The following is a 107,315-nucleotide window of genomic DNA, read 5'->3' as shown; positions in this document are numbered from 1 at the left end:
GGGCTATAGCCCATATCGTACGGCATACTATAGCGCGCAGGTTTTTTCATCATTTTTTGAGGATTGAAAAAAATGAAAAATGAAAAAAACGTGGGTTATAGCCATGTTTTTGAAATTTTGAAAAAAAAAAGTTAGCCTCGTTTCTCATCATTTTGGACCCTGGGCTATAGGCCCATATCGTACGGCAGTAGATATAGCGCGCAGTTTTTCATCATTTTTGTGGATTTGAAAAAAATGAAAAATGAAAAAAACGGTGGGTTATAGCCCTTGTTTTTTGAAATTTTGAAAAAAAAAGTTAGCCTCGTTTCTCATCATTTTGGACCGTGGGCTATAGCCCATATCGTACGGCATACTATAGCGCGCAGGTTTTCATCATTTTTGAGGATTTGAAAAAAATGAAAAATGAAAAAAACGGTGGGTTATAGCCCATGTTTTTTGAAATTTTTGGAAAAAAAAGTTAGCTCGTTTCTCATCATTTGGACCGAGGGGGCTATAGCCCATATCGTACGGCATACTATAGCGCGCAGTTTTTCATCATTTTTGAGGATTTGAAAAAAAATGAAAAATGAAAAAAACGGTGGGTTATAGCCCATGTTTTTGAAATTTTGAAAAAAAAAGTTAGCCTCGTTTCTCATCATTTTGGACCCTGGGCTATAGCCCATATCGTACGGCATAATATAGCGCGCAGTTTTTCATCATTTTTGAGGATTTGAAAAAAAATGAAAATGAAAAAAACGGTGGGTTATAGCCCATGTTTTTGAAATTTTGAAAAAAAAAGTTAGCCTCGTTTCTCATCATTTTGGACCGTGGGCTATAGCCCATATCGCTACGGCATACTATAGCGCGCAGTTTTTCATCATTTTTGAGGATTTGAAAAAAATGAAAAATGAAAAAAACGGTGGGTTATAGCCCATGTTTTTTGAAATTTGAAAAAAAAAGTTAGCCTCGTTTCTCATCATTTTGACCGTGGGCTATAGCCCCATATCGTACGGCATACTATAGCGCGCAGTTTTTCATCATTTTTGAGGATTTGAAAAAAATGAAAAATGAAAAAAACGGTGGGTTATAGCCCATGTTTTTTGAAATTTTGATAAAAAAAGTTAGCCTCGTTTCTCATCATTTTGGACCGTGGGCTATAGCCCATATCGTACGGCATACTATAGCGCGCAGTTTTTCATCATTTTTGAGGATTTGAAAAAAATGAAAAATGAAAAAAACGGTGGGTTATAGCCCATGTTTTTTGAAATTTTGAAAAAAAAAGTTAGCCTCGTTTCTCATCATTTTGGACCCGTGGGCTATAGCCCATATCGTACGGCATAATATAGCGCGCAGTTTTTCATCATTTTTGAGGATTGAAAAAAATGAAAAATGAAAAAAACGGTGGGTTATAGCCCATGTTTTTGAAATTTTGAAAAAAAAAGTTAGCCTCGTTTCTCATCATTTTGGACCGTGGGCTATAGCCCATATCGTACGGCATACAGTACTATAGCGCGCAGTTTTTCATCATTTTTGAGGATTTGAAAAAAATGAAAAATGAAAAAAACGGTGGGTTATAGCCCATGTTTTTTGAAATTTGGAAAAAAAAGTTAGCCTCGTTTCTCATCATTTTGGACCCGTGGGCTATAGCCCATATCGTACGGCATACTATAGCGCGCAGTTTTTCATCATTTTTGAGGATTTGAAAAAAATGAAAAATGAAAAAAACGTGGTTATAGCCCATGTTTTTGAATTTTGAAAAAAAAAAGTTAGCCTCGTTTCTCATCATTTTGGACCCGTGGGGCTATAGCCCATATCGTACGGCATAATATAGCGCGCAGTTTTTCATCATTTTTGAGGATTTGAAAAAATGAAAATAAAAAAAACGGTGGGTTATAGCCCATGTTTTTTGAAATTTTGAAAAAAAAAGTTAGCCTCGTTTCTCATCATTTTGGACCGTGGGCTATAGCCCATATCGTACGGCATACTATAGCGCGCAGTTTTTCATCATTTTGAGGATTGAAAAAAAATGAAAATGAAAAAAACGGTGGGTTATAGCCCATGTTTTTTGAAATTTTGAAAAAAAAAGTTAGCCTCGTTTCTCATCATTTTGGACCGTGGGCTATAGCCCATATCGTACGGCATACTATAGCGCGCAGTTTTTCATCATTTTTGAGGATTTGAAAAAAATGAAAAATGAAAAAAACGGGTGGTTATAGCCCATGTTTTTTGAAATTTTGAAAAAAAAAGTTAGCCTCGTTTCTCATCATTTTGGACCGTGGGCTATAGCCCATATCGTACGGCATACTATAGCGCGCAGTTTTTCATCATTTTTGAGGATTTGAAAAAAATGAAAAATGAAAAAAACGGTGGGTTATAGCCCATGTTTTTTGAATTTTGAAAAAAAAAAGTTAGCCTCGTTTCTCATCATTTTGGACCGTGGGCTATAGCCCATATCGTACGGCATACTATAGCGCGCAGTTTTTCATCATTTTTGAGGATTTGAAAAAAATGAAAAATGAAAAAAACGGTGGGTTATAGCCCATGTTTTTTGAAATTTTGAAAAAAAAAGTTAGCCTCGTTTCTCATCATTTTGGACCGTGGGCTATAGCCCATATCGTACGGCATACTATAGCGCGCAGTTTTTCATCATTTTTGAGGATTTGAAAAAAATGAAAAATGAAAAAAACGGTGGGTTATAGCCCATGTTTTTTGAAATTTTGAAAAAAAAAGTTAGCCTCGTTTCTCATCATTTTGGACCGTGGGCTATAGCCCATATCGTACGGCATACTATAGCGCGCAGTTTTTCATCATTTTTGAGGATTTGAAAAAAATGAAAAATGAAAAAAAACGGTGGGTTATAGCCCATGTTTTTTGAAATTTTGAAAAAAAAAGTTAGCCTCGTTTCTCATCATTTTGGACCCGTGGGCTATAGCCCATATCGTACGGCATACTATAGCGCGCAGTTTTTCATCATTTTTGAGGATTGAAAAAAATGAAAAATGAAAAAAACGGTGGGTTATAGCCCATGTTTTTTGAAATTTTGAAAAAAAAAGTTAGCCTCGTTTCTCATCATTTTGGACCGTGGGCTATAGCCCATATCGTACGGCATACTATAGCGCGCAGTTTTTCATCATTTTTGAGGATTTGAAAAAAATGAAAAATGAAAAAAAAACGGTGGGTTATAGCCCATGTTTTGTTGAAATTTTGGAAAAAAAAGTTAGCCTCGTTTCTCATCATTTTGGACCGTGGGCTATAGCCCATATCGTACGGCATACTATAGCGCGCAGTTTTTCATCATTTTGAGGATTTGAAAAAAATGAAAAATGAAAAAAAACGGTGGGTTATAGCCCATGTTTTTTGAAATTTTGAAAAAAAAGTTAGCCTCGTTTCTCATCATTTTGGACCGTGGGCTATAGCCCATATCGTACGGCATACTATAGCAGCGCAGTTTTTCATCATTTTTGAGGATTTGAAAAAAATGAAAAATGAAAAAACGGTGGGTTATAGCCCATGTTTTTTGAAATTTTGAAAAAAAAAGTTAGCCTCGTTTCTCATCATTTTGGACCGTGGGCTATAGCCCATATCGTACGGCATACTATAGCGCGCAGTTTTTCATCATTTTTGAGGATTTGAAAAAAATGAAAAATGAAAAAAACGGTGGGTTATAGCCCATGTTTTTTGAAATTTTGAAAAAAAAAGTTAGCCTCGTTTCTCATCATTTTGGACCGTGGGCTATAGCCCATATCGTACGGCATACTATAGCGCGCAGTTTTTCATCATTTTTGAGGATTTGAAAAAAATGAAAAATGAAAAAAACGGTGGGTTATAGCCCATGTTTTTTGAAATTTTGAAAAAAAAAGTTAGCCTCGTTTCTCATCATTTTGGACCGTGGGCTATAGCCCATATCGTACGGCATACTATAGCGCGCAGTTTTTCATCATTTTTGAGGATTTGAAAAAAATGAAAAATAAAAAAAACGGTGGGTTATAGCCCATGTTTTTTGAAATTTTGGAAAAAAAGTTAGCCTCGTTTCTCATCATTTTGGACCGTGGGCTATAGCCCATATCGTACGGCATACTATAGCGCGCAGTTTTTCATCATTTTTGAGGATTTGAAAAAAATGAAAAATGAAAAAAACGGTGGGTTATAGCCCATGTTTTTTGAAATTTTGAAAAAAAAAGTTAGCCTCGTTTCTCATCATTTTGGACCGTGGGCTATAGCCCATATCGTACGGCATACTATAGCGCGCAGTTTTTCATCATTTTTGAGGATTTGAAAAAATGAAAAATGAAAAAAAACGGTGGGTTATAGCCCATGTTTTTTGAAATTTTGAAAAAAAAAGTTAGCCTCGTTTCTCAATCATTTTGGACCGTGGGCTATAGCCCATATCGTACGGCATACTATAGCGCGCAGTTTTTCATCATTTTTGAGGATTTGAAAAAAATGAAAAATAAAAAAAACGGTGGTTATAGCCCATGTTTTTTGAAATTTTGAAAAAAAAAGTTAGCCTCGTTTCTCATCATTTTGGACCGTGGGCTATAGCCCATATCGTACGGCATACTATAGCGCGCAGTTTTTCATCATTTTTGAGGATTTGAAAAAAATGAAAAATGAAAAAAACGGTGGGTTATAGCCCATGTTTTTTGAAATTTGAAAAAAAAAGTTAGCCTCGTTTCTCATCATTTTGGACCGTGGGCTATAGCCCATATCGTACGGCATACTATAGCGCGCAGTTTTTCATCATTTTTGAGGATTTGAAAAAAATGAAAATGAAAAAAACGGTGGTTATAGCCCATGTTTTTTGAAATTTTGAAAAAAAAAGTTAGCCTCGTTTCTCATCATTTTGGACCGTGGGCTATAGCCCATATCGTACGGCATACTATAGCGCGCAGTTTTTCATCATTTTTGAGGATTTGAAAAAAATGAAAAATAAAAAAAACGGTGGGTTATAGCCCATGTTTTGTGAAATTTTTGGGAAAAAAAGTTAGCCTCGTTTCTCATCATTTTGGACCGTGGTCTATAGCCCATATCGTACGGCATACTATAGCGCGCAGTTTTTCATCATTTTTGAGGATTTGAAAAAAATGAAAAATGAAAAAAACGGTGGGTTATAGCCCATGTTTTTTGAAATTTTGAAAAAAAAAGTTAGCCTCGTTTCTCATCATTTTGGACCGTGGGCTATAGCCCATATCGTACGGCATACTATGGCACGCCGTTTTTCATCATTTTTGAGGATTTGAAAAAATGAAAAATGAAAAAAACGGTGGGTTATAGCCCATGTTTTTTGAAAATTTGAAAAAAAAAGTTAGCCTCGTTTCTCATCATTTTGGACCGTGGGCTATAGCCCATATCGTACGGCATACTATAGCGCGCAGTTTTTCATCATTTTTGAGGATTTGAAAAAAATGAAAAATGAAAAAAACGGTGGGTTATAGCCCATGTTTTTTGAAATTTTGAAAAAAAAAGTTAGCCTCGTTTCTCATCATTTTGGACCGTGGGCTATAGCCCATATCGTACGGCATACTATAGCGCGCAGTTTTTCATCATTTTTGAGGATTTGAAAAAAATGAAAAATGAAAAAAACGGTGGGTTATAGCCCATGTTTTTTGAAATTTTGAAAAAAAAAGTTAGCCTCGTTTCTCATCATTTTGGACCGTGGGCTATAGCCCATATCGTACGGCATACTATAGCGCGCAGTTTTTCATCATTTTTGAGGATTTGAAAAAAATGAAAAATGAAAAAAACGGTGGGTTATAGCCCATGTTTTTTGAAATTTTGAAAAAAAAGTTAGCCTCGTTTCTCATCATTTTGGACCGTGGGCTATAGCCCATATCGTACGGCATACTATAGCGCGCAGTTTTTCATCATTTTTGAGGATTTGAAAAAATGAAAATGAAAAAAACGGTGGGTTATAGCCCATGTTTTTTGAAATTTTGAAAAAAAAAGTTAGCCTCGTTTCTCATCATTTTGGACCGTGGGCTATAGCCCATATCGTACGGCATACTATAGCAGCGCCGTTTTTCATCATTTTTGAGGATTTGAAAAAAATGAAAAATGAAAAAAAACGGTGGGTTATAGCCCATGTTTTTTGAAATTTTGAAAAAAAAAAGTTAGCCTCGTTTCTCATCATTTTGGACCGTGGGCTATAGCCCATATCGTACGGCATACTATAGCGCGCAGTTTTTCATCATTTTTGAGGATTTGAAAAAAATGAAAAATGAAAAAAAACGGTGGGTTATAGCCCATGTTTTTTGAAATTTTGAAAAAAAAAGTTAGCCTCGTTCTCATCATTTTGGACCGTGGGCTATAGCCCATATCGTACGGCATACTATGCACGCCGTTTTTCATCATTTTTGAGGAATTGAAAAAAATGCAAAATGAAAAAAACGGTGGGTTATAGCCCATGTTTTTTGAAATTTTGAAAAAAAAAAGTTAGCCTCGTTTCTCATCATTTTGGACCGTGGGCTATAGCCCATATCGTACGGCATACTATAGCGCGCAGTTTTTCATCATTTTTGAGGATTTGAAAAAAATGAAAAATTAAAAAAACGGTGGGTTATAGCCCATGTTTGTGAAATTTTGGGAAAAAAAAAGTTAGCCTCGTTTCTCATCATTTTGGACCGTGGTCTATAGCCCATATCGTACGGCATACTATAGCGCGCAGTTTTTCATCATTTTTGAGGATTTGAAAAAAATGAAAAATGAAAAAAACGGTGGGTTATAGCCCATGTTTTTTGAAATTTGAAAAAAAAAGTTAGCCTCGTTTCTCATCATTTTGGACCGTGGGCTATAGCCCATATCGTACGGCATACTATGGCACGCCGTTTTTCATCATTTTTGAGGATTTGAAAAAAATGAAAAATGAAAAAAACGGTGGGTTATAGCCCATGTTTTTTGAAATTTGAAAAAAAAAGTTAGCCTCGTTTCTCATCATTTTGGACCGTGGGCTATAGCCCATATCGTACGGCATACTATAGCGCGCAGTTTTTCATCATTTTTGAGGATTTGAAAAAAATGAAAAATGAAAAAAACGGTGGGTTATAGCCCATGTTTTTTGAAATTTTGAAAAAAAAGTTAGCCTCGTTTCTCATCATTTTGGACCGTGGGCTATAGCCCATATCGTACGGCATACTATAGCGCGCAGTTTTTCATCATTTTTGAGGATTTGAAAAAAATGAAAAATGAAAAAAACGGTGGGTTATAGCCCATGTTTTTTGAAATTTTGAAAAAAAAAGTTAGCCTCGTTTCTCATCATTTTGGACCGTGGGCTATAGCCCATATCGTACGGCATACTATAGCGCGCAGTTTTTCATCATTTTTGAGGATTTGAAAAAAATGAAAAATGAAAAAAAACGGTGGGTTATAGCCATGTTTTTGAAATTTTGAAAAAAAAAGTTAGCCTCGTTTCTCATCATTTTGGACCGTGGGCTATAGCCCATATCGTACGGCATACTATAGCGCGCAGTTTTTCATCATTTTTGAGGATTTGAAAAAAATGAAAAAATGAAAAAAACGGTGGGTTATAGCCCATGTTTTTTGAAATTTTGAAAAAAAAAGTTAGCCTCGTTTCTCATCATTTTGGACCGTGGGCTATAGCCCATATCGTACGGCATAATATAGCGCGCAGTTTTTCATCATTTTTGAGGATTTGAAAAAAATGAAAAATGAAAAAAAACGGTGGGTTATAGCCCATGTTTTTTGAAATTTTGAAAAAAAAAAGTTAGCCTCGTTTCTCATCATTTGGACCGTGGGCTATAGCCCATATCGTACGGCATACTATAGCGCGCAGTTTTTCATCATTTTTGAGGATTTGAAAAAAATGAAAAATGAAAAAAACGGTGGGTTATAGCCCATGTTTTTTGAAATTTTGAAAAAAAAAGTTAGCCTCGTTTCTCATCATTTTGGACCGTGGGCTATAGCCCATATCGTACGGCATACTATAGCGCGCAGTTTTTCATCATTTTTGAGGATTTGAAAAAAATGAAAAATGAAAAAAACGGTGGGTTATAGCCCATGTTTTTTGAAAATTTGAAAAAAAAAAGTTAGCCTCGTTTCTCATCATTTTGGACCGTGGGCTATAGCCCATATCGTACGGCATACTATGGCACGCCGTTTTTCATCATTTTTGAGGATTTGAAAAAATGAAAAAATGAAAAAAAACGGTGGGTTATAGCCCATGTTTTTTGAAATTTTGAAAAAAAAAAGTTAGCCTCGTTTCTCATCATTTTGGACCGTGGGCTATAGCCCATATCGTACGGCGTACTATGGCACGCCGTTTTTCATAATTTTGAGGATTTGAAAAAAATGAAAAAATGAAAAAAACGGTGGGTTATAGCCCATGTTTTTTGAAATTTTGAAAAAAAAAAGTTAGCCTCGTTTCTCATCATTTGGACCGTGGGCTATAGCCCATATCGTACGGCATACTATGGCACGCCGTTTTTCATCATTTTTGAGGATTTGAAAAAAATGAAAAATGAAAAAAACGGTGGGTTATAGCCCATGTTTTTTGAAATTTTGAAAAAAAAAGTTAGCCTCGTTTCTCATCATTTTGGACCGTGGGCTATAGCCCATATCGTACGGCATACTATAGCGCGCAGTTTTTCATCATTTTTGAGGATTTGAAAAAAATGAAAAATGAAAAAAACGGTGGGTTATAGCCCATGTTTTTTGAAATTTTGAAAAAAAAGTTAGCCTCGTTTCTCATCATTTTGGACCGTGGGCTATAGCCCATATCGTACGGCATACTATAGCGTGCAGTTTTTCATCATTTTTGAGGATTTGAAAAAAATGAAAAATGAAAAAAACGGTGGGTTATAGCCCATGTTTTTTGAAATTTTGAAAAAAAAGTTAGCCTCGTTTCTCATCATTTTGGACCGTGGGCTATAGCCCATATCGTACGGCATAATATAGCGCGCAGTTTTTCATCATTTTTGAGGATTTGAAAAAAATGAAAAATGAAAAAAACGGTGGGTTATAGCCCATGTTTTTTGAAATTTTGAAAAAAAAAGTTAGCCTCGTTTCTCATCATTTTGGACCGTGGGCTATAGCCCATATCGTACGGCATACTATAGCGCGCAGTTTTTCATCATTTTTGAGGATTTGAAAAAAATGAAAAATGAAAAAAAACGGTGGGTTATAGCCCATGTTTTTTGAAATTTTGAAAAAAAAAGTTAGCCTCGTTTCTCATCATTTTGGACCGTGGGCTATAGCCCATATCGTACGGCATACTATAGCAGCGCCGTTTTTCATCATTTTTGAGGATTTGAAAAAATGAAAAATGAAAAAAAACGGTGGGTTATAGCCCATGTTTTTTGAAATTTTGAAAAAAAAAGTTAGCCTCGTTTCTCATCATTTTGGACCGTGGGCTATAGCCCATATCGTACGGCATACTATAGCGCGCAGTTTTTCATCATTTTTGAGGATTTGAAAAAAATGAAAAATGAAAAAAACGGTGGGTTATAGCCCATGTTTTTTGAAATTTTGAAAAAAAAGTTAGCCTCGTTTCTCATCATTTTGGACCGTGGGCTATAGCCCATATCGTACGGCATACTATAGCGCGCAGTTTTTCATCATTTTTGAGGATTTGAAAAAAATGAAAAATGAAAAAAACGGTGGGTTATAGCCCATGTTTTTTGAAATTTTGAAAAAAAAAGTTAGCCTCGTTTCTCATCATTTTGGACCGTGGGCTATAGCCCATATCGTAACGGCATAATATAGCTCGCAGTTTTTCATCATTTTTGAGGATTTGAAAAAAATGAAAAATGAAAAAAACGGTGGGTTATAGCCATGTTTTTTGAAATTTTGAAAAAAAAAGTTAGCCTCGTTTCTCATCATTTTGGACCGTGGGCTATAGCCCATATCGTACGGCATACTATAGCGCGCAGTTTTTCATCATTTTTGAGGATTTGAAAAAAATGAAAAATGAAAAAAAACGGTGGGTTATAGCCCATGTTTTTTGAAATTTTGAAAAAAAAAGTTAGCCTCGTTTCTCATCATTTTGGACCGTGGGCTATAGCCCATATCGTACGGCATACTATAGCGCGCAGTTTTTCATCATTTTTGAGGATTTGAAAAAAATGAAAAATGAAAAAAACGGTGGGTTATAGCCCATGTTTTTTGAAAATTTGAAAAAAAAAAGTTAGCCTCGTTTCTCATCATTTTGGACCGTGGGCTATAGCCCATATCGTACGGCATACTATGGCACGCCGTTTTTCATCATTTTTGAGGATTTGAAAAAAATGAAAAAATGAAAAAAAACGGTGGGTTATAGCCCATGTTTTTTGAAATTTTGAAAAAAAAAGTTAGCCTCGTTTCTCATCATTTTGGACCGTGGGCTATAGCCCATATCGTACGGCATACTATGCACGCCGTTTTTCATAATTTTTGAGGATTTGAAAAAAATGAAAAATGAAAAAAACGGTGGGTTATAGCCCATGTTTTTTGAAATTTGAAAAAAAAAGTTAGCCTCGTTTCTCATCATTTTGGACCGTGGGCTATAGCCCATATCGTACGGCATACTATAGCGCGCAGTTTTTCATCATTTTTGAGGATTTGAAAAAATGAAAAATGAAAAAAACGGTGGGTTATAGCCCATGTTTTTTGAAATTTTGAAAAAAAAAGTTAGCCTCGTTTCTCATCATTTTGGACCGTGGGCTATAGCCCATATCGTACGGCATACTATAGCGCGCAGTTTTTCATCATTTTTGAGGATTTGAAAAAAATGAAAAATGAAAAAAACGGTGGGGTTATAGCCCATGTTTTTTGAAATTTTGAAAAAAAAGTTAGCCTCGTTTCTCATCATTTTGGACCGTGGGCTATAGCCCATATCGTACGGCATACTATAGCGCGCAGTTTTTCATCATTTTTGAGGATTTGAAAAAAATGAAAAATGAAAAAAACGGTGGGTTATAGCCCATGTTTTTTGAAATTTTGAAAAAAAAAGTTAGCCTCGTTTCTCATCATTTTGGACCGTGGGCTATAGCCCATATCGTACGGCATACTATAGCGCGCAGTTTTTCATCATTTTTGAGGATTTGAAAAAAATGAAAAATGAAAAAAAACGGTGGGTTATAGCCCATGTTTTTTGAAATTTGAAAAAAAAAGTTAGCCTCGTTTCTCATCATTTTGGACCGTGGGCTATAGCCCATATCGTACGGCATACTATGGCACGCCGTTTTTCATAATTTTGAGGATTTGAAAAAAATGAAAAAATGAAAAAAAACGGTGGGTTATAGCCCATGTTTTTTGAAATTTTGAAAAAAAAGTTAGCCTCGTTTCTCATCATTTTGGACCGTGGGCTATAGCCCATATCGTACGGCATACTATGGCACGCCGTTTTTCATCATTTTTGAGGATTTGAAAAAAATGAAAAATGAAAAAAACGGTGGGTTATAGCCCATGTTTTTTTGAAATTTTGAAAAAAAAAAGTTAGCCTCGTTTCTCATCATTTTGGACCGTGGGCTATAGCCCATATCGTACGGCATACTATAGCGCGCAGTTTTTCATCATTTTTGAGGATTTGAAAAAAATGAAAAATGAAAAAAACGGTGGGTTATAGCCCATGTTTTTTGAAATTTTGGAAAAAAAAGTTAGCCTCGTTTCTCATCATTTTGGACCGTGGGCTATAGCCCATATCGTACGGCATACTATAGCGCGCAGTTTTTCATCATTTTTGAGGATTTGAAAAAAATGAAAAATGAAAAAAAACGGTGGGTTATAGCCCATGTTTTTTGAAATTTTGAAAAAAAAAGTTAGCCTCGTTTCTCATCATTTTGGACCGTGGGCTATAGCCCATATCGTACGGCATAATATAGCGCGCAGTTTTTCATCATTTTTGAGGATTTGAAAAAAATGAAAAATGAAAAAAACGGTGGGTTATAGCCCATGTTTTTTGAAATTTTGAAAAAAAAAGTTAGCCTCGTTTCTCATCATTTTGGACCGTGGGCTATAGCCCATATCGTACGGCATACTATAGCGCGCAGTTTTTCATCATTTTTGAGGATTTGAAAAAAATGAAAAATGAAAAAAAACGGTGGGTTATAGCCCATGTTTTTTGAAATTTTGAAAAAAAAAGTTAGCCTCGTTTCTCATCATTTTGGACCGTGGGCTATAGCCCATATCGTACGGCATACTATGGCACGCCGTTTTTCATAATTTTTGAGGATTTGAAAAAAATGAAAAAATGAAAAAAACGGTGGGTTATAGCCCATGTTTTTTGAAATTTTGAAAAAAAAAGTTAGCCTCGTTTCTCATCATTTTGGACCGTGGGCTATAGCCCATATCGTACGGCATACTATGGCACGCCGTTTTTCATCATTTTGAGGATTTGAAAAAAATGAAAAATGAAAAAAACGGTGGGTTATAGCCCATGTTTTTTGAAATTTTGAAAAAAAAGTTAGCCTCGTTTCTCATCATTTTGGACCGTGGGCTATAGCCCATATCGTACGGCATACTATAGCGCGCAGTTTTTCATCATTTTTGAGGATTTGAAAAAATGAAAAAATGAAAAAAAACGGTGGGTTATAGCCCATGGTTTTTTTGAAATTTTGAAAAAAAAAGTTAGCCTCGTTTCTCATCATTTTGGACCGTGGGCTATAGCCCATATCGTACGGCATACTATGGCACGCCGTTTTTCATAATTTTTGAGGATTTGAAAAAAATGAAAAAATGAAAAAAACGGTGGGTTATAGCCCATGTTTTTTGAAATTTTGAAAAAAAAAGTTAGCCTCGTTTTCTCATCATTTTGGACCGTGGGCTATAGCCCATATCGTACGGCATACTATAGCGCGCAGTTTTTCATCATTTTTGAGGATTTGAAAAAAATGAAAAATGAAAAAAACGGTGGGTTATAGCCCATGTTTTTTGAAATTTTGAAAAAAAAGTTAGCCTCGTTTCTCATCATTTTGGACCGTGGGCTATAGCCCATATCGTACGGCATACTATAGCGCGCAGTTTTTCATCATTTTTGAGGATTTGAAAAAAATGAAAAATGAAAAAAACGGTGGGTTATAGCCCATGTTTTTTGAAATTTTGAAAAAAAAAGTTAGCCTCGTTTCTCATCATTTTGGACCGTGGGCTATAGCCCATATCGTACGGCATAATATAGCGCGCAGTTTTTCATCATTTTTGAGGATTTGAAAAAAATGAAAAATGAAAAAAACGGTGGGTTATAGCCCATGTTTTTGAAATTTTGAAAAAAAAAAGTTAGCCTCGTTTCTCATCATTTTGGACCGTGGGCTATAGCCCATATCGTACGGCATAATATAGCGCGCAGTTTTTCATCATTTTTGAGGATTTGAAAAAAATGAAAATGAAAAAAACGGTGGGTTATAGCCCATGTTTTTTGAAATTTGAAAAAAAAAGTTAGCCTCGTTTCTCATCATTTTGGACCGTGGGCTATAGCCCATATCGTACGGCATACTATAGCGCGCAGTTTTTCATCATTTTTGAGGATTTGAAAAAAATGAAAAATGAAAAAAACGGTGGGTTATAGCCCATGTTTTTTGAAATTTGAAAAAAAAAGTTAGCCTCGTTTCTCATCATTTTGGACCGTGGGCTATAGCCCATATCGTACGGCATACTATAGCGCGCAGTTTTTCATCATTTTTGAGGATTTGAAAAAAATGAAAAATGAAAAAAACGATGGGTTATAGCCCATGTTTTTTGAAAATTTGAAAAAAAAAAGTTAGCCTCGTTTCTCATCATTTTGGACCGTGGGCTATAGCCCATATCGTACGGCATACTATGGCACGCCGTTTTTCATCATTTTTGAGGATTTGAAAAAAATGAAAAAATGAAAAAAAAAACGGTGGGTTATAGCCCATGTTTTTTGAAATTTTGAAAAAAAAAGTTAGCCTCGTTTCTCATCATTTTGGACCGTGGGCTATAGCCCATATCGTACGGCATACTATGGCACGCCGTTTTTCATAATTTTTGAGGATTTGAAAAAAATGAAAAATGAAAAAAACGGTGGGTTATAGCCCATGTTTTTTGAAATTTTGAAAAAAAAAGTTAGCCTCGTTTCTCATCATTTTGGACCGTGGGCTATAGCCCATATCGTACGGCATACTATGGCCGCCGTTTTTCAATCATTTTTGAGGATTTGAAAAAAATGAAAATGAAAAAAACGGTGGGTTATAGCCCATGTTTTTTGAAATTTTGAAAAAAAAGTTAGCCTCGTTTCTCATCATTTGACCGTGGGCTATAGCCCATATCGTACGCATACTATAGCGCGCAGTTTTTCATCATTTTTGAGGATTTGAAAAAAATGAAAAATGAAAAAAACGGTGGGTTATAGCCCATGTTTTTTGAAATTTTGAAAAAAAAAGTTAGCCTCGTTTCTCATCATTTTGGACCGTGGGCTATAGCCCATATCGTACGGCATACTATAGCGCGCAGTTTTTCATCATTTTTGAGGATTTGAAAAAAATGAAAAATGAAAAAAAACGGTGGGTTATAGCCCATGTTTTTTGAAATTTTGAAAAAAAAAGTTAGCCTCGTTTCTCATCATTTTGGACCGTGGGCTATAGCCCATATCGTACGGCATACTATGGCACGCCGTTTTTCATCATTTTTGAGGATTTGAAAAAAATGAAAAATGAAAAAAACGGTGGGTTATAGCCCATGTTTTTGAAATTTTGAAAAAAAAGTTAGCCTCGTTTCTCATCATTTTGGACCGTGGGCTATAGCCCATATCGTACGGCATACTATGGCACGCCGTTTTTCATCATTTTTGAGGATTTGAAAAAAATGAAAAATGAAAAAAACGGTGGGTTATAGCCCATGTTTTTTGAAATTTTGAAAAAAAAAGTTAGCCTCGTTTCTCATCATTTTGGACCGTGGGCTATAGCCCATATCGTACGGCATACTATGGCACGCCGTTTTTCATCATTTTTTGAGGATTTGAAAAAAATGAAAAATGAAAAAAACGGTGGGTTATAGCCCATGTTTTTTGAAATTTTGAAAAAAAAAGTTAGCCTCGTTTCTCATCATTTTGGACCGTGGGCTATAGCCCATGATCGTACGGCATACTATGGCACGCCGTTTTTCATCATTTTTGAGGATTTGAAAAAAAATGAAAAAATGAAAAAAACGGTGGGTTATAGCCCATGTTTTTTGAAATTTTGAAAAAAAAAGTTAGCCTCGTTTCTCATCATTTTGGACCGTGGGCTATAGCCCATATCGTACGGCATACTATGGCACGCCGTTTTTCATCATTTTTGAGGATTTGAAAAAAATGAAAAAATGAAAAAAACGGTGGGTTATAGCCCATGTTTTTTGAAATTTTGAAAAAAAAAGTTAGCCTCGTTTCTCATCATTTTGGACCGTGGGCTATAGCCCATATCGTACGGCATACTATGGCACGCCGTTTTTCATCATTTTTGAGGATTTGAAAAAAATGAAAAATGAAAAAAACGGTGGGTTATAGCCCATGTTTTTTGAAATTTTGAAAAAAAAAGTTAGCCTCGTTTCTCATCATTTTGGACCGTGGGCTATAGCCCATATCGTACGGCATACTATAGCGCGCAGTTTTTCATCATTTTTGAGGATTTGAAAAAAAATGAAAATGAAAAAAACGGTGGGTTATAGCCCATGTTTTTTGAAATTTTGAAAAAAAAGTTAGCCTCGTTTCTCATCATTTTGGACCGTGGGCTATAGCCCATATCGTACGGCATACTATGGCGCGCAGTTTTTCATCATTTTTGAGGATTGAAAAAATGAAAATGAAAAAAACGGTGGGTTATAGCCCATGTTTTTTGAAATTTTGAAAAAAAAAGTTAGCCTCGTTTCTCATCATTTTGGACCGTGGGCTATAGCCCATATCGTACGGCATACTATAGCGCGCAGTTTTTCATCATTTTTGAGGATTTGAAAAAAATGAAAAAATGAAAAAAAACGGTGGGTTATAGCCCATGTTTTTTGAAATTTTGAAAAAAAAAGTTAGCCCTCGTTTCTCATCATTTTGGACCGTGGGCTATAGCCCATATCGTACGGCATACTATGGCACGCCGTTTTTCATCATTTTTGAGGATTTGAAAAAAATGAAAAATGAAAAAAACGGTGGGTTATAGCCCATGTTTTTTGAAATTTTGAAAAAAAAAGTTAGCCTCGTTTCTCATCATTTTGGACCGTGGGCTATAGCCCATATCGTACGGCATACTATAGCGCGCAGTTTTTCATCATTTTTGAGGATTTGAAAAAAATGAAAAATGAAAAAAACGGTGGGTTATAGCCCATGTTTTTTGAAATTTTGAAAAAAAAGTTAGCCTCGTTTCTCATCATTTTGGACCTGTGGCTATAGCCCATATCGTACGGCATACTATAGCGCGCAGTTTTTCATCATTTTTGAGGATTTGAAAAAAAATGAAAAATGAAAAAAACGGTGGGTTATAGCCCATGTTTTTTGAAATTTTGAAAAAAAAAGTTAGCCTCGTTTCTCATCATTTTGGACCGTGGGCTATAGCCCATATCGTACGGCATACTATGGCACGCCGTTTTTCATCATTTTTGAGGATTTGAAAAAAATGAAAAATGAAAAAAACGGTGGGTTATAGCCCATGTTTTTTGAAATTTTGAAAAAAAAAGTTAGCCTCGTTTCTCATCATTTTGGACCGTGGGGCTATAGCCCATATCGTACGGCATACTATGGCACGCCGTTTTTCATAATTTTTGAGGATTTGAAAAAATGAAAAATGAAAAAAACGGTGGGTTATAGCCCATGTTTTTTGAAATTTTGAAAAAAAAAGTTAGCCTCGTTTCTCATCATTTTGGACCGTGGGCTATAGCCCATATCGTACGGCATACTATGGCACGCCGTTTTTCATCATTTTTGAGGATTTGAAAAAAATGAAAAATGAAAAAAACGGTGGGTTATAGCTCATGTTTTTTGAAATTTTGAAAAAAAAAGTTAGCCTCGTTTCTCATCATTTTGGACCGTGGGCTATAGCCCATATCGTACGGCATACTATAGCGCGCGTTTTTCATCATTTTTGAGGATTTGAAAAAAATGAAAAATGAAAAAAACGGTGGGTTATAGCCCATGTTTTTTGAAATTTTGAAAAAAAAAGTTAGCCTCGTTTCTCATCATTTGGACCGTGGGCTATAGCCCATATCGTACGGCATACTATAGCGCGCAGTTTTTCATCATTTTTGAGGATTTGAAAAAAATGAAAAATGAAAAAAAACGGTGGGTTATAGCCCATGTTTTTTGAAATTTTGAAAAAAAAAGTTAGCCTCGTTTCTCATCATTTTGGACCGTGGGCTATAGCCCATATCGTACGGCATACTATAGCGCGCAGTTTTTCATCATTTTTGAGGATTTGAAAAAAATGAAAAATGAAAAAAACGGTGGGTTATAGCCCATGTTTTTTGAAATTTTGAAAAAAAAAGTTAGCCTCGTTTCTCATCATTTTGGACCGTGGGCTATAGCCCATATCGTACGGCATACTATAGCGCGCAGTTTTTCATCATTTTTGAGGATTTGAAAAAAATGAAAAATGAAAAAAACGGTGGGTTATAGCCCATGTTTTTTGAAATTTTGAAAAAAAAAGTTAGCCTCGTTTCTCATCATTTTGGACCGTGGCTATAGCCCATATCGTACGGCATACTATAGCGCGCAGTTTTTCATCATTTTTGAGGATTTGAAAAAAATGAAAAATGAAAAAAACGGTGGGTTATAGCCCATGTTTTTTGAAATTTTGAAAAAAAAAGTTAGCCTCGTTTCTCATCATTTTGGACCGTGGGCTATAGCCCATATCGTACGGCATACTATAGCGCGCAGTTTTTCATCATTTTTGAGGATTTGAAAAAAATGAAAAATGAAAAAAAACGGTGGGTTATAGCCCATGTTTTTTGAAATTTTGAAAAAAAAAGTTAGCCTCGTTTCTCATCATTTTGGACCGTGGGCTATAGCCCATATCGTACGGCATACTATAGCGCGCAGTTTTTCATCATTTTTGAGGATTTGAAAAAAATGAAAAATGAAAAAAACGGTGGGTTATAGCCCATGTTTTTGAAATTTTGAAAAAAAAAGTTAGCCTCGTTTCTCATCATTTTGGACCGTGGGCTATAGCCCATATCGTACGGCATACTATAGCGCGCAGTTTTTCATCATTTTTGAGGATTTGAAAAAAATGAAAAATGAAAAAAACGGTGGGTTATAGCCCATGTTTTTTGAAATTTTGAAAAAAAAAGTTAGCCTCGTTTCTCATCATTTTGGACCGTGGGCTATAGCCCATATCGTACGGCATACTATAGCGCGCAGTTTTTCATCATTTTGAGGATTTGAAAAAATGAAAAATGAAAAAAACGGTGGGTTATAGCCCATGTTTTTTGAAATTTTGAAAAAAAAGTTAGCCTCGTTTCTCATCATTTTGGACCGTGGGCTATAGCCCATATCGTACGGCATACTATAGCGCGCAGTTTTTCATCATTTTTGAGGATTTGAAAAAAATGAAAAATGAAAAAAACGGTGGGTTTATAGCCCATGTTTTTTTGAAATTTTGAAAAAAAAAGTTAGCCTCGTTTCTCATCATTTTGGACCGTGGGCTATAGCCCATATCGTACGGCATACTATAGCGCGCAGTTTTTCATCATTTTTGAGGATTGAAAAAAATGAAAAATGAAAAAAAACGGTGGGTTATAGCCCATGTTTTTGAAATTTTGAAAAAAAAAGTTAGCCTCGTTTCTCATCATTTTGGACCGTGGGCTATAGCCCATATCGTACGGCATACTATAGCGCGCAGTTTTTCATCATTTTTGAGGATTTGAAAAAAATGAAAAATGAAAAAAACGGTGGGTTATAGCCCATGTTTTTTGAAAATTTTGAAAAAAAAAGTTAGCCTCGTTTCTCATCATTTTGGACCGTGGGCTATAGCCCATATCGTACGGCATACTATAGCGCGCAGCTTTTCATCATTTTTGAGGATTTGAAAAAAATGAAAAATGAAAAAAACGGTGGGTTATAGCCCATGTTTTTTGAAATTTTGAAAAAAAAAGTTAGCCTCGTTTCTCATCAATTTTGGACCGTGGGCTATAGCCCATATCGTACGGCATACTATAGCGCGCAGTTTTTCATCATTTTGAGGATTTGAAAAAAATGAAAAATGAAAAAAACGGTGGGTTATAGCCCATGTTTTTTGAAATTTTGAAAAAAAAGTTAGCCTCGTTTCTCATCATTTTGACCGTGGGCTATAGCCCATATCGTACGGCATACTATAGCGCGCAGTTTTTCATCATTTTTGAGGATATGAAAAAATGAAAATGAAAAAAACCGTGGGTTATAGCCCATGTTTTTTGAAATTTTGGAAAAAAAAGTTAGCCTCGTTTCTCATCATTTTGGACCGTGGGCTATAGCCCATATCGTACGGCATACTATAGCGCGCAGTTTTTCATCATTTTTGAGGATTTGAAAAAAATGAAAAATGAAAAAAACGGTGGGTTATAGCCCATGTTTTTTGAAATTTTGAAAAAAAAAGTTAGCCTCGTTTCTCATCATTTTGGACCGTGGGCTATAGCCCATATCGTACGGCATACTATGGCACGCCGTTTTTCATAATTTTTGAGGATTTGAAAAAAATGAAAAAATGAAAAAACGGTGGGTTATAGCCCATGTTTTTTGAAATTTTGAAAAAAAAAGTTAGCCTCGTTTCTCATCATTTTGGACCGTGGCTATAGCCCATATCGTACGGCATACTATGGCACGCCGTTTTTCATAATTTTGAGGATTTGAAAAAAATGAAAAATGAAAAAACGGTGGGTTATAGCCCATGTTTTTTGAAATTTTGAAAAAAAAAGTTAGCCTCGTTTCTCATCATTTTGGACCGTGGGCTATAGCCCATATCGTACGGCATACTATAGCGCGCAGTTTTTCATCATTTTTGAGGATTTGAAAAAAATGAAAATGAAAAAAACGGTGGGTTATAGCCCATGTTTTTTGAAATTTTGAAAAAAAAAGTTAGCCTCGTTTCTCATCATTTGGACCGTGGGCTATAGCCCATATCGTACGGCATACTATAGCGCGCAGTTTTTCATCATTTTTGAGGATTTGAAAAAATGAAAATGAAAAAAACGGTGGGTTATAGCCCATTGTTTTTTGAAATTTTGAAAAAAAAAGTTAGCCTCGTTTCTCATCATTTTGGACCGTGGGCTATAGCCCATATCGTACGGCATACTATAGCGCGCAGTTTTTCATCATTTTTGAGGATTTGAAAAAATGAAAAATGAAAAAAATGGTGGGTTATAGCCCATGTTTTTGAAATTTTGAAAAAAAAAGTTAGCCTCGTTTCTCATCATTTTTGGACTGTGGGCTATAGCCCATATCGTACGGCATACTATAGCGTGCAGTTTTTCATCATTTTTGAGGATTTGAAAAAAATGAAAAATGAAAAAAACGGTGGGTTATAGCCCATGTTTTTTGAAATTTTGAAAAAAAAAGTTAGCCTCGTTTCTCATCATTTTGGACCGTGGGCTATAGCCCATATCGTACGGCATACTATAGCGCGCAGTTTTTCATCATTTTTGAGGATTTGAAAAAAATGAAAAATGAAAAAAACGGTGGGTTATAGCCCATGTTTTTTGAAATTTTGAAAAAAAAGTTAGCCTCGTTTCTCATCATTTTGGACTGTGGGCTATAGCCCATATCGTACGGCATTACTATAGCGCGCAGTTTTTCATCATTTTTGAGGATTTGAAAAAAATGAAAATGAAAAAAACGTGGGTTATAGCCCATGTTTTTTGAAATTTTGAAAAAAAAAGGTTAGCCTCGTTTCTCATCATTTTGGACCGTGGGCTATAGCCCATATCGTACGGCATACTATGGCACGCCGTTTTTCATCATTTTTGAGGATTTGAAAAAAATGAAAAAATGAAAAAAACGGTGTGGTTTATAGCCCATGTTTTTTTGAAATTTTGAAAAAAAAAGTTAGCCTCGTTTCTCATCATTTTGGACCGTGGGCTATAGCCCATATCGTACGGCATACTATGGCACGCCGTTTTTCATAATTTTTGAGGATTTGAAAAAAATGAAAAAATGAAAAAAACGGTGGGTTATAGCCCATGTTTTTTGAAATTTTGAAAAAAAAAGTTAGCCTCGTTTCTCATCATTTTGGACCGTGGGCTATAGCCCATATCGTACGGCATACTATGGCACGCCGTTTTTCATCATTTTTGAGGATTTGAAAAAAATGAAAAATGAAAAAAAACGGTGGGTTATAGCTCATGTTTTTTGAAATTTTGAAAAAAAAAAGTTAGCCTCGTTTCTCATCATTTTGGACCGTGGGCTATAGCCCATATCGTACGGCATACTATAGCGCGCAGTTTTTCATCATTTTTGAGGATTTGAAAAAATGAAAAATGAAAAAAACGGTGGGTTATAGCCCATGTTTTTTGAAATTTTGAAAAAAAAAGTTAGCCTCGTTTCTCATCATTTTGGACCGTGGGCTATAGCCCATATCGTACGGCATACTATAGCGCGCAGTTTTTCATCATTTTTGAGGATTTGAAAAAAATGAAAAATGAAAAAAATGGTGGGTTATAGCCCATGTTTTTGAAATTTTGAAAAAAAAAGTTAGCCTCGTTTCTCATCATTTTGGACCGTGGGCTATAGCCCATATCGTACGGCATACTATAGCGCGCAGTTTTTCATCATTTTTGAGGATTTGAAAAAAATGAAAAATGAAAAAAACGGTGGGTTATAGCCCATGTTTTTTGAAATTTTGAAAAAAAAGTTAGCCTCGTTTCTCATCATTTTGGACCGTGGGCTATAGCCCATATCGTACGGCATACTATAGCGCGCAGTTTTTCATCATTTTTGAGGATTTGAAAAAAATGAAAAATGAAAAAAACGGTGGGTTATAGCCCATGTTTTTTTGAAATTTTGAAAAAAAAAGTTAGCCTCGTTTCTCATCATTTTGGACCGTGGGCTATAGCCCATATCGTACGGCATACTATAGCGCGCAGTTTTTCATCATTTTTGAGGATTTGAAAAAAATGAAAATGAAAAAAACGGTGGGTTATAGCCCATGTTTTTTGAAATTTTGAAAAAAAAAGTTAGCCTCGTTTCTCATCATTTTGGACCGTGGGCTATAGCCCATATCGTACGGCATAATATAGCGTGCAGTTTTTCATCATTTTTGAGGATTTGAAAAAAATGAAAAATGAAAAAAACGGTGGGTTATAGCCCATGTTTTTTGAAATTTTGAAAAAAAAAGTTAGCCTCGTTTCTCATCATTTTGGACCGTGGGCTATAGCCCATATCGTACGGCATACTATAGCGCGCAGTTTTCATCATTTTTGAGGATTTGAAAAAATGAAAAATGAAAAAAACGGTGGGTTATAGCCCATGTTTTTTGAAATTTTGAAAAAAAAAGTTAGCCTCGTTTCTCATCATTTTGGACCGTGGGCTATAGCCCATATCGTACGGCATACTATAGCGCGCAGTTTTTCATCATTTTTGAGGATTTGAAAAAAAATGAAAAATGAAAAAACGGTGGGTTATAGCCCATGTTTTTTGAAATTTTGAAAAAAAAGTTAGCCTCGTTTCTCATCATTTTGGACCGTGGGCTATAGCCCATATCGTACGGCATACTATAGCGCGCAGTTTTTCATCATTTTTGAGGATTTGAAAAAATGAAAATGAAAAAAACGGTGGGTTATAGCCCATGTTTTTGAAATTTTGAAAAAAAAAGTTAGCCTCGTTTCTCATCATTTGGACCGTGGGCTATAGCCCATATCGTACGGCATACTATAGCGCGCAGTTTTTCATCATTTTTGAGGATTTGAAAAAAATGAAAAATGAAAAAAACGGTGGGTTATAGCCCATGTTTTTTTAAATTTTGAAAAAAAAAGTTAGCCTCGTTTCTCATCATTTTGGACCGTGGGCTATAGCCCATATCGTACGGCATAATATAGCGTGCAGTTTTTCATCATTTTTGAGGATTTGAAAAAAATGAAAAATGAAAAAAACGGTGGGTTATAGCCCATGTTTTTTGAATTTTGAAAAAAAAAGTTAGCCTCGTTTCTCATCATTTTGGACCGTGGGCTATAGCCCATATCGTACGGCATACTATAGCGCGCAGTTTTTCATCATTTTTGAGGATTTGAAAAAAATGAAAAAATGAAAAAAAACGGTGGGTTATAGCCCATGTTTTTTGAAATTTTGAAAAAAAAAGTTAGCCTCGTTTCTCATCATTTTGACCGTGGGCTATAGCCCATATCGTACGGCATACTATAGCGCGCAGCTTTTCATCATTTTTGAGGATTTGAAAAAAATGAAAAATGAAAAAAACGGTGGGTTATAGCCCATGTTTTTTGAAATTTTGAAAAAAAAGTTAGCCTCGTTTCTCATCATTTTGGACCGTGGGCTATAGCCCATATCGTACGGCATACTATAGCGCGCAGTTTTTCATCATTTTTGAGGATTTGAAAAAAAATGAAAAATGAAAAAAACGGTGGGTTATAGCCCATGTTTTTGAAATTTTGAAAAAAAAAGTTAGCCTCGTTTCTCATCATTTTGGACCGTGGGCTATAGCCCATATCGTACGGCATACTATAGCGCGCAGTTTTTCATCATTTTTGAGGATTTGAAAAAAATGAAAAATGAAAAAAACCGTGGGTTATAGCCCATGTTTTTTGAAATTTTGGAAAAAAAAGTTAGCCTCGTTTCTCATCATTTTGGACCGTGGGCTATAGCCCATATCGTACGGCATACTATAGCGCGCAGTTTTTTCATCATTTTGAGGATTTGAAAAAATGAAAAATGAAAAAAAACGGTGGGTTATAGCCCATGTTTTTTGAAATTTTGAAAAAAAAAGTTAGCCTCGTTTCTCATCATTTTGGGACCGTGGGCTATAGCCCATATCGTACGGCATACTATGGCACGCCGTTTTTTCATAATTTTTGAGGATTTGAAAAAAATGAAAAAATGAAAAAAACGGTGGGTTATAGCCCATGTTTTTTGAAATTTTGAAAAAAAAAGTTAGCCTCGTTTCTCATCATTTTGGACCGTGGGCTATAGCCCATATCGTACGGCATACTATGGCACGCCGTTTTTCATAATTTTTGAGGATTTGAAAAAATGAAAAAATGAAAAAAACGGTGGGTTATAGCCCATGTTTTTTGAAATTTGAAAAAAAAAGTTAGCCTCGTTTCTCATCATTTTGGACCGTGGGCTATAGCCCATATCGTACGGCATACTATAGCGCGCAGTTTTTCATCATTTTTGAGATTTGAAAAAAAATGAAAAATGAAAAAAACGGTGGGTTATAGCCCATGTTTTTTGAAATTTTGAAAAAAAAAGTTAGCCTCGTTTCTCATCATTTTGGACCGTGGGCTATAGCCCATATCGTACGGCATACTATAGCGCGCAGTTTTTCATCATTTTTGAGGATTTGAAAAAAATGAAAAATGAAAAAAACGGTGGGTTATAGCCCATGTTTTTTGAAATTTTGAAAAAAAAAGTTAGCCTCGTTTCTCATCATTTTGGACCGTGGGCTATAGCCCATATCGTACGGCATACTATAGCGCGCAGTTTTTCATCATTTTTGAGGATTTGAAAAAAATGAAAAATGAAAAAAATGGTGGGTTATAGCCCATGTTTTTTGAAATTTTGAAAAAAAAAGTTAGCCTCGTTTCTCATCATTTTGGACTGTGGGCTATAGCCCATATCGTACGGCATACTATAGCGTGCAGTTTTTCATCATTTTTGAGGATTTGAAAAAAATGAAAAATGAAAAAAACGGTGGGTTATAGCCCATGTTTTTTGAAATTTTGAAAAAAAAAGTTAGCCTCGTTTCTCATCATTTTGGACCGTGGGCTATAGCCCATATCGTACGGCATACTATAGCGCGCAGTTTTTCATCATTTTTGAGGATTTGAAAAAAATGAAAAATGAAAAAAACCGGTGGGTTATAGCCCATGTTTTTTGAAATTTTGAAAAAAAAAGTTAGCCTCGTTTCTCATCATTTTGGACCGTGGGCTATAGCCCATATCGTACGGCATACTATAGCGCGCAGTTTTTCATCATTTTGAGGATTTGAAAAAATGAAAAATGAAAAAAACGGTGGGTTATAGCCCATGTTTTTTGAAATTTTGAAAAAAAAAGTTAGCCTCGTTTCTCATCATTTTGGACCGTGGGGCTATAGCCCATATCGTACGGCATACTATAGCGTGCAGTTTTTCATCATTTTGAGGATTTGAAAAAAATGAAAAATGAAAAAAACGGTGGGTTATAGCCCATGTTTTTTGAAATTTTGAAAAAAAAGTTAGCCTCGTTTCTCATCATTTTGGACCGTGGGCTATAGCCCATATCGTACGGCATACTATAGCGCGCAGTTTTTCATCATTTTTGAGGATTTGAAAAAAAATGAAAAATGAAAAAAACGGTGGGTTTATAGCCCATGTTTTTTGAAATTTTGAAAAAAAAAGTTAGCCTCGTTTCTCATCATTTTGGACCGTGGGCTATAGCCCATATCGTACGGCATACTATAGCGCGCAGTTTTTCATCATTTTTGAGGATTTGAAAAAAATGAAAAATGAAAAAAACGGTGGGTTATAGCCCATGTTTTTTGAAATTTTGAAAAAAAAAGTTAGCCTCGTTTCTCATCATTTTGGACCGTGGGCTATAGCCCATATCGTACGGCATACTATAGCGCGCAGTTTTTCATCATTTTTGAGGATTTGAAAAAAATGAAAAATGAAAAAAACGGTGGGTTATAGCCCATGTTTTTTGAAATTTTGAAAAAAAAAGTTAGCCTCGGTTTCTCATCATTTTGGACCGTGGGCTATAGCCCATATCGTACGGCATACTATAGCGCGCAGTTTTTCATCATTTTTGAGGATTTGAAAAAAATGAAAAATGAAAAAAACCGTGGGTTATAGCCCATGTTTTTGAAATTTTGAAAAAAAAGTTAGCCTCGTTTCTCATCATTTTGGACCGTGGGCTATAGCCCATATCGTACGGCATACTATAGCGCGCAGTTTTTCATCATTTTTGAGGATTTGAAAAAAATGAAAAATGAAAAAAACGGTGGGTTATAGCCCATGTTTTTGAAATTTTGAAAAAAAAGTTAGCCTCGTTTCTCATCATTTTGGACCGTGGGCTATAGCCCATATCGTACGGCATACTATAGCGCGCAGTTTTTCATCATTTTTGAGGATTTGAAAAAAATGAAAAATGAAAAAAAACGGTGGGTTATAGCCCATGTTTTTTGAAATTTTGAAAAAAAAAGTTAGCCTCGTTTCTCATCATTTTGGACCGTGGGCTATAGCCCATATCGTACGGCATACTATAGCGCGCAGTTTTTCATCATTTTTGAGGATTTGAAAAAAATGAAAAATAAAAAAAACGGTGGGTTATAGCCCATGTTTTGTGAAATTTTGGAAAAAAAAGTTAGCCTCGTTTCTCATCATTTTGGACCGTGGTCTATAGCCCATATCGTACGGCATACTATAGCGCGCAGTTTTTCATCATTTTTGAGGATTTGAAAAAAATGAAAAATGAAAAAAACGGTGGGTAATAGCCCATGTTTTTGAAATTTTGAAAAAAAAAGTTAGCCTCGTTTCTCATCATTTTGGACCGTGGGCTATAGCCCATATCGTACGGCATACTATAGCGCGCAGTTTTTCATCATTTTTGAGGATTTGAAAAAAATGAAAAAAACGGTGGGTTATAGCCCATGTTTTTTGAAATTTTGAAAAAAAAAGTTAGCCTCGTTTCTCATCATTTTGGACCGTGGGCTATAGCCCATATCGTACGGCATACTATGGCACGCCGTTTTTCATCATTTTTGAGGATTTGAAAAAAATGAAAAAATGAAATAAAACGGTGGGTTATAGCCCATGTTTTTTGAAATTTTGAAAAAAAAAGTTAGCCTCGTTTCTCATCATTTTGGACCGTGGGCTATAGCCCATATCGTACGGCATACTATAGCGCGCAGTTTTTCATCATTTTTGAGGATTTGAAAAAAATGAAAAATGAAAAAAACGGTGGGTTATAGCCCATGTTTTTTGAAATTTTGAAAAAAAAAGTTAGCCTCGTTTCTCATCATTTTGGACCGTGGGCTATAGCCCATATCGTACGGCATACTATAGCGCGCAGTTTTTCATCATTTCTGAGGATTTGAAAAAAATTAAAAATGAAAAAAACGGTGGGTTATAGCCCATGTTTTTTTAAATTTTGAAAAAAAAGGTTAGCCTCGTTTCTCATCATTTTGGACCGTGGTCTATAGCCCATATCGTACGGCATACTATAGCGCGCAGTTTTTCATCATTTTTGAGGATTTGAAAAAAATGAAAAATGAAAAAAACGGTGGGTTATAGCCCATGTTTTTTGAAATTTTGAAAAAAAAAGTTAGCCTCGTTTCTCATCATTTTGGACCGTGGGCTATAGCCCATATCGTACGGCATACTATAGCGCGCAGTTTTTCATCATTTTTGAGGATTTGAAAAAAATGAAAAATGAAAAAAACGGTGGGTTATAGCCCATGTTTTTTGAAATTTTGAAAAAAAAAGTTAGCCTCGTTTCTCATCATTTTGGACCGTGGGCTATAGCCCATATCGTACGGCATACTATAGCGCGCAGTTTTTCATCATTTTTGAGGATTTGAAAAAAATGAAAAATGAAAAAAACGGTGGGTTATAGCCCATGTTTTTTGAAATTTTGAAAAAAAAAGTTAGCCTCGTTTCTCATCATTTTGGACCGTGGGCTATAGCCCATATCGTACGGCATACTATGGCACGCCGTTTTTCATCATTTTTGAGGATTTGAAAAAAATGAAAAATGAAAAAAACGGTGGGTTGTAGCCCATGTTTTTTGAAATTTTGAAAAAAAAAGTTAGCCTCGTTTCTCATCATTTTGGACCGTGGGCTATAGCCCATATCGTACGGCATACTATAGCGCGCAGTTTTTCATCATTTTTGAGGATTTGAAAAAAATGAAAAATTAAAAAAACGGTGGGTTATAGCCCATGTTTTTTGAAATTTTGAAAAAAAAAGTTAGCCTCGTTTCTCATCATTTTGGACCGTGGGCTATAGCCCATATCGTACGGCATACTATAGCGCGCAGTTTTTCATCATTTTTGAGGATTTGAAAAAAATGAAAAATGAAAAAAACCGTGGGTTATAGCCCATGTTTTTTGAAATTTTGGAAAAAAAAGTTAGCCTCGTTTCTCATCATTTTGGACCGTGGGCTATAGCCCATATCGTACGGCATACTATAGCGCGCAGTTTTTCATCATTTTTGAGGATTTGAAAAAAATGAAAAATGAAAAAAACGGTGGGTTATAGCCCATGTTTTTTGAAATTTTGAAAAAAAAAGTTAGCCTCGTTTCTCATCATTTTGGACCGTCGGCTATAGCCCATATCGTACGGCATACTATAGCGCGCAGTTTTTCATCATTTTTGAGGATTTGAAAAAAATGAAAAATGAAAAAAACGGTGGGTTATAGCCCATGTTTTTTGAAATTTTGAAAAAAAAAGTTAGCCTCGTTTCTCATCATTTTGGACCGTGGGCTATAGCCCATATCGTACGGCATACTATAGCGCGCAGTTTTTCATCATTTTTGAGGATTTGAAAAAAATGAAAAATAAAAAAAACGGTGGGTTATAGCCCATGTTTTGTGAAATTTTGGAAAAAAAAGTTAGCCTCGTTTCTCATCATTTTGGACCGTGGTCTATAGCCCATATCGTACGGCATACTATAGCGCGCAGTTTTTCATCATTTTTGAGGATTTGAAAAAAATGAAAAATGAAAAAAACGGTGGGTTATAGCCCATGTTTTTTGAAATTTTGAAAAAAAAAGTTAGCCTCGTTTCTCATCATTTTGGACCGTGGGCTATAGCCCATATCGTACGGCATACTATAGCGCGCAGTTTTTCATCATTTTTGAGGATTTGAAAAAAATGAAAAAAACGGTGGGTTATAGCCCATGTTTTTTGAAATTTTGAAAAAAAAAGTTAGCCTCGTTTCTCATCATTTTGGACCGTGGGCTATAGCCCATATCGTACGGCATACTATGGCACGCCGTTTTTCATCATTTTTGAGGATTTGAAAAAAATGAAAAAATGAAAAAAAACGGTGGGTTATAGCCCATGTTTTTTGAAATTTTGAAAAAAAAAGTTAGCCTCGTTTCTCATCATTTTGGACCGTGGGCTATAGCCCATATCGTACGGCATACTATAGCGCGCAGTTTTTCATCATTTTTGAGGATTTGAAAAAAATGAAAAATGAAAAAAACGGTGGGTTATAGCCCATGTTTTTTGAAATTTTGAAAAAAAAAGTTAGCCTCGTTTCTCATCATTTTGGACCGTGGGCTATAGCCCATATCGTACGGCATACTATAGCGCGCAGTTTTTCATCATTTCTGAGGATTTGAAAAAAATGAAAAAAACGGTGGGTTATAGCCCATGTTTTTTTAAATTTTGAAAAAAAAGGTTAGCCTCGTTTCTCATCATTTTGGACCGTGGTCTATAGCCCATATCGTACGGCATACTATAGCGCGCAGTTTTTCATCATTTTTGAGGATTTGAAAAAAATGAAAAATGAAAAAAACGGTGGGTTATAGCCCATGTTTTTTGAAATTTTGAAAAAAAAAGTTAGCCTCGTTTCTCATCATTTTGGACCGTGGGCTATAGCCCATATCGTACGGCATACTATAGCGCGCAGTTTTTCATCATTTTTGAGGATTTGAAAAAAATGAAAAATGAAAAAAACGGTGGGTTATAGCCCATGTTTTTTGAAATTTTGAAAAAAAAAGTTAGCCTCGTTTCTCATCATTTTGGACCGTGGGCTATAGCCCATATCGTACGGCATACTATAGCGCGCAGTTTTTCATCATTTTTGAGGATTTGAAAAAAATGAAAAATGAAAAAAACGGTGGGTTATAGCCCATGTTTTTTGAAATTTTGAAAAAAAAAGTTAGCCTCGTTTCTCATCATTTTGGACCGTGGGCTATAGCCCATATCGTACGGCATACTATGGCACGCCGTTTTTCATCATTTTTGAGGATTTGAAAAAAATGAAAAATGAAAAAAACGGTGGGTTATAGCCCATGTTTTTTGAAATTTTGAAAAAAAAAGTTAGCCTCGTTTCTCATCATTTTGGACCGTGGGCTATAGCCCATATCGTACGGCATACTATAGCGCGCAGTTTTTCATCATTTTTGAGGATTTGAAAAAAATGAAAAATTAAAAAAACGGTGGGTTATAGCCCATGTTTTTTGAAATTTTGAAAAAAAAAGTTAGCCTCGTTTCTCATCATTTTGGACCGTGGGCTATAGCCCATATCGTACGGCATACTATAGCGCGCAGTTTTTCATCATTTTTGAGGATTTGAAAAAAATGAAAAATGAAAAAAACGGTGGGTTATAGCCCATGTTTTTTGAAATTTTGAAAAAAAAAGTTAGCCTCGTTTCTCATCATTTTGGACCGTGGGCTATAGCCCATATCGTACGGCATACTATAGCGCGCAGTTTTTCATCATTTTTGAGGATTTGAAAAAAATGAAAAATGAAAAAAACGGTGGGTTATAGCCCATGTTTTTTGAAATTTTGAAAAAAAAAGTTAGCCTCGTTTCTCATCATTTTGGACCGTGGGCTATAGCCCATATCGTACGGCATACTATGGCACGCCGTTTTTCATCATTTTTGAGGATTTGAAAAAAATTAAAAATTAAAAAAAACCGGTGGGTTATAGCCCATGTTTTTTGAAATTTTGAAAAAAAAAGTTAGCCTCGTTTCTCATCATTTTGGACCGTGGGCTATAGCCCATATCGTACGGCATACTATAGCGCGCAGTTTTTCATCATTTTTGAGGATTTGAAAAAAATGAAAAATGAAAAAAACGGTGGGTTATAGCCCATGTTTTGTGAAATTTTGGAAAAAAAAGTTAGCCTCGTTTCTCATCATTTTGGACCGTGGTCTATAGCCCATATCGTACGGCATACTATAGCGCGCAGTTTTTCATCATTTGAGGATTTGAAAAAAATGAAAAATGAAAAAAACGGTGGGTTATAGCCCATGTTTTTTGAAAATTTGAAAAAAAAAGTTAGCCTCGTTTCTCATCATTTTGGACCGTGGGCTATAGCCCATATCGTACGGCATACTATAGCGCGCAGTTTTTCATCATTTTTGAGGATTTGAAAAAAATGAAAAATGAAAAAAACGGTGGGTTATAGCCCATGTTTTTTGAAAATTTGAAAAAATAAGTTAGCCTCGTTTCTCATCATTTTGGACCGTGGGCTATAGCCCATATCGTACGGCATACTATGGCACGCAGTTTTTCATCATTTTTGAGGTTTTGAAAAAAATGAAAAATGAAAAAAACGGTGGGTTATAGCCCATGTTTTTTGAAAATTTGAAAAAAGAAGTTAGCCTCGTTTCTCATCATTTTGGACCGTGGTCTATAGCCCATATCGTACGGCATACTATAGCGCGCAGTTTTTCATCATTTTTGAGGATTTGAAAAAAATGAAAAATGAAAAAAACGGTGGGTTATAGCCCATGTTTTTTGAAAAAAAAAGTTAGCCTCGTTTCTCATCATTTTGGACCGTGGGCTATAGCCGTATGAAGTTGCGGAGGGCATTGAAGTGTTTATTAACAGCTTGCAGAACTATTTCAAGCACAACTCAATACAAACTGTGAGTGGACGACCAATAAAGCACTAGACTTGTTTACCTTGTTCACTTCATAACATTTAGAGACAAATATACACTTCTAGAGAGAGAGAGAGAGCAGGTGAAACTACATGTTTAAAGTAGTTTGTCATGGACAGACTGGGAAACCGACGTTTTGCCTCCATCTAGTGTTCACCAGCAGACACTGCATGTGTCTGAAGATTATTATGGATCTGCAGCAGTTCGTGACAAACCTTTTCATCCTGCTACCCTAATAGACAGGGGGTACATGAGCACATGGCCGTTCATTCGTGCTCTATCTCCGACCAAACCACACTTCCACCACACATCTCTCTATGCAAAATAAAACCTGCACACTCCCACAAAACATATAGACTACATTGCATTCGCCAAAAATGTCTTATTTACTGTTTAAATATTACTTTTCTGACCTAATAGACAGGGGGTACATGAGCACATGGCCGTTCATTAGTGCTCTATCTCCGACCAAACCACACTTCCACCACACATCTCTCTATGCAAAATAAAACCTGCACACTCCCACAAAACATATAGACTACATTGCATTCGCCAAAAATGTCTTATTTACTGTTTAAATATTACTTTTCTGACCTAATAGACAGGGGGTACATGAGCACATGGCCGTTCATTCGTGCTCTATCTCCGACCAAACCACACTTCCACCACACATCTCTCTATGCAAAATAAAACCTGCACACTCCCACAAAACATATAGACTACATTGCATTCGCCAAAAATGTCTTATTTACTGTTTAAATATAAGTTTTCTGACCTAATAGACAGGGGGTACATGAGCACATGGCTATAGCCTATATGGTACGGCATACTATAGCGCGCCGTTTTTCATCATTTTTGAGGATTTGAAAAAAATGAAAAAAGAATTCCGCAATTTCCATTTCCGCAATTACCATTTCCGCAATTTGACAAAAACGATGGGTTATAGCCCATGTTTTTTTAAATTTTGAAAAAACAAAAAAGTTAGCCTCGTTTCTCATCATTTTGAACCGTGGGCTATAGCCCATATCGTACGGCATACTATAGCGCGCAGTTTTTCATCATTTTTGAGGATTTGAAAAAAATGAAAAAAACGGTGGGTTATAGCCCATGTTTTTTGAAATTTTGAAAAAAAACTAAAATTAATTAAAATTATATTTTTTTAGGTCGGCCTCATGGTGGCGCTATAACATCCCACTTTACCTTTTGGCTCATAACTCTTGAACCGTAGGTCGGAAAATCAAAATTATTTTATTATCTCCCCATATAGGCCACGCCCTTTTCCGCCATGATGGATTTTCCGTGTGTGTCCAAAACACACTTTTTGCTTTCCCCACTACAGATTTTTTCCAAATGTTACAGAAATCGGCACACGTGACCTCTGGACCCATCCGATTAAAAAAACAACTTCATAATTTCGGTAGTGCGTATCGTTCGGCCGTAACCGTCGTCCGGATTTAGTAGGAGGGGCCTATATCACGAAAAACTCCATAAATCACGAACGGAATGTCCAATCCATCCGAAATTTGAATCGCATGTCCGGGGTGGTTCGTTCGACCGAGTTCCGAAAGCAATTCCATTTTGAAGCTATGATTCACAGCTTTCATAAGACATGAAAAAGCAAAAAGAATCCAATGTCAGTCAAATTTGGTCACATATCTTTTCGTGAAAACCGACGGTTCAGCCAGAACTGGCATTTTTGGTGGAAGGAGAAGAGAAAAATAAGGGACCAAGAGTCCATTTGGTCTTGGTCCCTAAATGGACTTGTAACCCAACTGTAGAGAGTACAAACACAGTAAAGAACCTGGGGGTTATCATCTATGCAAAGGAAACACAATGAGCAGAAAATGAACCATGTAAATACAACAAATTGAGGGCACCGCAGGGAGTTGAACCCCATTCTGGTAAACCAGTAGTACCACACCAGTGCCTTAGTTGGTTTTGTTGTAATTTACATGTCCAAAAGCAATCATTCATAACAATTTGATTCATAACAGACTATAAATGATAGCCATGATTATGTCTTTATACAATTGAAATCGAGAAGAAGAAGACTCACTCCACAAATACCTTAAAGAAAACTCCTGACATAAACTAAGAAAATCTTTATTTTTCCATGCTCATAAAGTGCTCCAAAGTGCTAAAAGTGAAAGTGCAGCAGAAAACCTTTGGGTCATAGGCCCATCGTCAATGCCTCGCCTACTGACCGGCATGAATGAAGTTTTAGCTGCAAATGGCAGCATAAATAAATCACATCAATACACACCACATAATGTGATGTGAACTGACGCGATTACGCTTCACTCGCACATTATAAAAGACATACATCACATCAATCCACATCACATACCTAACCCTACCCTAACCCTAAGTTAATTATGTGATGTGGGGATGACGTGATGAAGCCTTACTCACCAATGTGAAATGATACGAGACATAAACACACATCACATACCGGGCATGTGATGTGGGCTTACTTGATGAAGCTTTACTCACAAATTAGATCTGATAATATAGCACCAACAATGGTCTTATGACCTAGAGGTTTGCTGCTGGACTTTCACTTAAAGCACTTGGAGCTCTTTATGAACATGAACAAAACAAAAAGATTCTTGGTCTCCGCCCAAGCAGTTGGCCGTAGGTTTTCGTGGTGCAAGATTTTCTAGCCAGTTGTCCCTCGTTTCCTACATTTTTATTTTAAAATTTATATTTAGTGTTTTCAAAATAATTGCCTACATTTAAAAAAATATATATATTACAATTTATGCCATTTGTGGACGTTTGACATAAATTATACGAGGTGCAAATTATGCAATGGCAGCAGCATTCTTTGGACCCCAGTATTTGTCAGCAATACAGCAACACTATGAACATGAGAACACAACAGCAATGAACAAAATTCGTATGGCGTGCGACGACACCGACGAGCTATCCGCAATTACTGTGAAAAAAAAAATCACAAAAAAATCACATAAATGCACATCACATACAGGGTGTGTTCATATCTGATGTGAACTGACGTGATGGCGCTTTACCGGCAAATGACGCAAATGCAAATGACGTGAAACGACATACAGCTCCAATCAATGATTAGAAACTGTACGCGAGACACGACCCGACACACGCACCACATACACTAGTGAAGAACTAGCAATAGATAGGAAAGAAAGAAAGAAATTACTTTAAAATATGAAGCAAAATGAGATTAAAAACTCTGACCAGAAAAACCAATAACTTTATTAAAGCAAAGAATAGAAGAGGAGATGAAAGGTCGGGTAGAAACCGTGCATGTCCAAAACAGTTACTGGACAAAAAAAACCTGTGATACGATTATATTTATTATTAATATAATGATCTGTGTTCCAATGTTTAGTCACAAGCTCTTGTTTATACTTAAATGGTTCGATACATACAAAAATAGGTTATATTCAATAATGGATGATCTTTGCATCCTGAGCCATTTGCTACTTTAGTGTGTGACACTGTAGCATGACCAAGTAAGGAAATTAATTTACAAAACTATGGAGATACAAGGTTTCTGCCCGACAGCCAAAGATAATAAACTACGCTCACTTACCTTCACTATCAGCACTAAACAAAACACACTAACGAAGGAAGAAAATCTGCCATAATTTTCTTCCTGTTAGTGTGGACAGATCTACAGCATAGAAGGCTGTAAACAGTGTTAAGCAGGCTACATGCTACCGGACATAAGTCACATACCGTCACATCACATTTGTACAGTCCACTAGTGAAGAACTAGGGCGATAGATAGGCAAGGAGGAAGAAATAAAAAGTGTTTTTTTTTTTCCTGAGACAACCAAAACAAATAACTTTATTAAAAGCAAAGAAGAGAAAGGAGACACTAGAACAGAACATACATATGTGATGTGACGTGAAAGCTTTACCCGTAAATTATGTTAAACGATAAATAAATCACATGCCTACACAAACATCACATAGCGGCATGTGATGTAGAGTGGCATTATACACAAATGATGTGAAACGATACACGGTGCGAATGACAACCTACGGTAGCCTACGGTAGCATGTAGCCCACTTACACAAGCAGCAGGAATCAAAAGGTTCATTACCAACCTCCACTGCTAACAGCACCCAGCAGCGGCAACAGCATAGAGTTTGTACCTTCAATACAGACGTCGCCCAGCTTCACGTTCTGAAATGACAGGGAAAATAGGAAACATTAGTTGTCTGCCTACAGGATGACATTTTGGAAATCATAACAGTCACTGAAAGCTGTGTCACCATCCTTTTACTGTATTAACAACAGTCACTGACAGGGCTACATGTGTCACCAATATTTTACTTTAATATAGTCTCAAAAGTGTGATTAAAGCAGCTATAAGCAATAATGTCAATTATAATGATTTTTATTTCATTCAGACAGCCAGCAATGAGTAAAACACTACCACAAATTATTTAGTCTCTGTGACACATCTAGGGGCCATAATCTGCAGTCAAAGATGTTCCTAGAAGCTTTGTCATTGGTCGAAGAAAAATAAAACCCGGTCGAAATGACTAACCAATCAGGAAGTAGACAGGCAAATCGACCAATGACAAATCTAGGAAAATCTTTGAATGCAAATTGTGGCCCCTAGATGTGTCAGAGACAAAATTGTGTTTTAGTTTTACCCATTGCTGTCTGAATACCAAAAAATAAAATTACATTTGACATGTTGCTTATAGCAGCTTTAACGATTCAACCCATTAAAGGGAGACTTCACCCCTTTTGCAAACAGAGCTTATTTCAATTATGTTTTGGAGACAAGAAACACTTTCCTGGGTTTTTTATGTGGGCAATAATTATTTTACAAAAGTGTCCATGGGCTCCATGACATGTCATGGACACTGGGCTCACTTCCTTCCTGGACTACATGTTGTCTCAGTAAGACAGCCCTCACCCTATCCACAAGGATCAGTGCACCAAAGCATTATGGGAATTGTAGTCTGGGTAGGAAGTGTCCATGACATAATGAACACTTTGAAATACTAAAGACGCATTAAAAACCTCAGTAAAGTGTTTATCACCCAAAAATAATTAAAATAAGATTTGACACAGCCCTAGTTTCTACTACAGCCACATGCAATCCCGGTACGTACCATGGGGGGGCTTCCGTCCCTCGGTTGAAGATAGCCGGTATTAATAGAGCCGCGAAGGTTGTATGGCACAATACGTCCCGATCGTCACCGTTCGCCTCGTAATCTCAGGAAGAGCGTTCGTTGACACCGTTAGAAGTTTCAGCTCAACCGAGTAGACACTCTATTACCAATACCAGCCATCTCCTGATGACCCCATCCAAGGTCACACATGACACCAAGGTCACATGATTAACCTGTAAGACACATAATAAAAACCCATTAGACTCTTTATCCAGATTTCATACATTGTAAAATTAATATAATAAAGGGATATTTCACTTTATCCTCTACTGAGGCCTTTTGAAAATAACAGATCTAAAAGCTCACAATGTGTCACATCACAATGCATTGTGAGCTTGTAGATCAGCCAAATGGCCAAAATATGGCTGTAGTGGTAAATGAACAATGTAGGCTAGTACGTTTAGTAATAATACAAATCTACAAAGTAACTAGTAGTTAAACATTTCCAAATAGAGTATATTTTCTACACTACACTTGAGTAAAGGTATAATGATTTAATTTCCACCACTGTTGGGAACCATGGTTTGTTTGTTTGCGATTGTTCCTTCTCTAAGGCCTCGATCATCAATGCTTTTCACATGGTTTGAGCAAACATTTGTTTGATGGCTGTGTCTGTCCCCCTCCCCTCCAGCAAACAAATGTTTGGTCAAACCGTGTGACTTCCATTGGAAAAGCATTGAGGCGGCCATTAAAAAACAGACGAGACAAATGTTTCACACAAACGTATGTTCTGTGCTCTGCCTGTGTTTGATGGCCACTTCAATGCTTTGCCAATGGGAGGCACATGGTTTGACCAAACATTTGTGTTTCATGGAGGGGAGGGGGACAGAACACTACTATCAAACACAAATGTTTGGTCAAACCATGTGCCTCCCATTGGAAATGCATTGGGTCGGCCATTAAACACAGACAAGACAAATGTTTTTTTTTGTGAGATAGAGGCCCAATGCCTCATTCACACAACACATGTTCTGTGCTCTGCATGTGTTTGATGGCCACCTCAATGCTTTGCCAATGGAAGTCACATGGTTTGACCAAACATTTGTGTTTGATGGAGGGGGGCAAAGAAACACAAGTGTTTGGACAAACCATGTTCCTCCCATTGGAAAAGCTTTGAGGCAGCCATCAAACACAGACAGTGTTGTTTGTATGAAAAAGGACAAATATTCCTGACATTGTCCATTTAGTGTCACAATATACAGTCCTATAAATCCTCTAATGTCTATACAACAGTGTTCAATCCTCTAATGTTTATACAACAGTGTTCAATGATAAAACCGTGTTTCTCAAACAAACGCTCCTTACCTTGGAACAAACAGCATGGCTCCCAGACAGCAACAGCATGCAGCCTGGCTCAGTGGCTCCCAAACCAAACTGCATGCTGGGAAACAACATGGCCGCTCCTATTTAAATCCAAAGCCACGCCCACTGGATCCGGTCACCTGTTCAACTAGTCCATTCATCATTGGTCCGTTGGTTCATCCACTGTTGATCATCACAACTGTGTGCACCCCACACACACACACACACACACACACACACACAGAGGTAGTCTATTAATAGTTGTGGAGAGGGATGTAGATGGAAAGTCTAGAGATATAGGAGTAATTTTAATTAACATTATCCTATGGAATATGCAATGAAATGTTGGTATAGCGAAGAGGGATAAGGTAACTGATATACTTCCAGTAATAAAACAATCTAATGGCCCATAATAGCCTTATATGTAACCTGGCAAATAGGGCACAGGACACAGACATATATTGGGGTTCTTTATTTCCCCAAGAAGTTGGTGTTGGTGTATCTTATTTGTGTAAAGAATGCCACAGTTTGGCAAATATGGCATGCAAGCCTGTAACAAAAAATAAACCTAAACTAAATACGGTAGTGGCTCTATCACAAACAGTGTGAACTGTGAGGAACGGCCAACTCACACACTGAGCAAACACTGGTCCCCCAAGCTTCACCCCTTTCCAAGACAGTACAAAGACACAGAAACTCAACCAAGTTGAGTTACTAGTAGTTACCAGTTCAGCTTTCACCTCTTGTTAGTGTGGTTGCCCTAAAGGGGCAACCAGACTCTTGTATCTGTAACACTTTATTATTATTATTCCAAACTGGAGTAAGACAAAGTTTGGCGCCCTACAACAACAAGAAGTTTTGACTGTACGCACTTGAGCCATATGTCAAATTGACCGGGAATCGAGCGCTTGTACTGTGCGAAGAGAAATGTTGTATATTTTATTTGATATGAATTTATTAGTGAATTAAATTTCCCCATTGACATGAATGGGGAAATGCAAAAAAACACATTCAAGTATTTTTCCCTCTGAGACTGTAAGCACTATAGTTACAAAACTTGGAGGAATATTTCCTAATTATCACTAAAATTAATTAAAAATATAATTGTTTAGGTCGGCCTCATGGTGGCGCTATAACATCCCACTTTACCTTTTGGCTCATAACTCTTGAACCGTAGGTCGTAAAATCGAAATTATTTTTACCCTGGATTCCTTGGGTCATGACGCATCTCCCCATATAGGCCACGCCCTTTTCCGCCATGATGGATTTTCCGCGATTTTGAATTTTGTCCAAAACACACTTTTAGCTTTTCCCCCTACAGATTTTGTCCAAATGTCACAGAAATCGGCACACGTGACCTCTGGACCCATCCGATTAAAAAACCAACTTCAGAATTTCGATAGTGCGTATCGTTCGGCCGTAATCGTTGTCCGAAGTTAGTAGGAGGGGCCTATATCACGAAAAATGCCATCAATCACGAACGGAATGTCCAATCCATCCCAAATTTGAATCGCATGTCCGGGGTGGTTCGTTCGACCGAGTTCCAAAAGCATTTTCATCCACAGGGGGCGCCGCAAACGCCATAAATGTAACCGTCTGTCGCGAAAACATGAATTTCGGGGGTCAAATCCCCTCCGAATTACTTACACACGATCTGAGGCGTGACTCGAAACTGTAACAGGCTGGCAATATCAGCGGGAGGGGTATATATGTAAGCCACTGCGGCAACCACACTCTGCAATTTTTTTAAATTGCGACCTTTCTAGTTCAACCATGTTTGCCTGGTTAGGAATCTTTGAAATGTTTCATAGTTTTAGAAATATAGTGCTTTCAAATTTGAGAAATTTACAATGGGGCTCAATGGCAGATATTGGCACAAAAGCACTTTCACACTTTTTATAAGTCAGCTTACTGTGGAGACACATGCTGGAACTTTTTATTTTGAAATGTTTTGTAGTTTCTGAGTTATTTAACTTAAATGCTCAATGCATTCTCAATGGCAATAGCACAAACGTTGGCATGCTACTAGTCCTACATGCTTAAACCTAGAAACCCCATTCAAACCTAGTTCAACTAACTTACATGTTTTCCTGATGATTATGAATTGAATACCCATGCAGGACCTGAATGAAAACAAGGACGTTTTTCAGTGATAATCTGTGTTTAAAAAGAATGTGTTTAACTGTAGGCTGTAGTAGCCTATACTGTTTCATTAGACATTATTCCGTCTAATTAAATAAAGTAATAAAGTCTGTAATAAAAGCATGCTGAAGTAACATGATTGCAAACAAGTGAAAGAAAACAGGCTGGATTTCTTTTTACCTTTTGAATGGAGTTTAAAAGTGAAAGTACAATTGATGGCAGTGCCATCTGGTGGCGAACTATTGTGTTTTCTTGTCCTGCATCAGGCTGGACCTCAAAGTGGGGTCCAGGGACCCCTTGGTGCTCATGAGGGGGTTCCATGAGGGCCCCAGCTAAATTAGTTTAACCACTTATACATTGAAAATAGCCAATCTAACTAGATCACAATGACTTGTGTCGCGACGGGTTGTGAGCTTATTATTTTACTTGAGACATTAATACTACTGGTCTACCACTAGGGCTGGAAATGTCATATCTCTGTATTTATGCCAAATATTGCATAAATATATTAAAAATAAATATACGGTATAGGCTATACAATATTATCGTTAACATTTTATATTCTCAATTTTAAGCGGGCACAGGCTAAACCAGAGGGAGGTTGCTGGCTTTACAAGTGGACGATATATATCGACAATATATATCGAGTCCCGGGCGAAACTAGCTTGCACGCTCTGCTTGCGCAAGTAAATAGACAATATATCTATATATCACGATACCTTTGCCTTTTTGCGATACTGTCTAATATTGCGCATGTTCATACCTCAATAACGATACGATAACGATATTTTGTGCAGCTTTAGCTGCCTGGTCAGTGTGGCCATCAGACATTATTCAACAATTAATCAATACAAATATTTTTAATTAGATGTGGAATTTAATGACAAAATGTAATCTTTTATGACACTGATAATTTGCAATATATATATATATATATATATATAGAACAGTATAGAAATTAGCATAAGCACAAAACAAATCGCATTGGTTATTTTTTGCCATGCAACACCCTATATGAGGTAGTAAGTATTATTGACTTTATTCCACTATATGTCTGTTATGTGAACATAAAATCATGACTACTATGAGGTATAAACATACTGCATGTCATCATTAAAAGACATTCATATTGGTTATAAGGGTTTTTCCTGTTCATTCTAATCATCTATTCTATAGCTATACATTGTGCCTTAATAGGTCAAATGGAAACGTTCAGTTCCTTGCAGCTTCCAGAGGGAGGTCTCCTTGTCGGGGGCTCTGTTCGCTGTGATGTACAATAATGGAGACTGTCTGTCTTCAGGGGGGGCACACATGCTCTCCCTCAACCACGTACCAGGCCTCATTGTGCCTGTTCACAAGCTTCATGGGACTATGATGAAGAAGAGAAGAGAGAGAGATGAGTTAGATTACAGCACAGGTTCCCAAACACTGGGTCGGGGACGCGTACAGGTTTTTCTGGATCCCTTTATTTTTTTGTTTCCTACATTAAAAAAAAAGAAAGAAAAAGCTAATATTTTCATGATTTAGTCCTGTAGGTCCTGTAGGCCAAAATGTCCATTTGTGTGCTGGTATCCTTTTCTAAGAAACTATGATGAAGAGCCACAGCACGCACGCGCACACACACATCAAATAGTTTTCTGAATGTATGTTATGTCGTTGTTATAACAGTTATATAACAGTTATATAACGTTGTTATAACAGTGCTGCGCAAACCTTTTCATGCCAAGGACGCCCAAAATCATATTTACTGACTGCGGATCCCCATCTCAAATAAATTTGTTCCTGGGACCCCCAAGAGCAACGATTTGAGTTAAAAATGTTTGCTTTAAAAAAGATTTGCAAATCTTAACGATTTTTCAAAAATAGCAGATCTGCAAGCTCATATGGCACAGCACTAACTGAGAAAAAAAACTGTAGTTGTGGTTTTCAAACCTGTCATATCCCACGGCGTAGCGGAATTCACTGTTGTATGTTGCCCCAGCTTCATTGAGATATCTCCGAAGATACATGAACTCAAACCAGTTCTTGAATGAGCTCATCCATCCATCAAACCCCATGACGTACACCTTCATATCTGGCATGTCTGTGAAGTACACCTACAAGGGAAGGGACTTCTGATTTAATCCTCCAGGCCATAATAAATACATTATTAATATTATCCACTTAAAACACTTAATGTTGACCGGTGTCCTCCCAGGGGGTCCATACTTGGTCTCCTCCTTTTTGTCCCTCTACAGTCAGCACTGTAGAGGGACAAATTAGAGTCTACACTACACGATGTGTAGCTTATAGATTGGATATTTAGAATTTTCTACAAATGATTGGATATTGTGATATTCACACTATAGGATTCAAGTGATTAATCACTTGGACATATAAACTCTCTCTCTCTCTGAGAGCCTACCTTTTCATCAGTAGGTTTGGGGGGGTAGGCCTGATGTTCTGATGGGAGCAAGAAGCTCATGGTGTAGACATTGGAATTCCAAGATTCTTTTTGCTTTTTGATAATCACGGGAGTTGTCATGTCAATATTTGCACCTGTAGGTTACATACGTGCATGTCAGCAAGAGATGACACGAGTGATTCTAACTGCCTTCTAAATGTAACGCACATGTCGCAAGAACACACGCACGCACGGACACACACACACACACACACACACACACGCATGCACGCACACACACGGTACACAAACTGTACGCACTCTGCGCATTTGAGCCAGTGATGTATTTGAATAATCTATGGAAGGCAGTGATTGTTGCCGCTTCCATGAACAAGCCTGATTCATTTGTTGAAACCCATTTCAGAGAACTGTAGTATCTGACCTGTTAACATAGAATCAAAGAAACACAAATCAACATTGTGTGAGCTTTCTGAAGGTTACAACTCAAATGTCTAAAACGCCAAAGTCACTCACCTCGTAATTTTCATTCTCAGATTCATCACAAACCCGATCATAAAGAAGACATTCCTTGGTCTCAGTGCAGAAAGTTGACTCAGATGAGGGCCTGTTCATTTAAAGAAGAAACCTTTTATGAGTTAAAAATTCAAGTATATTGATTCATGTTAATACTATAGACACCAACCCAGCAGCTCATTTTTCAAAATGAAAATAAATGTCATTTGGTATGATATTTGAATAGAAAGTCTGTGTAGTAGGCTTATTTGATTTGTATCTTCACTTTCACATTCAGTCACAATAACACAGTCATTTCTTGTCACTAATGAACGGTTTTGAGTGTAACCTAACCACAAAAGAACAGTAAGTTGGCCCGGACGGCTGGCGTAAACCGCCTTGGCACCTATAGACCTGACAGCAGGTCGCGGATTCGACACCCGATCCAGACGACCTTTGCATTCCCCATCTCTCTCTCCCCATTTCCTGTCAGACTACTGTATCCATCAATAAAGGCAGAAATAAGCCAAAAAGAATATCTTAAAAAATAACAGTGAATTGATGAGCTCCCTACTATACTAGCAAGACTAAAACCAACAATAATGTAATATTACAAGGCTCCTTGAATGCAAAAAGGGGGGGGGGGGGAGTAAATGTTTAATACATCTGTAGTTGTGCATAATATAAGAAAGGCACTAACTGTAGTAATGCATAGGCTACAGGTCTTGCTATGTTTTTCAAACTAGTGTTTGGAATAACAATGTCTGCTTCCATTCCAATAACACATTATTTCACTCATTATACAAGCAAAGCAACTACAGTATTTGCAACTGTTGTCGTGTAATATCAATTAAGTTTTCTCACCCCAATCTCGCATCAGCTGTCAGCACCAGTAGCAAACCCACTAGTCCTGAAATCAAAATCCTGACACACACACACACACACACACACACACACACACAGAGATTATTATCATGCCACTTTCGCAGTATTCATTTTCTACCAAGACAACCACATGAAAGTGTACTTACATTGTGACAAATACTGTTGTGCTGCGTCTGTTCAGAGAGGGTCTTTTGGCCATGCAGTGGCGGCAAACTATTTATTAACACAAGTTATGAAAGGGACACAGGCCACTCCCTACACTCTCAACTACTCACGTGTCAAAGCTGACAATATTATTGTCTGCACGTGAAGGGGGGGGGGGGGGGTGTGTTTGTTGCTTTTGCATCGAACATTATTACATTATAATGAGAACATATACCTAATTATTTTACTGTTCAATGACATGGGCCAAGTAATCGTGGAAGATCTTGCTCCGTTAGCATAAGACATCCAATGTACTAATTTCTGATGTGAAATGGCACGATAGACCCCCCCAAACATCTGCGTGCCCTTTTATGAGGTTTGACCACCTGCCCCCTCCTCAGTGCTCTCTGCGCGGGCCAACATGTTGTTACAACTTTGTTAATTCCACTTAGGGTAAATTAGTTTCTCTTATATGCTATTGTCAGGGCAAAACAGTCAATAATCAAACAGTCAATTTCCTCCTGTCGGGACAGTGTCCCTCTCACTGTCCGATTCCTTCAGGAGTGTTATTTCCACATGGGTTACTCTTCAGGATTCATCCATCCCGGGGTTGCCGGTGTATGAGAAACACTATTAGTTCTGAGTCTGAACAAGTGGCAAATGTGTGTGGAGACCTACTGCCAGATTGCCACATCAGTGCCCCCTCCGTGAGTCAGTGGAGAATGAGACGGAGCGCTCATCTGTGCCCTACCTTTCAAACATTCTGTGCCCAGCGTGGCTGTTGCGTAAGCGCTCTGATTGAGGATGGGCAGATACTTGTGGTCGATCGCGTGACACAGGCCCACTGTCACGCGACATCCCACACTACATGTGTCAAAACTTGTAGAACAAGTTAGATTATAGATTATGTTTCTGGCATGAAAGTGCAGGTAATCTTGCACGTTAATTTTCTCTCAAACGATTCTTATATCTGTATGAATCTTAAAAAGTAAAATTGGGAAGTTTGAGCTTGGACAACTCGGAGCTCATTCAATCCAGTTAGAGAGATTCCCATCTCATGGAATGATCATTCATTTAGCACTCTAATGGGATATATACGTTAATCAATTTGAATATTGTCAGAGTATACTATATAGAGTCCCATCTAAGAAATCTCACTGCAGCACCACTTTGAATGTTGCAGTGCTTAAACCTCGAGTCCCTTTGTTCTGTTATTCCCTTTATCAGGTATAAATATCATCTGAATTCCAAAAGCCTGTTATTCACAATACCAAATGTTTCTTGCTAGGGGCTTAAAATAAAGAAATAAAATATATGTCTGTGTGTGAGAGGTACTGTATAAGAGGTATAGTTTGTATATGAGGAGCCCTATAGAACCAAAGGTGTTAGAAAGAAAACAAGACTAACCCGAAATGCTGCATGCCAGAATGCAGTATAGGTTTTTGCTTGAAATTGAATTTAAGACCAAAGCTACCTTCATGCATAAGATTATGTCATGTTTTTGCTATGAGTCACACCCATTTGATCGCAATAAAAGAAACGGGCTATTGATTATTGGATTTATTTATTCTTCTATTCTACTTCTATCTACTTCAATTATAGGATATTGTTTTTACTGTGTGTACCTGTAATGCTAGAGGTTTCATGCTTATTGTATATGGTGACACGCACATGATGAGAAAATGCCAATTTCCCACGTATTAGATTCCACCACATTGTACTGACTGAACGAGCCAGCCTCTACTGACATCCTTAGTCCACCATAAACAAAAGAAGCATCAGAGAATTCCTTGAGTTGTTTGCTCTTTGTAATATGATAGATGCTTTAACAGCAGACCTCCCCCTTCGCATAAGGACTTCTATTCATGATTGAGATAATCATCTCAGTCACACCCTCTGGTACAATTGAGGGGGGAAAAAAACAAAGAATATAAACCTGCCCCTTCCATACACTTTTCTACAAAGGAGTTATGGAACAGCAATTAACATTAAACATTTTGTTGTTGGGCAGTAAAGTAGCCTATTAATGTACTATTACTTCCATCCAGTAAAGAGTGAAGGAACTAGAACTGCACTCTGTCGAGTGCATACTTGCTTGTTGCACACGATGACCTGGGGGCTTGCCTCGGGTGAGCGACGGGATTTGAGTTAGGTGACGTGACAGAGTGACGGGGATTGTGGGTCAGGTGTCAAAAACGCACGGTTTCATAGTAAACTGCGACCTCCGGTCCTTTTTTGTACATGCATATACTGTATCCCACCCGGTTGGCGGCGAGGTTAATTATTTGTCCAATAAAGTAGTCTAAAATGAATGAAAACAGATTGTAGGCTATTGCATATCACTTTTTCAGAAGGCAAGGGTTGCAAAAGTAATAAGTACCCTCACTACTTTTGATACCAAGTAATAAGTCAATTTAATTATTTGAAAGAGTAATGAGTAAGTAACTTATTACACTTCCAGAGTAACTTTCCAAATGCAGCTTGTAAATATATTAATCATGTTAATTTTACTCGCTGCATGTACCGTAACTCTGAGATCACTTTGCAGTCGTTTTGATTTTGCTCAACTTGAAATTATGTTCTATAAGTAAGAAAGAAAAGCAGGTGGCCAGGTGTGCTTCCTCTGGGTGCGCAGCCCTAGGTTTAGGCAGTGGGTGCTCAGCTATAAATACAACTTCAATCTCCATAAAATATGCAAGACTCGCTTAGATGCAATTTCGAGTCATTTTATTGAGAATGCTTACGCGGTTTGGCAACTTTTTAAATGGGACATAAGTTAACAGAGAACTAAGCAAAGGACAGAGACTTTACTATGGCGCTTCACTGTCACCTATGGTGCTTCCTATGGTGCTTCGCAGCTTCCCCATCATCTAATACCAGTGGTTCTCAACGTCAGGTCTGAGAAACACCAGGAGTCCAAATAGACCCTAACTGTCTGTAAAATATAGGAGTTGACTGCGTAAATTGGGGTCCTTGCCATGACAAAGGCTGTTCTATAGGCTACTAAAATCACCATTTTGTATTGGTTGAATGAATGTGTCATTAAGAAAGGTATGTTATATCCCAAGGCTTGACAGTTGAGACTGATGACTGAAAACACTTTTTCCTCACATGTGCTTAGCATGTGCATGTAGATATAATGGAACCTGAGAGGAGCTGCTGTGAGTAAAGGATTTACTCTGAGAAAAACATAAATAAACCACTCCTTCAAAGCCCTGGCCCCACTCACAATGTATTATGTAAAGGTCTTTACGTAATACTGTTGATACCATGATACTGACAATAATACTATAATAATACTGACCCGATACCGACCATGGTACTGACATGATACTGAGCATGATAGTGACCATGATACTGACATGATACTGACATGATACTGACCAGGATACTGACCATGATGCTGACATGATACTGACCAGATTCTGACCAGATTCTGACATGATACTGACCAGATTCTGACATGATACTGACCATGATACCGATACCGACCTTACTGGCCTACCAGCATGTGCACTTAAGCCTCTCCAGCTGATCCAAAATGCTGCAGCTCGCTTGGTCTTCAACCAGCCAAAATTCACACATGTCTCCCCCCTGCTCCGCTCCCTCCACTGGCTCCCGGTCGCTGCCCGCACAGAATACAAAACTCTGATGCTGGCATTCAAAGCAACCAAAGGTATGGCTCCCCCATATCTTGCAAGTATGATCGAACCCTACAAACCCTCCCGCTCACTCAGATCAGCCAACGCAGGGAAGCTGGAAGTACCCTCACTAAAAACGCCGGGACAACACTCCACACGTCCCAAACTCTTCTTCCTTCTGGCTCCAAAACTGTGGAATGCACTTCCCATTGCAGTCAGAACTGCAGCATCACTCCCAATCTTCCGCCGTAGTCTGAAAACCCACCTTTTCAGACTCCATCATGGCCCATAGCACTTACCCCACCCCCTTAGATAGCAATTCTGTAGACTTAGATAGCATTTGATACAGACTTATAGCATGTTATGTAGACAGCATAAGTGCATTGTATGTAGTCATAGCACGTCATAGTACATATGTGTAGCATAGTAGTATAGATGTATAGCTTATATGTATAGTTTCATTATAGATATTCCACTGTTACTTTCTTAGCTTACGCATGTTTCATGATAAATGTCTTTATGTGATGTATTCCCATGCTTTTTTGTTCTTGCTTAATGTAAGTCGCTCTGGATTAAGAGCGTCTGCTAAATGCCTAAATTGTAAATTGTAAATTGACCATAATACTGACATGTTGCTGACCAAAGATACTGACCCGATACTGATCGAAGTTCAGTTCACTTTTTAAATATTTTCTTGCACATTGTTATAATGATCATTATCCCCGTGCACTGCATGTAGTCAGAGTTCATAGTTTTAATGAATGTATAGAATGTGCTGCAGAATGTAATTTACATACAAATGTGGGGTTTTATCAGTAGTTACTGCTTCCATCGCACATTACATGAGCAAAGGGCCATTTACATGCAGAGGTGAGTGTGTTCATGTCATATGGTCATTATAAAGATTGCTGGCTTTTCAGAGGACAATGGAGATCAAATTCTATCATGATGAGAAAATCTTAGACCTTGCATGGTTGTGATGTAAAGGGCATGACAGGATTTAAAGAAATGCAGTTTCACAACTAGTGTCACAACTTGCACGCAAGGGCTCCTATACTTTGATCAAGTTTGGTGAGAAAACTTCTAGGCTGGAGGTCTGATGGAGATTGTGGGCCCCCAGGCATGACAGGATTTAAAGAAATGCAGTTTCACAACTAGTGTCACAACTTGCACGCAAAGGCTCCTATACTTTGATCAAGTTTGGTGAGAAAACTTCTAGGCCGGAGGTCTGATGGAGATTGTGGGCCCCCAGGCTGTGAATCAAGGGTTTCCACAGATTATAATTGTGGAGTGTATATTGTATTCTTATTTTTGGACACTTTGAAACACTTTTTCCTCAACAGTGGAAAAATGTGGTTCTGTGTGACTTTAATTGTTAATTATCTGACCGCACCACTGCATTGTCTTAGAAAGAAAGAAAGAAAATTGAACACACATTTTGTTATTTTCAGTGAAAACATTACATTAGGCTACTTCTAGCTGTTATCCTGTCAGGGTGGAAAATACACAGGGGTGTTTTGAATCACAATTCAACAAAATCAATGAATAATATGCATATTATTTGGAGAATTTGCAGAGATGGGATTTGCAAAACAAAAATCAGACCAGTCTGAAGTGAGTGGTGCAACAGCGCCCCCTGTTGGTACTCTAAACATAGGGACATTGCTGTTCCTTGGAGTGGTTGCACCACTCAAAAACTATTAAAAGTTGATGTGAAATTACATTGAAATTCTACTTTATCCTAAGAAATTTGATTGAAATTACATTATGCAACAATATGTGCATTATCTGATCTACTTGAAAATTATTATAATAATTAAAGTGTTTTAATTGATTAAGTATTAATAATTATGCAATTAGCCTGTTCAGGGGAGGGAGGAGGTGGGGGGGATAGCGTGTACCTCCACATGCGTTCGGCCCCCCTAGTGAGACCTTTCACTGTCGGGTGGAAAGAAGATGTTGGCTTGACGGCCCGGGTATCAGAGGAGACCCGAGGCTTTCTTCACCCTCCCAATGACTGATACGTGATTGTGGGGGTTAGCAGAGATGGAGTACTTGTAGAGAGGCTGGGGAATTGGGAATTGGCTTTACTAAATTGGGACTTGAAGGGGAGAAAATGTTTTTCTTTTGTCTTGAAGGGGCATGTTTTGCACAATAACATAGTCATTTCATCGTCTGCCGACGATATCTGTGATTTAAACAGTACGTTTGTTTACCTCAGTCACTGATACTAAAACCTGATGTTTTATTATTTTTTCTGTGAACCTGTGACTTGACGCCCATACTGTTATACAATCAAAATAAAATATTTTGAAAAGAATAATTATGCAATTAAAACACTTTAATATATGTAGAGGTGGGCCTATACGTAACAGGGGTCCCACTTCATGTGTGGGACACATGAAGTGGGACACTTTGTTGTTTTGAAGAAAGTTACTACTGTATATGCTGAAATACTGCAATGTCAGATCAACATGAGTCACATCATGACAGCCTGACACCATGAGGCCTTCCATAAAGATAGGCCTAGATTAAACACTGTAACTAATATGTAGGACGGTGCTATTCGCAGCACGACACCGTCTTACGACCAGGTGAATAACTACAACTCCCATATCCGGCACTGAAGTGACGAGTACGACGTGTGACCTTTTAAACCGCTTATGTAGCACCATGTTGTGGTGTGACGGTGACTTGCCTACGAGACACACATCGATCAGTAGCCCAGACGCTGCTGCACCGTTTGCTGTGTAGTTATAGGCTACTACAGGTTGGTAGAAGATTGCAACAGCACACCGGATCGTAGCGCATTTTATAAGCCAATTTTATCTTCACTTCATTCAGGGACTTGCAAGATTTACAAATCAGGGGTAGCCTATATAGTAGGCTATAGGCCAGGCTATAATTGCTAAACAAGATCTATTGTGAAGCCATCATCTGAAATTCAGTCATTCTACCACAAAAGAAAATACATACTGGTAGACATGCTTTTTCTCAAATTAGGCTGCAATTTCTAAATTGTGCAATAATTTCATTAAAGGTTCACTCGACGTGCACTTTTTACATAGGCTCCCTCATCCACATACGATAATAATGTTTAGATATTTTAGATTTTCTTTCACATCTAGGCAAGAATTGCCTATAATGAAATCAAATAAACAATAGGCGCAATACAGATCTTAATAAGAGTGTTCTTGGATTCAACCCTCCAGCCAAGCATTCCTAGGCCACAAATAGGATTAGAGCCCCTATTAATCCAGCCTGGCATAGCTACAATCTTTTATGTCATTCCTTGGTTTCAGTGGTGAACGGTCAGTATTAATTTCATCCACTAGATGGTAGTATAGTCGGAACAAGAAAACCTTTCATCATTTCCCCTTGTTCTGCCTGTGCAGCAGCTACTAGCTATAAGCATGGGGACCTGGAGGGTGCTGGTGACAGGGTGCTCATCTGGCATCGGTCTGGCTGTGGCAGTACAACTGGCCAGGGATGAGCTGCGAAGGTTCCAAGGTCTGCTTTACCGCTGTATTTTCCAGCTATGAACAGTTCATATTTAAAAGGGTATAACAATATATTGGGTGTTGTATGCTTGGGACAGTGGTGGCCACCATGCGGGACCTGGGGAAACGGGAGGCCTTGGAGAGGGGTGCGAGAGGTGCTCCCAGACATGAAGCGACAGCAGAGTGGCCATATTGTGGTGATGAGCAGTGTCATGGGAATACAAGGTTGGCACGGTAGAATTTCTTTAAAATTAAGCTACACAGTAAAATCCTCAGTGTTAATTTAACTCTGAGAGTGGGCCCAATTTGGCACCAATTGTACACTCTGAGTTAAATTAACACTCGTGATTTTACAGTGTAATGATGAATTAATTGAGACTTTTGCGGGTGCCAACAAGGTGTCTCAAATATCCATACAGGACTTCTGTTCAACGACGTCTACTCAGCTTCCAAATTTGCTGTGGAGGGATTCTGTGAAAGTCTTGCAGTACAGGCAATGAAGTTTAACATCAAGTGAATAGACTACTCTACATCTTCAAGTTTTAACATTAATCATTACACCCAAATGCAGCCACCACACAAAATGGAGGCCAGTCAACTCAGGCCTGACACATCAATATTGTAAATAATTGCAATGCAACATTATATTTGAACAGAGCTCCTATATGTCTTTGTTTGACACCTCCCTCTTGAGGATGACTCTAGTTGAGCCTGGCCCTGTGGTGACAGAGTTCGAAAGGAAGGTATACGAGGATGCTCAGAAGATGGACCTGTTGGGAACCAATGAAGAGACGGCTAGAGTCTTCCGTGAGATTTACCTGCCGTACTCTAGGAAGGTCTTCACCTCAATGGGCCAGACTGACACCAGAGGAAGTGGCAGAGGCACGAACAAACATTAATGTTCTCATCTCATCATTTTGTGTTTGAACAAGTTTCATCCTTGGAAATGAATAATGAGTATAATCCAATAATCCATGAATAATGAGTAAATAATGTGCCGTATTTGTCCTCTTGTTACTTTGCAGCAAACACTAAAAGTGATAAATTCAAAGGAGCCTCCATTACGCCACCAGACCAATCGACTGTACACACCTATGACTGCCTTGAAACATGCAGACCCCACCGGTCGCTTACCACTGGACACCTTCTATAAGATGGTCTTCAAACATGACTCTGTGTTAAATGCCACTCTATGGGTGCTACAAATGCTACAGAGGAGAAAGACTTCAATATTTAAATGACAAGTTAAGCAGACTGTACAACTAATACGTTTAGTCTTAGAAAGAGGACAAGAAATTGTCACTGATTGACTGGTAGATTAAACTCTACGTGATATTAGTGTATTTATAGGGATCAGCTCTGAAATGAAAGAGGTTCTGTTTTGTATGTGGATATAGTCACCTACCTACCATGATATGATTAGGAGTTGTACTAAAAGTAATTAGTATTAAGATAACAGAATTATTTCAATAATATATATAGGAAATGTATTTATTATATATATTTTTTTAATCCTTTGTGTACTGTAAGTCTGTAAACTATTTCTGTCATTAAATTAAGTTTACGTACAACTATTCAAATAAGCAGAGTAAGAATGAACTCTAGTCAATCAACAACAAATAGTCAGAGTGAAGACAATGAACCTAGCATCCGTCTAAAATAACATTCTTAACATTTGTGGTTTAAAAAAACTAAAACTAAATTGGGGGTGAGTGATGCTCTAAAAACAGGAGGGCGCTAGGGTGTTGCAGTTAAAGTATCTGCCCACCACCACAGAGGTTGTTGGTTCAATAGCTATGCTGGATAGTCAGATGCGAGGTTAATAATAAAGTACGGTATGATACAAGAGAACTGTAACTTGTATGTTTTATTTTTGTAGAAGAGGCTAAGTAATATTGTTTATGCCGTTTGCTTTGATGGAATAATTGATTGAACAACATGTACGATGTAATATGATTTGATTTGGGTGTGTTCTAAATAAAGTGGTTGTGTTGATTATTGTGTCATTTATTTGTATGTGTAAATTGAAACATTATTGTAGTCTACTGTAAAAAGGTCTCTTTTCCCTTCACCTTTATCCATTTTAGTATAATAGTATTAGTTTACTATAATTAGATTAATACACAATAATCAACACTAACACCATTTAGAACACACCCAAATCAAATCATAGTACACCGTAAGTGTTCAATCAATTATTCAATCAAACCATATTAGTTTGCCTCTTATACAAAAATAAAACTTACAAGTTAGTTACAAGGCTGCATTCTGTTGCGCGTGCCAAGCTGTCATTCTCTTGTATTATTTCCCACCACGGAGTAACCTCGCATCTCGGAGGACAGTCAAGAGCGGCAGTGTCGGTAGGCTAATTAGAGGCAGGTGGGGCGTTACCATGTCTATGCTCGGACGTAAACTAGATATACACTACAGAAAAGGTTACAAAAAACATCCATTGAACAGGTTTAGTGGTAAAAATCCTAAAAGTCTCTCTCTTAAAGGGCCACTTCACCCCTTTTACAACCAGATCTTATTTTAATGATGTTTGGGAGACAATAACCACTTTCCTGGGGTTTTTACGTGGGTAATATGCGTTTTTAGATATTTTAATATTTCAAAGTGGTCATATGTCAAACTGGGGGCCTTCATACTTTACAAATTGGGATCTGTGGGCTAATAAATGTAAATGTTGTGGTCCTTGCCTGCATGAACATATTTCCCTACCATGCATTTGTATGTTTTTGTACTGTTATAGTGCTGTTTTTATTCATAAAAAAAAACACACATAGTGTTTTTGGAGAAGGCATGGCAGTTACATTGGAGAACGATGTATCCATGAGTAACTATATGTATCATTATATATGTACAATTTTGTGAGTGTCTTATAAGCCTGTGCGGGCTGGGCATCTTATGATGTAGTATACTTTAATAAAAACTCTATCTATCTATATATTATACAAGTTAAAATTAACGGCAATTAAATATATTTATGGGGGGGGCAATATCTCACAACGGGTAAGGACTAGTTCACATAATTCAGCAGTGGTGTGCACAGATAGACACTAGGGGTGCTAGAGCACCCCCTGCCCTTTTGGCAATGTGCCCTTTTGAGAAAAAAAAGGGCGGTAACCCCTTTTGGTGTTAGCATTATCATGTTATGCTTTAGCTATTGAAAAATAGCAGATCTACAACCTCATAGCGCGCCGAGTGGCGCGTTACGAGCTTGTAAGTCTGCTATTTTTGAAAAATCAAAGAACGACTGACATAGAAACATAGCTTTTTCAGAAAACTGTCGGGATGTAGAAGACATTTCTAGAATTTGATCTCAGGTCAGAATGGGTTAAGGCAACTGGCCGGTTCCACGTGCTAGGTGCCCTTTTTTTCCACTTGAGAACCTGCCCCTCTAAATGTCTGTGCACCCCACTGGGTGTCGTTCACAGGGCATCAGGGTGAGATGAGGGAAATGCAGCTGCTGTCTGACGGTCAGAAGTCTCTGGTTTCTTGTATGTGTTTATTAACACTTATGAAGTCAGGGTTCATTTATATGACTCTGTCTCTGTAAACACCACAGTATAATGAATGCCGGTCCTTTCACACATGCGCACATACCAACTCTCTACCTATAGTATAGGTAACATAACGCGTATGAACAATGCATGTCTAGTCTACTCTACACCCTCCGTGTAAAGTCATCCAAATGTCAGAAACTTTACGTACTAGGGTTCCGAGCGGGGCTATTTACCCCCGGACATTGGTTAATTTTACCCATATATTTACCCACCATTTTACAATCATAATTTATTTGCTAAATGATTCACATATGGTTCTATCCATTGGCAAATCGTCAACGTACGATATTATATTTCCAAACTACATAATTCGGTCAGAATGTTAATCTAAACACAAGACATCAACAATGTATTCAACCATTCAAGATCATAAATATCCATTTTGTACCTGAAAAGTGGAGATTTCAATCAAGATTCTGGAACACGGTCTCAGCCCCAAATCTCTGCCACGCGGTCAGTCCAGCATGCTGTGCTCCTGAGTGCTGTATTACTTTGGTCAGGTTCATTCATGGAGTTATGGTCAGCTTTAGGCGATTTTGGGGGGTTTCGTGGTTTCGGTTTTCAAAATTAAAGACCCCGCTGCTACGGGCGACGATAAGGGACAGTAGACTGAATCGCGGAAGCCATGCCTACGTCCTAATCTGACTCCACCAGATGGGGGCGGTATTGATTCACAAATTAACAAAATGTGAAACAAGCCGTCAGGCCAGTCAATTTAAGGTTTGAACCAAAATAAATTGCAATAGTAATAGTAGGGTCATCCAAATAACATAAACAATTGTCAATGAAATAATTAGTGGATCATGGTAAATTCAGGGATTGAAAGTTGGGGTACCATTAACAACCTGTACCATAAGGCAACCTTTTCAAATGTTCATTATGCGCTTTATTAAAGTAACATTTGAACTGTCAAACTAGGGTTTTTTCATGATTCTGAACCCATTGGGCAAAATTAGGGCAAAATTAGGCCATAGTCACTGACCTACCATAGTCACTGGCCCAAATGTGCTGACCTCATCACATTTGTGATGATGGGCCATTGACGGCTATGGCCGTTTAAGCCCAATGAGTGTTTTTCGTATGGATTCAGGATCATGAAAACACACTAGTTTCACATAAAAGCATAATGAAAATGTGAAAATGTTGCATTATATAGATTGTTAACTTTCTTTCAACACCTGAATTCATTTCATTTACACATTTTTTATATGTTATATGGATGACCATAAGGATCAAGGATCATAAACAACCTTGAACGATTACTATTGGGGTCACACCCCTTTTTAGTTTAGATTGACTATCTTCCATCTGGCGGAGTCAGGCTACCTACTCCATTCTCAAGACAGAAGACACAGAAAGACAAACATATAGATAGGCCCTATAGACACACAAGGACCCTTGACTCCAATTCCATTAGCTGGCAAGAGTGCTCTGTAGGAGACTAGGAGCCTAGACAGTAAGCTCCACCTAGCCAAAATATAGATATCTTTGCTAACAGAATATACAGACAAACTCCAATATTATAAATGGAAAAATACAAGATTAAAAACAAGACACAAAATGTAGTTCCCTACAGTTTTTATTAGAAGTAACTTATTTTACAACTTTTGTCTGTAGAAAGAAAATTGTGAAAAGGCTTTATGTACAATGATTTTTAAAACTACTTTTAAACAAGTATAGAAATTAATGATAGAAAATATCTATGACTGTTCTAATAATACAAGACCAATAAAATATCAGTCACATCCTCAGCTTCACAATAATGCTAAAAGGAAGTACATTTATTTTTGTCCTTTTTAGTAAATAATCATTTTAGAAACATAAGACTTCTCAAACAAATAAATCTAACCCAGGACGAACATATTTACAGGCATACGTTGGGAGTTTGAAATGTACAAAAAAAAAGGAAATGTAATAGTGCGACCTTGGAAGGAAATGAATGGACCCAACTAGAATAATCACATGAACAGAACAACATTGCCTTGTAAATAACCTCTGGACTGAAATGAATACACTGGCAATTTATCCTCCCAGGTCTGAGAAAACGGTAACGGATTCCATTGGTTGAATATAATATGACACAACTAAGGGCAGAGGAATGTTAGGCCATCACCACCACGACTGGTATAATGGTGTCCAATAAGTATCTGTTCATGTTGTCACATGCATACAGCAAGACACAAACACAAGAAACATGAAGTTTTCACAATGTTTGTCAAATGGTTTTATATATATATATATATATATATACTGTATATGCCCATGGTATGTTAATAAGACACGAAGAAATTAACGGTCATAGTCAGACAATACGCAGAGGTTTGCTGGATCGCCGGGAGTGTCATCCCCAGAGTATTGCAAAAAGGCTGGGAGAGTACAGCACTACATAGTAGTGTTCTCTCCTTCCGTGTCAATTTAACAAGTCGTCTGAGGATGCTACCCCGTGGCCGCTAGGCTCGAAGCTGCTGTAGATGCAGAGGAACCGTTCCCTGCATGTTATATAAACACCTCCCTGAGGAGTAACACGCCATCAGCAGTCGCAGCCCAGCAGCCACTCCCTCACACTGACCATAACGCAACTTCCTCTTTATCTCATGCATGGACATCATTACCAGGGCTGAATGAATCAAGTGTTTTCCAGCCAAGCTCTGAAGCCCGATTTATACTTGGGGTAGTTGCACGTGCACTGAAAATAGCAGATCTACAAGCTCAAGCTTAGAGGCTTGTGAGCTTACAGATTCTGTATGTTCCATGCATGAAAGTTTGAAACTGCGTACAACTAAGTATAAATCAGGCATATGGTGGCTCGCACACTTCTTCCAAATGCTTTACTAAAAAAAACGTGAATGGCAGATGGGAGCTGAAGAGAGGATGAAAGGGTTTCAGCGCCAGACTCGCCACAACAAGCAAACATGCTGGAAGGTTTGGGCATGAGATAGAATAGCAGCCGATAAATGTAGCTTAGCACATCAAGGTGAAAAACAGTTATACGTGAACTCAAGAAATATACATATAAAAATAAAAAACAATTAAAATTAAATGAATATTAAAAGGGCAGTGACAGGCTGATTTTATATGCAAAACAACAGGGCATAATAGCATTCTATAGCATTCATTAAAGTGAATTAAACATACTCCAGACGTGGAGTGATCTGAGGTGGGTCTAGAATTGGAGGCAAACTCGTCCCACCAGTGCGAGTGGAGGGAATGAACAGTGATACCTGACCTGACATTGGGTGTAATGAGAGACAATTATTTGAAACAATGTAAACGTCTCACAGGTACTCTTGCTAATAAAGACCGTAAAATAAAGAACCATGAACCTATGAAGAACCATGAACCTTGAACCTATGTCTGATCCAGACCCACTACGCCACCTGGGGAAGTGCTTCAAGAGACCCTCACATTCTTATTCATAATACTTCTATGGAATGCATTTTTTATATTTTCATATTTTGTTTAACCAGTTGTTGGCCTAAATAAATATCAGTCAAGATGCATTCTCCACTGCACTTTCTGTCGGTTAACGCAGAGTGTAAAAGGAGTTGTGTAAACCGCTACAGTAGGTAAGGAAGTGAGCAGAAACTAATGCTCATTTCCTTATACCGTTACACTGGCCTAAAAGAAATGTACTTACTGAAGGTGTTCTATGTAACAGGTGAGGGTGGGGCAGCATCATTGTGAGAGGCCAGGACAGAAAGAGAGGGGGGAAAAAGACACCTGAAAAGGCAGTTTGGAGAAACATAAAACCAACAATAAATAAAAAATAAAAGGAATTCCCTTCAACATTTGCTTCTTTTTTTTCCACTTATCTACTTTTTAAAAAGTTTGTTAGTTTTCAGGAGAGCGTCCCTAAGTCTTTGAAATAAAAGACTTGGTTTCTTCATATACTTTTTTTTAATAATAAAAAACAAGTCCATCTGTGACAGAATAAGTCTTACTTCATTAAATTGTCTGCTCTTTTTATCCCAGACAACACACATTTCCCTTTACTCTTTTCTCTGCAAACATCACTAGCAGACGGTCCTCTTGATAAAACACAGTCAATCCACATCCAATGAAAATCTTGGAAACAGGCTGACACATAAAAAAAAACACAGACAGGCTCATAGGTCTGTCCACTCATTCTTTTCACCCCAGTTCCTTTTTTTCCACGCGGAAGCCATGGGACCTTCACGCAAACACCTGCATCTTGCCGTTGGTCTCCGGGGCGTGGGGGATTTGGGTCTGGGCAGGGCCGGCTACTGCCGGGCTGGGGGTGGAGTCTGACCAATCAGACACGCAGTGAGGGGAGGGGCTAGACCAGGGCTCGGGAGACTCCGGGGAGGGCGTCAGGTACGGGTGCTCATTGGTCAGGTGGTGGTAATGCTTGGGGGTGGCGTCTAAGGCGGAGGAGTAGCTATGTTGAGAGGGAGGGGTGGGGTAATCCTCCAGGCCCGCTGTGCTGCCGCTTGCCTGTGGGGGTGGAGCTTGAGGCGGCTGGGCTACTGGGGTGGCCGACTGTTGGGGCTGGGCTACACTCTGGGGCTGGGGAGGCTGCTGCTGCTGCTGCTGCTGCTGGAAGAACCCCTGGGGAGGCTGTGAGGTCTGGGGGGTTGGCGGGGTGGAGGTGCCCATGCGGGCCATACTTTGCTGGGCGGCCATGGAGTGACTGTGAAGCTGCTGCTGCTGCTGCTCGGCGATGGAGGGCAGCTTGACGGGGCTGATGGTGGGCGTGGAGGTGATGGGCGTGGGCTGCAGCATGGCGGCGCGGTACATGTGCTGGTGCAGCTGCATCATGCTCTGCTGCTGCATGGCGGGGCTCTGGGGGACGTGCATGCCCGCCTGGCTGCTCTGCACCAGGTTCACCACCTGCTGGCCACACTGGGTGGTGGGCGTCATCCGGCTGTGCCAGTCGAAGGGCACACTGACAGGACTGACCATTCCCATGTTGATCCCCATCTGGCCCGAATTGAGCAAGTAGCCGCCGTGGTTGAGGGCCGACGCCATAGAGACACGGCCCTGCATGGACATCCCTCCGTCTCCGAGGTCGCTGAGCTGGGCCAAAGACACTGCGAACTGGCCTCCTCCCTCCATCATGCTGCTGTGAACCATGGGCGTACTGGGGACAGACATGGAGTGGAAGAGCCCGGGCGAAGGCATGGCCACGGGGGAGGTGGGGTTAGTGATGTAGCCGGCGTTGCTAGCTCCACCACGGGGAGAGTCCAGTGAATCGACAGGGGACAGGGTGACCGAGCTCTCCAGCAAGGCGCTCTGCATGTCCAGGGTGAGCTTCTTATTGCGGGCCTTGACTGAATCCTTGAGGATAGCGGCATGTTGGCTTCCGAGGCTGGAGCCCTTGACTCCGGGCCGGCGGTTCTTTTTACCCTGCGGGGTGGTCTTTAGGCTGGGCAGGAAGGCACTGGGCGGGCACATGAGGGGAGAAAGGGTGTGTCCCCCAGCGAGGTGGTGTCCAGCCCCTCCGTGGCCCTGGGGGCTCCTCACTGTGTTGTACTCGTCCAGCAGCTGGACAATGTCGTGGTGCATGCGATCCTGAGCGATGTCCCTCGGCAACCTGTCCATGTGGTCTGTGATCTCTCGGTTTGCAAAGTGGGCCAACAACACCTTCACGGCCTCACAGCTGCCCTCACGGGCTGCAAGGAAGAGAGGGGTCTCCTCCTGAAAACAAAAACAATAGAAGGAAGAGAGATAAATAAGTGTGTTAGATGTAATAATCATTATCCTTCCAAAGATAAAATATACTGCCATTGGTGTGGTAAGATGAAGATAATTGATACAAAGCTGCAATACCTTGAGGTCTTGCATATCTTTATTCGCTCCATTCTTCAACAGGGCAATGGTGGCATCCATGTTGTTGACAGCAGCTGCCCAGTGCAAGGCAGATTTACCTGAAGGAGACAAGAAAACGCCAATGAAAAAAACGTCTAACTAATGTTCTGCTCAGAGGTGAATACAACCACTAAACAGCAGCGGGTTCCGCAACATGGCACGCATGACTTACCTAGTTCATCGACGGCATTGACGTCAGCATGGCAAGTGATAAGCTCCTCCACCATGCCCTCTACAGCCAGTCGTGCAGCCAGTATTAGCGCGGTGGAGCCATCGTACATCCGAGAGTCCAGATCTGTGGCCCGGGTTCGTATCAGAATCTTTGGTGGTAGAAAAGATTTAGAGGCAGCGTTAACAAGATAACACTCACGGTACATGTGTTGAAGGATGTTCCAAAATGTCTCACTGTCGTATAATACACAGTGCATGTTATGTCTTGATTATTGATTTATTTGAAAAGCATTAAAAAGTATATATACTGAATATGTGTTTGTCTACCTGGAAGACACCCTGGGCATCTGCGGCCACAGCTGCATGTAGCGGACTGCGTCCTGTGTTGTCCTGGGCGTTGGCATCTGCCCCGGCATCCAGCAGCCTCTTGGCGGCATCGGCGCGAGCGTAGCGGGCGGCGAGGTGTAATGCCGTCTCGCCTGTGCGGTCCGTCTGAGCGGCCAGGGACGCACCCTGGTAGATGAGGTCAGAGATTATGTTGGCCGAGCACTCCTCCGACTCATCCTCTTCGGCCACCTCCGGCTCTAGCCCGCCTCCACAGAATGACGCCAGCATCAAAGGAGTAAAGCCATCTGCTTCCAGAAGAAGCAAAACAGAAGTTAATGTACTGATCTAATGACAGGAAATGATAAGAGGAGATTACTTGCATTTAAATAAAACACATGTAATGTATGGATCATGCTGACCTGGGCCTCGGACATTGACGTCCATGCAATCACTGTCATATTCTCCCTGGGGTGGGGTGAGGGCCATGGAGGGTGGAACACGGATATCTGCGGCTGCCAAGTGATGCTGCGTCCACTGTCTGCTGTCCACTGCATCTTCGCAGTCGGACATCATACTCGGTTCCTCAACCTGAGCACGTAAACATGCGACAAAACATGATTAAAACATGATGAACTGCTGCAAGTAGGAATGAGGCAGGCTGCACCTGCAGCTTCCTTTTTTTGGGACAATGAGTAAATATAAAAATTGTACCTTAAGTCGTTTCGCTTCTGGGCAGTCGGTGTCTATCCATTGGTCACTATGGTCTCCAAGTAGAGACTCCTCTGCAGTTTTTGGCATGTGTCTGTATGATAGCAGCAGACATGAAATCAATATTACAAACACAACAATGCAACCTAGATGTTTACCTAGTTGAGCTCTCCAGTTTGTTTTGGTGTTTTCAGCACCCTCTGGTGGACACATTTGCTGACAGTGACAGGCAAACTGACTAGTCATGAGTCTTAATACAATATTTCCACAGCAATTCACCACAGACAAAAAGAGAGAACAGGCAATCATTATACGTGGTGTTTAATTGCACACAAATAACTCACTTCATGCCCAGAGCATCCTGGCCAACAGGTTCCCTGCGGTTCTTGTTACTGCTGGGTTCTTTCTTGAGGAAGAAGCCCTCTGGGAACCACAGGGTACTGTGCTCTCTCTTCCGACGAGCGATCAACATGCCTATCATCAGGATCACCAGCAGGAACAGCGAGGCGATGCCCACCAGCATAATCTTGCTCCACTCAAAATTATCAGTTGGGACAACGATCTTCTCACCTTAAGGAAGGAGAGAGAAGAAACATCAGGCCTAATCCCTAGCCTGACACTCAGTCTGAATTTACATTTGGTTTCACTATATTTTTTGTATGTAAGTGCTTCCCATTGCAGCTACATTTTCAAAGAAGAAAATTACTGATTGCTCTAAGGCTATAAAAATGATCAATATTAGAGAGTCTAGTGCTTTTATATGCGTTGTAATCAAAAAGTCCCAGGCAGTATCATCAGCTTGGACCATTTAAAACATCTGTAAAAAGGTAGCTTGTGAACATATAGGGTTTTTTTTTTAAGTCTATAAACTATGAAGCCGGTTCTGTAGGAGTCCCAATTGCAGTCATGAACAGGCTTCACTGGGGGGTTATCTTTTAACTCCTTGTGAACTTTAGATAGAATAGTTTGCAAGTCTAGGGTGTTCCCATGAATCTGTGGTCACTGGTGTTAAATCCAACCAGTCTCTAGCTCCATTTAAAAGAGCTGTGAGTTACTCTTTCATATGAGGGAGAGGGTTATTGCAAACCGATGTACTACTGGTGTTCTACACTCACCTCTGACTTCTTTGAGGGGGTACGGGAAGCGGAGCATTTCCACTGCTGAAAGGGCACCTAGGTAGTCCGCAGCACTGTCAGCAGTGGGGAAACAGTCCTCTGAGCCCTGAGAGCACAGACGGTTGTCTATCTCCAAGTAGACTATGGATCTGCAGGAGTAACACAGAGATACATTTACCGTTAATCATCATACAACCCACAGGGAAAGACTTTTTTTTAAATATCCTAAAAGCATGTCCGACTCACCCAATGACCTCCTCATTTGGCTCCCGCTTGAGCTCTCGCTTGAGACGTGCCTCGTTGCGGGTGTAGGGCAGGATCATGGCTTTGCCGTTGTCGTCCAGACGGAAGCGCAGCGTGGTGCGCAGGATGGCACTCAGCTTCTGCAAGAAGGCTGTGCTGGTGCGGAGGAGCTCCTCTGGAGGCAGTAAGACCACTAGAACCAGGACCCCGTCGGCCAAGTGCTCCGGAACCTTCCCTGCACAGTCCAAGCCGTCCCAGCCACACTCCTCTGTGTTGCAGCCCTGGTCACAGCGCCCATCGGCATAATGGTCGATACAGTAGATTTCATAGATGGGACTGGGAGAGACACACAGAGAGGTTGATGCAACGTTAATTCTAAGATTCTCTTCACAGGCATACCTTGGAGACCTAGAGGAAAGGAAGGAATTTGAGGATGTTTGGATTACAAGACGTGGCTGAATGGCTTACTTGCAAACTCTCTCCTTGTTCTTGCAGTCAAAGTTGTCATAGAGACATTCTGCGTTGTTGCAGGATTCATCGCACTGGCTGTTGTTGAAGACGCGCCAGCAGCGAGGGTCCGTGCAGCGAGCCCACGGGTTCACCGCCAGCGAGCAGTCGCCGCCGTCCCAGCGGCATGATGGCGTGTTGCACTCCTTGTCACACACTCCATCGTTGGCTTTGCCGTGGCAGTCGGCCAGAGGGCAGGAGGGCGGCGGCAGCTCAGCGAGTCTGCTGCTCTGCTCGCAGCGTTTGCCCGTCCAGCCGCCAGAACACTGGCAGTGGAAGAAGGGGAAGTTGGTCTCCTCTGTGCACAGGCCTCCGTTACGGCAGGGTTGGGAGGAGCATCCCTCGTTGCTGCGGTGCTGACATTGGGGCCCGGCGTAGCCCGGCTGGCAGGTGCAGCGCGCTCCCCGTGTGGTGAGCGCACAGTTGCCTCCGTTGTAGCAGGACAGCTCTCGGCAGGACATGCTCCGTTCACAGTTAGGCCCAGCATAGCCCTGAGGACGCACACAACATAATTCATACTCGGTACTGAGAATGATGCAAGCACAGAAAACCAAACGACTGTTTTAAACCAATTGTCATGACCCTGAATGATGTTCACGTGCACTACTGCACTTACAAGCTGACAGGTGCAGATGTATCCTAACGCTGAGCTGCCGGACACAGAACAGGCCCCTCCATTCTGACAGGGCTGAGACTCACACACGCTGTACCGGCTCTGGCACCTCCGACCTGAGGAGAACATGTAACTGGTGTTACAGCGCAGCCGCCAAAACAAATACAACTCACATGCACGTGCACTGCACAAACACATATCTGCAGAGTTTAAGAAAACCAAAAGGTTCTGACCTGTAAAGCCAGGCTTACAGACACACTGGTAGTCATTGGGCAACTGGATACAGTCGAGGCTGTTAGTGGGACTGCAGGGGCTGGACAGACACTCGTTGATGTCTCCCTCGCATCTCTCTCCGGTGAACCCAGGGGGACAGTTGCAGCGGTAGCCGCCCACTCTGTCCACACATGTGCCATTGTTAAGGCACTTAGGAGGAACTCCACGCAGCCTCAGCGGTGAAGCACAGTCGTCCTCATTGATCTCGCACAGTACACCTTGGGGAGAAAGAGAAATAACTGAATGAATAACTGAACAAACTGCAATCCCTCCCAGCCACTTTACTTATCCTACTTAAGTTGTTTCTATTTTGGAGCGAGTCTGTCATTACCTAATGTGCCAGGAGGGCACGAGCAGATGTAATGGCCCACCAGGTCGATGCAGGTGCCTCCGTTCTGGCAGGGATGAGACTGACACTCGTTGATCTCCATCTCACAGTTCTCTCCAGTGTAGCCTGGCATGCACTGGAATCACCAGATCAGAGACATTTAGACAAATGCTGCGATGGTGAGGAATCATTTGAAACACTAATGGCTACTTGACACTGAAGAAGGTGATGTGCTGGACTCACGTCACACTGGTATCCTCCAACATAGCCCCTGCAGGTGGCCCCATTGTGGCAGGGTTTGTCTTCACAGTGGTCCACCTGGCTTTCGCAGTAGCTCCCAGTGTAGTCAGCAGGACATTTGCAGTAGTGAGTGTTCCCGGTGTTAACACAGTGGCCGCCACGGTGACACAGCTCATCTGTTTGAAGACCTGGTGGGGAAGAATTGGATGGAAGAATGAATTAAGACATGACACCTTTCTTCATGAGTACCAGAATAAGGTTGCCACAAAGACAGAAGAAAAACATGGGGCAGACCCTTACCTCTGTGGCGAGCTGCTATCTCACAGGAAACCCTGGAGATGTCGCAGTAGCGTCCGGACCAGCCGCCAGTACATTCACAAGTGAAAGAGGCGTCCTTCTGGCGACATCGGCCTCCATTTTGGCAGGGAGAGGAGCGTCTGCACCAATCCACTGATGACTGGGATGGAAGGAACGAGATGAGAGACTTGTTCAACATTCTTATTCTCAGCACAAGGAATCTTTTCTATCTCTGGAAAATACTCTGTGTTATTTGAGTTTCTCCGTGTGCGCGTGTGTGTGTGTGTGTGTGTGTGTGTGTGTGTGTGTACCTGGCAGCGGTTTCCAGTGTAGCCCTTTGGGCAAGAACAGCGGAAGGACTCCAGTGCATCTTGGCAGATCCCTCCATTCAGACAGGGCTGGGAGTCACATTCATTGACCTCGTACTGGCAGTGGGAACCGGTGAAGCCAGATCGACACTTGCAGTCGTAGCCGTTGATCTTATCTGTGCAGGTCCCGCCGTTGAAACAGGAGCTGTGGGCATACCGGAAATGATTGTTTGATTCCAACATCATCCACGCAAACGATTCACAGAACACTATTCGCAACCATTATGCACACTCAAAAGTTATATCTAGTCACCTTTCAGTGCAGTCGGGGATGTTGGTCTCACAGTAGATGCCAGTGAATCCAGCCCTGCAGGTGCACGTGTAGGAGTTGACGTAGTCTGTGCACGTGGCACCGTTTTTACAGGGCGAGCTCTGGCACTCATTGATCTCAGTGGCACATCGGGGCCCTGTGAAACCTGGCAGGCAGCTGCAGTGGAACGAATTCACCTCATCAGTACAGGAGCCTCCGTTCAGACACGGATCTGAAACAAGACAGAGAGAAAAGAGCCGTCTTGTTAAATATGGAATGGATACAGGACATGCATTGATTGCATACAAATCCTCAGTGTCCCGGGTCGACTTGGTTACATTTGCTCACTCATGGGAGTTACAAAGGTATAAATGAAGTATTGTGTATGACATCTTAAATGTACAGTAGTGATGTTAAACCAGTGTGTTGAGCTTGGTGGCCACTCACTAGGAGAACAGTCATTGATGTTGACCTCACAGGTGGGCCCTGTATATCCAACTCTGCAGGCGCACACGAACGCTCCTGGTGTGTTGGTGCAAGTTCCACGGTTCTTACAGGGGTTGGAGATGCACTCATTTACATCAATGTTGCACAATTGACCTGGAGAGCACAAAACAACACACATTAAAGTACAATTCTGCTCTAATATTTCAGATGACCTTATCTCACTTTTGTTTTTGTTTCTTATCTCTTTCAAAAGGTGTGTCTTCCTGACTAAATGGGAGGAAAACTTTCTCACCTTGCCATCCTGGTTGGCAATTGCACTGGTAGCCCAGGTAGTCTGGTGTGTTTGTGCAGAGGGCATGGTTGGCGCAGGGGTTGGGGGAGCAGGGAGTGAGGACCTCCGCACAGGTGGGTCCGCTGTAGGGAAGCTCACACATACAGGTGAAACTGGCCACGCCGTCCACACAGCTGCCTTTGTTCAGACAGGGGCTGGACGCACACTCGTTGATGTTCACCTGGCACAGGTTACCTAGAAAACAGGAGGACCATTACATTTTACATGTGAAATGGACGGTGGTACTGGAACCCAGCTAGTACATGGCGTGTCAAACCTGTTGGATTCCACAATCATAATATGAATGTGTTCTGTAGTTCTCCAGATATCCACTAGAGGGAGGTATGAGAATGTCATTCAGCACAACAGCATAGACTTGGTGGGGTCCATTTAGGTGCAAATCATTCAATTCTATGACCAAGTTTTTAATCGAGGCACATACTACAAATCTCTTCCATTCTTCTATGGTGTTTTTTTAAACAAAAATATTGAATGTTCAATAAAAAGTATTGTAATAGAAAATTGTATCAAATCAAATCAAAACTATGCTAGTATATACATGTCTACTCTTGACTCCTTTAAGAGTTGAAATTGGGTTGAATTAGCCATACATTTATTTATTGTGTGTGTGCAGTTCAACACCAAGCCTGTACATCACCTAGGGTGGTGGCAATGTTTCCACCTAAAGCCTAGATATTTTATTTTTTGAGAGAAAAATAAATAAGTAAAACAATCCTGTGTATGCATGCATCACATGGGTTAGTAAATGCTGACTGGTCCAAGGTAAATGTATTTTTTGCAGTGCTTCTCACCTCTGAAGCCCTGGCGACACTTGCAGTTGAAGCCATTGAGCTGGTCAATGCAAGTGCCAGCATTCTGGCAAGGGCTGGGCAAACAGTCGTTCCTGTCCAGGTCACAGTTCTTGCCCACCCAGCCAGGCTCGCAGTCACAGCGGTACCTGAGAAGGACAGGTAAGGAAGTAAATAAAGGAGGGTAATCAAGTCAACACAGGACGTACAAGTTTGTCAAGTTTATCCTTTGGAAACATACTAAAACTGTAAACGGTAAACAAAAGGTAGTTGTGGGATTTTTCTTTACTCAAGTAAAAGTATCAATACTGCAATGCAATGAAATTACTGGACGTTACAAGAAAACTAAAAAAGGTCCAGTTTTCCTAATTAATTTGAGTAAAAGTATTGGATCAAAATATTGTTAAAGTACCAAAAGTAAAAGTACTCATTATGCAAAATATTCCGTTTCACAAAGTATCATATGTATAAAATGTATTGAAAACCTTTTGAAAATAGCAGATCTACCTGTAATAATAATAATTCAAATCTACAAAGTAACTAGTAACTAAGGTTTTTAGTGGAGTGGAGTTATTTGCCCCCGGGATGTAGTAGAAAAAGTACTGAAAATTGGAAATACTCCAATAAAGTAAAAGTACCTCCAAATTGTACTCTGGTACATTACTTGAGTAAATGTACTTGGTTACTTTCCACCATTGCTCTTACCCGTTGATATCATCCCTGCAGGCTCCATGGACACAGGGGCTGCTGCCACACTCATCCACCTGGGAGTAACAGTATGGGGGCTTGAAGCCCTCGGGACACTGGCAGTGAAATCCATTCTCCTCGTCGACGCATGTGCCTCCATTCCTGCAGGGGCCGGATGAACACTCGTCTATCTCCACGTTACATTTGGAACCTAGAGAGAGACAAGAAATCAGCCATGGTCAGTCATGGTTTTATCAGCCATGTCTTTTACACAGAATGGATTTGTTCTTGTCCAAAAAATGTTTGCATTCTTTTCAGAGAACATTACCAGTGAAGCCGGGTTTGCAGACGCAGTCGTAGCGGTTGATTCCGTCCTTGCAGAGACCATAGTCACATGGGTTACTGGCGCAATCGTCAAAATTGATCTCACAGTTTGTGCCTGTGTGGACGAGGAGCCAAATTAGGGCATATATCTTTGCCTCTACACTAAGATCCTGTTAATTTATCAGTTTGGAAACAGAAGAGTTACATTAACACCCAGGATGTTTGTGCTGGTGTGTATTTGCGTGTGCGTTGCGGGAGATCTTACCGGAAGTTCCATGTAGACACTGGCAGATGTATTTGTTGACCAGATCCACACACTTGCCTCCGTTCTGACAGGGGTTGCTGTGGCATTCGTTGAGCTGGTTCTCACAGCGGTAGCCAGTGTAACCGGCATCACAGTTGCAGGTGTAGCTGGCGATACCATCGACGCACGTGCCATGGTGGCACGGGTCCGGGTGGCAGTTGTTGATATTGCTCTCGCATAGAGTACCCTCATAACCTGGGGGAGGGAGGAAGACAGATAAGAACGGGCTCTAAGAAGGTTGAAACACTCATCCGTTCAGTTAATACACTGCAAGCTGCAAGCTTTTTAAACACGGCACAATCCCGAGAGCTGACTTGCCCTCACAGGTCTGTTTTTACCTACTCAGAGTTAAATAACTCAGGATTTTACTGTGTGTGTACCTTGAGAACCCATCGTGTTTGTCTTTCCCCTGCTCCATTACAGTCCGTCACAAATCAAATTCCCTTTAACCCCCAAAAAACCTTTTTGTTTCTGTAATCCTCTTTATTCCCATTCTTTCCTTCAATCTATCAATTTCCTTTCATTTTACAATACTCCCTTCCCCATTTCCCTTTTTTTTTGTATCTCTTTCAACTTCCTCTTTCTATTTCCCCACTCTTTCTTTATGAAAGCTTCTACAGTGTGGAGTCTGGTCCCTTTGGTTTCCATGCCGACGCCGTGCGTGTGCGAGACAAGCCACTGTTGGTTAGTGTGTGTGTGTGTGTGTGTGTGTGTTGGAGTAGCAGTGCTGAGCAGGGCAAAGCAGTGGAAGAAGGGCCCTCTACACACGGGCCTCCCGGTCCCGCCTTTGTTCTCGGCGGCAGGGGGAGCGCGGGGGTGGTGGGTGGGGGACAATAGGCCGCGCCACGTCAAACAGGGCCACTTCACTCAACGGAGGGGTCCCACAAACACAGGGAATACCAAGCAGCTGGCCACTGAAACAATGAGCCAGGCTCCCCTGCAGGCACAGGCCCAAACAAACTCACAAACTAACAGCACACTACACACACACACACGCGCATGCAGGGAACTCGATGCAATCACTGCAATAAAAGCTTCGTCGTAGCTTACTGGCATCTAGGTATCTCCAGGTATCTCCATCCTTGTGGAAGTGAATGAATGAATGAATGAATGAATGACTGAATGAATGAATGAATGAATACTGTTAATTTAACCATTAATAACTCAAAGCGTACAAATGTTACGGTCCATTTGGTTCCCATAACATTGAGGATTTGACTGTGTATATGCCATATTGCCATAAAGTGGTGGTGTGTGGGGCTATGCATTGTGGGGTACACATGAACAGATGTCGGGGTGATGACCATGCCTCCCGTCATCGGCAGCTGCTGGCCCTGAGTGACCCCATGATCCAGAGGGCCCAAAGGGAAAAGAGGGGGATTATGGCCTCAAGTCAATCTGCCAGGGCCAAGAGAACCCGCTGACCCCAGATCAACTTGAGGATTCACTGAGACGAGACACACTCCTACAGGTGGCTCTGGCTCATGTGAAACACTACGTTCTATCGACCACTCCTTATCTGTTCGGTTACACATCACAGTCAGGTATTAACCACTTTCAACATGATCTTCAAACTCAAAAGTCACATTGCATGACACGTTGTTAGCTTCGAGAGATTAGCTATTTTTGCTATTCTTCATATGCCGAGGCAGATAGGGCTTCGGTGGTTAAAGCAAAGGAAGGCTTACCTTCAGCACAGCGGCACTCGTATCCGTTGGGCCGGTCGTAGCACTTGGCTCCATTCTGGCAGGGCGTGCTGGCGCACTCGTCTACGTCGATCTGACACATGGTGCCAGTAAACCCTGGGACAGGCAAACACAGAGGTGAGGGGTCAGAGAAAAGCTCCAGTGGAAGGGTCCACATGCAGGTCAGAGGGCAGCACTGTCTCTTCTTAAGAGGGCAAAGGTCTCTGGCTACGTTTAGGGACGTCTGGCCAAAGTCGGGTCCAAGAACGTCTCGACTGGTTATGGGTGCATGCATGTGTTATCTGTGCACTTGGGACCAATGACGAGAGATGATGGTTCGGTGCAGAAGACCCTAACGGAGGCCATGAACCCTGTGCTTCAATCCGAGTGCTGCGGGGAGGTTCTGAAGTGGTGTGACTGAAGGGCATGTGAGCAAGGCAAATGCGCAGGCTATCTGCTCATCTATACTGTCTGGATGCTGAAATGCAATGTCAGGGCCATGACTCATTTCAGGTTATGGAGTGTCTGGACCAGGCTGAATCCTGGAATGCCAGGATAATGTGATATACTGTGAAGTGTAGAGGAATGTGGCAAATTTCATTCTATGGTTCTCTATGGTTACTGGATACAGTCTTGGTACGCAAGTATGTATGAATTTAACAAAATAATAATATTGTTTTGTAATTTCCCTGTGTAAACGTATATGAGACTTTTTGTTTGAGAAACTGAGAGTGGGCACGGTGCCCAGAGAGGGGTGAATTGTGTGCTGATAGAATCTGCTCTGTTGATTAACAGTGTGAGGATAGCCTGTGAGATGGTGCTTGGACGAAAGGGGCGAAAGAATGGGGGGGACAGGACAGGACGGTGGGATTGTTTTCTTTTTTGGGGAACCCCCTCCCCTCCCTTTCCTGCATCAGCTCCTACAGGCTCAATAGCTAGATGGGGGGTGAAGGGGGATGTCTACCCCAGATGTAAATTGCGGACCTGGAAAAGAATCTCATTAGCAGGACTGCTGTTCCCCCCACCGTTGCGGGGAGTGACGGTGGGAGGGGGAGGGGGGGTCTGGCTGCTGTCCTTTCCACATTCCACCAGAGAGGAGGGGAGCTGGGGGTCACAATAGTGTCTTTGTTCAGGCAAGAGGATAGGCAGCCTTTGGGGCCTGGCTTTTTTATTATGAGTGGTGGCTCTAAACGCCAGCAGGCAAAACTATCCCGGCCGGTCCTCCTCCCTCCCTCTGACGGCTCAGGGTGACATTCTGGTTCCTCTCGCACCTGTTCTCACTGCTCACATCACCCGGTTATGGGACATTTATACTTGTTTGCGTGCCTGGTGTCATGCATCTAAAAATAGCTACAGATCTACTCTATTGTCTATTGATTGATCAGATTTTTTGTAGATCTTTTGTCTAGTGTTGTGCTATTGCTTTGTGCACAACATGATGCGCAACTAAATATGCATGCATCACCCTTTAGATGTCCACGTCGGGCTGGCAACAAGGGAAGAAGAGTAGGTAAACGTGTGTGTGTGTGTGTGTGTGTGGGGGGGGGGGGGGGGGGGGAGACGACTTACCTGGCTGGCAGGTGCACGTGAAGCCGTTCACCATATCTCTGCAGATGCCATCATTCACACACGGGTTGCTCTCACAATCATCCACGTCGACCTCACAGTACGTCCCCATGTAGCCTGGAAGACAAGCATCATCATGACACATCAACGCTTTCACACAAGTGGATGACAGTGGAGCAAGCAAACGTTATTAGGATCAATACTCGACTCGCTCGTCCTCCTCGCTTCTTCCCGAATGATGCATGGTCGTGTGTATTATAATTAGTGCGTGCGTGTGCACACGTAAGAGTGTGAGTGGGTGGGTGGGTGGAGGATGCAGGCGGGCTGTGGGAAACTTTCCTCTCTGTCACAGGAGGCCTCGGAGGGTTCTCAATCAATGGTCTCTACTGAACCACAGGGGGAAGAAAATGGTGCTTTAACCCCCCTCCACCCCACCCCCGGATGGGAAATGATCTCCAAAAATACCAGGGCTCCTTCTGCTCTGACCAGAACTACCACACACCCTCACTGTACACCGCTACACTGAGCTGTAGCACCGTGAGCTATAGAGAGGGCTCCTCTATTGAGGTGAAACAGAGTGTGGAGCAGACCGCCGCTCCTGCGGAGAGAGGCTGGTGTGGAATCAGAAATAATCAGCGGCTCTATGTGAGCCAGACGATGAGGAGGAGGGTGGTGAGGAAGGGCCTGTCTGTGAACATGGGGGGGGGGGGGTGGGGGTGGGGGTTGAGGGGTGACAGGGGGAGAGGCTCTGGGAAAAGACCTCTCTCCCTCTGTGTGTGTGTGTGTATGTGTGTGTGTGTGTGTGTGTGTGTGTGTGTGTGTGTGTGTGTGTGTGTGTGTGTGTGTGTGTGTGCGTGAGGGGTGCAAAGTGGAGCACAGAGGGGCCCTATTGTTCCTGTCCATTCCCACCACTCTGCAGCTCATTAGTATTCACAGCACACTCCTCCCCCTGGCCGCTCACCCTTCTCTCTCCCATCTCAGCCCTATAGAGAGACGACTCGCAGCTCTAATTTGTATAGTCCCCGAAACCCCAGGACGCACGTAGAGCTGTGCGTGAGAGTTTCACTGGGTTTGCTTTTTTTGTCTCAGTGCTCAGCCCATAACTCAGTCAATAATACCCCGTCTGGCTGTGTACAGTGGATCCGAGAGGAAAGGAGGGCCGTAGCCCATATGACACCTAATTGTATTACATAAACACTACACTGGCAGTCAGTACAGGCTTCCTTCAACTTTGAGTGATCGGCTATTCAACTGTCAACAGTTTGAAGGAAGATGGTGTTCAAGGTGTTTCGCTGCCACATGCACACAGCTGGCGGCAACATGGCAGGCAGTGGAATTCCTCAGGTTTGTATGGAAACAAAAAACACAAACAAGAAAATGTTCCAAATGAAGTACAAATTGAACAGCAGAACCACTGGGTGTCAGCAGCAAGCAGGTTGGAGTACGTACCTGGCATGCAGATGCAGGTGAACTCGCCAATGCGATCCAGACAGGTGGCATCGTTCTGACACGGCATGGACAAACACTCGTTGATGTCGATCTCGCAGCGTGGCCCGGCGTAGCCTCTGCCACACTGACACTGGAAGGAGCCTTCCGTGTTCACACACTTTCCAAAGTGTTCACATGGGTTGGCGCCTTGTTGGTGAAGAGAAAGAAATATGAGAAACGCACTAGTAACACAGTGAGAGAGACGCAAAAGATCAGGCACGGCACAATTTCCGCCAAGGACGTTACCATGCATCAGGACTCACCGATTGAACACTCATCCATGTCCTGATTGCAGGCCCCTCCGACAAAGCCGGCAGGGCAGGTGCAAATGGCACGGCCGTTCAGGGGGTTGGTATCACATACCGCACCCTCATTGCAGGGGTTACTGACGCACGCATCATCCAGGTGGCACAGCAGACCTGATTGGGTTGTGGAGAGGTGGAGAGAGATGTCAATATGCAGCTCACAAATCTAACAAATCAAATCAAATGAAAATCAATCGACTTGGGTCGACGAGGTGCCACCGCAGACAGATGACATCGGCTGACTCACCAGTCTTTCCCACAGGGCACTCGCAGAAAAAGGATGCCACGCGGTCGTGGCAAGTGGCACCATTGAAACAGACAGCGATGGCGCAGTCGTCGATGTTCTCGCTGCAGTCGTCACCCGTCCAGCCGTTGACACAGACGCAGGTGTGGCCGCCGATCGTGTTGAAGCAGGTGCCGCCATTGTGGCAAGCGTTGGGTTGCATGAGGCACTCGTTGACGTCCTCGGCACAGTACTGGCCTGGAGAGAGCGAACCCAATTCATTGAGACCCACTTTCCACATTTTACGTTTATATTAAAACAGGTGCACAATTGAGCGCCACTGTACCTGTCCATTCTGGAGGACACTGGCAGTTGTATGTGTTGACTCCATCCACACAGATACCGCTATTCATGCACTTGTGGCCTGGACAGTCGTCCACGTTATTCTCACAGTTGTGTCCCTCAAATCCTGAAAGACGGAGAAAGCCGTTATGGCAGACAGTAGTGACAAAACGTTGAATTTGTTCTTTACAATATATTTGTTGTTCTGCACCGTGACAACGAGTTGTAAGACAGTAGTGATGCATGGTTTTGCTTTTGGGGACCTTGCTTTGACTTATTCCCCATCACTTTACCCAAACCATAACCAATTTAATAGACATGCTGTTCCCAATCAACTGGTGTGATGTCCACACACACACACACACACACACACACACACACACACACACACACACACACACACACACACAGAGAGAGCGAGAGAGAGAGAGAAGCGGTGTTTACTATACATCCGTGGGCCCCATTTCCCTCCACTAAACATGACCACTCATAACCCTTACTTAAATTTCCCACAGTGGCGGAGGTATAGGCCAGAGGGGTCGGTAAAAAGATTCAGTGGGTGTCTGACTGTTTACATCTTCTCATGGCGGTGGTTCCCACACCATGCCAGAACCAGGCATGACACCACTCCACTCCAGAGGTCCGCACTCCCCGCAGTGTTTGCTTGTTTTATAATCTCTCACAGTTTCAATGACTTCCTCTCTGGCAAGAGACATTTCCTGTCAACTCCCCGGAGCGAAACCAGAAGGCCCATAAAGTAAATTCCTCGTGTAGCGAAGAGAGCGGAGCGAAGGAGAGCGCGGGGGAGCAAGACTCCTCAACTCTCCCACCCTCCCACCGCGCGCGCAGCTATTAATAGCAAGCCAGGAAGCTGACCTGGGACGGGGGAGTAAATCCCAGCAGCAACGCAACGCTGACACCTACGTCATCCGCTTGGGAGAACCCTAGTAGTGTCTATACTGCTTATGCTGGGGGATATGGGGAATACTGTGTGAGTGTGAGTGTGAGTGTGTGTGTGTGTGTGTGTGTTGTAGGCCTGTCGCAATTATTACATAATCGTCTAATCGCAATTATTTTGACACAATCGTCATTATCAGAAAAGTGTTCATACGTTAAACAAATCTGAAATAGCAGATCTATGAGTGTGTGTGCTTGTGTACCTGGCAGGCATGCACACTCATAGGAGTGTTCACTGGTCTGTCGACAGGTGCCCCCGTTGAGGCACTGGGAGGGGGCACAGGGCAGGGTGGACACCTCACAAGTCCGCCCGCTGTAGCCAGGCGGGCACTGGCAGCGGAAGGACCCGTGGGTATTCAAGCAGAGGCCCCCGTTCAGGCACACGGCAGGCTTGTGGCACTCATCAATGTCGTTGCGGCAGTTCTTTCCCTGGAAGCCAGGTGGGCAGGAGCAGTTGTATTGGTTATTCCAGTTGGCACAGCGGGCTCCGTTGGCACAGGGACTCGTGGCACAGGCATCTATGAGGGAGCAGTCTTGGCCTAGAGATTCATGGGTGAATTGTGTTCGGTTAAAAAAGGGAAACACGGTCGTCTGTTCATTGACCAAATTCACACGGCTGGTGGTCATTTAGATTTTATGTACCCGACGTGACATAAGAGCAAAAGGTCTCCTCCTCGCTGTGTGAATAAAAATGGTCAATGAGACAATTGTGCAAAATGTTATGCGTTTACACAGTCCATCATACCTCTGTATCCTCTCTGACAAACACAGGAGTACTGTGGGATCCCCTTGGCCACCTGGCTCTTGCATGCTGCTCCGTTTAGACAAGGTGACCGGTGACAGGGGTCTGAGTGCTGACAGAGAGTACCGATGTAACCAGGCCGGCACCTGCAGAGAGCACGAGCACACACACACGCGCGCAAGTTAGAATGGCTTTGGCAGAAAACAGTGCTGACAGACTGAGGCATTTGGGACAGATCTGTGAAACTACATCAGGCTATGCTGCAGCCAAAGCCCATGTGCTGTAGCTGCTGCTTTCCCACCATGTTCCTTAATATTCTGGGCTTTGGCAAGCAGGGGCCCCATGACACCTTGGCAGAGCCTGCTGCAGCTGACTCATAGCCTGGCACAAGTGGGATCTCTGGGCCCAGGGGTTGTATTGGGTGGGATTGCAAAAAGTTAAATAAAATAAAATAAAAAGAGTTCCCTCATAAATATTAACAATGCAACAGGTCTGTCAATACACACACACACACACACACACACACACACACACACAGTTCCTTGTTTGAAAACAGACAGAGGCCATTTCTCTTTCGTCTTCCCATTTTTGCTGAAGAAAGACAGGACGATTCAGAGAAAACTTCCCTCTTCTCGTGTCACTTCCAGCTGGAAAGCCTCACTTTCTCCATGGCGGCTCACATTCCTGCACCATTACCGTTTTTCCGCACTCTAGCTCTCATTTCTGTCCTCGTATATTAAAAAGAACACACCCAGAAAAGAGCCGCCCTAAAAACCTTGACACTGCCAAGAACATCTGACATTAGCAAGACTATTAAGACCATGAGGGCGTATGGGAGACAAACATCACACGTAAGCGCAACATCAGCGGTGGCTTTGGAATTAGTGTAAAGACTGGGAACTGGGAAGAGACATAAAAAGTTAAAGGTTATTGTATTCCAATAAAACACTACATTATCTTGATGAAATACTGAGCCTGACCTGAAAAGTACAGCGGTAATGGGAGGAACACATAAACAGGGTTTCCTATGGCTCTCTCTGGGGGGGAGCTCGGACATGGTTTGGATCGGGGGCTGTTAAGGAGGCCAATGCAGGCAGGTAACATTACACCCACACTGGGAACCCCTGCCTGGGGACGGGCTCCCACTTCAAACAGGCCGTTTGATGCTGATGACAGGGCAGTGATGACTGGACTCTGGCCCTCCCTCGGGCCCTCTCTCCTCTTTCACCGGAGTGGAACCCCTGGGTAGAACCAACAATGGCTTTTCCTCTTCACTGTTATAGGAACACCAACATCACACTGTGGTGGCTCATCTTTTATTGTGCCTGGCTCCTTTGTGGCCACTCTCTCTCTCCTCCCCTTCCCTCAACCTGTTTTTTATGTCTCTCACTCGTGGCTGGGGCCCCGAGGCTGCTCCAGGTATAGCATCTGAACATGATTCAGTGGTCCAGCCCTGCACAGTCAAATCCTTAGTTGTCAATTTAGCTCAGGGGCCGGGTGTACAAATGCAACTCTGTGTACAAAATACAAATGTAACCAAATGGACCCGTATTGGTTACATTTGTACACTTTCAGAGTAACAAAAGGATAAATTAACCATGGGGATTTTACTGTGTGGCTAAGTGCTGAGGTAACTGGTTCCTACAGACTTCTCTGCTCTGGTTCAGAAAGACAAAAGGGTGCTCAGTTTTCTTTGGGATTCTTTTTTTGTTTTGTTTCTAGACAGGGAAGCCACAGTGCCGAGCATTGAACGGACAGGCAACAAAGGCTTACCCACAAGAATGTTATGTTACCCCATGCAGAAAGTCAGGAAAATGGCAAAAAAATATATAATAAAAAAAGTATTTATTTAACAATTGTTCAGTTACCGTACATGTGCTGGATTCAGTAAAACATCACTACACGGGTATGGTGTCAAAGTCAGTCAAAAGTCAGTTCTGCAGGAGTGAAGCTTCAAGTATTTTTATAACGAAAGGTATATTGGAACATGCCCATGTTGATTTCATGCACATTAATATAGCAATCCTAACCACTTGAACCCCTGCATCCTTCCTGCGCCCTATACTGGGGGGAACCGTCTGCAAAAATCGCAGATACACTCTACAGTCTACAAGCTCACAATTTGTGAGCTTGTAGATTTTGTGTAGACGGAAAAAGCAGTCCAAGTACAGTTGAAACTCAGGTTGTTAGAAGAATAGAGGGTTGTTAAAGTAGCACAGCGAGATTCTCAGTGGGTGGGGAATCCCGATCATAGACTGTAACGGTAGCCACGCCCCTCAGAACATACGCGACTTTATGGTAAAAAAAATTATAAATGGGACCATAATTTTCCAAAAAGAATATTATGACATTAGAAATGAGACTTTAAACTAGTGACTGGAAGCAGAAAGTATTCATGACCATGTTTATTAAGGTAATACAGTCTAGGTGAAGTTGGGCCCAAATACATTCTTCTATGGGGCTATGGTTTTTTTTTTGGGCCCAATGACAGCGCCACAACAGGCCATTATATGAACTTTCAGGAAATCCCGATTTCCTTAGTAGCTTCACAAAATATCTGTCTGACTGCCCCCCTGGTTCTAAAACAGCCGTTCTGGGACACTATTTCCCAAACAGGGGTCAATTTTTTTTAAATCCCATTTTCTTTTCCTACATTTAAAAGATTATTTTTATATAACAGAAAAACAACAAAGAACAAATCTTAGGAATTCCATAAATAAAAAATAAAAATTATAGTCGATCTACAAGCCCGCAACGCAGCACGAAGCAACACGTTGTGCTTTTGTAAATCTTCTATTTTCACTAGTTTGGGTCCCGGACAAACATCTAATCTTTCTTTTGCATCTCGACCTGAAAGGTTTGGGAAATGGGAAGGGAACCACACTGCTCTATACTGACCAGGTGTCAGTATAGTTGGTGTGGGTGTAGCTGAGCCTTTTCTACAGTGAGCTAGTTCTTATGGTCTGTCTGTACTCTGTACTCATGGCAGCCTTCACCCGCAAGGCGACCCACACTGTGTTCATTCCAACAGGACAATTCATATTCATGTATGCTCTGATAAAGGTCTAATGGTCCTAACATTATTAATTACCACATGACCGTAACACATCATTATACAAAAAGTTGTGTTACTAAGTTGAAACGCCACTTTCCAATGAAACAGGTAAAGCCGGGTTAGTGCTGTAATGGAATTAATTATGCACATCAATCTAATTATTGCAATAACCTGATTATTCCCAGTAATCAGGTTTATTATGCCTCAGCTACTACAGCTACTCTTCCATCTGCCAAAGCTTTCCACACACGCACACACACACACACACACACACACGCACACACACACACACACACACACACACACACACACACACACACACACACACACACACACACACACACACACACACACACACACACACACACACACACACGCTGAGAGGTCAGATGTCAAAGGTCTCCAGTCTGATTGTGATGATAATGTCAGTCAGGGCTGCAGCAGGGAGCGGTGTGGGGGAGGGGCTAGGGATGGGGGTGTCTGCTAGAGGGGAGGGTGGGGTTGTCGGAGCGCAGGAGGAGGGGTCTGGTTCATAGGGAATGTCATGTCATATTTCCTGTAATCCCTCGTCTCCTGCTCTGAAAACACTCGCTCCGAATCCCAGATCCCTGTCGCCGTAGCAACCTCACAGATGAACGAGCAAGCCTGACACCCTACCAATCAACCCCCCCCCACACAGCCTTGGTCCCCTTGGCTATTTGTCATGGCTTGGCTGGGTTTATTTAGAGGCAAATTAACTATGTCTGGAATCTAGGGTGTCACCAAAAAACTGTTGTGGCACAAAGAGGTCTTTGGAAGGAACTGGGGATGTAAACTACTTAGGAAAGTACAACACAGACTGACAGTCAAACCCTCCCGACGTGCATTTTACACTGTGGCTAGTGTTGCCATGTCTGCTTATTATAAGCGACTTTTGCTAGGTCGTGTTTTTTTGGGGCTCGTTTCTAAAGTGTAGTTGTTTATTTAGGCTTGTTTCCTAATGTTGTTTAAACCAGTGATTCTCACACATGTCAAGTACCTCCAGATGAATGTATTTGTCCAACTAAGGACCCTACATCTAAACATACTTTGTGCCAGGAGCCAACATACAAGATTTGTAAATGTTGTTAAAATGTTTCAAAGAATATTCCACATTTTCAAATTGCCTAGTTTCTTTTGGGCTTGCTTTCATGGACCTGGTTGCTTATTTGTCTCCCACAAACTGGCAAAACTGACTGTGGCCATTTGAATGCTGAAGAAAGCCAGAGAGCAGCCATTTTTCCCCCCTTCTGGCCCGTTGTTCTCCTCCAAAGACTCGTCAGTACAACTCTCCGCGGGCATAGAATAACTTATGGCTCTTTCTAGGAAGTGCTGTGCGCGGCGTGCGCGCACGCATGCATGTACTTCTGTGTAAAGCCCAAACCACACCAAAGGGTTGAGATGGGACGGTTTTAGCGTTCGTCCCAGCAGTGTGATATGTCCTGTCGCACTTGGATCTTGAACAGGAGCGGTATAGGACAAAAAAAAAGGACATGTCAGCGCGCCAAGTGCAAATACAAGGCGATAAAGTAGGGATATTTACGAGGTTGAGCATTTCAAAGAATTTTGGTATTAGAAAAAAGTGTGTGATCAAACATTCTTGTGTGTCTAAACACACTTGGAAATTTGCCAGTGTGTTATGCGTGTCCACAGTCAAATCCAGGGTGTTGTTTAAAAGCTGCAATATGTAGATGCATGTCATACCCGGGATTCAAACCTGTTGGGCGCAAGCGCACTAACATTTCTACTGCTGCGCTACAGCAATGCGGCATGAAACCCATTTGGCCAGCAGAGATATTACACTTTGCTCTTCATGTTCATGCAAAGCTTCTTGTCAACCAGTAGTCCTATACAAATAGAAGAGCAGGGAGAGCACCTCCAACAAGCACAGTTGTGCTAATTGTATGACACTGCCACTGGCATAATCTACCATGCAGATTGTTTAAAATAACATTTTATTCACAAAAAAAAGGTATGGATTGCAGCCTCAACTCTGAAATTGCCAAATTGACCAGCATGGGTTTTTCGGTGGACAGATTTATACTGCGTACGTGCATACAAGGAAGCTGTGAGAATGGCCGTAAGAGGGAACACTGGAGAAGTTATTTGTCCTCCCTACAAACACACATTGGCCTAGGCAGGCAAAACACATTCTTTTGTCTAGACCTGTACCATTGCCAATATGCTACTCCCATAATAACACATAAGTCAGAGCTCTATCAGTGCAGAGGCTGTGGGAGAGACGCTACTTTGTCCTGCTGCACCTGAGAATAGCCTTATCAACCTCTTTACAACCTTGTGGATTCCACTGGTTCTGGGAACAGCGGGGCAGCAGGAACTGTACTTTCAACGCGGGGCCAGCCCTGTTTGTGGTGAACGTGGACAGCAGGTGTGAGCCGCTGTTGTGCAATACTAGGCCCCTGAGTCACAGTTTGTGAGTGTCGACTTCTGACCTTAAGAGGAAGAGAAGTGCACCAGACTGGGAGGGGTGGGGGTGGACCTGGGAGGCAGGGAGGGAGCCTGCAAGGGGATGGCCAGGGTGGGTAATCTCCTCACGTCACAACACACATGAAGGCCTCCACCAGCTGCAGGCGCGGCACCATGCATCTGTCCACATCTGTCAGCGAGACTCTGGGCGTCTGGCATTTGGCTGCTCTCTCTGCCATGCTTTTACGCTAGAACAGCACCGCCATTGTGCTCAGAGAAGAGCAGAGACCAACCAACAACACACTTGGAGGCCACAGCACACGCAGTCACGCACACGCACTCAAGAGATATGGAGGATATGGAGGACATTTGCATGCAATGTGCGTTACTCTACACACCTGGAGCATTAGGCAAAAGGCACCACTGCAAAGCATACACAACACTGTTCACACATGCAGCAATCACAACACACCCAAACACAAGCAAAAACTTACAACCAGCTTTAGCTTCTGTGGAAGGGTAGCATTGTGAACCCGCAAGAATGGGTGGGAATCCACTGGGAAATTGCAAAACAAGGGAGAATGAGAGCACAACAATGACATCACTTTGACACCTTCATAAAACGATCCTCGTGAAAGCCATGTGTAGGAAGTTAACACTTGACTTCAGACATTCGCCCGGTCTACTGTCATTTCTATTGTGTCGTTGCAACCGTGCGGTGTGTCCCCCCCCCCCCTCCCTCCGATAAAAACCTTTTGATTTATGTGTGTGAAACTTGCCACTCACACCGAGTGTAACACAATGCCACTTTTCCTGTGCTCTGGGTCATTGGTGGCAGCAGGTAACCCGAGCTCATCCCCTCTCAAACAATAGCTGCTACTCAGCCAGGGGTCAGAGGGCAGCTCACCTGTGGAAAGAGAGGCTGTAATCTCTGACACGGTTCATACACACAGTCATGGTCCACAAAGTAATAACTACAGGAGTCCCCTCCCAGGTACTGAAACACATTCCTACCACAAATGAACGGTAAAACTAAAAACAGGACGAGACACCGACCTACATCGGTAATCTTCTCATTCAGAATGGAAATGCAACCTCTCTGGGTTAATAATACCTAATGGAACTTTTAATAACACATTTTCATCCCCCCCCCCCCCCCCCCAAATTCCTGCATGAACAAAGCCTACTTCTGCCAGACTCAATCCATACTGTCACCACATTGCCAAAAACAGCCCATCCACCCTGAACAGCCTCTCCTCTACTCCTCTCCTCAACTCTCTCCTTTCTCAGCTAAGAGCCAGGTTTGGGGTCTGGTAGTGGTGGTGTGGTGGTGGTGGAGGGGGGTTGTGTCCCAAATAAAAGAGCTAAAGTAGTCAGAACCCCTTTGTATGTGAAGGTGGGGGTGGGGTGGTGTTGGGGGGGCAGTGACCCAAACAGCCAGTCTTTCAGGCCTGGGCTTACACGGACCAGCAGGCCTGGGCTGTAACCTGGCAACAGTAACCCACGGTAGGACAGAGGGAAAGAGGGGGTTGTTGTCAGACAGGGTTCCATGAGGACAGTTGGGGCACTTGAGAGGACAGATCCCTTGCATATGCAGGTAGCACTCAGCGCAGTGTGGGACCAATTCAAACCCATAATGGAGTACGATCAGTCCTAAAAAGCAGTGTGTATAAGCATTTCACAGTTTAAAGTCCAACATTTAATAGAAGAATGGTGCTTAGACAGACAATGGCGGTATTGAAATGTCCTGAGGGAGGCTTTTTCGTGCCCCCCTTCCCCTTCACTGCATGAATATTAACCATGTGAACATCAAGACAATTAACCTTCGCTAAGAGGAAACTAAATATGAATCTATACAGAAAAGTAAGGCAACCTGCCTTACTTTGCCACCGTTCACCTCTGAGAGATGTGTACTCACACACGCAGCATATCTCTCTAGATATATATACTGTATAGATATAGACACTATATACTTGTACACTCTACATGTACACAAGTATTACTTGTACCCGCTACAAGCATACAGGCTTAAGTAAAGGTATTTCCCTGACTTTGGGGAATGCTCAAAAGTTGCCACTGTGAAATTTTGCACCTTGATGCGAGAAAGAGGTCTGCTTGCTAAACAAACAATTACTTACTGTGCTGCAACTGATCTGACAATAAATTAAGAGCACACTTGTACTCCACATTTCTGTTGATACACTATCTGCACAAATGTGCCTAAAATGTCAACAGATTTATGGAAAAATACTCCCTGACATTTCTGAAATAGCAGAGCTTTTGCCTATAACCACATTGCATGAATCCCAGGGTTGAGGTCTTTCAGAGCATTCTTCAATGAACTCGACCACAAAAACCCCACCCCACCACCTAAACTGAACCAGACTTCTGGAAAACTTTGAAATTTTAAAGAAAGGTTTTTCACCCAAACATAAAAGATATAGTGCCTTGGCATTTCTCCAATATTTTGGCGCATGTCCAATTACATACTTTCTAAAATGACATTACCATCACAAAGGATATGACTAAGGCCTTCCAGCCGGTGTCCATATGGTTGATCAATTCAGTGAATAATATCTGCCGCAATATTAATATGGAGTATGTTACCGTGGCGTGGAACTGTATCTTGAAAGAACCCACACGGACAGTTTGCCAATGTTGACAGAGGCCGTCATACAAATTGACTGAGAGCTGTTTGCACAAAGTCTCACACATATCCGTGGTCCTGAAAGACCCGGGTTTGTTTATAGGGCACTGGCAAACTTCTACAGCGATAAGCTAGTAGGGAAGAATGCTTGGAAAACTGCCAAGGAATGTCCATTATCTCGACCACTGTCACCCATAAACCGCTGGAAGAGTTTACGATGAAGGTGGTGGTCGTCTCTTATCTCACTCAAACATCTTATTTAACCCCAAAGCAGATAACTTCCATGTGGTCATTCAGCTTCATTTCCCAAGTCGAGTATCCATGCCTGATCTGGGTCTTGCATTAGGGAGGTAGTAAATATTGCCTGGCTAAATCAACACGTTTCTGGAAAACTGCGATTCTCTTCCTGCAGCATTCACAGAAAAGAGCCCATCCCTTCCTCTTCTGCCAAGGGTGGGAGAAACAGGGGGAATTTGGCTGGGTTGTGAGGACGGACCTCAGTTATTCCAATCAGCCATGCTGCCTACATGTGTCTTTAGAAGTCATTGTCTCCCAGATGAGGACAAACAGTCAAGGGATAAGACTTCAGACGGAGGCTTATCCCTATCTAAGCATGAGGTTCAGACATACGCTGGCTACCAAAAGAACTAATAATACACAAATCATGGCGTTTCCTTCCTCTGCCGGCTACATGGTAATGGAAAGTCTGACAATTATTATCTAGCAAAGCTGTGCGTGCGTGTGTGTGCATGTGTGTGCGCGCGCTCACAGGCGTGTGCACATGTGTGTTTGTGTGTTAACACATTTGCACTTAGGCCTTTCCAACTTCAAGTAATAAATCTTGGGGACAACAGTAGAAATGCAAGCATGTGTGGTTAGAAACACGCACGGAATCAAATGTAAAAAAGCATGAGAATGTTGATGGAGTATGGAGACTGGTGCATTGAATTATTTGAATAAGCTGCTTAAGCTGCCGAAATAGATGGGATGTACGTAGTAAGAGAGGTCAGAAGGCACCACTTCCTGTGATGGGGCCTGGGAAACGCAAATCCTGGTCCCCAGTCATGACCCAGGATAAGTGGGGACGACAATATCCGCCTGCCCCCTATCATAGTTTGACCTCACGTCACATACTGCTCATCTCTTGTCTGATGACGACCGTAGAGATTCTCTGATGACTCCAAATGACTTGATCAGTGATCGGCAATTTAATTTATCTGGAGAAATCCGATATATAGTATAATATCATTTTGCAACTTTGTGACAGGCGCCACACACATATGATATAACACACCACACACATACAGTACATATAATCATTCAAATCAGTGATCGGTCCCAAAAAACCTACTACTAGGGCTGGGCGATATGGAAATACATGATATTTTTTTTACAAAATATGTCAATATCGATAATGTGACGATAACATACATTTTCTTAACTTTTTTTTTTATATATAATTTTTATCCCACGATTTTGTAACCCATTTTTTCACCCAGTGTCAATTATCTAATGTAATCCTGGTCTCCACACTCCCTCCACAAACCTGGGGAGAGCAACGGACTGACTTCATGCTTCATTCAATACATGAGCATCCAAGCCGCTTCTTTTTCACCTGACAGGGGAGTTTTCCCGGTTTGACGAAGCACGTGGTAGGAACACGTTATTCCAACCAGTTATTTTCCCCTCCATCAGGCGCTCCAGGCTGGCCAGGGGGAGCCAGTTTAGAGACCAGGATAACTGTGCGCTTTTTGTGGGGGTACTAGTACCTACCCTAGGGGACGCAGGGAGAACATGCAAACTCCACACAGAAAGGCCGTTTGCCATCCCTATTTTTCTTCTTCTTAACTTATTGACCATCTTGTTTGTGGTTCATTGACTGTTTGTCGATAGCTATAGCAACTGGGGGGCTAACCAGATGATAATGAAGACAGCAATCTTTCATAATTAAATTAAAAAAACTTGTTTAAGTATCACATGGCTTAAAGGAGTAGTTCTCCCATATGAAGGACTTATTTTCTATCAATTACACACCCCATGAAGCCTTGAATTCATGGAGATATTTCTGTTTTTGTCGCATTCCTAAGCCAATAATTTGGAGTCTCGACTCAAAGAATCTCCTACTGACGGATGACCCGGTCATCAAATTATTGGCTCAGGAATGCGAGTAAAAAAACCTTCATGGGGTGTGTAATTAATAGAAAATAAATCCTTTTTTGGGTAAACAACTCCTTTAGAACCAGGAAAAGACACCACTAATGCCATATCATGATATTCAACATCCCAAAATCCCAGACGATTTCTTATCTCATATCACAATATTGATATAATATCAATATGTTGCCCAGCACTAGGCCCTTCTGATCTAAATCAATTTCCACGCTGCGTTAGTTGTCCACTGACATGATGGATGGCTCCATCTGCCTGTCAGGATAACATGACTGATATGCGCTATATGTTGGCTCACAAAATGGCAGAGGAAACTAATTGCAAGTCAAACAAGTAATTCCAAACATCCCATTCTCAAAGAGACTAGGTTGATGGCATTGTCTGGGGCATTCCTGAGCATGCTGCCAGGGTGAATTGATGGGAGGCTGCACGGTACAATAACCTGAAAGCAACAGGGGGGCAGGAGGAATCTTACTAAGCATTCCTCGCTAAGCCACCATAAAGACACCAAAGACAACACTAGCCCCGAGGTGCTCTGGACCAAGACAACAATATAATCAGTGTCTCTCTTTGATGCCATCTCTCAGTAAATATGTCCCTCGGAATGTGTGCAAAATCAGCCCTTCAAGGAGAAACCTATGCTAGCTTTTTTATTATATATAGTAACGAATAAACATTAAAAAATAAATCGACTAAATTGATTATTCTGATTAACCACATAACCCTGTATTATACCATGTTACAATAACAGCAGAAATACCCAATCTATAAACTCACAATGCTTTGCATTCTGAGTGACGTGTCGTGAGCTTGTATTTCACTAGTAATTTATTTAAAATGTTTAATTGTGGAAGTAGTGTTGGCAAACAATAGGCTACAATAGGAAATCACACGAATCACTGTCCTCACTGAAGCATGTCACACTCGATCAAAATAATTCCTGGGATCCCTTAGATGTTATGACATTTGTTAGCAGAGTTCATTATTTTTCTTGTTGAAACAACTGATATGACAACGCTACTCCCCTATAGAAATAACAAATCCAATGCAGCACAATGTAACACTGATTAAATTGGCAGCGGAGATGTAGTCATTTCTAAGCCTGAGAATTGTAGTCGATTTGTAGGGGACCTTTTATTTTCTTACACTTTGGATAAATTAGTACTTTGTCAGTTGATGCTTCGTAACCATACGAGAAAAATCGCCATATCCACATTTTGTTTTTTTGTGAGACAGTTCAAAAGTCTATTTTGAAAGAGAATAAATCGTCATGACCCATGCGGCGTGTTTTTCCACGCCAGACTTCGCTACTCTAGTCATCCCCACAATATCGATATTAGGCATTTCGTCAAATATATCATGATATTTTATATTGTCCATATTGCTTATTGCCTTTTCCTTTGCCTATCCCAGAAGTGATGCAAATTACACACAAACAAAATATTCTCACAGAGAGCAGCACTGCAATGCACTGGCTCAAGTGTCTGCTCCCTATCAAACTCAACGCTGTCTTCCTCCATCATGTCCGAAGAGGTTGGGAGCTGCCATAGGGTCATTAAAACACAACACTCACAATTTATAGGCTGACTCAGTTACTGAGGTCAAGGCCAGGACATTAATAACATACAGAGGGCCACTGTATCCAATCCGCTGGGCCTCACACAGTGAAAAATATTCTCCGTCATTTCCATTCAGTGCAGACGAAATGATGGGAACGAGTTGCTCATAATCTGTGATTTGCTGCTGTGTGAGAATTGAGCGACAGAGGCAGAGAGATGAGCCATTGGAGTCAGACAACATGCGGAGACAAAGAGTGGTCCATGTTGCTGTTGCACTGTGAGAGAGGGACCATGTGCCGGGGAGACCCGTGGGCTACAGGCTCCATAGCTCCACGAGCTTGTCTCTCGCAGCATGGGAGCAGCAGACTACTCAATGGCAGCACCTGGCCTTACGCTTCCCTTTTGTCAAGATCTGACTTCACTGGATTACCATCACAACATCCACCAGCTGTCCTCTACGCAACCCCCACACCACTCAGCTCCCTTATACCCCATCACCACCCTCCGCCCAATTCTTCCAGCTGGATCCTCTCTGAATGACACCCTCTCAATCTGCCTAATTATGTCCCCTCCAGGCTTGCCACCAAGGCCCTCACCAGGGCAGCACATTCCACACACAGGGCGGAGCTTAAGCCCTTGGCTCTTCAACTGGACTTCCTGACTGCTCACCTAGCGAGCTGTGCTGTCAGTAACACGCTCAGTGCTTCCCTGTCAAGTGCAAAAACTTGCCCTGTGGACACCAGGAGTCTGTGACATGATAAAAGCATGGGACACAGGGACAACACTTTCCCTATATTATTTAAAACCCAACTGTTAATCGGAAAGAAAACCTACTGAAATATTATTGCGACAGCAAGTCGCATTTACTATGAAAACATGCATTTCCCGTCAGTCCATTAGTCACCCCACGCCTCCATATATGGTCATGCCTTGTGACATCTCGTGACATCAAGTTAAATCACGTGACATCATCAGGGATCTCCATATATGGGCATATATGTAGTCGTGGCGTAGACGACATTGCCAGGGGTCCTGTGCCATATATGGGAATGTCAATATATTTCCTGTTAGTTCGTTGGTTCATTCATCACCTAGATCTACATATATGGAGCCGGTCAGCAACTCTAAATCTGACCACAAACCTCAAACCCTTAGATCTCCATATATGGAGCTGACCTGTTCTGAAATTCTATATGTAGATCCTTCCCCACCCGTCCTTCCTGTTCTGACATTCCATATGCTGATCTGACCTCATCAAACCCTGTACACTCAAGAGACGCTCCATATACGGCCAGTACAGAATTAATTCCATATGTTGATCTGACCAGTGTGACCACCCATGCCAAAGCGCCAGCGATCGCCCAGCAGTCTGCCATCACCCAGGCGGATGCGTGCATGCCCTCAGTGCGTCTTACTGGTTAAATAAAACGTAGTATAACCTAAAACTGATATCATATAGGCATGTAACGATTCACTCAACTAACAAATTACAAAAATCCATACATACATACAAATCCAGTATTTTATTTTTATTTGAATTTTCTTCTCTTATAGTCTTTTCAAATTTCAATACAGTAGCAAATGACTGAAGACTGGTTTTATCTGCCTCTGCTGTAAAATCGTCACCAGTTTGAATTGATTTGAACCAATTTACGATATATTGATTAGTTGCATACCTAATATCATGTAATACACCTTTATTCATAGAATTATTAATGGAATACATGCCCATTTTTTTCAAACTTATCTCACGTCCTAACCCCCTAAATATTTATTTTAACATTATTGCTCAATGTTGCTACACATATGGGGGCGTAATCCTTTAATAATTCCATTAAAGGGTCTTCTTGTGTGCCAGTGCTGTTGTCCAGCATCTCATGACTCCCATGCACACCAATATATTATATATTGAAATTATTTATATAGGAATAACCCCTTGAGATACAGTATCTCGTTTTCAATGATCAAAAGGTCAAGCTGAAAGATTTTACCATTTTGTAACAGTTGTACGCCGAATTAAATGAAAGCTCAGGATTTTACAGTGTACTTGACGATAACTTTGACACTTGTTGAGAATAACAGTAGTTTAATGTACAGACACCACATCTATGCAATGAAATGCACCTGCTTGTTCACCTTATGGATGGAGGCGACATCATCATCACACAGATGTTCACCAACCCTTACTTTACAGAGAATTACTCTGTAATCTCCTATCAGCAACTCTGGCCAGAGAACTTTAATCAGTTAGCATTGCTACTGCTAGCACGGTCAGGAAAACAAAGTGACTTGGTTGGGGAAAATAATAGGATTCAGACAAAGACAGGTTTGTGAGGTTTCCTACGCTACGGGCAAAGTGTAGTATTAATTTCTTGTTTGCCAAGATGACAGAAGATACATTGGTATCTGGGGCAGGGACAATAACATTTGCCATACACACAAAATATTAGCGTCACATGAGAATTTACTTGCCGCAAGAAAACGAAAACAACACCCTGGTTGCACAACTTCAGAGAGCACCTCTAGATCTCTATACCGAACTAAATCACCTGTAAATTTAAAGCACATCTCAAGTATTCCACGAGCTCTCCAAATTCCAAATCCTATGCCTGTACCGGTATCTATATCTGCATTTTCTCGCTTTGTTTCTGCTCGATATCTGCCTCACTTTGCCTTGGTCATTCTTCTCTCCCCGTCTCTCGATGGTGCCAGGTTACATCCAGGTATCTGGTGGAAGAAAGGATCTTTTCTGCTGCTTTGGATCTCCTGTTACGCTAGGCTCCCATGGGAAGGGGTGGGGTGGCTCCACCACTCACCTCTCTCTAGGACCGGCCTGGCCACTCTCATGTGGCCATGCTCGGCTCCGCTCCACTCCACTGCCCTGCCCTGCCATGGTAGTGGTACTCTTACCACCACGCTGTGTGGTATGACATTTGGTGTCCCCTTTCCATTGGAAATCCTTTTCCTCGCACTTTAGTGCTTCTTGTTGTTGGCACTGAGCCAGCAGTGTAATTACACATGAAAGGCTACCACACCCCTCACATACATGCATGTACTCAACACACACAAGCAAAAAATAAAATAAAAAGCAATACAATGCCACAAACTCAGTATTTTGATACCATGGTCAAATCAAGCCTTGATTTCTTATAACTCTTTGATAATGTATACCCCTAGTCAAAGTTGCTGTTCTATTTCACCAGAGTAATTCATGATAACTATTTTGGAGGGATAAGAGATAAGAAAAAAATGTTTTATATTGAAAAGAGACTTGTAAAATCTGTATTTATAAAAGTATAATCATAGCTTATGAGCTATGATTATTTACTTTAGCACACTTAGCTTTAGCTAATGATTGAAAAATAGAAACTTGTGGGCGGTAGCTACCAGTTGTAAATGTATTTGAGTTACTCATTGGCTATCCACACACCACTGTTGAAATGTTATAATACGGCATAGAGACCCTTCATGTGATACATTATTTATTATTACGATTATTTCCAGGAATGTCTACTTGTTTTGACCAGTAGGCAGTAGAGTAGGGTCATAGTTGGAGAATCGACAAGCCAATATTATTATTTTTTTACTGTCCTGGAGGGAAGCAGCTGACACCAAAGCCATTATTGTTTCACCAATTGCACAGTGCTACAGTCTCCCATTCGAAAGCACTCATGAATGTTTTCTTGGCTAAATGCTCTAATGACCCCCAGGAAAGAAACTCTAGGCTATTCAGCTCAGCTATTGAAATAGTCTCATTCCCACATGAAAAACAAAGAACCTCATCACTGGGAGCTCAAAATGTAAAAGAATATATATATATTTGAGGGAAACTATACAACTGATAATAAATACAGTGAATTGTACCGTGCCGGCCATTAAAAATAAACCTGACTGAACTGAATAACAGAATGTCTAAGTCCGGGAAATTGCTCATGATACCAGGAACAAAAATGTAGTCATGCTGTGTGAGTATAGCTTAATACCGTAATTTATGTTTAACAAAGCTCTTCAACAGGTGCAAGAGAAATGAGTGTGTCAGCCAAACATGTTGAGGCTGGTTCATGCAACCTGCTGTATTTCTCACATGAGCCAAGTAGAGCTAGGCCTTTAGACCCATCTTACATCATGTTTGACAAGATCTGAATCCTAATTACCAATACCAGCCATTGAAACAATCAAATAGGCTATAGTTTGATTATTGTCAGACAAACAGTGCACAAACTTCTATAACTTTAGGGACTTTGAAGTGCCCTAACATGTTGGGTTTATGCTCAATCAAGGCATATTTTTTCAAAGCAGGGGGTATTCCTAAAAGAAAGGGTCAGAGGTCAAGCTTACAGACCATATCAAGAGTGTTACACTTACATGCATCGAGGAGATGAGTCTATGCATGTCCCTCCATTTTCACAAGGTCTGTGTGTATCCAAGCAGTGAAACCCTGTGGAGACACAAGAAATTAATTAAGGAGGACATAGACTGGCGCTCCACAGGTGGATGTCAAATTACTTGAGGTCATCCAACATGAATTACATTCAGAGCTGGCCTGGTCCAAAGATGAGAGTGTGGGCCTAGACAGACATGTACAGTCGTTTTGAATCTTCTGGTGCATATAGTTCACCCCTAGAGTTTATCTATGCTGTTGTTGGTATAAAAATGTTTATCTCATTATGTGGCCTATTCTGTAGACACACAAAGATACTATTGTTTCTTTATGACTTTCTCAAACACACACAGATTAACTTTTCTCTATCTGGTAATAAAATGTATAATATGGTATTTTATTTGGCTATAGAATAGGAATGTTATTTCACTTTAAAAGTAGATTCAACACATTTGTTACAAACAATACAAGTGTTTATTGTATTTAATGCAATTGATAGGCTATCTTGTTCTGGCTGTCATTACAAGATACTTTTAGGGGTTTTAAAGCTCTTTGTTAAAAAAAAAGGAGGGAGGGGTAAAAGTTCTGGCCCATCGCTCCTTCATTAACAAATTCTCACCCTGCCCCCACAAATCATTCAGAACACTGAACACGAACTGTTGTTGTTGGGCCTGAAAGTGTTATTTCTAAGTATATAAGCGATATAAAAAATTAAATAAACGAAAAACGTGAGGGGAAAAAATAAATAAAAATACTACTCAGTTCAGTGGCCTGGGGGGGCTGTGATTGCCGCTGAACTGAAGTGCGCTGGTGTTTGTTCACTTCGCTCCCACGGTGTGTGATCAGCCTCTGAGAGAAGCCAGAGGCACAGGCAGCAGCAACAAAAAGAAATCACAGAAATACTGCCGGCAGATGGTCAGATGAACCTATTTGCCTACACAGCCTCACTAGCACACACTCTTATTTAGCAAACCCCCCTTTGAAATGTGTTTATGATGAGGTTGGTTGACATGTGGTGCGATGCATGCAACGTTCCTTCTTCTTGTCCCATGGCCATCATCATCACACTTGTTGGCTGTGATGTTCACCGTAGTTGAAGAAGCGAAACTGCCCCCACAATGCAACGTGACGACGGGGGCGAAATTGCCTTGTTGTGTGTGTTGGTGTTATGTTATCTCTTGAAACCGGGTACCTCAATCCATTTGAACTTTGCCCGTTAGAATCACCACGTTATTATTATTATTATACCTGTTTTAATACATGGACGCAATTTGAACCGTATAATGCAGTGGCGAGCCACGCTGGAGGAGCAGTGCGCACCGGTGGTGATCATTAAAGGACAGCGTTATCACCGGACAATGGCTCTCTCTGCTGTCCAGACATGTCTGGTTAATGTGGGGAAAAAACTACTTGTACACAAACAACTGTCAACGGAGCAGCTTTAAAAAGGTTAACAAGGCTTACCTTCGCCATCATGAATAAACTGTAGAAATAAAAAGATTATCCATGGAATAATATTCCCTTCCATTTCGGTGGAAAAGTTTCCAGGCGCTTTAGTGGTAATATTAGCAGTAATACATCCTTTGGAGGTTCACAAAGAGATATGAAAGTTCCGAGATGGACACGGAATCTTCATTAAGTTATTTCTCTTTTTGTAGCGAAAAAACCAAGCAAAAACACCCCCAGAAAGTTTAGGTCCAAATCCCCGTAGTAATATATCCAGTCCGCAGCACGGGCACGGCTGCTGTGCGTCTTGGTAAACCTCCTCAAACTTTTGAAAAACTTTCTTTCACTCACACTCACTCTCTGGTCCGAGGTGGTATTACTCCGCCTCCTTTTTCCCATTCTAACCACCCCTTCGATGGGACATCTATAGGCCTATTCCGCATAAGACGAAATAGTCCTTTAGAGAGAGTGTAAGCTACTTTATGAGGGGGGGGGGGGGGGGGGGGGTCCACAATTTTGACACCACTGGTATAGTAAGTCTGGCAAACTATAATTTACAGAATAATTACAAATAATTGATAATTTAACATTTGAACTAATTAATGAAAAGGTGAAAAGTGATTTTGGGATGATTCAAGTGTTAAAAAGCTCTATATTGTGATAGTACTCATTGCTATAGATTGTTTTTTTTTCCCGTAACAGGAGTCTCCATGTCTCCCCAGCTTTTTATTAAACAGAAAATGCATTTTCAGGTTGGGATACCAATTTTATCCAATCAGGAGAGAGAACTCAGTCAGGATACAGATTAAACAAGTGGAATTGTAAGTGATGAGACAAAGAAATGAGCAGACAAAATTGGAACTGGAACACTATAACATTTTAAGCTTTTTTCTGATTATATTAAAGATGAATTATTATTGATCAGAATATAGTGATTCAACCTTTTATCAAAAAACATACAATTCTTCACTTTTGGATGTTGAGTTTGTATTCGTTCATTTCCAATTCACACATATAGTTACACATACAGGCACAAAACTGATACTGAGGTATTTGGACAAATAATATAGCAGGTACAAATATGTTGTCCTCAGTCAGTTGTGCTTATTATCTAATTAATCTAATATTTTTTATATTATTGTCTATACATAAAATATATGAGGATGTATACATACATGAATGTATGATATTTAAGGACATACAGACAGTAGGCTATATACAATATCATTTATGGGCCACACACTTTGTAGCCAGCCTGGTACATAAAATATAGCATATATAGCCAAAATATTAACTTTTCAGGAAAATGAAAAAGACAACATGTTTTAAAACAACCACCATCACTTTACTCAAATACAGCTCAAGGAGGTTTTTGACCATTCAACTATCTCCATCCATAGTTGGAGTTAGGTGGTTTGACCGACAGTGGAGTTAGGACTTAGGAGGCATAGTTAGAAGTAGCGATGGGAGATTAATCGGTAAACACATCGGTATTGGACGATTTTAGTTGTTTTTAGATTAATCGCATCGGTTCGATTAATCAATCAGACCGATTAATTAATCGGTCCGATTAATCAGTCTGTCTTTACAGATAAACAAGCCCAAAGTAACAGCTTGAACATATCTACAAGCTCACAATATAAAGGTATTTAAGTTAAATCTGACTTGCCTAAGCCTGCAGTGCAGATACCCTGTTACATGTATTTTTCAGAATGGACAAAATTATTATAATTTTTCAATACAGAATGAGATCATATCGACATCTGTATTATCGGTTATCGGCCATAACAGCAATTCATTATATTGGATATCGATATCGGCCAAAATGTCTCATCGGCACATCCCTAGTCAGAACTTATTCATTGGTTCAATATTTGTAAAACCCATAAACAGACGTAAAGGGTGTTCAATAGCATTGAATTATAAAATAAAAATAAAAATGGAGATAGCAGGTTTCTGTGCGACAATAGTTCTCTGTATAGTGTGAGGGAAACAACAATAACAAGAAATGTTCACAAAACTAAATGTTCTCTTGGAAAACAAAATACCGGTATACATAATATTTAAGCAAAGCCTAAAATACTATTAGAATCTCACTGTACCAACATAGATTTATGAACATTAATCCCATCCCTAAATGTATCCAAAACACATCAGAATATAAAACCGCCATATTGGTTTAGAATAGGTGATTTTCTTACTATCCACAAAAACAGCTACTTTTAAAAAGAAAAAAGTAATTCATGTTTACACAGAGGTGGAACAAGTGTCCGTGTTATGGTAGTCAGTCACCCTTATATCTTCTAGACTGGAGTGTGTCTGTGCAAACAAATTATGTGTTTGTTTGTGTGTTTACATTTGATGCATCACCGATAAGAGACTGAACGTTGTTTACATAATGAAAATGAGAGCAACATTCTGCTATTCCCTGGCACTGCTCATTGCTCACTCACACACTGCCTTTGCTTTTAGTTTAGCCTATGGCAGTGGACTGGTTTTCTGCAGCCTGCATATAGAGCTTTGGTTGTTCTGCAGCACAGAGCAGAGCCAGTCGCTTACAAGAGACAATAGCCTTGATTTGAATAATAAAAGGAGACCGGCATTATGACACAGTTTCTCTCTGCAGGGAATAGAGATCGAGGGGGCAGCTTTCTAATATTCAAGCACACACCCCCCCCCCCCCCCCCCCCCCCCGCGCAAAAAACTCCTTCGCCCCACAAAATTTGGTCCTGGCCTTGAATAAATTACAAGCATGGGTAAGGCCATTAATGTAGCAAGCTGGTTGGGAGTGAAGTTCGTTAGAGCTTGTGACGTCATCTATAGGGGTCGGTGAAAAGAGCTTGTTAGGCCCACCAGACACCTGCCTAATTTGGCACGCTGAAATAAAAGTTCTGTAACAATTTCATTGGCTGTTTTCCAAACTTGTGTATGGCATAATATGATTTTCTATAGTTCCGTCTCTGCAGCACTTGGATAGAACAGCAACAGATGGAAGATCATCCTTTAATTCTCAGCTGGATTTGTGAATGTGATTCAGAACTTCATCCATTATCCAACCCTATATCAGTGTTTATTGTCCGTCAGCATGTGAAAAAACATATGGTATATGTTTTCGTGTTCAACAAGTAGGCATAAAAATCTGTGTTTTCATCTGGTTTTAAAGTAATTTATGCTTTGTAACTCAAGGGGTTGTGGCTGGTAGATTCCTCTACTCTGATTTCTGGCAGGTATTCGAGGTGTACAGAGTCTTCCAGTTGGCAGTAGGCCCAGAGGAGGATATCTCACATTGTTCTGCGACTAGACTAGAGTTTTATCTCTTCATGGCTTCATAACATTCTACAGTAGCTGTTGCTCATGTCTGGCAAAGGTCTCACAGCAGTGTTATTGCTGAGGTCATAATATGTCATATGGCATTAATGTACTAACTAGCACACTTGGCTAATAGAAGATACAAATGACACCTCATCCAGTCTTGGATATTAAAGAAGGCATCACAGCTAATGGCTTTAGCATTATGTTAAAATCTTAGCAATGTTCCTATCGTTACAAGACTCTGAGATATGTGTATGTCTTGTCCTCATATTGCTGCTGCTTTGTTATAATACCTTTTGCTTTTGTGGTGATCATTTCCCAGCAGGGGTATCATTAATGAATCATTATCATTGTGACATGATGATTGTCTTTATTATAAGGATTGTACTGTGGTGGTAGCCTATGTTGAATAGAGTTTAAACTTCTTTTATAACCACTGGCCAAAGTGTGATTGCAAAACAATTCCTGTAAATTACAAAAAGAAAACAGAGTATAGAAGAGAGGAATTTTGGCCTGACTGAATGTAGGCCTATCCAGCATTTTTGACTTCTTGAAGTTATATACTTCTTTTTTCCTTGTGAGGAATTATAAGTATTGCAACAATGCTACACCCTGCGGTTTCTGAGATCTTGAATCCCTCTGAGTAACCAGAGTTAGCTGCAGTAACATTTGAAAGAGTGATTGTGAAAGATCACCATGGTGACCTGTTTTCTTTACATTTGCGCAAAAAAGAAAAAGAAAAAGAATGCTCTGCCTGAGATGTAAAGAAGGGTGATTTTCATGTAGTTGCACGCAAATTATTGAAATAACTGTGAGTGGACAACCCAATAAAGCTGCGCATTACACTTGTTTACAAGAGGGAACACCTTGTTCAATTCATCAAAACATTTAGAGACGTACAAATAGACACTGGGTGGGGATTCCGATTTTACGGGGGCCAGTTTCGATTTGCAGCCGTCCGTAGGTGTCCTTTGAGAACGGTTTTGAAGGGGTCGCAACTAGCTGATCTCAAGCTCACAACGCATCACAGTACAACACCTGTACTTGTAGATCAGCTATTTTCAGTGTTCGACAAATCAGGGGTTAATTCCAGAAAGTTGAGAGACAAACAGAAAATTCCAGATCACCCTTTTTCTCTCTCCAATTTCTTCTCATTAGTGGAAATGCAAAGACAAGACATTACCTCTTCTGATTGTTTCAGAACTGAAAGAGAACACCAATGTCTTGTATGTGTGTTTGTCTGCAACAGTCACTGGTTTGTTTGGTTTGGCTGTAGGATACCTTATGTCTGTTCATTAAATGTTATGGATTCTCTCTAGTCACTCTATTTTTCTCTGCCTCTGCCTCCGTCTCTCTCTCTGTGTGTCGTCTGTCTCTCACAGGCCACGTTTTGTTTATGTTTAGGAGACGTGTGAGAGAGGAAGGCCTCCTGACAGACTTCTCGCGCAGGGCTCAGGGGGAAACTCAAATAAGACAAACAAAAAGGTGACAGCGTCAGGATTTACAAAACTGCCTCACTGTTGGAAAGAGAGCAACACTCCCCCAGGCCAGATTACACTTTGAACTTCCATTTCAAACGATAGAGCGTCATAGTTATTTCATGTAGGCTTGATATGACTAAATTACAGCTGTCATGTTATGCATGAGTGCATTAGAATGCACATTAATTTTGCCGACTCCCTGCTGTTGTATGCTCGGCTGCACTAACCATTCTGCTCCTTTTCAGTACAACCTGCGCTGACATGTAGGCTATTGTGAAATAACATTGCTACTGAAACGGGTTTGCTTGTATCTATCCACGCTACATGTCCTGTATGTTTGCAGAGTCAAGAGTGAAAGCTGGTAGTTAAATCCACTTAGCGAGGACCACCCATGGTGAAGAAGCAAAACTACACTCGCACACACGCACTATCTCTCTGTTCTTTTTTTAACCCCGCCCACCCCTGCATACTCACACACTACAGGGATGTGTTAAGACACCGCAGAGGTCACGCGGGTCAACATAACAGAGCTTCTGCTGAAGATATGTCTAATGAGCCGAGTCTGTTGAAGATTCGCCGGAGACTCGTATCGGTGCCCGCTGCTCTCCTGAGGTTGCCGCCGGGTCCATCATCACATTTGACCTGTGAGCATCCTGCAACAATAGGATAGAGGTACAATGCACCATGACACAGTGCAGTGTGGTCAGCCAGTGCTCTCCATTCATTCACGGTGGCCTTTGAGAGCCAGCCTGTGATGAGGTGCAAACGGACAGTGTGTGTGTGTGTACTGCGGACACTGTGGATGTGATGAGTTTACCACCCAGGCCAGACTGATTTATGTGGGAAAAGCCCAGAGAGCACCCGTGGAGAGTGTGGAGAGGATTAGAGCCCCGTCTACAAAACCCGTCACGGCCAATCATCAGCTGAGGCCCCCTACAGACAGACATGGAGGCCAATCAGAGCCCAGTGTTGAGCCGTACAGTCTTTGTATACCTGCTTTTATCAGCGCTTCATACTTAGTCGTATGATCTCTTTATCAATGGGGGTTTCTGGGTAATGTTAAGCACCAAGGGCCACTGAGCTGTGAAGAGATAGCAGGCATACACTTTGATTTTATCTCCGCCAGTGACTCACATGCTCTCTCTCTTTTACACGCACACACGTGCACGCACAGACACACACACACACATGCGCACAGATAAACGCACGCACGCGCACGCACACTCACACGCACACGCACACGCACACACGTGTCCAAGTATGATAAGACATCAGCTCTATTCCTGTTCTGTTCAGGGAGCATGGGGTCCGCTTCCTATTGCTCTTCCCAGGATCTTTCTCTCCATGGGCCATTCAGTTCCTGCGTGCTTCTGTTTCACCATTTTCGGGAAATAGAAATAACAAAATATTTACATACTGTACATTTGCAACCATAATGTATACTTATAGGGTCATTGTCTTTCTTGTGCCTTCATCATGGTGTATAAGAAAGATAAAGTTGTCTGTTTTCATGTGTAAATAAATGTCAAGTGATTGAAGGAGTTTATTTATTTTCCTGTACACTGAAAGAAAGAGTGTTTTTTTTTCAGTCTGTACTGTTGACATTATAATCCTCAGTACTCACTTCTTTTTTCCATGTCGCCGCTGCCTTTTTCACCCTGCCTTTCCCCAACTACACTCTCTCTCTTATGCACACACACACACGCACACGCATACACACACGCACACATATGCAGTGGAGACTAAAGGCCTGTTGCCAAAGGTAAACATGTGGAATGATGGATCTTTCTTCAAATTGTGGGAAAATGTGTTTGACTTTCACACAAGCTCTCTAAACGGGTCTTAAAACCTGTATGTGTGTGTGTGTGTGTGTGTGTGTGTGTGTGTAGCTGCGCACTTGCACGTTTGAGTTAGACAGAGAAAGAAAGAAGAGAAATTGAATCTTTACCTTTGGGAATCATTTACTTTTGGATAACTTCCTGTTCCCTCCCTCATACTAAATCACTGGGATGGGAGATAATAGCGGTACACAGGACACAGACCTTTATCCTAATCCCAAGGGAAATCCACTCCTCAGAATGGATGACACAAAGATACAGGTAAGAGTAGTGAACAATACAGAGAGAAGTACTGATAACAATAGGTAACTAAACCATTTAAAAGACAGTATAAAGATGACTTAATATCCGACATGGCCTTCTGCATCTGGACTCATCAGGTGTGCATGGTGTATAGGCCACCACGGGCCCATACACATCTGGACTCATCAGGTGTGCAGGCCACCACGGGCCCATACACATCTGGACTCATCAGGTGTGCAGGCCACCACGGGCCCATACACATCTGGACTCATCAGGTGACCAGTAATGTGCATATGGTAAGAACTAAGAACATAATGTACAGATAATTAACAATAGTAGAGCGAATTAGCAATATGTACAGTCAACCTACATGGAAGGGAGTGAGTACAAACATTGGTGTGTGTTGTGGTGAAAAGCATTAGCACCAGGCCGATAATTGCGTACACCAGTAAGGGCACCATAGTGGGTGAACAGGCAAGCGCTATGTGTGTGAATCCATGAATTATGTAGGACTAGTGGGAATAAGCTGTAAGCTGTGGGAGAGCGGTATCATGTAATTCATGGAGCTGGAAGAATCATTGTCCATTCTGCTACTGATTTACAGTAAATCTCTTGGGGGCGTGAGCGGGGGTTCTGGTGCTGGATGCTGGCCATCCTGATGCGCCATGCCACCCTTTGCATCAGCGGAGGGCAGTGAGTGCATTGGACAGTCATGTGCAGGAATGTTTGTCAGATGCAGCCGGAGACAAGCCAGCTGGAGGAATTCAGAGTGCCATGGTTCTGTTTCCGTGTGAAATGGCTCCTTAAGACCACTGTGAACAGCTGCCGGACAGTATACCCACCACCCCCACCCCACTTTTCTCCTTTCCACCTCCTCCCTCCCAGGCCGGGGGGCTGTACATTTTGGCGGAGGACGGAGGTGCTGGCTACTTGCTGAAAGGGACCGTGGGCGGGATCCTTGAGTGTTTAGTGAAAGAGGTCAAGCCTGGTGTGAGCCGGCCGCAGGGCCGCGGCTCTGGGCTGATACTCGGCGATGACCCTGCGCACACGCGCTGTCCGGCCCCACAACATCATGAACGTCCACACCTCTCTGCTCTGCTGTCCGGATTACTTACACTGTTGTGAGGGGAAAGGGCACCAAAGGCATGCTGTAACAAGGGGGCTTATCTGAAGGAATGTCGGGGGGTCATTTGAGCCATCTCTTCAAAATCATGTCCAACTCCAAGTAGTCTCGCAAACAATAACAAAAGTATATAACCTGCGTTTGGGCGGGGGTTTCGGAAAGTGTTATTTTTTTGGGTGGCATAAAAAAACACATATTGAGAAAAATTACTGAGTTTACAACTCCAATTGAACCCACATTTGCCTCTGAAAACCAGAGGAGAAAGACGCGGAGGGGTCCCGAGCTCTCTGTTCGTCCTCTGTCCCTTCTGAGTCAATTGTAGTGGAAGCATGGTGTCAACCCTGCGCCATCAATCACTCCCTTTCAGAGGAGGGCAGACAAGGCGGGGACCCGCCCCCCAGGACAGGGGGGTGGAAGTTCTCATGCCCTCCCCGCCTCCTGCAGCCCCGCGCCCCCACAGACAGAACTCCGACAGCTGGTCTGGCCATTAGGGGTAGGCCGGGACCTGAGGGCCCCTGGCTGCACAGCAGCAACAGCTGCCAGCCCACTGCCGCCAGCAAGCCCCACCAACACAGCACTATAAAATCTGTATTAGAGCAGCCACCTATTGTTGCTTCCTTGCATTCCTTCACATAAGATGTGAATTATATATGTATCACACACACAATTCCAGCCATTCGTGGACTGTAGAGTATGTGCTGGTGAATATGTGTGAAAATCTGTGTATATGCAATTTGTTGGTGCACTTGGTTTTGTAAATGTTATTCATTTAGGGAAGCGTTACATTTTTGCCGTGACACTTGACTAGCAATTATACAATTTTGCCCTCACTGGGTGGTTTGAGTTTTGTTTTGATGCCATATTTCAGTTCCCTTCCCACAGTTGAAGTTAACTGTGTAATCGGATAGCATCAAAACAAGGCTTAATGACCTCTTTGACTTAAATAGACTGGAATATTCTTTCACATTCAGACTTATTCTCCCAACCCCGAAAAGGCCTTGCTATACTTAGGAGAATGAGTTGAGAATTGTAATATAGATCAATAACTCATTCTCTCTCACACACGTGAGATGTGAAATGTGATCAAATGTGATCTTGATATGACATGATTTAATTAGATATTTCCATACTGTCTATTCTCCAGTGACTTGAACCCTAGCATCCCTATTCTGGGTCTTACATTCTACAAAAATAGCATGTACCATAACATATTTTTGGCAAAGATATTTAGGGCCCTATCTTGCTTACCCCATATGCCTAAACCTTTTACGCATTTTTGAGTGGTGCAACCACTCCTATAGACAGCTAAGTGTGTCTCTGGCAGGCTGGCTGTGTCCGTCCCTGGCTGGCTGGCGGGAGGCGGACTATTTTCCGACAGCATTCTAGCCGACAGGGCAACGGTCCGCTCCGCAGCGGGGGTACCGTCGCTGCGATGCGAAAAAGCGATGGTCCGACATGCGCTGCTCCCGTGCTTGCGGTTAGGGTTAGGTTAGGATTGAGGTTTCGGATCAATATGCTGTCGGAAAAAAGACCTGCACCCTGGCTGGCTGGGTCTGTCCGAGCACGGAAATAGCTTTTGGTTTGTTTTCACAACCAAGTGTCACTGTTGCGCAGCATAACACACACACACACACACACACAAGTACGCGGTCGGGCTGGCCCCTGGCCGCGTTCTTGTGGGTCTGGAACTTCCGGGACCCTACTCACACCACTCACTTCACACGGGTGTGATTTTTACAATTTAGATTTTTTTTTAAAAATAGTTCAAATAGCCGATCTACTTTGACACGTTAGTGAAAAGAGGAGCGAGGGGACCTAGAGAACCCTTGGGAATTCAGTCAACTAATTATAGGGTTAAGTGGTTAAATGTATAGGCTCCTTTTTACTTACGTTAAAGGAAGGACAATTGATTTAAACCAAATAAATAATTTGGCACAATGAATCCTAACTGTATTCCAACCAACCGTATTTGTTTGTCCAGATGGTAAACCCTAATGATGTGACTCGTTATACCACCTGTTTTGGCAAATGAAGATTGGGTTTTACAACTGGCCTTCCAAGGTATCACTTACCTGTCCACAAATATCAGTTTATTCAGCTTAGGACTGCCATTTCGTTTTGTATTTACAATACAATCCGTATGTGTGGGTTGAGAGAGAACGCTTCAATTATAAAATTGCTGTTTTTAAATGTATGCTGATTGAGGCAAATCGTGTTAATGAGCACACCTAGTCTGTCTGAATGAACGTGTGTGTGTTCCATGCCGAGTGACGGAGAAAATTGTGAGTGTTGGAAGAGATTACGCCACACTGCCTCGTGGGTCTTGTTACTCGTGCACTAGTGACGGCTGACTGGTTCCCACACCTCCACGCTGAGGTGAGAGAGACTGCACCCACAGCCCCACCCGTGCCTCTGCCTGTCCCAGCAGAGCCCTCCTGAGCCAGGATCTTCCTTAAGAAAAGAACAAGGAACGAAATACCCCAAATCTGGCTGGGGTGCAATCTAAACAACAGCCAGTGAGTAACAATGCCAGTGCACCACTAAGGTATAATTACAACTAGCACAACCAAGAATGGGATAATTACCTGGAGCTGCCTTCCACACATATGCACACACGCACACGCACGACGCAAGCACACTTACACATGCGAAAGCACACACACACACACACACACACACACACACACACACACACACACACACACACACACACACAAAGGCTGGTTATCTCACATCAGCAACATCATCCTAGAACAGACTCTAGCCGTTAGAAGCATAGAAGCCATATAAGTGCAGCTTTCACCTTGAAATTGACTTTGATCCATTTGTGTATTTATTGGGCCACTATATACATTTAACAGCATTCTACTGTAATGATGACCGGCATGGATCTCAACAAGGCTGCGCCTGATCTGAGGCTGTCTCTTGGCCAAGATCAACAGGCCTGCTTTTTTCAGGCCAAGCTGTCTCTGATCACGAAATCGCGGAGGCCCCTGTTCCTTTTGTCCGAGCCCACTGAAGCAAGGTCAGATTACATCTGCGGTTATTACCACCCTCTTCCTCCTCCTCTTCATCGGGATGGGCTATGGGGAGCATGGCCAAATTTTAAGATGCAATCATGCACCGCCACCATCGCAGCACAGCAGCTGTTGCACTGTGTTACAGAAATGGCGATGACAAGGGCCATGGCAGGCTTCAAAAGTGAAAGTAAAAAAGGTGAATTGGGGGAGTACAAAACCACTTCAGAAGCTCTAATTCAGTTATAAGCTCACAATGCTTCCCTCTAGAAGTAAATATGCTATTTTTTAACATGAAAATGTTGAACATTGAACATGTTGCATTGTTGCATGTGCATACAGTGCATTCCTGTTGCAGACTATGGCTGGCCCAGAAGGACACTTAACATGAGATGTGTGTGTGTGTGTGTGTGTGTGTGTGTGTGTGGCTGCGTGCGTCACTCTGTCCCAGGCTTAACTCAGAAAGTGTCCGACCTCTCGGTCATATGAGACACACTTGCCGTGTGACCCCAAGGTGTGTCCCACCGAATGGAAATTCGGACAGCCCAATGCACTTTCAGAGGACAAGAAATTCTGTTCGTGAGATTGTATACAATGTCTCTGATTAGCCAACCCAAACCGTCAGATTCACGGATTGGTCACGTCACGTTTGAACTGCTAAACCAGTATAAATCCCTGATTGCCCAACCCAACCTGGCGGCTTAACTGATAGGCCGAGCTTCACATAATGTTTGGGACAGAAAGTGCATGGGCAAAAGCCATAATTTGGACGAATGTGATTGCAAATTTTTCGGACTTGATCCACGTTGGTGCTTTTAGGGTTACACACCTATCCCTTCTCTTTCTCATTTCAAATGTTAAAGCCTGATTTATACTTGGCTGTGCATTGCATCGCACAACGATAATAACCAATCTGCAAGCTCACAACACGTTGTTGTGAGCTTAGATCTTCAGTTTATTGAGCAAGTCACCAGCGCGCCATGTAAGAGGCGTGGGGGGGGGGCGTGGGAGTTTAAGTCCAGCTCATTGTGATGAATTATTTCCCTCCACATTAACTGCATGGGCCACATGGTTCAAGTGTACTATCGGAGCTTGTTGGTGGAGTGGAGGGGGTCGAAGTTAGAGCGGGGTGGTGGGTGGGTGGCTGACAGCAGACATTCCACTCTGCACCACCCAAGGCCACGGGGGAGAGAGAGGGGCGGGGTGGGGGTGTGTGTGCTGTAGTAATACCACTTTTATTAAAATATATTGAAGAAAAACAACAACCAGTACTGTGGTAGGAGGAGGAGAAAATCAGCATGACGGCTTTACCAACCCCCCTCTTCTATCTGGAAGCTGTGTCTCTTCTGGCCATGAACCTTTCATCCTCTTCTCTCAGCGCCCTCCTCTCCTATCCTCCCTCCTTCCTTCCTTTCCTCCCTTGCCCCTGCACCTCCCCTCCATCTCATCCAAGCAGCTGTCCGGCCATTAGCCCAATCCTTCATATCTGTCTTCCTCCGTTCCACCAATCCCTGCTCGCTTCTTCCTTATCAAGCCCGAATACTTATAGCTTCCTCTCACACAACCTCATGTGTGCCCCTCGCTACTTCATCATCACAGACAGAAAGCGCTCCTCCCTCCCCCGCTATAGACTCGTCCTGTGTTCAGTGTGTTGTTTGTGTGGCGTCTTGTGGCCTTTAAGGTAAAGGTTGTGTGTTCCTGGGTGGATCCCCGGAGGCTGTGTCGTGCTAATCTGCCGCTGAATAGCCGCTACACCGTTATTGAGGCTGCCTTTATTGTGGGGCTGATTTTACAACCATGCCTTGGGCCCCTTTGACCCCAGTGACCAGGTCACTGTCTCCCCAGCAACTAATGAAGGAAGTGTGATAATGCGGGATAGAGGAGGTCTCACCTCGGGATGGCCTGGCCGGGCCGCTGAGCCAGGGCGGATGCCATTAGCCTGCCACAACATAAACTAGGAAGTTTACACAAAGACAGTGTGTGGATCCACTTAGAAACATCGTGGCTCCAGTGTGGATCTCTGACTTCATGTGACATCTATGTCAAGTCATCTATGGCATCGGTCATGATGTAGCCTATCTATGACGTATGACTCCATATCTGGCTGGGCATGGTCTCAATGCAATCAAAGCCCTGTTAACTTCCATATTAGAATTGGCTAATCGGGCGGCCGGCCGGCTGACCATATTGTCACGATCATATCACTGTACGACTCAGCCATAACCATATAAGAAGTTCTCAAT

At 41.4% G+C, this 107,315-nt stretch overlaps 3 protein-coding genes across 4 annotated transcripts; 1 reads left to right on the top strand and 2 right to left on the bottom strand.

Moving 5' to 3' along the window:
- Positions 1-41,086: 41,086 nt before the first annotated feature.
- On the bottom strand, positions 41,087-44,943 carry soul5 (heme-binding protein soul5). Of its 2 annotated transcripts, none has more exons than XM_080774912.1 (7): positions 44,849-44,943; positions 44,006-44,065; positions 43,163-43,253; positions 42,950-43,070; positions 42,650-42,783; positions 42,178-42,341; positions 41,087-41,614 (listed from the first exon to the last, which is right to left on the bottom strand). In XM_080774912.1, exons 1-7 carry the CDS (start codon positions 44,908-44,910, stop codon positions 41,542-41,544), a joined length of 705 nt encoding a protein of 234 aa, XP_080631038.1. In that variant the 5' UTR covers positions 44,911-44,943; the 3' UTR covers positions 41,087-41,541. The 2 variants fall into 2 exon arrangements, with proteins under 2 accessions (XP_080631038.1, XP_080631039.1); XM_080774913.1 differs by lacking the exon at positions 44,849-44,943 and adding an exon at positions 44,173-44,334.
- Positions 44,944-51,224: 6,281 nt separating this feature from the next.
- Positions 51,225-52,552, top strand: LOC308323365 (retinol dehydrogenase 8; the record flags this gene model as incomplete). Its single annotated transcript, XM_080775094.1, is given in 7 exon segments — positions 51,225-51,321; positions 51,410-51,430; positions 51,462-51,536; positions 51,731-51,824; positions 52,006-52,171; positions 52,173-52,193; positions 52,337-52,552. Coding segments are annotated over 7 exon segments (690 nt in total).
- A 3,886-nt stretch (positions 52,553-56,438) lies between these two features.
- On the bottom strand, positions 56,439-94,372 carry notch3 (notch receptor 3). Its single transcript, XM_080776983.1, has 33 exons — positions 94,077-94,372; positions 92,597-92,669; positions 76,360-76,502; positions 75,818-76,153; positions 74,662-74,784; positions 74,340-74,573; positions 74,051-74,206; positions 73,749-73,934; positions 72,303-72,416; positions 70,737-70,850; positions 69,010-69,243; positions 68,749-68,859; positions 68,439-68,631; positions 67,737-67,882; positions 66,886-67,119; positions 66,594-66,746; positions 66,150-66,378; positions 65,840-66,041; positions 65,532-65,688; positions 65,235-65,419; positions 64,995-65,127; positions 64,624-64,881; positions 64,394-64,506; positions 63,739-64,268; positions 63,274-63,606; positions 63,028-63,176; positions 62,257-62,482; positions 61,916-62,006; positions 61,624-61,792; positions 61,205-61,509; positions 60,879-61,026; positions 60,668-60,765; positions 56,439-60,535 (listed from the first exon to the last, which is right to left on the bottom strand). The coding sequence occupies exons 1-33, from the start codon at positions 94,138-94,140 to the stop codon at positions 59,051-59,053; spliced, it is 7,425 nt and encodes a 2,474-aa protein (XP_080633109.1). The 5' UTR covers positions 94,141-94,372; the 3' UTR covers positions 56,439-59,050.
- Positions 94,373-107,315: the final 12,943 nt, after the last annotated feature.

Source organism: Protomyctophum bolini (genome assembly GCF_963924005.1).
Source record: "Protomyctophum bolini genome assembly, chromosome: 11".
Classification (NCBI taxonomy): domain Eukaryota; kingdom Metazoa; phylum Chordata; class Actinopteri; order Myctophiformes; family Myctophidae; genus Protomyctophum; species Protomyctophum bolini.
Note: the sequence above shows the minus strand (reverse complement) of the source record. Positions and strands in the feature narration are given on the sequence as shown.

Excerpts from the sequence above, each read along its gene's own strand:
- soul5 (XM_080774912.1), bottom strand. The coding sequence starts at position 44,910 with ATGAGCGCTCCGTCTCATTCTCCACTGACTCACGGAGGGGGCACTGAT. Across the intron at positions 42,784-42,949 it reads CACTGGCTCAAATGCGCAGA|GTGCAAATATTGACATGACA; the intron begins GTGCGTACAGTT and ends TGTAACCTACAG. Across the intron at positions 41,615-42,177 it reads TACGCCGTGGGATATGACAG|TCCCATGAAGCTTGTGAACA; the intron begins GTTTGAAAACCA and ends TCTTCATCATAG.
- notch3 (XM_080776983.1), bottom strand. The coding sequence starts at position 94,140 with ATGGAAGGGAATATTATTCCATGGATAATCTTTTTATTTCTACAGTTT. Across the intron at positions 92,670-94,076 it reads GTTTATTCATGATGGCGAAG|GGTTTCACTGCTTGGATACA; the intron begins GTAAGCCTTGTT and ends GTGTCTCCACAG. Across the intron at positions 68,632-68,748 it reads CTGCAAACCCGGCTTCACTG|GTTCCAAATGTAACGTGGAG; the intron begins GTAATGTTCTCT and ends GTCTCTCTCTAG.